Below are 108,067 nucleotides of genomic sequence, written 5' to 3' on the forward strand. Positions count from 1 at the left end.
GAAACCTGTAGGAGGAGCAGGTGTGCCCATGACCACTGACTTAGGACAAAAGAAAAGGGGCAAGGATGAGCGCCCACCTTAGAACCAGAATTCCCAGCAGCCTTGGGCTTCCCACCCAAGAGGCTCCTTCCTCTGTCCCTTCCCCAGCTCTGCTGAAAGCTGGCCCACCAGCAAAGCTGGGCCGCAATGAGTGCAACGTAGCGGAGAGTGGGGGTCAGGGAGCACGTTTCAGACAAGTGACAGGCAAGAGACAAGTGGCAAGCGGATGAGTGACTTAGAAAGAGACACAGGGGCCGAGGAGGAAGCAGTTCTTAGCCATTTTTGGCAGACATTTATTAAGTGCTTACTGTGTGCCAGGAAGTAATCCAGGTGCTAGAAACAGCAAAGGGCCAGGAAGAGTCAGGGTCAGCTCCTGAGCTGTCAGTGACACTGCACTGACCCTCGTTGACACAGGAACATGTTAACCCTTCAGGCACCACTCTGAGAGCCTGGGCTGGGTCCTTGGACGGGGCCTGCCTAGGCCCTTCCAGCCACCAAAAGGGATTCAGCGACGTGAGACCCTCTCCCTCTTCGTCCAGGTAGACAGGCACACAGACAAGCTCCCCCACACTCCTCCAAACACATTCCCACCTGACGTGCCTGGAACACACCTCAGACTTCGACACACGTGTGCACACACGCACACACACACACAGAGGCACAGCCAGTTTCACGAGGAGGTGGCATGGAGGTACTGCCTACAAGCCGTGCTCTGAGTCACCCACCTCAGCATGAAACTGTCAAGAGTGCCCGGATATCCCCCCGTTAGAGGTTAGCTCGAGAAGCTTTGGCCAAGTCTCTTAACAAAATGTGAAAAACGTAAAAGTGAACAAGGGGACAACTGCTTAAGGCTTTTGCTTAGAGAGGGGGTTCTGAGAGGGGTAGGGGTCAGCAGAAACAGACCTCACTTCCTTTACTTGGCCACAAGGCTGTCCCGTTATATGGGCGGGGGAGGGTGGGTGTGGGTGGTCCTCATCCCCTGTGCTCTCTGCATTCCTCCAGGGTCATAAAAATAACGCTATCGCTTGTTAAGTGCCTATGAAGTGCCAGGTGCAACAATGTGCGACTGCTTGACGTCCATGTCCACCTAGCCTCCCGGGGAGAGTATTATTGCCATTTTACAGATGAGGAAACTGAGGCTCAAGACTTGCTTCAGGTCACGAGATAGTATGTGTGGTGGGGCCCCTGACCTCTGCCCTTCCCTCACAGCCTCCTCAGCACAGGGAGATGGTCTCACTCTGGGAAGGGTTGAGGGGTTGGGAGCGGCCAGAGGCCCTGGTTTGGTCTTGGATCTGCCTGGGAGGCTGAGAAAGACTAACTTCGGGGCTGGACATGCTGCCTGCAGAAACCAAGGGCCCAGGCGGTGGTTGTGTGCCAGCGGCGGGAGAGGTCTGCTTTGCGGCGGGCCACCCACGTGGAGGACGATGCACCTCCTTCCGGACACCAGGTCCTCACCCCAGGACTCGGCATGAGGTAGGGCCTGGGTGGGACAGGCTTCCAGAGCCCTCCGGCTCACCCTGACCCCACCCCCACCCCAGGGGAGCACTGCAGCCTGTGGAAAACCCATCCCTTCACTTTGGGGGTCCTGGGCTCCTAATCCTAACCCCACAGATAAGGCACCTTACTGTCCCAGAGCCCACGAGAATGCACCGTATTAAACAGCCCCGGAAGCCTGACTCTGCTGAGAAGAGTTCTCTGACAGGAGCCCCTTACCATAGGGTGTCCACAGCCTCACCTGCCCCCGGTGGTGTGTATCTGTTTAAATTCATGCAGGCTGATGTGCAAATGCATCGAAAACTCCACTGGGCTTTTTGTGCCGCTGTCTGGGACAGTCCTGCACATGTACCCCCAATACTGGATGGCTCCCCATTTTCAGTGTGCTTGGGGCCCAGGGCAGCGGGATGCCCTCCTCACACTGCACAGCCCAGGGCCAGGACAAGGAGGGCTTGAGGAGAAGTTTTCACCAGGCTGACACCGGGTACAAGAGGAATAAAAAGAGAAACAGAACGGAACTCACAACCTGCAGCCCCATCTATGGCCTTTACGAGGGTGGGAACCTTACCTAGTACAGGCCCAGGTAGCGAGAGCCACAGGCAGAGGCCAGCAGGGCTCGGAGGAAGCTAACCACAAAGGATCACCTGGACTCAAGTACAGGGAGGCTAGAGAGGAGCGGGGCTCGGGGCCGCGCTCTTCACTCTGATTGAGCCCGCAGGGCTGGGCACGACTTCCAGCTCCTTCCCACCAGAAGCCTGGAGGAGGAGGACGAAGATGGAGGGCCGAGGCCATGTGGTCCCTGCTCCACCCCAGGGCACTCCTCTCAAGGGTTGGGGCGACCAGAAACTTGCTCCCCCAAGCTACCATCGGCCTCTAGGGCCAAGATGACTCTACTAAGTAGAGCTCACCCCACTCTCTCCAAGGAAGCTCTTGGCTCCAAGAAACAGACACCTCGCCTGTGTTTGCTTCCCTTAGGCTGTTTCGCCCTGATCTCAAGGCCTGGTGGCCCCCCTGGGGCTGCTGCTCTGAATGGAATGTCCTGACCTAGAGGATAAGAACCACATATGAGTCCTGGCTCTCACCTTGAGCAAGTTACTCCACCTCCCTGGGCCTCAATTTTTCCAGCTGTAAATTAGGGAGGGTAGTATGAACTCCTGGCTTGTTAGCGTGATCCAGTGATGGTAATGGGAAAATATGTAACCCATCAACCCTGTACAGTCAGAGCAAAATGACAGGCAAGGGAGTGGGGGGGCACCTGTGGTCCCCAACCCATCTGGTACCCTGCTCCCATTTTCATGCCTCTAATCCCCACGCACTATTGGCTCTAGACTATCTCCCACCCTGAACTCTGGTTTCTTAATGCCTGCTTCTTCCCCCAAAGCGCACACACCCTGCAGGTGGGTGAGAGAGAGAGGCCGCAGCTCCCACTTTGGCTGGGCTGGGCACTGCTGGGAACAGCACAGGCCATGTCTGTACAAGTTCAACATATCTCCCAGCTGGAAGGGCCCTTGCTAGTCAGCGCTTCCCCAAATTGCACTCCTTTGTCAGTGGGTCTCAAATGTTGCGGGGGCGGGCGCCAGAACCACCAGGTGGGGCTTAGCAAAGTGTAGACTTCGGTTTCCCTCTAGGTCAGAGGCAAGGCCCAGAGGCTGTTATTAACCAGCACCCGAGAGCTCCTGCTGCTCGTGGTCATTGGGCCCCATGTGGAGGACGGCTGTGATGGTTAAAGCCATCCCTTAGTCACAGACCACACACCCCCCCCCCGGAGAGGCACAGCCCATCAGTGCCGCTCATCTGACCTTATCTCAACATTTCCCGAATCTGACTATAATGCTGTTTTAAAACATGAGAATGACTTTAACATCTCACAGAACGAGCATGCTGAGGAATGCTTCGGGAAATGTTGATCTCAGGCTCTCTCTTTTTTTAAAAAAAAAGTCTGTTTAAAACAAATATTTGCTTTTGAGTATCTGAGTGGGTGAAGCCTAGGGAGATTACGTGCATTCAAAGGGCTCGGGCCTGGGCCTGCCCCTGCCCCTTCCTGTTGCCACCCGTTCCTCCGCCACATCCCGCCTCTGCTCTCTTTGAGCCTGCGGCTCTCCTGGGGTCACCCTGTGTCCTGAACTTAGGAGGAACCCTCAGCATGGTTGACTGGTGACAGGAAGTCTGAGCAGGGATGAAAGGGGGTCAGGATTAGCCTGTCGGGCTGGGATAAGCAGCAGAGGAGGGGATGGCCACACTTCTAAGGTGTCTGCACAAGCCCCATTTGTTTGGGGGTGGGGCGGGGGAGGAAGGTCTTTTCCTGGCCCACTGCCCCTCCCGAGACAGCAATCACACCCAGAGAGACGGTGAGTCGCTGGGTACGACTGGGGCAGAAAATCTTGTCTTGCCTTTTCTTCTCAAGCTCAAAACAGGCACATGTAGTCATTAACTGATATGCTAGAAGGGGCATCCCTTACCAGGAGGAAAATGGATTTATTGCTTTATAAAAAGGAGTCTGATAAAACTTAAAAGGGGGAAAAAAAAAACCAACCACCAAAACAATTCACCTAAAAATCAACCCACCCCTCTCAGAGCTCCCAGGAAGCCTCAGACACATTTCTGAGGGCAGTCAAGGTGGGTGGGTTGGCAAGCCAGGCCCGCCTGGCAGAGGAAACGGGGCCTCGCCCGCATAAACAGCTCCAGGGCCCTTGGAAAGTCTGCCAGCAGGGGCCGCTGTGGCCCTGCAGCCTGGGACAAGCTCCCAACCCTGAGCCGGGCTGGCTCCTGGGCGCTAGGCTTGCTGCGGGCCTGGCTGGCTCCGGGGTGTCTCCGGGAGGATAAGGGCAGACCCCCAGCGCCCACGTCCCACCCCCATCCCACACACATCTCTCATGCACAGGACACGCGCGCACAACCCACATGCACACACACCCCTAGGTCTCTCACAAATCCACCTTCCCACCCGGGCCTGGACCTCCACGTCTGTCAGCCACATCTTCACTTCCACCCCCACGAAAACAGCTGTGTGTATGTGTGTGTGCGTGTGTGTGTGCGCGCTTGCGTGCGCGCCCACGCGCGCATGCGTGTGTTTGTGTGTGGTGCCCCTTTAATTCCCTTCAGGTCACAGACTGGACAGAGGGTGGCAGTGGAGACATGCCCCCGGCTCAGGCCCTCAGGGAGGAGGGAAGGGACTGCTGCTCGGCCCTGACCACAGCTCCTGAGCCACATGTGACCATCCAGCCCTCCATCCCCTCCCCAGGCTTTAAGCCAGGGGGCCTTCTCCACAGGCCTCGAACAGGAGGACAGGCCACAGGGGGCTGGAATCACAAAGGAGTTAGCACCAACAACAGGAAGCGGGTCCTTCCTTCCTCAGGCAGCTCAGACTGGCCGGGGGAGGAGGTGAGGGGCCAGGCGAGGCGGGTACAGACAGTGCAAGCCTTTGTCCTCAGCAGGCGTGGCTGGTGGACATGCAGCCGAGGGGCAGGTGGTGGGCAGTAGACGGCAGACTCCTCTGCTTTGGCAAGAGGCGGAATCTCAACACGCTGGGGGGAGAGGGCCTGCCTGCCCGGGGTCCTCCTGTCTGCTCCTGCAGGCACCACGGAGCCCCGAGGCTCCAGGGCCCCTCGAGGGTGGCTGAGCGAAGTCCAGAGCGCCTCTGCTTCCAGCAGGAGAAGCGCCTGACCGGGCCCTCTCCCATCCTTCCGCCGCAGAGCTCCGAGGCAGGACCAGGGCCCTGGGAGGGAGCGAGGACTCCAACATGGTGCAGGACAGGATCCTAGGGGTGCGTGGAGGTCCTCTGGGGTGGGGAAGACACCGCTGAGTCACTGAAGCAAGGGCGGGACGCCACAGTTCCGAGGTGGTGGGCACTACACAAAAGCCTCCCGGTTGGACGAGCCGTTGAGCTTGAGGAAAAGCTTGTCGTCTTCCCTCTTCTGCTGCAGCTGCCTCTCCAGCTGGCGCCGGTAGCAGATGAGGTAGAGGGGAAGGCAGAAGCCCAGCATGCTCAGGACAAGCAGCCCCACGTTCACCTGGGGAGGCAGGGATGAGAGTCGAGTCGCCACCAAGGGCGGGGGAGGGAGGCAGCAGGCAGGGGCTGTGGTCTTTGCAGAGCCCAGTTCCAGCCCCTTCCTCGCTCTCAGGTTTGGGAATGGGGAGAAGGTCACAGGAGAGGAGAGGAAAAACAAACAAGGAGTTTCAAGAGGTTGGAGGTCCCGTCGTTCCACATTCCAGCAACAGAATTCCCCAGCTGTCCACGGGCCGGGCCACCATACTGTACTGATCTGAATCTCTGGGGGCGGGGGGGGGATTGGGACAAGCTCAAAGCACCTGGTTAAGAATCTGGGCCTTTGGCAGGAGGAGCAGGGACAGCAACTTGGTTCGATTTACCCCAAAATCAGGTCCAGAAAGGACACTCTTCTCCTCTCGTCCCTCCTGCCCATTCACAAGGGGTTCCTGAATTGATCCTAACCAAAGTTCCAAACTGCCTGTCCCGGGGTTCTAGAAGCCCCCGAGTGATGCCTCCCAGCTCCCAACCAGCAGAGTGGGGCGGATGCCCATAGCCCTCTGCCCCGCGATCCTTCTTACCCACAGGGGGTCTCCTTGGAGGGGACCCATCATAGCCAGAAACAGGGGCTGCTGCAGGAGAGCGAAGAGTGCACTGACCAGGGACTGCAGGCCTGTGAGGCTGCCAAACTGCGTGGAGGGGTACCTGCCGGGGCAGTAGAGAACCTGTCACCACAGGGGGCCATGCTCCGGCTTCCCACATGCTCGTTCGCAGCCTGGCCCCAGGTGCCGGTGCCCCCAGGCTGCACCTCCGGTGGCAGAGAAGAGGTGGGAATGGGGTGTGCATCCCTGGACCGCTTTCTGCTGAGCAGTTCTGCAAAGCGAATTTGTCTTTTGGACCAGCGTGAGGCCCCGGGGCCCAGGGGTGTCTGGCCAAGCCAAGTGGGAGGTGCGGTGCCAGCCGGAGTCTGCAGCCTGTGAGCCGGGCCCAGCGGGCAGGTCGGAGGCTGGGCCCGGCCTGGCTGCACCCTCTTCCAGAGGAGCGTTGTGTAATCACGGAAACATAGCATCACAGCCCTCGGACGAGGCCCTCAGACTCTGCCAGGGCAGCCACAACTTCCTCCAGGCCCGGGGGGTAGGTGGGGGTGGAACAGGCAGACCTGGAATGACCCCCATGGGATACTGTTGAGAGAGGGAGAGAGTTCTGGCAAAACCTTAGCCAGATTCTGCCAGAATTCTGGGGCCACGTCAGGCATCGTGGCCCCAGAGGTGAGAAGGGACTCCTAGCAAGGAACGGCTAGAGGAACGGGCTAGTCTTTGGTCGGAGGGAGACAGTGGATGGTGTTTGGGTTCCAGTGTGTGAGCCGAGGCCCGGCCCAAGGAGAAGGAACAACTATGGTTCCTTAGGCACGTGTGGCCTCTTGGAAAAGGAGGCAGGTTTCACTTTAGCCAAGGCCTAAGAAGGCTGTGGACAGAACCAGCCCTCTGAGGCCCTGGATGGGATCTGTCAGGCACATCCTGGGCTCAGTTAGTCACGTCACTGCCGCCGCTGAAGCCCACTTGAAGATCACCGTTGAGCTGTGGGCAGTTAGAACCCACCCCCCTGCCCTTCCCATGAGCAGCCAGAGGCAGCCTCAGAACCCGGCTGCGCAGCAACAACGAGCGGCACCTTGGCTGGGGGAACTGACTTCGTGTTAAATGCCAAGGCTTGTGGGCACTCAACTGTCTGCCCACTGACCTGCTCCTGCCAGGTATGGCCTTCCCCTGACACACCCAACAGAAGCCCTGGTACCTAAGGCCAGAGGATGAACCCCAAGTGAGCAAGATGGCCCCCTTCAGGCCCTCAGTCCCACCAGAAACCTCCCTCAGGTCATTCCCTTACCCTCGGCCACCAGGCCACCCACAGCTCCCAGGACTTACACAGCGGCATAGAGGCCCCCGACGGCAGAGTGGATGAATCCTCGCACAATCGTGTGCAGGATGAAGGAGAGGATCTGAGGGAGGGAGAGCAGAGTGTTGAGCAAGAGACATGGAGGGCCTCACCTTGTCCCCTTGCCCCACAGCTCCTGGGGTCCTGAGCGGTGGGAGTACTGGCGCCCTGGAGTCAGCTTGTGCCGGCTTTCCAGGGCCAACTCCTGAACTGCCAAGAATTCTGAGCCGATTTTAAGTTAAACACAGTCACTACTAACAGTTCAACTGTAATAAACGTACAACTTAACAAATCACAGTTGACCCTTAAACAACACGGGGGGCTAGGGGTGCCGACCCTCCACGCAGCCAACAGTCCACATATAACTTAGAGTTGGCCCTCTGTACCCACAGTTCTGTATCCTCAGATTCAACCACCCACGGATCACGTGGTACTTAGTGTTTACCACTGAAAACCATCTGAGTACGAGTGGACCCACGCAATTAAAACTTGTGTTGTTCAGGGGTCAACTGTACGTTGAAAACAAAGTTAATGAATACTCAAAACCCAGCACATCCTAATTATTTTATTCTGTTTTACCATTAGCCGTGCTCTTAAGGTTTTTTTGTTTTTTTCGAAAATTTTGTTATTTTTTTAGTTTTGGCTGCATCGCACAGCTTGCAGGATCAACCAGGGACTGAACTTGCGCCCTCAGCAGCGAAAGCGCGGAGTCCTGACCGCTGGACCACCAGGGAATTCCTGCTCTTAAGGTTTTTTGCTCTACTGTAAATATCGTATGATGGTGTGTTACTGTGTCTCTTTCCAACTCCACGGCTGGTGACACCGTATTGGCTGATATCAGCCACGACGAGAGCACTTGCACCGTGGAAATTGGCAAACACTAAAACCCAGGGCTCCCCCCATCCCGCCCCCATCTAGAGTCTGCTCTTAAGTGTACGTATGGACATAGCACTAAGCAGGAGGTCACTAATCACCACTCCTGCCTTCGCGGACCTGAGGACTGTGCCCAGGTCTCCCTGCCTGGCCACCCAGGCCCTACTGGTAGATGGCTGTCCCTCTCCCCTCTAGCTCTGCTTTCCTGAGGAAAGGTCACTGCTGGCAAGCTTGGCAAGCTTAGCAAGCACTTGTTAACGATTCCTTAGAGCCACGAGCTGTCTCCTTTGCTCCCAGGACCCTTTGTTTGCTCTTTGCACACAGCCCTGCCACCGGGCTCAGCGGCCAAGACCCGTTTCCGGGAATGTGGGCAGTGGAGGCGGCGAGGGCTGCTCCTGCGGTGCTGCGAGAGGGCTGTGCCTGAACGTGCACCCGTCCCTCGGCGGGCTCTGCTTTCCACTCCAAATGCCTTGCTGCCTTTTCACAACTTGCCTTTCAATAAGAACTGGATAAAACACAAAGCAGATGACTGTCCTCACTGAGCATTGCCCCGCGACTGGACAAGGGTGGTCAGGGCAAGGGTCTGCCGGTCTTGCGGAGAGGGCCACCACCAGGAGGCCGGGAGGGCACCAGGGATGCAGCAATACTCCCATCTGGAACCGGTAGGGCCTCCCATGGTTTACTCTGGCTGCACGCGGTGTCGGCACAAACACATGGTAGCACCTGTGGGTGGTGCACACCTGGGCGTTCAATGAACTTCTACGTGCGGCCACTTGTAGGAAGGGACTCTTGCTTTCCTCCTGGACCTGGTCCAAGATACCATCTGGACTTGGGTCACACCCATCTGGAAGCAATGCCATCACTTTTGTCCCTTCCAAGTTCATACATTTGGGGATTAGAACTAGAACACTTCTGTGGACCTAAGGGTGGAGCCAGGCAGGTAACAAAATCTACCTTTCTCAAACTCTCTGCCAAAAGTCAGGTTCCAAAGGCACTGGAAATCTTGTGAGAAGGAATTAAACTTTTGAACCCAGATGCCAAGGGATCGTCGGTCTTGCTCCCCTGTACTGGAGGAGCAGACGTTCCCACCAACGCCACAGACTAGCCAGAGTTCTTTGGACATCAGACTTCAGCTGTTCGAGCGCATGCAAAGCGAGCAGCCACACAGCTACACCACGTGGTTCCAGAAACGGTAAGATGATGGTACTCGTGGTAGGTAAGACGCCTAAAGACCAAGAAGAATGATGTACTTTCATAGAGAAGAGTCTTCTGTGAAAGGCAATCTGAGTTTCCTTTACACCTTGCTCCCAGCATCACGCACGTACAGAGCCTGGCAGGTAGGGGGCCCTTTGGTAAATCACAGCGGGCCGGTTGATAGGTTGGTTGGTTGAATTAAACAAATGAAAAGTCACTGTTCTCTTTGCTGAGCGAGCACTGTTCTCTCCCCCATGAGACATCATGCACCTTTCAGTCTCATCACCCCATACCCTACCTGGCTTCTCCCTCTCCCCATACCCACCTGTAGAGGCAGGTTGGGAATGAGGCAAGTCACCCCAAAGCCCACGAGCAGCAGGTTTGTGAAGGCGAAGGCCCGCATGGCGTTGGTGATCTTCTGGATCTGCCGGTCCCGCTTCTTCTTCTTCTCACCTCTGTGGAAACGCAGAGCACACACCAGAGCTGGGGGCTCCCTGGAGGATGGGCTCTCCCAGGAAGCCAGGTCCCGGGAGTCACAGCTTGTGGACAGCGCAAGACTCAGAGACCACCCGCAAGCATGTGCTAGGGACTGTGGGGGCTAGACCAGCACGAGGGACACTCCCCACTGCACCCCCTGGACTGAGCGCGGAGTGTCAACCTCAGTGGAGAGGTCGGACGCGAGAAGGCACGAGGAGACGGGCGTCAACACCCTGCGCTGCTTCGGCGAAGACTGAGGTCCGATGATGGGGAGGGAGGAGGAGAGTGCACCCAGGTCAGGATGTGGCAAAGCCTCCTTCACTACTGGCTCCAACTTCACCTGAATCCTGCAGGGAGCTGACACTAAGCCAGATAATAAGCCAAAAAAGGGAGTGAGTGGATTTCTCCTTGGGCGGCAGGAAGGGGCGAAGGAGAAACGGGTATGCGGCAGATGGAACTGGAATGGGCACCAACAGCCTTCTGGCTGTAGGACCTGACCTACATAACAGAACATTCTCTGTAATTATTTCCCTGTGAATTCACTATTACTGATTCCAGCCTCAACACCCACAAAGATACCCCACGGACAACTGTATGACATCCAAGGGCTCAGAGATGTGCAAGGAGGCCCAGACCCACCACTTTCTCCCTATGTGACCTCAGGCAAGCCACTCAGACGCCTAGCTTCAGTCCCCTCATCTGCAAAATGGGTCTAACTCATCGAGGTGCTGGGAGGCTTACCTGAGATGTTGTGCATTAAGGGCTTGGCACAGGGCCTGATACAGTAAAGAGGAGCTTATTGTACTAAGGTGGAGTCAGAGAAGACAGCATTTAACTCATCCTCTGATCTTAGAGCCCAACCCTTCTGTAAAGTAGGGCTCCGGTCCCTTGCTTAATTCTCACAGTCATGAACAGATCTATTGACATGTATTAAGGTTAGAGCCGTTTACTACTCGCACCCAGTGGAGCAGACCTTGCAGGCAAACAGGACCACTCTGAGGATGTCTGCCGGTGTACTACGTGTGCTAAGGACCGCAGAGCAGCCCTAAAAGCAGGATGTTTGATAGCTGTCTGCACAGACCTTCCTCTGGTTTCTCTCCTCCTCTCTTCGAGCTCCGTGCCTCCCCAACTTTTGCATACAAAAAACTTTCCTTACAGAAGCAACAGACCAAAATGTGTGCTGAGCTGAGCGCGGGCAAGAGCAGCTTTGAGCACAGCCCTCTTTCGCCTCTCCTGCTAACTTTAAAACCTAACCCGCCCACCCTGATGCTGCCTAACACCTGACCGGTGGGCTTCTCCCTCTGGGGGCCTGGGCCCGGGGCACGAGCTCCGCCTACGCACTGGTTGGCGTCTTTCTCCTCGGGCTCCTCAGGGCCATCTTCACACTCCTTCAGCCTCCAGTCCATGATGTAGCCGATGACGGGGGCTGTCAGCAGGCAGAGCAGCTGGAGCACACCGAAGATGGAGGTGTAGAGGCCCACTGAGGATAAAGACGGGCTGGGTCACGGGGGCTGCCGGCAGAGGCCTGGGGCGGGCGCTGGGCAGAGTCTGTGACCCCACAAGCCCTTCTGGGATCTTCTCCAGAACCGCCCCCTTGTCACTGTGGGCCATGAGGGGAGCCCGGAGACCTTAACCTCTGAAATCAAAGCCACCCTTTTCTTTTCTCCAAAGTCCTCGCCTAGTTCCAAGAAACGGCTAACGAAATCCAGTATGTCACAGTGACTTCCCCCAGAAGCTCCAGGAAGTCTCTGTGACTTTGGGAACCGCAAAATTACCAACGCCTGGGACTGAGGTTTTGTGTGTGACTGGCCGTCAGTTTTCTGCCTCTAGAAATATACCAGGAAGGCACCACTCACAAGGGCACTGATGTAAGGGTTCCAATCTTCAAAGAGCCTTAAAATTATGATGGGATTTCTCAGACAAACAGAAGCTGAATGTTGACCGCCCCACCCCCAAACACAGGTCTGGCCGAGAGGGACGTCTGGAGTTCAAGGAGAGGTGTTTCTCAGTTGAACAGAGACCGGCTAGGAGAGGATGTCATGTGTTCCCTGACAATCCCCCGTCCCCCGCCCCCACTGGCTTACCGGTAGCCATCACTGCATCAAGAAAGCAAAAGTGAAAAAGCAGAGAGGAGTGAGGTCAGCAGCAGAAATGTCACAGGTTATTACAGGGGGATGGGGCACGGAGGCAGACTAGCTCTGGGCCCAGCTCACACGCCATTTCCCACCAAGCCCCGACTCTCAAGAGTGCCCAGCGCGGGTGTCTGCGGACGTTTTCCTGCCGGCTGGGGCCTCACTCGTGTGCAGCTGGTGCCTCGTCACAAGCCGGCTGGTAAATCAGGCCTGTGATGTTTGCGGGGGACCGTGATGGGGAAGCAGTGTGGGTGCAGAAGACCTGGCAGAACCTGGGCCTCGTTGCCCTTGTTCCCTTGTTTGTGGGCAAAGAATCTACCCCACACCCAGCCCAAGTATCTCACTAGCCAGCGCTGGTCTCCCATCCACCTACTGGCCCCCTGACCCTGATAGCCAGACATGTGTGTGTGTGTGCGTGCGTGCGTGTGTGTGTGTGTGTGTGTGTGTGTGTGTGTGATGTCAGGCACAACTGCTCAGAGGAGCAGGATGGGGAAAACCAATGCCCTGTCAGCTGCAGACCGAATTTCCTGGCCCAACTTCCTCTACTTCTTGAAATTGGCTTTTTGAATGCGGGAAACAGATGGAAAAAATGCCTCTTGAGCAGCAAGAGTTCTCAGAGAGTAAAAGGCCATGACTCAGCGGCAGGGAGACCTGCCTTCCAAGGGCCAGTGAGGGCCCTTCTCTGTACCCGTCAGAGTCTCCACCTGTCTGGGCCTCAGGGTTTACAATAGAGGGCAAAGAGACACGCGAGGTCATCTCTCCCCAAAGCGTGGCACACAGATTTTAATGAATGTTACATAATAAAAGGGTTCCTGGGGTAGAAATCTAGGGGAATATCATTGGACGAAACAAAGCTAAACAGGTGCTTTTTCTTCTTGTCTTTGCGTTTGCTACAAATTTTTGCGAGGGTGCGTGATAGGATTTTTCCACATTGCTTCACGTCCGAACACCCATTTTGGAGTAGCACCTGCATTATCTGTGCCTCTTTGTCACCTTCCCCTTTTGCTAAGGCCAGGTTTCTCATCCTCTTTAAAAATGTACAGTGCCTGGCAGATCTTCCCGGGGCTGGGGAGGGGGGGGCGGGGGGGAACCAACCCAAACATTGCACACCAATGAGACAGATGTGTTTGTCCCGCTTAGGGATAACTAAAGCTGACTCAGCTCAGGCCCTGAGGAAGTAATGACTTTCTTTGTAGAATCAAAACCTCTCATCAGCTTGTGTGTTCTCTTGGAAAAGTGGCAGGTGGGTTATCAGTTCTGTTTACCAGAAGTAACAAGCCTGGACTGGATTACCCACGAGGAAGGCTCCACCTGGCTCTGCTTCCCGGTTCAGGGCACAGATCCTGTGCAGGCCCAGGAGCCCCAGTCTCCAGCCGCAGTAGCCCAGCCCCCAGCTCGGCCCCCAGCCTCTCCACGCGGCACCCCTGCGGTTTCCCGGAGAATTCTTGGCGTTGGGTTTGACAGATAGCCTTTCAACAGGCTCTCAGGTGGAGTACCGCGTTCTGTGCCGTGTTTTCATTTACGAACACACACGTCAACCGTCCCCCTCAGGCAACAAAAAACACACCCCCACACCCCAAACACACGTAGTTATTTTAGTCCTCTCCTCCCTCCTAAACCGGGAAACTCTGACGGGGACATGAAAGGACAGTTGGGCCCGGCCGTGATGAAACGGCTCTGACACGCAATCAGGCCCTTGGATTCTGCCATCTCACGGCCCTGCTGGTCCAGCCCAGCCGGGCAGTGGGCTGAACCTCAGGCGGGCAGGAGTGGCCACCGCTCACGGGCTGCGCCCCGGGGCCTGGAGGCCACCTACCTGCGTCCTGGTCGCCGCTGACCAGGAACTGGAGGATGTTGTTCATGGCGCCCATGTAGAAGATGAGGCGCAGCTGAGTGACGCACATGGTGACCAGGCTGAGCAGCAGGATGGGGCTGAACACGCTCTGCATGAACGAGGGGGCCGCTGCGGGGAGAAGAGGGTGCTCAGGGAGAAGCGGGCGGTACCGCCGTGGCCACGGCCCACCCGTCACCCAGGGGCTGGGCGCGTGGGGCTGACAGCCCTGCTTTGCCGACCAAATCATGCTGGGTGAGGTGGACGGCTGGACGCAGGAGTCAGGTCACCCAGCCGCACGAAACAAGCTGGGTGAGACCCTCACCCTCGCTGACCCTTCGTCTGTACGGCAGGCTGGATGGTGCCACCGGCTCTTTGGGGATGAAATGGGGATTAAGGGAGATGGTACCCACAAAGCCCTCAGCGGGAGCTGGTCCCCCAGAGGGGGCTGCAGCTTCCACATCTGGACCGGCCTCCCCCTCCTTGTTGCTGGGGTGCGGGTGTGGGTTCAGGAGCCCCTGCTGACGGCTCAGGCAGGCTTGGGAGGTGGGGGCCGCACGCGGTACCTGCGGCATCGGGCTGGCACTTGACCTCCAGGTCGACGGTGGACAGGCACAGCTTGTGGCCCTCCTGCAGTGCCGCCTGCTCCTTGGCGCTCCGCATGGAGCTGCCCACGCTGAGGCGGCGCCCGACCGTGGTCACCTGCTTGTAGAACTGCTTCCCAGTGATCTTGTGGTCGAAGCCCAGCCAGCTGAACTTGATCTTCACCCTAGAGGCCACAGGAGAGTGTCTGTCGCGCTGCCAGGGCCCCTCGCCGGCGTAGGGGTGGGAGTAGACCGCACGTCCACTTACGTGTAGTCCATGTCCTCTGGGCCTGGGAAGGGCTCCAGGGGCCAGTTAAAGAAGCAGTTGAGGAAGACCAGCCCGGAGCAGCCGGCCCAGACCACGAGCATGACGATGAAGGAGGCACCGAAGTCGTAGATGACCTGAGAGGCACAACGGGGTAGCGGTTGGAGTCAGGGCAGGGCGGAGGGCAGAGTTAGCAGAGGGAAGCTGGAGCGGGCAGCGGGTAGGGGCACCCAGCAGTCCTGCTCTCCCTGCGCTCAGCTGCGAGGGGAGGCATGGCCCCATCAGCCTGGGTGTTTGGTCGTCAGGCACCTGCATTCCAATAATCTTAGCTCGCCCTGGACCAAATGCCTCCAGCTTGGACCAAATGTCATCTCCTTGGAGAGGCCCTCCCAGACCACCCATCACTGTCACATCACTGGCTCACAGTGAACAGCCCTGGCTGAGGTTTTTGACTTCTTGATTCATTTCCTCATCTGTTACTAGGCCAGCTCCCTGAGGAACCTCCAGCCTCGTCCACTGATGTTTCTCTAGTACCCTGAAGCATACACACGGTAGGGGCCAGAAAAATACTCAAGGAATGAACAGTTGGAAGTCTCGCTTTGCTCCTCTGTGAAATGGGTGTGACACTGGCATGTACCCTCATGGTGTCAAGGTGGGGGTCAAGCGGGTAGAGGGCTCAGCACAGGGCCTGGCAGGTGAGAAGCCTGCAAGCCTGTTAATGTCATTATCGCCATTGATTTCCAGCACAAGAGTCCCCAGAGTAGTGCCAGACAGCAGCCCAGCTACCCAGGGAGGGGACCAGCAGTTAGACATGGAGAAGAGGAGGAGGGGGAACCTGTAGGCTCCTCTGCACTCCAGGAACTCGAGGACCCCTAAAATCCAGACGTCTGGCCCCAGCCCCTGCAAGCGCCTCGAAGTCCAGGCGGCCGGCCTACGTCTTTTTGTTTTGTTTTTTGGCTGCGCTGTGTGGCACGCAGGATCTTAGTTACCTGACCAGGGATCGAACCCGTGCCCCCTGCAGTGGAAGCGTGGAGTCTTCACCACTGGATCCCCAGGGAAGCCCCTGGCCCACGCCTTCTGTGACTCCTCCTCCTCTTGCCCTATGGCCTCTCCCTCTTGGACCTCTCAGCAAAGGGGATTTATGTGGTGCTGGTGCCACAGAAGGGAGAAGCCCCTTCTGAAGCCCTTTCAGGAGCAACAGGATTGGGAGCAGGAACTGGGACTGATGAACAGTGAGGTGTTTGCTCCATCCTGACCCTGTGTGACTTCCACGGGCTCAGAATCCTGCCTGGGAGGGAAACAGCTGAACCAACTTGGCTGCGAGCAGCGCTCTGGCAGTGGGGAGCAATATAGCCCAACAGCAACAGGCCTGGGGGTGGGGGGACTAGAGTTAGCTCAGGACTGGGGACAAACACTCACCCCCTTTCTGTCCCCAGGCCTGAAACGCAAAGGCAGCCTTCAGTCACACCTTGCAGTGATATGCTTGGATTTCCCAACCCCCCTGCCCCTCCCCCAACCCCCCCCACCCCGCCCCATGCACAGCAGTTTTTTTTTTTTGTGGTAGGCGGGCCTCTCACTGTTGTGGCCTCTCCCGTCGTGGAGCACAGGCTCCAGACGTGCAGGCTCAGCGGCCATGACTCACGGGCCCAGCCACTCCGCGGCACGTGGGATCTTCCCGGATCGGGGCATGAACCCGTGTCCCCTGCATTGGCAGGTGGACTCTCAACCGCTGCGCCACTAGGGAAGCCCCAGGTTTCTTTTCTTACCCCCATGCTGCCCAGGTGCATCCTGCCCCCAGATGGGGCTTGGCGGAAGCGGGGGCCCCAGCACCCGCAATGACTTCCCCCTTCTGGGAGCGCTGAAGGAGGCTTAAAGGAGGCCTCTGCTCAGACACTGGTACACACGCTCACCTTGACTCCTGGGAAGGTGACTGCTGAGGAGGCATAGGATCCAATCATCAAGGCAATAAACGTGGACCGAAGGTCACCAAACATGTTGGGCAGCTGAAAGATAAGAAGCAAGGGAGACTTCTGCTGAGAGAACAGACAGGGGACGGATGAAAGAGGAGGGGAAGAAAGAATCATGACATCCTCAGGTACCATTTCTTATCTACTCTCCTCCCCGTGTGATTCACGGGGGCATCGGTCCAGGGGTAATCGCAGCTAATTGGAAGTTTTTTCTTCCCAGACTGAGGTTGATAAAGGAAGGGAGGAAAGTAATACAGAACTCAGACTCTGCACATGAAGACAGAGCTGGTAGACTTCCTGGTTGGCAAGCATCCCTCCTCTCTTCTCCGGCACAGGCCAGGTCCTTCTGCCTTTGCAGGGTTACAGGAAGATGCCAGCAAGCACAGCTGGGAGCCTGAGGCAACCCTCAAAGGGAGCAAGCCTGTTAGGAATAAGAATCTATTTGAGGATGAGATCATTTTATAAATAAAAATATCCGTGTCCCAGAAGGACCAGATGTCAGCAAAGGCTGCTTTTCTTGCTGAGAAGAGTAGGTCTCTGGAAGGTGCCAATCAGAATTCTATAGCCCCCAGGGCGGACGAGGGGGCTGGCCCGGAAGTCCTGCGTCTGAATTTCTAGGTCCAAGGAGGGCTTTCCCCTTTTCCATCTGGAAAGAGCAACGGCAAGGGAGGCTCAGGCTCTCTTCCCTGTGAGGCCGCTCTTCCCATCTCACAGCAGCTTGCTCTGGGCCCGTCCAACACGACTGCGAAGCTAAAACCCCCAGTGATTCCATACAAATCCAGACATGGTATAATATGGCAACTCGGTCATGGATCCAAACAGACATGGGGCAAAGCGCATCCTCCTCAAACGGCAGTCCTGGCTGCTCTTGCTAACCTCAGGGGCGCTCGTACCGCGTACTGAAGGTTTCCCAGCCACACCCACAAGGTCCCTGGCATTGAGAATCGCTCCCTGGATCTGCCAACCTGTTTCACTGAACTCAGGTGTTTCTATGGACCTAATATATGTTCCCCTCCCCCTTTGTCTGCAATCATTTTGGGGTTTTATCAAACACAGACCACGTGATGGCTGCCCGCAAGCTAATCTGCTTTTGCTGAACGGAGGCCGTTTGAATGTGTTTATTTACCTGCCCCTCATCATTTCTGCCTGTTCTGACCACAATTAAAAATGAAGGAGGGGCATCATCAAAATTTAAAATGTGCTTCAAAGACACCATCAAGAAAACGAACAGAGGCACAGAAGAGAGAAAATTTGTACAAATCAGCTATCTGATAGGGCACCTGTATCTGCAGTGTATAAAGAACTCCTACAACTCAGTAAAAAAAAAACCACATATAACCATTTTTAAAATGGGCAAATAGGGCTTCCCTGGTGGCACAGTGGTTAAGAATCCGCCTGCCAATGCCGGGGACACGGGTTGGAGCCCTGGTCCAGGAAGATCCCACATGCCGCGGAGCAACTAAGCCCGTGCACCACAACTACTGAGCCTGCACTCTAGAGCCCGCGAGCCACAACTACTGAAACCCACGCGCCACAACTACTGAAACCTGTGTGCTACAGCTACTGAAGCCCGCATGCCTAGAGCCCGTGCTCCGCAACAAGAGAAGCCACCGCAATGAGAAGCCGGTGCACCATAACGAAGAGTAGCCCCCGCTCACCTCAACTAGAGAAAGCCTGCGCGCAGCAGTGAAGACCCAACGTAGCCAAAAAAATAATAATGATAATAATAAAATAAAATAAATTTATTTAAAAAAATGGGCAAATAGACATTTCTGAATAGACATTTCTCCAGAGAAGACATACAGATGGCCAATAACCTTATGAAAAGATACTCAATATCATTAATCATAGGGAAATGCAAATTAAAACTACAATGAGATACTGCTTCATACCCCCTAGGGTGGTTATAATAATAATTAAAAAAAAAAACACAACACATAATAACAAACGCTGGTGCTGATACAGAGGAATGAGAACCCTCCTACACTACTGGTAGGAATGTAAAATGGTACACAGCCACTTTGGAGAACACTGGCAGTTCCTCAATTAAACACAGAGCTACCATATGACCCAGAAATTTCACTCCTAGGTATATATATACCCAAGAGGGATGAAAATATATGCCCATGTGTACATGAATGTTTATAGCAGTGTTTTTGGTTTTTTTGGCTGTACCTTGTGGCATGCAGGATCTCAGTTCCCCGACCAGGGATTGAACCCACACCCCGTGCAGTGGAAGCGCAGAGTCTTAACCACTGGCCGGCCAGGGAAGTCCCCATTCTTTATAATATACAAAAAGTGGAAACAACCTCCATGCCCATCAATGACTGGATAAGCAAAATGTGGTATATTCACACAATGGAATATCATTCAGCCACAAAAACAAATGAAGTATCGATACATGCTATCAATACAACGTGGATAAACCTTGAAAACATTATGCTAAGTGAAAGAACCAGTCATGAAAGAGCACAAAATTGTACGATTCCATTCATATGAAATGTCCAGAACAGGCAAACCCATAGAGACAGAGAACAGATTAGGGGTCGCCTAGGGCTGGGGTGGAAGCAGCTGGGAGGAATAGGGAGAAATGCTGATGGGTACAGAGATGTGATTTGGGGTGATATGATGGATTCTGGTGATGACTGTGTAACTCTATAAATAAACTAAAAACCATTGAACTGTATACTTTAGGTAAATTGTATGGTATGTGAATTATGTCTCAGTATCACTGTTAAGAAAAAAAAAAAAACATGAATAAGAGACTTGAGATGTTTTGGGATCCCAGGATTTAAAAGGAACATGAATTAATCTATAGTGTATGGCCAACAAAGCCATCCTACGGCATGAAGCCAGGGTGGCTCTCCAGCCTACCCGAAGAAGCCCCAGCACACAAAGATCTCTTCTTCCAGCCCCTGTGTCAACTCAGTCTTCTCAGAGAGGGTCAGAGGGAGAGAAGGAGCATATGGAAACTCCCCCAGGCAAAGACAGAGGAAATGTGATGTGCTCATGGGGGCCCAGGCACATCCGAGTGAGCACTAAAGGTGCACAACCTCACTCTTTGCACACCTGCCTCCCAGGTATGCTGTGGTTCAGAGGACATGCCTCGGTTTCTGAGCTCACATATTTGGGCTGTGCCACGCTGGCTACTCCAGCAAGGCAGCCTCAGGCATTTCTGGGGCCACATCTGCCCCAGGGAGAATCCAAAGATTAGTTCTGCTTGTAAGGAAAGAGCAAACTGTTCTAGCCTGGGATGCCACTCCAGCCTCCACAGGGCATGTGGAGGAAGAAAGGGGTCAAAGAGGGCTTAGAACCCAACCAGAAGAGCAGATGGAGGACAGAAGCCACTCGGTGCAGTCAAGCCAGGAAACACTCTTGTTGCAGTTGTCACCTCTGGGTAAAAAGAGTGCCCCCAACTTTTTGACAGGGCGAGGGGATACTTCTGAAGAGCAGACTGCTTGCTAGGTAGCCCTTTTCCTTCTACCCTAACCCAAGCTAGAACAGAACAACAAGGGCTTGGGGCTAGTGGGCAACTCTGACCTCATCTTCTGGAGTCTTCTCCCCAGAACGGGATCCAGGACAGGCAAGAACGGGAAGGTGGGAGAGGAGACTGACTTGACATCTGGTCCTGGATGAGACACTTGCCCTCATGCCTGGAAAAGGGCAGTAACCTCCAGCTGCCCTCCTTGCTTCCCTGCCTCTCCCTGCCTGGAACATTCTTTGCAACATCCTGAAAATTCTCCTCTCTAACATGTTATTTTAGTCAGCAGGGCCATTCCTAGGGTGTACAGAGCCTCAGGGCAAACCACGCTATGCAGCCTTCTTACCAACATGTACATCTTGTATTTAAATTGCGATTATTTTTCCTGATTAGAAGAGCAATGCGTGTCCATTGTAAAACATCTGGAACAAAGTACACGTAAAGAATGAAATAAAAATTCCCCTGATATAGCCATGTTACCATTTTGATATATTTCCTTTCAATCTTTTTCCCATAAATACCTATAGCTTTGTAACCAAACTGGGATCATATGCTACATATTATTTTATAAACTTTTTCTTTTTTTACTTGATATATTATAAATATTTTGTAATTTAGTATTCATCTTCAACATAATTTGTAACAACTGTTTGGTATTTCCTTTTCTGGATGGTCTATAATTTATGCAACCATTTCTCTGATGTTCTCAGAGCCTTTTTAATTTTTATCATAAATAACATTTTAATGAACATCCTTGAAGATAAACATACATGCATATAGCTATGATTTCCTTAAGGTAAATTCCCAAAAGTAGAATCATTTGGCAAAAGGGAATACATATTTTTAAGTTTTTGTGATACTCTGTGCCAAACTGCCTTCCAGAAAACTTACACCAATTGAAATTGAAAAAACTTACATTTATTGATTGTTAATGACTTTGAACATTTTTTCTACGGTTTTTAAAATCAGTCATTTATATTCCTATTGTCCTTTCTTCCTATGAGGATGTTAATTTGTTCATATTGATTTGGCATAGGCTCTTTATATATTAAAGACCCTCACTGTTTGTCCATATACTGTAGGTATGTTTTCCTAGTTTGGCCTTTAACTTCTTAGTTCGTGGTGGGTTTTTTTTTTTTTTTTTTAACCAATATAAGTGCTTAAATAGGTAGTCAAAGTCTGTTTCAGCTTTTAGGGACTACCTAACATTTGTGTCAGATGAAATCTCTCTGAAAACAGTATCAAGGATGACCCTGACCAGCGAAACCCAAAGCATAAACATCCTGGCAGTAGTCAATGTGTGGTCACAAAATAGCAAGCACAGGAGACAAGAAGGTTTCCCTGGGGGCATTAATTATTTTTCATATGTTAATACTAATTGTGTTTTATCCTTTAAGCTACTTCCTTCCCTTCCTCCCAAAGTTGTCATGCCTGCCAGAGGAAATTTCCCCCATTTGCTGTGCCCAGGAGCAGCTCGATCAGAGGATTTTTCCTTATTATTAAGTTGTATAATAATGTAACATAGTTATGTTAATATACTAAATCATATAATAGCATTGTTATTATAATAGCAACTATTATTATCCTAAAAGCCCTCAAAACATCCTTACCGGATAGGTGTCACTTTTTAAAAAAAATAAACTTATTCATTTATTTATTTTTGGCTGTGTTGGGTCTTTGTTGCTGTGCGCAGGCTTTCTCTGGTTGCAGCGAGCAGGGGCTACTCTTCGTTGCAGTGTGTGGGCTTCTCATTGCGATGGCTTCTCTTTGTTGCAGAGCATGGGCTCTAGGTGCGTGGGCTTAAGTAGTTGTGGCACGTGGGCTCAGTACTTGTGGTACGTGGGCTTAGCTGCTCCGCAGCATGTGGGATCTTCCCAGACCAGGGCTCGAACCTGTGTCCCCGGCATTGGCAGGCAGATTCTTAACCACTGCGCCACCAGGGAAGTCCCAGGTGTCACTTATTACCCTCACTTAATGGTACAAAACTTTAGGATTAGAAAAGTCAAGGGACTCCCCCAAGCTGGTAAGGGTCAAATTTGGAATTCAAAGCAGGTCAAGCTTACGTGCATAGCCACTGGGTTACTCGGTGTCTTGGAAAACTCACATGGCCCTTGAAGGGTACACACTTGATTTGGGGGACCAAGGCAATTACCCTTACCTCTCACACCTCTCTGCGTCCCTTATTAAGCATTCTGTTTGCTCTCCCCACTAGAGATTTCTTATATCCTTTCCGATGCTCCTTTTAGACCTACCTGCCTCCTTCTCTCCCCTTGACCTTCCTTGGCCGACCTCCCCACAGTCCAGGGCCACACTGTCAGGTGGACTTGCATTTGGCTGTAGACTCTCTCTTGTTTCATCTTCTCATCTGAGTCTCCGCCCCCACTGCTCTCCACATGACCCTCCCTCCCTCCCTCCCTCCTCTCTCCTTCTGCCTCTGCCTGACCTCAGCTGCACATAATGGCCACTCAGAAGCCCTGGTGATAGAGTGAGTGGTGGCTGAGTACTGAGCAGAGTGCCCTAGTACCGGCTTGAGGGTCGGGCGGAGGGGCAAGAACCATGTCTTCTGCCAAGTAGGAAGCTGTAGCTGAACTGCAATGACAGATGCGGGGAAAACACTCAGCAGGGGCGGCTTCCTAACCCTGGGCTCACAACTGCACTTGCAGGTGGGGGGCACAGGCCCCCTCCTGGGCTCTGTGTGCTTCCCACCACCACCCCTGCTGCCTCGGGGAGGACTAGGGCTGGAGGGGGCTCAGCCAGGCAGAACCGGCCCTCCGTGCTGGCCTGGCTCACATGGGGAGGCCATCCCTGCATGAGCCGGTGGTGACTCATTCTCTCAGCCCCTGGGCTGCACTGTAAACAGGCTGTGTGACCTTCCCAGAGGGGAAAACAGCAGCTGCAGATGGCCCCTCCCCTGGAGTGCTGGCCACAGAGGCTGCTACTGGATGAGAATCACCAGAAGCCTAGGCTCCAGCACGGTGAAGGTGGGCCGTCCTCCTTGGAGGACCCTCTTTAAGATGCCTCTCTTCCCAGGGCCCCCCAACTCAGGCCTGGGGCTTGCTGGCGGGCGGGACAGAAGAGCCACTGTGTAGCCACCTGGCACCGACTTTCCAAATCAGTGATCTCCCCAGCCCGCCAGCTGGGTCCTCAGGGAGCAGCCGCGTGCCGCGCCGGGTGGGCGAGGGGCTGGCATTCTGGTCCTCAGGCCCCTTCCAGAGGTGAGCCTCGTCCACAGGTGGCGGCGGTACACACGCAGAGCTCTGTGCAACCTGAACAGGCCAGGATCCAGGTGCCAGTCTGGACAAGCGGACTCGGCAAAGCCGGGCTCTTTTCTAACCCTTCCCAGCCAACAGCTCCAAGCACACACTGCCCGGAGAAGGTCCTGTGGTCACCTTTCCGCTCCACTGCCGAAGGGGTGAGGCGGAGGGGCTCCACACCCCAGTCACCTCATCCGCTTTCCCAGCCAGGTCCATCCCTGATGTCCCCACTACACGTTCTGTCCACCCCTGAACGAGTCACGTGCTGGGGCAACTTCAGAATGTGGTGCACTCTGACGGGTGAATTTTTCCCAAGCCAACGGTGATCAGCTGACTGCTTTGGGTTCTCAAGGCTCAGAACAGAAACCCAGAGGCAGAGCTGGCTCTGGGCACTGGGAGGGTCCTGCTCACCTGGCACCTGGGGCACGTAGGATGCCTTGGGGACCCTCTCCTGGCCTGAGCAGGAATGCTAAACTCCCACACACACCCCCAGGGGACATTTGCTTCACTGCTGTACCCAGAATCCTCTCCCTCCCCTTCTCTCAGGTGTTTGAAGAGGGATATTTATTCCTCTTCACACCCAGACCCCAACTCCCGTGGGATCACTTCTTCCTCAGGTTCAAAGTAAGACTTCAATAAATCAAATAGGGGAAGCCCACAGAGAAATTTTTCATTAAGGAGCCTGGCAACATTTTGTCATCACTTTTCTGGGAGGGTTTCAGCTCAGAACTCCCCGTCTCACCCACACTGACAGGGGTCAGAGGAATGAAGTGGAAATGACATGCTCACTACACTGGCGGCATCTGTTCCCATCTCTAAGCAACCCTGGCCCCGGATCGTCGGATGGCGGCCCAGAGATGCCGCCTCCGCCACCGGCTGGTGTTTTCCTCGAGCCAATGAAGCGAGTTAAAGACCTGAGCAAATGCGAGGCCTTGAGCAAACAGACCAGAGTGTGCTGTCCAGATGTCCAGGGTGGAGGCTGAGGCTTGGCACCTCGGGGTGTGCCCTGCACCACCAATGACCCGCACCCTCCTCCTCTGAGGGTGTCGCATTGCCCGGGGCCCTCTGCGGCAGGGACCTGGGAAAGCCAGTTCTAGCCATTAAGCAGCCCACCTGGCATGGGATCCAGTCTCTGCCCTAGGGGATGGGATCACCTATGAGTACACACCTCTCCGGCTCTGTAGGGAGGTCTACAGGCCTGTGGGGAAAGGCATTCTGCCATCTTGGGGCCCCCTCTCCACCAATGGGGGTAGCAGCTCACTGTCTCTGGTCATCTTTATTTATACCACAGCCCATGCAACACAAAACCCCTTGGGACTCAGAAAGTCCCCCAATTAAGATTTCCCTGGCAACATTCCCCCCAGATTCCCAGGTTATTACGGAGTGATTACCCATGGACCCAGAGCTGCTGTAGGAGATTTGATTTAGGAAGCTCCTAAAGGCGACCCTGAAGACTCCTTTGTCCCCCCAGTTAGAACATGGGTGGGAGACCCAAACAGAAAGTACCGTTATGCTGCTAGCTCGGCGTCTCCGGGAGCCGATCCTGACAGTTCTGCTTTCTCAAAGGCCTGGGCTGTGTCAGAACAAGATTCAGCTCTGCTCAGCAGAAGCCTCGGCCAGCCCAGGAACATTGCCCAAGAGCTCCAGCCCTGCCCTCACTGACCTGCTTCTCATTCCCCTTTCGGGGTCTGTTCCGGAAAGGCTCCTTATCTGAGGCCTCACAGGACAGAGGAACGCCCAAGGAGGTCCCTCAGGCCAGGGGCAGCGTGGGGAGGAGGAAACAGATGACATAAAAAGTGCTTAGGGGGCTTCCCTGAGGGCGCAGTGATTAAGAATCTGCTTGCCAATGAAGGGGACACAGGTTCGAGCCCTGGTCCAGGAAGATCCCACATGCTTCAGAGCAACTAAGTCCGTGTGCCACAACTACTGAGCCTGCGCTCCAGAGCCCGCGAGCCACAACTACTGAAGCCCGGGTGCCTAGAGCCTGTGCTCTGCAACAAGAGAAGCCACCACAATGAGAAGCCTGCGCACCGCAAAGAAGAGTAGCTCCCACTCACCACAATTAGAGAAAGCCCGCGCAGAGCAACAAAGACCCAACGCAGCCAAAAACAAATAAATCAAAAAAAAAAACAAAAAAAAACCACTTAAAAAAAAGGCGCTGGGGCTTCCCTGGTGGCACAGTGGTTGAGAGTCTGCCTGCCGATGCAGGGGACATGGGTTCGTGCGCCGGACTGGGAAGATCCCACATGCCGCAGAGTGGCTGGGCCTGTGAGCCATGGCCGCTGAGCCTGCGCGTCCGGAGCCTGTGCTCCTCAACGGGAGAGGCCACAACAGTGAGAGGCTCGCGTACCGCAAAAAAAAAACAAACAAAAAAACAAACAAAAAATGGTGCTTAGGGAGTTGGCCCATGAAACTAGAAGGGGAGTGAGCAGGGGCTGGGGGTGGTGTCACCCCTGCTTTCCAACAGGGAATTGTGACTGAGCAGCTTCTTGGTGCCTCTAGACCAAAGGTTGTTGGACTTCTTCTGTAAAGGGACAGAGATTAACTATTTTAGCTTTTGCAGGCCATGTGGTCTCTGTAAAAGACTTCACTCTGCTGCCACAGCACAAAAGAAACAAGTGGGAGCGGCTCTGTGCCAGTAAAACTTTGTTTACAGAAACCTGCAGTGGTCTGGATGTGTCCTGGGGGCTGCAGCTTGCTGACCTCTGCTCTAGATCCAAGAATGGGGACCTCAGAGGACAAGCCACCAACCTCCCTTAAACAGATGCCTGCTAACCAAATGCTTCAGGTGATGATTAGATGGTTTTCTTGCCTGGTCACTATCTGGCCTGTGCAACCTTTACCTCCCTCTGGGAGAGCCAAGAGCTAACAGGAACACTCCTGCTGCAGTGCGTTTGGCTTCACACAGACCTACTAGAGGCTGATGAAAGCAACAGACCCTCCTCTAGAAAAATGCACCTGCACGGCATGTGTGTGCACATGCAGACACACACACACACAATGTGCTTGCTTGCTGAGAATCTCAAGGGAGTGCCCAGCCCTCCTGAAGCTTATTCATGGACCGCCTAGAGGCCTAAAAAATCCTAGGGTAGGGCTTCCCTGGTGGCGCAGTGGTTGAGAGTCCGCCTGCCGATGCAGGGGACGCGGGTTCATGCCCCGGTCCAGGAGGATCCCACATGCCGCGGAGCGGCTGGGCCCGTGAGCCATGGCCGCTGAGCCTGCGCGTCCGGAGCCTGTGTTCCGCAACGGGAGAGGCCACAACAGTGAGAGGCCCGCGTACCGCAAACAAACAAACAAAAACCTAGGGTAAGACCCCTTGCTCACTCAGAAACAGAACTAATTTTTTTGTATGTGAGAGAGTGCTCAAAAACACACACAAAAGAGAGAAACAACCCTGTAAAAAAAGACAAATGACACAAAGAAGCAATCACAGAAGAAATGCAAATGATCACAAAAAAGAGGTGAAAAGATGCTCCATCTCACTAACAAGGAAAAAAATTTTAAATCATAGTATATCAGTTTTCACCAGATTAGACCGGCAAATGTTTGCAAGATTAATGACAGGGTATTGGAAGGGGTGTGGAGGAAAACCTCTCAGACATTCTGGAAGGCTAGCATCTGTGTATAAACTTTTGGGAAGACCATCTGACAATCTATATTAAAATTTAACACATGCTGATCCTGGGGCCCAGCAATCCCACTTCTAGGAATTTATTTTACAGAAATACATGTACAGGGATGTTTACTTCGGCAGCATCATAAATCAGAAAAATTGGAAACCAACCCAAAAGTCCATTAGCAGGAAGCTGGTTACATAAAGTATGGCACATCTATATTATAGAACAACATGGAACTGTTTAATAATGAGGCCAATCTCCATAGTTTAAAATAATAAGGTAGATTTCTAAGGACTGGCAGGAAAAGACATAAAAGATACACTGTTAAGTGAAAAAGGCACGTTGTAACAGTATTTCTTTTAAAAAGAGCAACATTAGTATATCCAGATTTTCTTATTTTTTTCATAATGGAGAGTTACATTCTAAACTGATGAAGTTAGGCTTATAGGATTTTACAGTCCATATTTTATATTTCCAAAACAGTGACTTCTTACTTTTTGTTTTATAATCGTAAAAAAGAAAAGAAAAGAAAAAGAATCCTTATGAGCCTACTAGCCTCCCCTAAAGGTTTCTTGGACAATAACTATGAACTGATTTTAAAGACTATCTTCCTTTTTTTTTTTTTTTTTTTTGTGGTACACGGGCCTCTCACCGCCGTGGCCTCTCCCGTCGCGGAGCACAGGCTCTGGACGCGCAGGCTCAGAGGCCATGGCTCACGGGCCCAGCCGCTCCGCGGCATGTGGGATCTTCCCGGACCAGGGCACGAATCGGTGTCCCCTGCATCGGCAGGCAGACTCTCAACCACTGCGCCACCAGGGAAGCCCTTCTTTTTTTTTCTTTAACATCTTTATTGGAGTATAATTGCTTTACAATGGTGTGTTAGTTTCTGCTTTGTAACAAAGTGAATCAGTTACACATATACATATATCCCTGTATCTCCTCCCTCTGCGTCTCCCTCCTTCCCACCCTCCCTATCCCACCCCTCTAGGTGGTCACAAAGCACCGAGCTGATCTCCCTGTGCTATGCGGCTGCTTCCCACTAGCTATCTATTTTACGTTTGGCAGTGTATATGTCCATGCCACTCTCTCACTTTGTCCCAGCTTACCCTTCCCCCTCCCCGTATCCTCAAGTCCATCCTCTAGTAGGTCTGCATCTTTATTCCCGTTAAAGACTTTCTTAAAGGGGATTCATGGTGTGGTGGTTCTTATCTATTTGTCTTAGGCTTTATTACAATAAAGCAGCTTTCTGTATTTCAGAGCGTAACCTCCTCAAGGACCATCTCTTTCTTCTACCCCGAAATTCAGAGCTGCCATCACATGGGCATAGTGTGGCTCAAATAACGGGGGTGATGCCAGATTTCTATTTTTCATTTTGATGAAAGAGGTGGTCGTGTTCACACTATCAAAAAACAAACAGAACCACGGCTCCTGCTTCACAATTTATACAACTTAGTGGAATCTGTGTACGTTTGACAGTTCTAACATATGTCTTATAGTTTCAACATTTGTTTTCCCCTGGGAATTTGAGAAGGAAGGAGATATATCCATTTTTTATAAATCTACCTGGTTAAAAAAATAAAAATAGGGACTTCCCTGGTGGCGCAGTAGTTAAGAATCCGGCTGCCAACACAGGGGACGTGGGTTTGACCCCTGGTCCAGGAAGATCCCACATGCCGCAGAGCAACTAAGCCCGTGCACCACAACTACTGAGCCCACGTGCTGCAACTACTGCAGCCTGTGCGCCTAGAGCCCGTGCTCCACAACAAGAGAAGCCACCTTGATGAGAAGCCCACACACCGCAACAAAGAGTAGCCCCCGCTCGCCTCAACTAGAGAAAGCCCGCGCGCAGCAATGAAGACCCAACGCAGCCAATAAATAAATAAATGTTCCCTCAAAAAAATTAAAAAGAAAAGAAATAGTAGCTTTAAAAAAATAAATAAATAAAAATGTACAAAAGAGTACAAAGTCAATCTCCTTCACACCACCAGGGGCAAGGCAACCAGAGTTCCCAGATACGTGTGTGTCCCCCACTCCCCGAGCACAGCACATATGTGGTCCTGGGCCGAGCCTCTCTCACCTAACACAGACCCCACCGAGTGTTCCATTTCCATGGACCCAGACCCAGGCACTTCATCCTTCCCACCGGGTCAAAGTTAACACAGCAAAACGCAGGAAGGGTGAACAGAAGAGGCACTGGGCCAGGCCTGGCCTCTGGCTCACAGCCTGTAGGAAGGGGTCAAAGAGATGTCGGTAACTCTTCAAGCTCCTTACAAGAAGACCAGCAAGTCCCCAGAGCTCCCTCAAAGCTAAACGAGGGCCCTTCAAAAGCATGACTCCTGACTCATTAGTGGAAAGAGAAAGCAGAAGTGAATGCACTGCAAATAAATAGTGATGGGAGGTATTGTTTCATAAATACTTTCTCAACGGGAAACTGAGATGGTCCACACCTTCCTGTTGGACAGAGAAATCTCTCTGAAAGCCTAGCATTCTCACTTCTTTCCCAATGGCCAGCTCTGAAAGGCACACCTGCCTGACCAGGTGAGCCTGCACACAGCTCCCTTCTTCCTCCTCCTTTGACTTTCTTTTAACCCAGACCTTCCTGCAGCCTCTCCCATTTCCAAAAGAAGCACATTCTGTGGTGTTCTGGTGCTACCATAGAAACCCTCCCCAGAAGGGCTCCCTGTGCCCAGAAGGGCTCTCTGTGCCCCAGCATTTAGAAAACCCAGCAGAGAGGCAGCCTATGTGTTCCCCAGAGTTTTTCATTCAGTTCTGAACAAAGCAACAGTTAGGGGCAGGGTGATTCCAAGAGCGGTGTGTTTTAAGGTTGCACTGTTAGCAAGAAATCTCTTGCCACAGAAAATATGAGAAAAGAAAGCAGGTGGCAGGTTTTTTCTCCCGGGTCCCGCCTTCTCTAGGCACATGGCTCCCTCAGCACCTCAGTCATGGTCCGGAGGCAGGGGACCGGCCACTCCGCGAGTCCCGCTCTGCTGCCTTCCTTTCTGCCTGCAGGACCTCCCCAGCTTGGGAGGCCGAAGCTGGCTTTGCTGCCACAGCCTCACCACCGATGACCCTCTACTGCTTGGGATACCCAGGCAGAGGCAGGCAAACGGCAAACAAGGAAATCAAAGCCAATAAAAGCTGCCTCAGATTGACAAGAAGATGACCGAACTAGAGATCTTCCTAAAAAAATTGGTACTTACTGTTAATGAGGTGAATGTCATGCACATCCCACCAAAGCCATTCAGAGCCAGGGCGATGAAGATGAGCACGGAGAGAGCTGGAATGAAGCAGAAAAGCTCCTAAGCGGGGAACCACGGCTGAGCTTCAGGGACCAGTGCTGGGTAAGGAGCCGGCCCCGAACAAACGCAGCTGAGCGCCTGACAAGCCATCAGGCGTTAGTGCCGGACACCTGGGAAGCTGGCCCAGCCTCTGCCTCATCCTCCTCTCGCCTATTTTACGGAGCTTGAGCTCTTGCAAAAGCTGCACCCCCGTCCTCCTTTCTCCACTAAACTTAGCAGCAAGGGAGAGGCCTAGAGAAGCTGCTTCACTGAAACCCAAAGTACAGGCACCCAAGAATCAGGAGAGGAGCCTGGATAAGATTTGGGTGAAACTCAAATCCTATTTTGGTGTTTGTTCTAAAAGTCCCTGCAGCATCAGTTCCACCTGAACAGGGTTAGGGACCAGGCAGCTTCTAAGTTATTTTTAAAGTGCTGGCCTGGGCTGCCCCAAGGGGCTCAGCTCATGACCTCCACACACACCCCTGCAGCTGGCCTAGTTCTCCAGTTGGCATCAATGAGGCCATGGGGGACTGGCCTGGCTTGGCAATGAGACGGGTGTTTCTCACCCCCTGGGAGCTTCTCTCAGACCTCTGTCTGGGGCCATTATTTGGTTACCCAGCCACCCATCAGAGATAAGTCACTGGGTAAAGGCCTAACAGGTGTCCCTCTAATGTGAGCAGTGAGCAGCAGGCCTGGCCCAGCTTTCTAGAGCAGGTGGGCCTACAGGCACCTCTGGGCACTCTCTCCCCAGTCCCTGACAAAAGGGTAGAGGAAAAGCTTACTCACAGTTTGGGTTACTTGCTCCATATGCAATCAACAAGCAGGAGACAGCAAAGCAGGCACTAAAAAGAAACAGAAACAGTACACTGTTATTACTGTTATTGTTAATATTGCTTATTTGGAGGTATTGGTTATGTGCCAGATGCTTTCAGAAAATTTACGTACATTCTTTCATTTAATTTAACAATTCTACAGAGTATAACTGGCTCCATTTTACTGATGAGAAAAATAAAACTCGAAAAACAAAAACAAGACAACGAGGTCCTACTATACAGCACAGGGAACTATATTCAATATCCTGTGATAAACCATAATGGAAAAGAATATGAAAAAGAATGTATATATATGTATAACTGAATCGGTTTGCTGTACAGTACAGTAGAAATTAGCACAACATTGTAAATGAACTATACTTCAATAAAATAAATTTTTTAAAAAACAGGTATTCAAATACTTGGAAAAAAACAAACACAAAAACTAAATTCTCCAAAGTCTCCTAGCTAGCAGGTGGCTAAGCTGGAATTCAAGCCCCAAAGCCAGGTCTGGTAAACACCCCGCTGCACTGCCCCCTCCATTCCCCAGACTGGAGAGGGCCAAGGCTGTGAAGCGAGAGAGGACACAATCCACTCCCCAGGCTCCCATGCCCGCTCAGCAAAAGGGGATGGACAGAACCCCACCGGGCAAGGGGCGATGAATGGCAGCTTCCAAATCCCCTCTGCCTGGCTCTAACCTGGGACCAAGTCTGCTTAAGCTCCAAAGAATGAATGAAACTGGTCCCCCACGCATTTCCTTCAGGGCTACAGGCCTCACTCATTGCACACCACTGTCCTGCACGACGCTCATTTCCAATGGGACTGGCTTGGGGAGTACCTTGGCCAGAGAGGGCCAGCTGCTTGGTGGACTGACCCTGAGACTGGCAATCTGGAGCTTTACAGCCCAGGAACACATCCCAGGAGGTACATAAGATGACCCACTAAGGTACCAGAGGTAGGGAAATACTATTTTACAATTTTATAATTTTAGAAATTTTATAATTTTAAATCTCAGCCACTTTAATTTGTATTTTTTGTATATGTATCATAAGGCACATAAAACACCATATGAGATGATGGATGTTCCCTGAACTTACTGCGGTCATCATTTCATGAGGTATGTGAGTCTGATCATTATGCTGCACCTCAGTCTTATACAAGGCTGTACATCAATTACTACCTCAACTGAATTGGAAGAAAAAAATAAAGCACATAGAACATTAAGAATGATATACATGGGGGCTTCCCTGGTGGCGCAGTGGTTGAGAGTCCGCCTGCCCATGCGGGGGACGTGGGTTTGTGCCCCGGTCCGGGAAGATCCCACATGCCGCGGAGCGGCTGGGCCCGCGAGCCATGGCCGCTGAGCCTGCGCTCCGCAACGGGAGAGACTACAGCAGTGAGAGGCCCGCATACCGCAAAAAAAAAAGAAAAAAAGAACACTGGTTTCCAGTCTTTCTGACCTTACACCTCCATGAGATGAAAGAGTTTGAATACATACCTCTAATATAAGCACATAGAGTTGTCAATGATATACACATATATCATTCTTTTTTTGTTTGTCTGTTTTGCGGTACGCGGGCCTCTCACTGCTGTGGCCTCTCCCGTTGCGGAGCACAGGCTCTGGACCGCGCAGGCTCAGCGGCCATGGCTCACGGGCCCAGCCGCTCCGCGGCATGTGGGATCTTCCCGGACCGGGGCACGAACCCGCGTCCCCTGCATCGGCAGGCGGACTCTCAACCACCGCGCCACTAGGGAAGCCCCAAAAACCAGTGTTCTTAATGACAAGCGATTCCAGGCCCGCCCAGGCAGGCCTGAGCCCTGTGACATTCATGCAGATCGGCACAATGCAAGGGTCACAGTAGCTATTGATTTGGTTGCACGTGGGGTAGGAAGCCCGTCCTGGGCAGGCATTTAGGGAGCTCCACAGTGCACCTGAGAGCAGGTACCAGGATTACCCACAGTGGGGAATCTCAGCCCAGGGATCCCACCTGCCCACCCCCACCCCCAGAACTGACCTGCCCAGCAGCCTGAGCTTCCTTGGGCCGTACTTGTCCATGACGATGCCCAGAGGCAGGGTGATGGCACTGAGCAGGAAGGAGCCCACGGTGAAGGCCAAGTTTAGCATCTCATCCTGGGCCTTGCAGCTGAGCCAGCCATTCATTCGGCTCACCTCCTCGTGCTCCGGCTCTGCTGTGCCCCCCACTGTGCCATTGGTGACATTCTCTGTGTGTAGAGGGAGGGAAACCTGACCACAGGGTCGTGGCATCGATCTCCAAAGATCAGAGGGGCGGGTGCCCACCCCGAGTCAGCCCACTGGGAATGCCAGGGCTGAATCTGGCTACCCCCCAGCAGGCTGGCATGTCTATCTGGCCCAAGCTCCCTGGAGCGATAATGCAGAGATTCTTCACTTCTGTGTGGGGGTCACAGATGCTTTCGAGAATCCAATAAAGGAAGCTCCACTCCTGCTCTTTAGAAAATGCGCAAAGTCTTGCCCACAGTTTCAGGGCCTTCAGGCATCCCCGGCAGCACCCACAAGCCCCAGGTTGGGATTCCCATTCTAGAGTAACCGACACCTAGAAGAGTAGGCCTCGGGACCCAGCCCGGGCTGTGAGTGGGACCCCAGGCTGGCTAGAACCTTCTCTGCAGCTCCGTCCATGGAAACAGTCTGCAGCCAGTATACAGGAGGCCGACCCTAGACCACCTGGGAAGGACAAGCTGCTGGTCTCACTGCGCTGCCCTTGGTCAACCGAGGGGAGGGGTGAGTAGGCCTCCTTTACTGCCCAGTACGGCAGGTTTCTCAAACACACAGCCCCTGTGCTCAATCCTCCCCGATGTTCTCACAGCATCAACCACCACATACACTGTGTCATGGAAGCCCTTGGGAAGGGTTTTTGTTTTGTTTCGTTAAAAAAAAGAAAAGTCCCGAGTAATTTGCTTTCACTTGTGGAAGTGCACCTTTCTTCTTCTCGCTGGGGTCATGATGTCACTGTCCCCTGTGGCCACGCCTGTGCTGTAATCCCAGTCCTTAACGATACCCTGCAAAGTCCACCTGGCACCAAGACAACGAAAAGACGGAGGAAAAAGTGCTGCAGCAGCGGAGGGTGGGAGGGTAGAGGATAGGCCGCCGTGTGGCGGAGGAACCCTCTCATCTTGGGAACTGCTAGTTAAGAGATGCTGACTAATCCCGCAGAGGGAGGAGCAGCCTCTGATGAGAGGTGAGGTCGCGCTGGGAGGCTCAAGGAAATACCTCTCTTCAGATAACTGCGTGCCTCCTGAATGCGGCCCCCTGGCACCAGGGTTATAAATCTGACGTGTGCAAGGCCTGCCCGGGTCTCTCTCGGGTGTGACCCAAGGTTACGGGAAAAGATGCACCTTGGGTGAATCATGCTATATGCCAGCCTCTGACCAACAGGCCCTGCAGGGGGCACGTTGAGGGTGGGGTGCAGGGACCTGGCCTTTGGGTTCCAATTTTGGTTCCTCCACTTCCTATTTGTATAACCTTGGAGAAGTGATTTCATCTCTACCTCAGTTTCTTTATCTGTAAAATGGGCATAATATAAAAAATCATCTACCTTTCTAGAGTTTTGAGGAAGATAAAAGAGAAATCCAGATAACACTCTAGAGCTCACACAGGCATAGAAAATGCTCAATAAACAATAGCTAAAAGTTGTTATTACTATTACTACTCGTCTCGTTGGCTCGGAATGGGGGTAATGGCTGGCAGCACAGCTGGACACACTAACTGGGAGCAGAGTTCTGTAACTGACCATTCATCCACAGCATGAATTCATATCTAGTCTCCCCCTGGGCTGGGGGGCCTGAAGGACAGGGACTGTGTTCCAGTCACCTGTGTCTCCAGCACCTCCCCTTGGTCCTGGTACACAGCAGTTGTTTACTGAATGAATGAAAACAGTGGCATCAGATCACATTGGCCAAAAGGATCAAGAGAGAAGAAATGAAACAGGACACATGGAACCAACTTGAAGACAGAGGGGATCGAAGGAGATTATAGCCCCAATGTTAACCTCCCGAAGCCAAAGACACAAAACCTAACAAGCCAGACCCTCAGCGCCCCCCACCACTTTCTCTCAGCTTTCCAAAAGATGCCCCACCGTGCTGGCAGCCAAAACACATGACCAACAGGGTCATCTGAGTCCATTAGGATCCAGCTCAGAACCGTCACACACACTGCCTTAGCCAGCAGGCCTGAGCTGCTTGTCCACAGCGAGGCCGCTTCTGGAAAAGCAGAGCTGCTGTTGGCACTGGTTTCGGGTGTCAGCTCTGCCAGCAGCAACAGGAACTGGAATGTAAAGCGGGAGGACAGGGTGTCCGCAAAGCAACGGCCACCTCCAGGTCGGTGTGCAGGTGCAGGCAAACCAAAGAGGTGCGACAGAGTGGATGGGGGGGAAGGGGGCACCCCCAGGCCTGGGATCGCTGGCTTGTGAGAGCGCTAGAGGACGCGAAATCACTCCGGGCTGGGAGTGCTGTGGGATCTGCTGCTACAAGCAGGGAGCCATGATCGGATGGGGAGCAGAGGAAGCGAGGCAGCACGGGGTCTGAGGAAAGGGTGTTCTGCTCCCAGCTTCCCCAGAGAGGAACCACAGCTGGACCTAAATCCATGACTATACTCCCCGAGAGAGAGAGAAGATGAAATCCCAAGGCAACATACATATGCAAGGCAGACTCCCTGATTTGCTCTAAGTGAAGATGGGGACGAAAACATCTTGAATTGTTTAGAGATCTGGTCACCCTGTAACTAGACAGGGGGGCTCAGGGGGAGAGAAGTTAGAGTGGAGGGAAGGGAATCTGTCTCTCCTATCTTTCATCCTAGAGCCGCTATAACAGAAGCAGGGACCTTACACTTTTGGCCACCAACCTTCTCTTAAATCCCTGCCAACGGGGCCACCTGGCCCTCTGCCCTCCTAGCTCCCGGCAGTGATGTCCAGCAACAAATGAGCTGGGGGTGGAGGCGCCCGGGGGGCCTCTCATCGGCCCAGGGAGCAGCGCGAGAATGCCCCTCGCCCCAGAGGGCACTAAACCTTCTGTGAGCCCGAAGCTTTGTTGGCAGTAAACAGCCCACACGAATTATCGCAGATCCAGTAATGCCCAAACACAGTCACAGCCAGGCTGCTTCCGTCGCTCTGCTCCCACCTGGGCCACTGTGGGCCAGACAGACCCAAACAGATAAGCACACAGGAAGCGCCAAGCCCCTGGGGTGCCCCTCTGCTCCCAGCCTAGACCTCAGCCCTCACCCCGGTCCAGGCTGCTCTGTGCCTCACCTGCGCCGGCTTATTACAGATGCGGCCAGAGTGGCCCGTTCCGGCCCAGCCCAGCCCAGCCAGGGAAGGTGAACCAAGAAGACAGGCAAGGAACTGGCGTGTCCGGAGTGTGCAGAGAACAGGCGTAAGGCTGCTTAGGAGGAGACCCGGGGCAGGGAAGAGAGAACAATGCCTGCCCTGTTCGGCCCCACTCACAGAACTCACACACGAAATCCTTACAGAGAAAGCAAGGGAGAAAAGAGGGTGCAGTGGTCCCCCTGAGGCTTCCCTAACCTCCCTGGATCAAGGAGGGGGCTCCCCTGACCCCAGGGAAACAAACCAGAAGAGCTGACCGTACGATGCTCAAGGGAGCAAGGGGCACCGGGTTGCAGGCCTCTGCAAACCCAAGCTGCGCCCCCAACCCCCAGAGTGCAGGCCTCTGGACGCCCTGCTGTGGTCTCTGCCCCAGGATCTCCTGTCTCTCTCAAATCCTTAGTCTATCCGGCAACAGGAAGCAGCATCTCAGTCTGGCAGGGGGTATGTAGGTAAGAGGTCAGCCTCAGACACAGCAAACCGAGGCAGGACACAGTCAGAGGACCATGCCGGGTAGGCCAGGGCCCAGCCCCCGCGTTGTGATGGCAGAGTGCCGGCGTGCGCTGGCCACTGTGCTCTGCGCTAGTGGTTCCTGTCTCACCGAGCGCCATCCCACCCTCACCCCATGTTCCACATCCAGATACCAGGAGTGTCAGAGCAGGTAAGTCGCTTCCCCGAGGTCTCATAGACAGTATATGGGGAAGTTGGACTTGAATCCAGGTGGTCGGACCTCAGAGCTCCTGCTTTTAACCTTCAGGCTGTGCTGACGCTGTACCACCTGGGTTAGAGGCATTTCAGAGAGAAGATGCTGAGGGAAGAAAGACGCACAAGGCTATCAGTGTCGGGGCAACGCCAGATGGCCCCTAATGTCACCTGGTGAGAATGGGACTGCCCCCAAGATGCTCCCACGAGGTCCCTGAAAGCCAACCAAGCTGGACAGGACCTTAATGGGACACCAAGAAGCCAGGGAGGGCCAGCAGATGTGGAGGAGGGAAATCAGGTCATGGAAAGGAGGCAGGCAGGGTGGGTGGGGAGGGCCAAGGGCACCAGCTCCTTTGTGACACGTCCCGAGGCTGGAGGGCCCAACCTGGATGCCCAAGTACCGAGTTAAAAAAAAAAAAATCCAAAATAAACTGGGGGGAGAGAGTGAAAACAGTCCTATTCGCAGCAAAAAAGTGAAAGGACTTCCCTGGTGGTTCAGTGGTTAATACTCCCCAAGCTTCCACTGCAGGCGGCATGGGTTCGATCCCCGGTCAGGGAACTAAGATCCCGCATATGCCACGCGGCGTGGCCACACACACACACACAATGTGAAACGATGGGTTTTCAAAAGCTACGACCAGTGGCCTTTGAGGGTGGGAGGAGACCATAAAAAGGGAGGGCCGTCAAGTGGCACGGACCATCTCCTGTCCACATCTGCAGCCTCGGTCCGGCCTGGTGGGGACCAGGCCTGGCCCTGCTCTCTCAGGGTCCTGGGGGCCAGCTTCCTGCTTTGTTTCAGTGAGGGGTGCCACCCCCCGGCCACCACAAGCAGAGTAACTGCGGTGGTCAAGAGCACAGAACTGGGGTCTGCCTTGGGGTCCATGGCTGGGCTGGACCGTGGCTTCCTCGGGCAGAGGCCACGTCTCCCACCTTCAGGACCCCCACCCCACCCAGCACCTGGCGTGTGGCAAGCCCTCAACAATTCATGAGAGGCTAACAGGTGAATCTGACCATCTCTTCTGCCTCAGGGGCTTCTTCCTGCCTGGAGAATAAAATCCAGTCTCCCCAGGGGCCTGCAGGCCCTGGCCCCTTCCCAGATCTCCAGTAATCTCCTGCCCGCCTGTCATTTCTCTCCTCTCTTTCAAAACACAGCTTACCCCAGAGGCTCACTGCCCGCTCCTCTCCTGAGTCACCCCTGTGGCCCTCCACGCTTCTGCCTAAATATCACAGAGCCCCCACCCACCCAAGTTGAACCAGATCCCCACGGTGGCTCTCACCCCGGCACCCTGCTCTCTGCTGGGGTCGGACCACCACTTGGAAGCATGTAGGCCTATGTGTGATGACTCTTAGATGCTGGCAGACTACAGACTCCCTGAGGGCCCGGATTGCTCTGCGCCCAGCAGAGCACCTCAGAAAATGTTTACTGAATGTATAGGTCAGATACACCAGATAGCACCAGGCCCCTGGGCTGACCCTGTCGAAGTGGGCCACCGGTTGACAGAGGAAATGAAGAAAGAGTTTGGGTGTGGGTGGTGACAGCGGCCATCCGGCGGCCAAAAGAACACAGTTCTGGAAAAGCCGGGGCTGGGAACCCAGTCAGTCTCCTGTCCATTCCAGCGGGGAGTGGGGAGGCAAAGCCAAGTGCCAGGCCCAGGTCCCCAGCCCCAGTCATCCATCCTGACTGTCCGGGAGACAGGGATAAAGAGCTGAGGGGAAATGGAAAACCCAGCTCTTTCTTTCTGTCTCCCACCTCGACATGCTGGAACCGGACACCGTGTCTGTGGCCGGATTCTGGCTGGAGTCCCGAGAAAGCGTTCTGAGAACCTTTCAACAGGTTCAGGCAAATTTTCTTTCGAGAACAAACCAAAGCATCAGTCCTAAAAGCCACAAAAAAGCTGACAAATTTGCCTTTCAGTCAGCTGTAGGCTGGTCAGCTTTTCACAAGCTGAAGTCAATGAAGGTAATAAACGGCCTAACGGCTTCTCTGCACTTCAGCCGTCCCCCAAGCATGAAAATATTAGGCCTAAGCAGAAATCTTGATCCTAAATCCTCCGGGCACACCCAGCCAGGCAAGACACAGGGACTCCTGGCCCCAAAAGCCAACAGGTTACTCCAACTCCAAGAAACAAGGAGCAAGGAGGCCAGGGAGATAAGCTGTGTGGAATCAGCAGGCCTGCCCGCCACGGATGCTGGGTCAGCGGGTTTGCCAGATAGTCAGAAAAACCAAAATCAGAGGCAGGAACAAAGGCACGGGATAAGAAGTTGATGTTCAACCCACAATCCTGACCCTTCACCTTCACTTTGGTTTACAGGAGGGACCAGGCAAGCCTCTCAAGGGCTTAAACACCAACTCAGCACTACGTCGGCACAATCTGCGGGACTCCTCCCACTTCAAAGAAGGAAGAAGCCAAGGCTGAGGCAGGAATGAAGTGACCAGCCCCGGCGCTGCCACGACCATAAAATAAATTAAATCAGTGGACGATGTGGGGGGGAAAACGCTAGCATCGGACCTTCTGATACCACAGTAGGTCAAAAAAAAAAAAAAAATTGACTACAATAGTCCTCCAGTCTGGATGAGACGCTACAAGCTTCATCTGGGGATGATGCTTCCTTGTGTTTTTTCACCCCTCTGTGCAGCCTGAAAGAATCCATCAGAGGCAAGCAGGAAGGGTCATGCACTACAAGGAGAGGAGAAAGGGAGGGAGAGGAGGCGCCTAACACTCCAATCTGTTCCCTTCCAGCGTCATTAATCTCCTAACATCTCTCGGGCAAAGCAGAAAGCTTGTTTAAGGAACAAGGTCTGAGTGACTCTCCCATCTCCCGAGATTTCTTGCTGATGTGGGAAAAGGTCTGCCAAGAACCCTAAGGTTATTAGGAAATATTTCTGAGTGGCTAAAGGCTAAAGGTTATAAGTGATATACTCTCTGCCCTCAGGCAGGCTCAGCATCCCCTCCCTTTCTCCTGTCCTTAACCTCTCCCAGCTGAAGCTTCCCTAGTGACTTGGAATGCTCAGGAATCTCCTAGGAAGATCAGAGGAGGAGACCAGGGAGGGTTCTACACGGGCTGACAGGCAGCATGAGCTGGTCCAAAGCTTTCTCTTCCCTCAAAGTTAGAACTCTAGAGAAAAAAAAGGCATGCTGGGCTTCCCTGGCAGCGCACTGGTTAAGAATCCACCTGCCAATGCAGGGGACACGGGTTCGGGCCCTGGTCCGGGAAGATCCCACATGCCGCGGAGCAACTAAGCCCTTGTGCCACAACTACTGAGCCTGCGCTCTAGAGCCCACGAGCCACAACTACTGAGCCCGCATGCCACAACTACTGAAGCCCACGTGCCTAGAGCCCGTGCTCCACAACAAGAGAAGCCACCGCAATGAGAAGCCCGCACCACAAGGAAGAGTAGCCCCCGCGCGCCACAACTAGAGAAAGCCGCACGCAGCAACGAAGACCCAATGCAGCCAAAAATAAATAAATTAATTTTTAAAAAAATTTAAAAAGAGGCATGCCAGTGGTGTGATTCAGGGAGTCAGACTTGGGCTATCTCCATCCAAAGGAACTTGGGCAGGGGCTGCTGACAAAAGTACTGGGGAGAGACATTACTGAGTTCAACCCTTAGGTAGTCACTGCTGGGGACAGAGAGCAGAGGAAAACATTTCCTATCAAGGTTGCCTAGGAAGGTGGGTAGCAGGGTAGTGGGTGAGAGGCACTTGGGTCCCACTGATTGGCTGAACCCCACTGACCTTCAGCAATCAGAATCCTTTCACAAGGTCATCAGGTGTGAACACAGGGGTGGGGGTTAGATTTCTTGTAGACAAGCATCCTCGGCCTTCATTCAGCAACACCAGTGTGTAGCAAAGGGAGAGGACAGACCTAGTGTCCTTTCCATAAATATCTTCCTTACCTCTCTCCTCCCCCCACCCCCATGGGGGTAGAAGGCCACTGAGATGTTCTCACAGCCTGTGGGAGGAAATGCCCTTTGGAAAATCATAAAGCAGCAAAAATAGACAAGAAATTGTATCGGAAAAGCCCTTCAGAGACTCCATGATAGCCTGACAGAAAAACATCTAGATTCTAGATGAACCTTCCACCGGCTGGAGGCCAAGCCACTTCCTCTCTCCTGCTGCACCCCAGCTACTGAGTCAGGAGTTCCTCTTTCTTACAGTCAGAGAGCAACATGTTTACTGCAAAGCCAGTGATGTGCCAGGCACTAGGAGGAAAGGAGTCCAGTCATGTTCCCAGGTGGTGGAAAGAACACCCTGGACTTAGGGATTCTGGAGCTATTACAGTCTACAGCTGTGCGGCCTCAGACAAGTCAGAAGATCTGAGACTCAGTTTCTTCAGTCACAAAACAGGGACAGTGATGTGTACCCAGCACACACTGTGGGTGTGTGTGAGCTGGGTGAGCATCAAATGGGCCTTTTGCTAACTAGGAGGTGCTGCGCAGTGAGGCGGTCTTGCTGGCTGGGTCTACACCGCCATCCCCCCCTCTCCCAAAGCCCCCACTCCAGGAACCACCCCGAGTCCGAATACCCGGCTCACCTGGCTCAGTACACAGGTAGGAGTAAAAACCCTCCGACTTGAGCATGATGAGCAGCGAGCCCCAGCCCAGGAGGACTGCCGAGAAGAGGAGGTTTTCCAGCACGGCCGTGCAGGCCATCCACCAGCGGCGCCGATGGGCAGTGGCCAGGGTGGGCGCCATGGCGAGGCGAGGCGAGGCGCGGCGGCCCGGCTCCGGCTCGGGCTCCGGCTCTGCAGCCGCCTGCGCACAGACCTCGGCGTCAGCGCCCGGCACTATGCAGCCGGGTCGGCCAACCCGGGCCGCTGCCGCAGCGCGTGGAGCTTGTCACCCCTCTGCGGCCCGGGAGGCAAGTGCGCGCAGCAAGGAAGCCCCAGCCCTGCCCGTGCCCTGGGCCACCCTCTCCGCCGCTGGCTCGTCCGCCTGCCCGCAGCTCCAGGAGAGCCGCCCCGGCCAGACAGGGAGACTTCTCCCTCGGCTCACTCGTAGGGAAACTGAGGCACGGAAACAAGAAGGGACTAACGCCTGCTCAGGGACGTGGACTTAGTCCTGGCTCCCAGAAGGATTGACACAGCCTGGGGGTTGGCAAGGGAGGCAGCCTGAGGTCCGGATACCTGGGCAGGTGCATACCTGAGGGCTGCCACTCCCTAGGGCCCTCACTGGCGCCCGCCCGCCGGCACTGGAGACCCTTCTCCCAGACCGGGCTCCCTGAACCACAAGATCAGCGCACGGAGTTCCAGAACGGCCCGCCCACGGCCCGCTCATTGGCCTGACGGCACAGGAACTGCCGCGCCATTGGCCGCTGTCTAGGTCGCTAGGCGCTGCGGCCACGCGAGCCCCGCATGGGAGAGGAGAAGCCGGTTCAAACCGGCGGCGCGAGTCTCTCGCGCGACCCCCATCGGGGGCCGTTTCCTCGGCAATTAGCTCGTTTCCATGGAAGTGGACCCCCGTCCCTCCATCCCCCAGCTCCCTCCTCGATTCGTCAACTCTTTCTTGGAGGCTCCTCATCCATTCAGTCTCTCTCCTTTCTCCTTTCCTCTCTTCTTTACATCTTCAACCTACGCCCTTATTCGTGCGCCTTCTGCCCCCCAGCACCCAAGCCCGGGGCCCAGGTCCCCCGGATCCAGCTCACCCGGTTCTTACTGCTGTGTGTCGGGCCCGGCCGGCGCCTTTTCTGCCCCCCTTTTATTCCAGCCCTTTTATTCCGACCCCAAGATGAAAACACTGCCACACGCTGATTGGCTGAGTGGGGGCTGGAAACAGGCTTTATCCAATCAGCAGCCACCCGCCCGCCCCGCTGCGAGCAGAAGCCGGTTCCGGCCGGACTAGGAGACAAACAAGGGAGCTGGGGGTGCACCGGGACCTGCGTTGGGCGGTGTTTTTGGTCTGGTGCTTAAAACTGGAGTCACAGCCGTGCCGGGAACCCCCAGAGGCATTGCCCCATCGCCTCTCCAGAGCCTCGCCCCGAAGCCCTGTCTCTGGATTGGGTCCCCTGCTCGGCGTTCCGGCTCCCTCGGACTTCCCCTAGTTGCACGCCGGTCCGCCTCGCTCACCTAGCCTAGCTCCCGCACTCCGCTCTCCTCCGGCCCGCTTCGTCTTCCCCAACTTCTCCTGTGCCTTGGGCACCGCGCCCGATGCTCTGGCGCCGCATGAGTCGTCGCGCTCCCGCCACTTCCATTGCCTCCCCTCGCAACGCTGCCATCCTGTCTGTCTTGGGCTTTGTGCCCTGAATCCTCGCTCTCCTGCCCCTAATAACCCTCATCCAGGCGCTGTCTGCGCATTCTGGCTCCCCTGACCTCTCTCTATCCAGGCATGGTGTGCCTCTTCCCTGCTCTCCTGATTCATCGACCCCATTTCTGGGTGCCATCTGCCCGGTCCCTGGAAGGTGTCCCTCGGGGTCCCCAAGTGGGAGTTTGGGGCTTGTCTGCCTCCTAGAACGTTGTTTCCTCAGGTGCCGCATCCAGACTCTGACCCCCCGACCCCACCCCGTTCCCTCTCTCCTTGGTCCCCTCGGGGACCTTCACCCAGACCGGTCATCTTGGTACTCCCTGCTGGAGTTGACCACCCCATTCCCACTTCCCGGCACCACCTCCACCCCCTTACTCCCCATTCCCTGACATCTCCTTCAGGTTAGGGCTCTCCCTGCAGGTTGACGCGGTGGGCAGCGCCAAACTGCAAAGCACAAGTCAGGTCTCCCGGAAAGTGCGGGTGGTCGGGAGGGCTCCAGGCTCCTGCTCTGATCAGCGACCTGGACGTGCCCCGAGGAACTGCCAGGGCAGGGGGATGGAACCTAGGCCCTGGAGGTTCAGCTGCATTTGGAGGATCTCCCCCATCGAAGGCACTAGGCCAACAACTTCGGAGGGCCTTCGGTCTCCCGCAGATTCCGCTTGGTCTCTCTGGCACGCTCTGGGAGCTGGCCTTGTCATCCCAGGGCTGTGGGAGACCCAGCAGCCTCCTGCTCCACGTCCCTGAGTCCGAGTGCGCCCCCTGCCGCCGTAAACCCACCGTTGGCAACCTTGCTCAGACCACGCCTGACATTGTGGGTTTGGGGGATCCTGGCTGGTTACCTATCCCGTTAATCTCACCCGCTCACAGGGTTGTAACTGTCTCTTGACTAACTTCAGTCTTTCCCTCCCTCCCTCCTAGAGCCGCCTGCCTGAGGGCTGTCTCCAGGCAGTTGTTCCATACACATTTCTAAACTGTTTCAAACACATCTCTGAAATAGTTCACTTTCTCCACCCCCACCCCCCCAAAACTGTTCCTCCCATCCTTTTTCAGATAATAGCATCACTACCTACTGAAGTCAGATACCGTGAACCACCTTTTCAACAAATATTTGTTGGGTACCTGCTGTTATTCTCCCTCTCCCTCCCACCCCCACCCCACCCAGACAGTCCGTATCTCCTAAGTGCTTATCTAATTTGCCCATGTATGTCTATGACCGCAACTGCTGTTCATCCAGGTTCCAATCTCAGCCACTCAAATCCATCTCTCCACCGCACTCCATCCCAGTGAGCTATGTAAATCTGACCTCTGCTAAAATGTTTCAGGAACTCTTTACCATTTGTCCTGCAGGATAAAGTTCAAGTTTTCCAACCTGACCTACACAGGCTCCTCCCCCACCCTGGCTGACTTAAGATGTTCCAGTCACATGGAATTGCTTGTAGTTCTGCAGGTGCTGTTCTTTCACCTCTGACCCTCAAACGTAGTCCCTTCTGGAACAGCACCTCCTCCAGGAAGCCTTCCCTAACTACTACTCACGATATTCTCCATTATCTTTGTCCACTGATTGCTTTGTTTTACAATCTGTTCATCTGTTTGTCTCTCCCTTTTCCCATTGACTATGAACTCTTTGGAGGCACGAACTGTGTCTTATTCAGCTTTGTATTGTATTATATTGTATTCTGTATTAACCAGCCCTTAATACAGAAGAAAGCACAAAGCAGATGCACAATATGAGTTTGTTGAATGAAAACATGAATAAATGAAGAGGAGAAAGGTGTCAGCTTCTAGGGACAAAGGATTCAAAGCTGGGAGAATGATGTAATGCCAATAATAATGAACCTTTATTGAGAGTCAAAAATTTACTAGGTGCCTTACATACTTTGTCATTTAATCCCTACTATAACCTGGGATATAGCCATATCCGCATTTTTCAGATGAAAAAACAAGCTTTAAGTAACATTTCCAAAGTCACAAAACAAGTATGTCAGAACTGAGATTTGAATCCAAGTCTAATTTGAATGAAATTCTGGGTTTTTGTTTGTTTGTTTGTTCTGGCCGAGCCCTGTGGCTTGTGGGATCTTAGTTCCCCAACCAAGGATTGAACCTGGGCCAGGACAGTGTAAGTGCAAAGTCCTAACTACTGGACCACCAGGGAATTCTCTGGGTTTGGGGTTTTTTTCAGTCTTTTTGTCAGCAGTGTTAAAGGCAACACACCAGCACTGCTGGCAAATCATAAAGAAATAAATTATTATGTATAAAATAAGCTACAAGGATATGTTGCTCAACACAGGGAATGTAGCCAATATTTTATAATAACTATAAATGGAGCATAACCTTTAAAAAAAAAAAAGAATTGTGAATCACTATATTGTACATCAACTATACTTCAATTAAAAATTCATAAAGAAATAAAACCACTAAAGTACTAAAAGAAAATGTAGAAGATTATTTCACTGATTTTAAGGTAGAGAAAGCCTTTCCATCTTTCCATTATGCGTGACATTAAACCCAGAAGTCAAAAAGAAAAAGACCTGTCTAAATTTAAACTTTTAATTTCTATGGAGAAAAAGAAGAAAGAAACTATAAACAGCATTAAAGACCAATTACAAACTGGGCGAAGAATTAATATCCTTGAGCAGAAATAGAAACGCAGATGTAGAGAACAAACGTATAGACACCAAGTGGGGAAGTGGGGGTGGGATGAATTGGGAGACTGGGACTGACATATATACACTAATATATATAAAATAGATAACTAATGAGAACCTGCCTGCTGTATAGCACACAGGGAACTCCACTTCACTGTACAGTAGAAACTAACACAACATTGTAAAACAACTGTATCCCAATAAAAAAAATTAAATAAAAATAAAAAAGAATATCCTTGATATAAAGGCACTTATAAATCAATGAGAAAAAAATGAACATCTCAATTGAAAATTGGGGAAAGGGCTTCCCTGGTGGTGCAGTGGTTAAGAATCTACCTGCAATGCAGGGGACACAGGTTTGAGCCCTGGTCCAGGAAGATCCCACATGCCGTGGAGCAACTAAGCCCGTGCACCACAACTACTGAGCCTGCACTCTAGAACCCGCGAGCCACAACTACTGAGCCTGCATGCCACAACTACTGAAGCCTGCACGCCTAGAGCCCGTGCTCTGCAACGAGAAGCCACTGCAATGAGAAGCCCGTGCACTGCAACGAAGAGTAGCCCCCGCTTGCCGCAACTAGAGAAAGCCTGTGCACAGCAACGAAGACCCAATGCAGCCAAAAATAAATTAATTAATTAATTTAGAAAAAAAAAGAAAAAGAAAATTGGGGAAAGAATATAACCAAATCATCTATAGGAAAAATACAAATAACTTTAAAGATATGAAAAGAAGCTCAGTCTTAGAATAATCATAGAATTCACATTTTAATGATCTTATTTTTTTCACTTTTTTTAGTGATTCAATTATATATATTTATATATATATTCTTTTTTTTGGCTGTGCAGCACGGCATGTGGGATCTTAGTTCCCTGACTAGGGATCGAACCCCTTGTCCCCGGCAGTAGAAGCGTGGAGCCCTAACCAGTGGACCGCCAGAAAATTCCCAATATATATATGTATTCTTTTTCAGATTCTTTTTCACTACAGTGTATTACAAGATATTGAATATAGTTCCCTGTGTTATTCAGTAGGACCTTGTTGTTTATCTATTTTATATATAGTAGTGTATATATATTAATCCCATACTCCTAATTTATCCTTCCCTCCCTCCCCTTTGGTAACCTTAATCTTATCTTTATGTCTGTGAGTCTATTTCTCTTTTGTAGATAAGTTCATTTGTATTAGTTTTTTAGATTCCACATATAAGTGATCTCATTTGATATTTTTCTTTGTCTGACTTACTTCAAATACTATGATAATCTCTAGGTCCATCCATTTTGCGGCAAATGGCAATATTTCATTCTTTCTTATGGCTGAGTAATATTCCATTGTATATAGACCACGTCTTCTTTTTTTAAAATTTATTTATTTATTTATTTATGGCCGTGTTGGGTCTTCCTTGCTGTGTGCAGGCTTTCTCTAGGTGCTGTGAGAGGGAGCAACTCTTCGTTGCAGTGCGTGGGCTTCTCACTGCGGTGGCTTCTCTTGTTGTAGAGCACAGGCTCTAGGCGCACGGGCCTCAGTAGTTGTGGCACGTGGGCTCAGTAATTGTGGCTCACGGGCTCTAGAGTGCTGGCTCAGTAATTGTGGCTCATGGGCTTAGGTGCTCCATGGCATTTGGGATCTTCCCAGACCAGGGCTCGAACCTGAAGTCCTAGGCCACACCTTCTTTATCCATTCATCTATTGATGGATACTGATGTTGCTTCCATGTCCTGGCTATTGTAAATAGTGCTGCTGTGAACATTGGGTGCACAAATGGTACCATTTTTGATAGTTAAAAAACGCAAACAGGCATTCCCTGGTGGCGCAGTGGTTGAGAATCTGCCTGCCAATGCAGGGGACGCACATTCGATCCCCGGGCTGGGAAGATCCCACATGTCGCGGAGCAACTAAGCCCATGTGCCACAACTACTGAGCCCACGTGTCGCAACTACTGAGCCCGCATGCTGCAACTACTGAAGCCCACGTGCCTAGAGCCCGTGCTCCGCAACAAGAGAAGCCACCGCAGTGAGAAACCTGCACACCACAAGGAAGAGTAGCTCCAGTTCGCCGCAACTAGAGAAAGCCCACACACAGCGATGAAGACCCAACGCAGCCAAAAATAACAAAAAAAAGAAAAAAGAAAAAAATTAACATTATATATAAAAAAAAAAGAAGATACTTAACAACAACAGAAACCCCACAAACAAAAAACTTTTATCTGGGGAATTCCCTGGCTGTCCAGTGGTTAAGACTCTGCGCTCTCACTGCTGAGGGCCCAGGTTCAACCCCTGGTCGGGGAACTAAGATCCCATAAGCTGCTTGGCACGGCCAAAAAACAAAACCCAAAACTTTTATCTGTACAAAGAGTTTAACTTTTTAATAATTAAAAATGTTATTACTTTAGTTATTTTTTGTGCATGCTAAAATAATGAGATATCACTTTTAACCTATCAGATTGGGTGTGGGGAAATAGATGTCAACATAATTTATGAGAACACAAAGCCATTCAACTTTTTTCGGAGGGCCAATTGGAGTAAATACTCAAATGTTTAATTTTCTTACCCCATAACCCAGCAATTCCACCTCCAGGAAGCTCTTCTACAGAAAACCTAGCACTGATGCAAAAGGAAATGTAGACCGAGTTGTCCACTGCATCATTTATTGTATCAAAACAATTAGAAACAACCCACATCCCCATAGGCAGGGGATGGTTTAAATAACCTGTGTTATTTCCACATGATGGAATCCCATGCAGCCATTTTTTATAAAAAGAGGTAGCTTTATATTTACTGACATCAAAAGATAGCCAGGTTATATTGTTAAGTAAAAAAGCAAATTGCAGAACAGTATGTTGTTTTATTTTCACGCGCACAGAAAAACATTTGAAAGGAAGCATCTAACCTGTTCATGAGATTCTCTGCACACTGGGACGGAGGGACTTGCTCTTTATTTCCTGACTGGCTAATACAAGTATGTGAGGAAAGTATTCAGAACTAGACCAACAGGCACTCCGTGAAAATTAAGTCTGGCCCCTCCCTCATCCCCAGAATCCTCTGGGGAGAAGAGAAATCTCATTTTTACTCTAGACATGTCTATAATGTTAGTACTTTTTATTTTTAACAAAGAATATTGCCTATTATAATTTTAAATATTCAACCCAGTGAGAAAAGTAAAAAGAACGTTCACTGTAGAAAATTTGCAAATTACGCAAAAATTTAAGACGAAAATAAATATCTGCCACAATCGCGTCTCCCAGAGAAAAATGCCATTTGATGCCTTTCCCTCAAATCTTTTTTTTTTCTTTTTTTTTTTTTTTACGGTACGCGGGCCTCTCACTGCTGTGGCCTCTCCCGTTGCGGAGCACAGGCTCCGGACGCGCAGGCTCAGCGGCCATGGCTCACGGGCCCAGCCGCTCCGCGGCATGTGGGATCTTCCCGGACCGGGGCACGAACCCGCGTCCCCTGCATCGGCAGGCGGACTCTCAACCACTGCGCCACCAGGGAAGCCCCTTCAAATCTTTTTTTATGCACATCCGTCTTTTTTAAAAAAAGTCTGTAAAAGGGTCACAAAATAAACACGAAATGGAAGAATTCTAAACGTATTCTGAGACCAAAAGGAATGAAATTTGTAAAAAGAAAATTTACTTTTTACACGTAGCAGGATAGTGTGAACATGCTCCCATATTAAATATTCTTACACGACCTGATTTATTATGGTTGTTTAGGAACCTTTCATAAGGAATAGCTCTTTAATTAATCTTTCAGCATCAAACATTTAGGTTGTTTCCCATTTCAGAAAAATGTTTTGCAAATGAAGGAAAGAATAGCCTTTGGGGGCAAACAGAGTACAGGACAACAGAGAAAAAGTCCCTGCAGCCATCTCTTTCCCCTTCCTGACCCCATCCTGTGGGGTCTCTGCCCAGGCCTTCCAGACCCACTCCCAGAGCATGGCCAGGGCCAGAGCCAACTGGCCTCCAGCTCTGACATGTCCCGGTGGAAGTGCAGGGGCTCCAGCGTGTCTTTCCTGGCCCTGGGATCTTTTCCCAGCACAAAACACCATCTAATTCGGGGCAGTTCGGATGCCTAAGCACCATCCAGTCTTCCCACTCACGAAATTCAAGGTCCTCAGGGCTCTGGTGGCCCAGAGATGAGTACGACATTCTCATACTGGGGCTCCTCCTGCCCTTCCTCGTCAGCCAGCTTCTGGGGATCCTGTTCTAGGGGACCACCCTCAGGGACCAGCTCCTGGCCCCTCCCTGAGCTCTTGATGCCATCCCCCAGCCCCCTGGCCACTTCCTCTGGCCCAGTCCCTGCAGACTCCAAGGCCCCAGTCAGCTCCTCACTTGGGGCTGAGCTGGAGCTCTGATCGGCAGAGCCAGAGGCCAGCCCGGGGCTGCCCTTGTTCCGACTCAGGGCCCGGCGTGGAGGCTTAGGGATGGCACTCTTGACCTTAGGCTCTGCCTGGCCTTTCTGGAAGCTACCAAAACGGCGGAGGACAGACCTGACGGGGCCCTCAGATCCCCGGGGTGTCCCTGCCAGCATGTAGATTGTGGTCACAGAGCCTGCACTCTCCTGGACACTGCCCTCAATGGCTTCCACACGTTCAGCCACTGTCCGGCCACTAAGCGGGAGCCGGCGGCGGCCAGTGGCTGAATCCCTGGGGCTGGCGGCACCAGGAGGGGCCCCGTTCATTTCTGCTTGCTCTGGGCCTGTGGACTCCTCGGCCTCCTGGCTTTCAGGACCTGGCTGGCCCCCCCGGGAGAGCCTCTTGGGCTTACGGAGAGGGCTGGAGAGCTCCCCGGAGCCTCGGCAGCTCTGTGGTGCAAACTTGGTGCCTTCGGCAAAGGAGACTGACGGCCGCTTGGCCCGAGCTAGGCTGGAAGTGCGCGGGATGGCAAACGGCGTGGAGGCATCCTCAGCGGGAGGGAAGGGACCTCCGGTCAGGCTGGCCTCCGGTGACTCTGCTTGGGCCACAGGGACCATCCCTGGCAAAGGAGACAGAAGAGCTTGGCCAAACCTGGGCTGACTACCCCAATCCATCCTGCTTACCCAGCTCAGCATCTTCTGGGAGGCCCCTCAGACGGGGCAAGGGAGAGCGTGAGGATGCAGAGAGGCAGGGGAAGGGCCTATTCAGGCAGATGCTACTGCTTTTACCCTCTTTTCTCACCACCCACCCTACTTCGCACTAATGTCACACTCTAACCATGCTAAAACTCCTTCAGTGCCACATGGCCACGTCCCTCTTACCTCTGGGCCTTTGGGTATACTGTTCGCTCTTCCTGAAACATCATTCCCAACTCTCCCTAACTTTCCCAGGGCTAATTCCCACTGATTCTGCCAGGCTCAACTGAATACCACTAACACCGAGACATCTTCCCTGACTCCAGTCATCCCTGACGTGGCTGGATTCCGAGCCCCGACCTGCATGTCCCCCATGAAAGCATGTATCACTCTGTCCCACATGTGTCTGATTACTTCCCACCAGACTACAGGCTTGGGGGAGGACAGGAATCTATCTTGTTCTTTGCTGCATCCCACTGCCAGGAACTGTGAAGGGCATGGAACGGAACGGGAGCTTGATACACGTTTGCTGAAGGAATAAAGGAGAGGCTGTGATGAGCAGGGCTGCTCAGGGGCTGAGTGGGCTGTTTGGGGGCTACCTTCTTGGGGTGGCACGCAGTAGGCAGGACCTTCGTCCTCTTCTCCAGACTCGGGATCAGTAGAGAAGGAGTCGTCCGAGGCCCAGCCAGCCGAGGGCGGTTCGATGAAGCTATGGTTGAAGGGGATCTCCGGATCATGGTGCGAGACTGAGGTGGCAGGGGGGGGCTCTAGGTCAGGCGCAGAGCCCCAGGGGAAGCCCTGTCCCCTTGCAGCCCCTGACCCTCAGCACCCGCTTACCTGTCACCCAGGGAAGCTTGTGGCTGCTGAGGGAACCGCAGGGCAGCGCAGAGCCCAGGCTGGAGGTCAGTGCCCCCCAGACCTGCAGCTTCATCCTGGACATAGCGGTCCCATCTCTCGCTGGCCTGAGGGCACGGGAGAGTCGTCAGTGAGGGAGACCCCGGTTGGGGCGGGACGGGGGCAGCAGTAAAGGGCCAGGACCATTCTGGCCCCGGGATTCGTGTGACAGAGTGACTGTGTCTACTTCAGTGACTCTCTATGACTACAGAGTAAAGTCCAAACTACTGACCCTGAGATCTGGGCCTGTCGCAGAGGGCATCGTGGCACCAGAGTCACGAGGCAGCAACTGTGGCTCAGACTTTGCCTCTCTGGGCCACAGCTTCCTCATCCGTAAAATGGGGACAACTGCTATCTCAGAACTTCTTTCAGGACCCAGCACAGCACCAGCTACCTGGTGGGGCTGCCCCAAAATACAGCAGTGTGTTATTATCATCCCAGCTGAGCCCAGCTCACCTATCTTTCTGGAAGTGACACCACCTCCAGGAAGCCCACTCTTGTCCCCGCCCCGAAGCTGGAAGTGACAGCTTCAATCATTACCATTCCTCAGACAGTCTGTGCACATGTCCCGGTCTTCCTGTGAGGGGCTTCTCCCCACCTCCAGGCTGTATATGCCCCGGGGTTGCGGGAAGGCTACTGGGTCTGCTGGTCTGAGGATGCCCCACAGCCCAGAGGGGGACATGATCAAGGGGTAGTGCGTGAACTAATACGAGCACACAGGACAAAACAAAGAGTCCAGAGAACCGGCCACGGGCTCTGTGCGTGCCAGTGACTAGCTGGGTCACCTTGTCCTCCTGGGAATTGAGAATGCTAATCTTCCTGCCCCACGTGCCCCGCTCCAAACCTCCATGCTGCTGTGAGCCTCCAAGGTGCTGAGAAGTACGAAGAGATTTTGTGAAGGAACAAAGCTCTGTGCAAGGAATATTCCCCGCTTCCCCGCAGCAGCCTGCGAGCTCAAATCCCTCCTCGCCTCCTTTTCTCGAAAAGCCACATTCTCTGCTAAACCACTGCTCGGGCTTTTATGGCAACTCTCCCTTCTGAGGCCTGGTCTCTTCCCCTCCCTGCCCAGAGCTGTCCTGGTGCTTCTGCCTTCTGCCATCCTGGTACCCGGGGCCCCCTGCTCACGCGTGACTCAGAACCTCCCCCACTGAAGGCTTCTGAGGAGGGCAGATGGCTGACCTGGTGTCTCCAGGCCACAGCCACTGCCAGCTACCTCGTTACCGCTGACCTACGTGTGTGACAAGGCCAGCCCCTCCCCACCCCTGAGAGGAAACCAGATGCCACCTTGCTTCCACCCATGGCCTGAACTGTGGAATCGGGAAGGAAGGGGCCAGGGTTCACCTGTCCTTGGGATCCAGCCGGGCAGCCCAGCAGCAGCAAGCACAGCAGGCGATGGCCAGGAGGAGAAGCAGCAGAGGCACAAGAATGCCCGCAAGGAGGGCGGCATCCTGACCATGAGATCCTAGGGAGAGCCAGGGACGGGCGACTCTTCAGGGCCATGTTGTCTCCCATACGTCACGTCTCATCTCTAGCTCTGAACTGCCTACTCTGGGGAGATCCTGGGAACCTTCCACCTGTGGGCCCCTCCCGCTCTTCTAAGAGATGTAGACTCTGCTCAGCCTGGAGGCCCCCTCCTCCAGGCAGCCTCCCCACTGGTCCTCTCCCGATGGTCCTCGGCCTCTTCCGCAAACTCTTGCCCTCACTTCTCGGGCCTGATGAGACATCCCGGTGTCCGGCCCTGTCCGCTCATTTCCTGGGTGCTAGCCTGGCTTCCCAGGGGACAGAGGCTCTGTCACATCTTCAGGGGGCCCCAAAGCACCCATACAGATTTCAAGTAAAGAGAACGTCTCTGAAGAGGGCCCAGCCTCTCTGGCAAGTAATGAGGCCCCAGAGCCCATGTAAAGGGCCACCCTTTCCCCGGTTACTTCTCCCTGTGCCCTTCTTTCCACCTTACCCAGCTGGCAGGCCCCAGAGACAGGGTGGCAGTTTCCCTCTGGACACTCGCAGGGAACAGAGCAGTTGTTTCCGTGGAAGCCAGATGGGCACGAAGTGTTGCAGCTTTGGGGTGACAGGAGAGACAGGCTGAAGGCTGGGTGAGAAGGCATGGAGGTGGGCAGGGGAGGGTACATTTCTGGGCACTGCTTCCCACCCCCTGCCATACAGACTTCCCTGGATGAGGCCCACGCAGATTCCTCTGACCTCTCAGCCACATTCTAAGCGCCCCTAGTAGTGTTTGGAAGAATCCCTTAGCCCCCAAGCCCATCTTCCAGAGAGACCACCCACAAACTGCCCCCTGGCTCCCAGGCCCCGCAGGGTGGAAGCCTCAGTCAGGGCCCACCTCTCATGAGCCTGATCCCTTGCCCACCTGGCGCTAATGTGAGATAAGCAAGATGCCAATGGAATCCAGACACTTCCTCAGGGTTTGGAGGTCTGAGCCATCCCCAGCCCTGCCCCTAACTCTCTGGGCCTCGGTCCTCTCCTCTATAAAATGAGGTCTCTTCCAGTTGATACTACATTCTATCCTATAGGTGGGAAAAACCTGACATTGGAGATAGTGACACTGATTATGTTTTTGCCACCTGAAGACCTTAGGGAAACAGCAGTGGGGTTTGGCGCCCTCCTCCTAAGTAACTTCTAGTTCAGGAGCCAGGCCTTTTAGATTAAGCATCACTCTGACCCTCCTCTGGAAGATGCAGACCCCACAACAAGAGGAATAACTTCTTAGTTATGAGGATGCTGGGTGGGAATCTGGGAGATGGAGAAGCCCAGGAAGGGAAGTTTGGGAAGCGGATTGCACAGAGGCCCGACCTAGGCCCCTGCCTCCTTCCAAGGCCCCAGTCCTCACCTGGGCCCCCAATAGCCGGCGTTGCAGACACACTCCCCAGTCACAGCATCGCAGGCCCCCCGGACACAGGTGGGGCAGGTAGAGCCACAACCCTCCCCAAAGGTGCCAATCGGGCAGGGGTCTTCACACCTGAGGTGAGGCAAGACTCAGAATGGGGAGCAGGGCAGGCCTGGACCCCACAGAGGGGCCTCACCCATCTGCCCACACTTGTCGATTCAGAGACCCAGTTGTCTACTTTTCAGCAGTGAAGCTCAGGCGCAAACAGGGCCTTGAATTTGAGGCCAGACCCAGTAGGTGACAGACTACAGATCCCTGGACGAGAAGAGGGCGGGAAGCCTGAGTGGTGAGGGAGCTGGAGGAAAACTGTGCCCAGGGCCCCATTAGCACCCATCCCTCGCACCTCATGCGGGTCCCCAGGGCTGTGTGAATGTATGCGTTGCGGGAGGAGGCCGCTCTCCCTGAGGGAGCCGCTGCGGTGAGGATCTAGAAGGAAGGTATACCCTCACCCTGAGCAGGCTGGCCCCCTCACCTGGGCCCCAGCCAGCCAGGGTCACAATGTCGACAGTGCCCGGTGTCTGGCTGGCAGGCCTCCCCAAGCCGGCAGTGGGGGCACTGCTGCCTGCAGCTCTCGCCAAAGGTGCCAGGAGGGCAGGGCTCGTGGCACTGAGTCCCATTCCAGCCCGGCTCGCAGGACTCGCAGCTACCTGTGTCTGCAGAACATGGCTCATTCTGCTTGCAGTGGCCACAGCTGGGAAGAGAAAGAGTACATGCAACACTAGGAGAGCCTCCCGGTGCCAGCTGGGCCACTCAGGCAGGTTCGAGCCTCAGCTGCCCCGTGTTGTACAACAAAGAGGCTGGGCAGACTATCTCTGTGGGCTCTAGTAGGATTCCAGCCTTTTCCTAACCCCTGGTTCTGAGCCCCATCCTTCCCTGGGTCCCAGGGTCACCAGGAGCTCCCAGCCCAGCCAGGGAAGCCAAGTTACAACCTCAACCTCTGCTTCCCTTCTGCCCAGGGTTCCCCTCCTCTCCTCTTCCCCTTCCCCCATTCCACCCATGCCATCTCGGAGGTCTGGCGTGAGCAGTCCTCAGTAGTGTATCCTCTATGCCATTTTATGCATTATGAAAATGCATAAAATGTCTGTTTTCACCACTAGAATTTTATCTTACATTTTTTCCAGTTTTATTGAGTTATAATTGACATACAGCACTGTATAAGTTTCAAGTGTGCAGCATAATGACCTCCTCACATATATACTGTGACATGATTACCACTAAAAGTTTAGTTAACATCCATCATCTCATATGGATACCAAAAAATGAAAAAAAAAGTTTTTTTCCTTGTGATGAGAACACTTAGGATCTACTCTTTTAGCAACTTTTCCAATAAGGTTTATCTTATCTTAATATCTCATTGATCCTTAAGAAGTTTTTTCCCTCCAGAGACTTAATTATCTGGGATCACGAGCTTGGATCAGACTCATTAGTAGGGTGAGGAAGGGAGTTCATAAAAGCAATTTAGCAGATCCTGACCAGTATTAAAAGAGAGAGAGAGAGAGAGAGAATAGAAAACATTTCGGTGTACCTATGTGTGTTGTCTGGTTAAGTTTTTACTTCAGTTAATATATATATCGCATCATATATTATATATGAATGGGAGGTAAAACATTTCTTACTGTGGGTGGAACTGGTCAAAGTTTGAAAACCATTGAGTTTCAGAGGGACCTTGCAATCCTTTTGCCGCAATGTTGATTCTTTATCTGTTTCTACGGCTTGCTAGTAGTAGTATTTTGTTTAACAGTAAGCGGATGAAAGTGGTGGGCGAGGCTGGCCTTTAGGGCGTCGAGGGACTCTTTTTCCCCTTTCACCCCATCCTTGTCTGTTTCTGCGCAACATTTTCCCTGCGCCCCCGGCTCATCCCCTTTCCCTTCCGTTCTCTCCCCTTCCTTCTCACGCCCTCCTCCCTCCTTTCTCTCCCGCATCCCCCGTTGCCCCGGCTCACCTGTCGCGGCACTGAAGCCCGAAGCGGCCTGCGGGGCAGGGCAGCTCGCAGCGCGCGCCGCGGAAGCCGGGCGGGCATGTGCACAGGCCGGAGGCGGCGCTGCAGCGGCCGCGCACGCACTCGCAAGGCTGCCGGCACTCGGAGCCCCACCAGCCGGGCCGGCAGGCGCAGCGGCCCGACTCCTGCGCGCACGGCGAGCCGTGGCAGGCGCAGCGGAAGCTGCAGCGGCGGCCCCACCAGCCCGGCTCGCACAGGCAGGAGCCGGTGGCCTGATCGCAGCGCGCCGCCGCCGGGTTGCACTGGCACGGGCGGCGGCACGTGGGCGACCACCAGCCGGGCTCGCAGCGGCACGCGCCGGTCTCGGGGTTGCAACGCCCGTGGGGGCCGCAGGCGCACGGGAACTCGCAGCGGTCGCCCCAGCGGTCGGATTGGCAGTGGCACACGCCCGTGGCCGGCTCGCACTGGCCGTGCGGGTGGCAGGCGCAGCTCTCCCGGCAGTCGGGGCCCCAGTACTGGCCCGGGCAGCCTGCGGGGTCGGGGTAAGGGAAGGGGGTCAACGGGCTCAGGGTCAGGCACCACGGATCCTCGCCCTGCGACCCCTTCCACAAGGAAGAGGTGGGGGGGCCGGGCCCGCCCTCCAAGAGCCGGGGACAGCCTGTCCTCCTGGGGCACAGCTTACTTCCTGCCCCAGACTCTGAACTACACAAATCTTTACCACTGGCCCAGCCTCCCACTTCCACATTCCAGAACACACTTAAAGATCACGAGTGGATGGGCTTCCCTGGTGGCGCAGTGGTTGAAAGTCCGCCTGCCGATGCAGGGGACATGGGTTCGTGCCCCGGTCCGGGAAGACCCCACATGCCGCGGAGCGGCTGGGCCCGTGAGCCATGGCCGCTGAGCCTGCGCGTCCGGAGCCTGTGCTCCGCAACGGGAGAGGCCACAGCAGTGAGGGGCCCACGTACCGCAAAAAAATTAAAAAAAAAAAAAAAAAGATCACTAGTGGCAAAGGGCCTTGCCCAGAGTCACACAGAAGTGGGTGTGCCTTCATTTATGCCCCTCCTTCCTCTCATTGGGTTCCCCCATTGTGTCTTCCCCCACCTGAATGCTGCCCATCCGGGTCGAAGAAGAAGCCACACTCCCCCCAGTGCCTCCTCTCAACCCTGACTCCTAGCCAGGCTGCCCTCTGGCTAAACTGCCCACCAACCCCTCTCCCATGCCCCACTTTCTGCCAGAGAGGGAGGACATTCCAGTCACCCTCCACACGCGCATACGGGGAGACCAAGAATGCATGCATTCTGCAGTTAACGGGGATCCACAGCATCTTTCCGGAAGTTGAAAGGGAAGATGAATGGCCCAGAACTGAACCTGTGGGAGGGCTCTGTGGATGGGATAAAAACCAGATGACTCAGGACATCCCCTTAGAGTGCGTCACTTCCTGTCTCGACCTCAGTCTCCTCAGCGAAGCTTGGAGGGATTCTGGCCCTGCTGTTCTAAGATTACATTCCTACAAGCTTTGCCTCCCCTCTCCCCCAGTCCTGCCCGGCAACCTCATCCTTCAGGAGAGACTCAGGACTCACGCGAGTTGCACCGGGCCCCGAAGAATCCAGGTTTGCATCGACAGAGGCCTGGTTTCACACATACCTCGTCTTCCCGGCAGACGTCCAGCCCCTCGCAGATGGCTGAAAAACACCCCACCCAGGTTGGAAGGACTGGGGTGCGGCCAGGGGACACTCTGCCCTTTTCACTGACTCCCAGTGGCCTGTCCCCCTCAAGAGCTGTTTCCTCAGGGCTGGGGGGTTGGGCCACGGCATGGACCCTAGCTCTAGGGCTCAGGAGGGCAAACAGACCCCAGGAGGGTAGGAAGGAAGGGTCACTGGGCTCTGTCCTCCCTTCTCCTCCGGTGGGGGGGTGCATCCTGGCTACTCACGGGTGGTGCATTCTCGATCATTCTGCCTCCAGCCTGGGCAGCAGTGGAGCTCAGCAGAGGGGCTGTGGGGCAGAGAGGGGTCAGCCGGGGGGCAGCCTGGCTCCGCAGGTGGATCACTGTCTCCCTGAGACATGGGATGCTGCCTCAGCCCCATCGGGCAGGCCTGGCCAAGGGTCACGGCCCCCGTGTCCCCGACCCCTTCCCGCTCTGTCCCTGGCCATCCCACCATCTGCCCCCACTACCCACCACCCTCTAGGCTGTCCCCGAGCCCCTCTCGCTTTAACCCCTCTTTCCTCGTGTCCTCCTCCCCCCCATCAAACCCCCAGAAGACCCACCTGCTGGCCATGCAGACGTGCCGCCCATTGGGGTCCAGCTCAGACCCCTGGGTCCCCCGAGTCCAGAGCAGCAGCAGAAGGAACAGGAGCCCCAGCCCCATGGCGGCCAGTGCAGTGGGAGGGCTTGGGTTAGTCTGGCCCCCACAGCTCCCAACCCCCTCCCTGCTTCCTCCCAAGGCTTTTCCTGAGGAAACCAGGCCGGAGGGGCGGGCTGCCATGAGGCACCTCCCTGAGAGGGTGGGCAGGCGCAGAGAGGACCAGACACCAGCGTACAGAAAGGAAAAGGAAGGCCAATGGCGAGGGCTGAGCAGGGGCTTCAGGGTCTGGTCTCAGTCTGGGCGGGGGGCAGGAAGATGAGGCTGTAAGTTACGGGTACTGGGATAGGCGAGAGGTTGAGCCATGGATATCCACTAGGTCACACTCCCCACGCTGGGAGAAGCCTCCCCAGCCAGTGACAACCAAGGGGAACTTCCTGGCAGAGCTGGGCAGGGGCAGACCACTGACAGACAGACATGGAGCAGTTCCTGGGTATCATGGGCAGTTGCTTTATTACATTAGCTTAGGCCATCCGTACAAACACCTGGGAGGGAGGTAGTCAACTCTCCATTTCATGGATGGGGAAACTGAAACTCACAGAAGCAGCACTTTTGTCTGGCCCTGGAGGCTTGGCACAGAGATACAGGAAGGAAGGTAGGTTGAGCTCCCCGTCACACCCTGGCTCAGGCCAGGGTTAGAAAAGGGCCTGGGGAGGGCGGGGAAGGAGGGAGCCCTGTCCTCATTTGAGGTCACACGTCCACCCCCAGATAGACTCCGGAGTCAGGCAGGCCTCTGGGGCAGCTGAGACCCCAGATGAAGATATTCATCGAGAGCAGAGCAGGGCCGGTCAGGAGTTGGGGGCTGTCAGGCTGCCCACAGGCTCCACGGGGGTGGCTGTGGAGCCTCCTCTCCTCCCCGTATTCTCGCTGGTAGCCGCAATGCTGGCCTCAGCCTCAGGGGCCTCTGTTCCACCCTGACACCACAGGCCCAAGCTGGGGGGAGAGCCAAGAGGTGCTGTGAGCCTGGATGCCAGGGAGGTCAAGGATAGGGGCCGAAGGCAGGGGGTGCTGTAAAAAGGGGACTCAAGAGGACGACAGGGCAGCATGGGGCAGGGGGAGGTAAAGGGGCCACCAGAGGAGTGGGAGGGGATGGCCACCAGAGCTCAGGGCGGCTGGGTGAGCCGCAGTGGAGCGGGAAAGGTGGGGTCCCTCCACTCCCACCACATTTGTCCTTCCTCTTCCCCCGACATACAAACTCTGTATTCTGGACTCAGGGGGTGGGGGCTGGAGGTGGTCTCCCTTATCCCTGGAGAGCAGGAGCCATGAGCCATCCTCATCGTCACTGAGGCAGAGGAGAGAGGAGTTGTGAGGGTCATTTGTCAAGGCCCTGAGGGACAGTGGGACTCCAGCTATGTTCAGCCTTCTGTGCAGCCCCCAGCAGCAGGCAGGGGAGGACAAAGAGACTTCAGGGGCCCCAAAGCTGGAGACAAGGAAGAGCAGGGGAGACGGAGGACAACTAGAGGATTTTTTTTCTTTTTGGCCGTGCCCCACGGCGTGCGGGATCTTAGTTCCCCGACCAGGGATCGAACCCGTGCCCCCTGCAGTGGAAGCACGGAGTCTTAACCACTGGCCCGCCAGGGAAGCCCCCTCCTGAGGCTTTTATTTTCTAGCCTGACACACAGCAGGCCCCTGACAAGACTGCAGATACAGCCTTACCCATCTGAGGACAAACAGATATGCGGCCAAGACAAGAAGCCGAAAACTGACTGTGGAGAAGCAGAATCAGCAGGTTTCTTCAGCAGGATGTACGGGGAGCATGGCAGGTGGGAGCAGTGCGATCCAGAGAGAAGGGTGGTGGGCTCAGGACGGCAGGCTCAGGGGATGACCAGGCCAGGTTAGGTTCTAGAAGTGACTAAGCTAGGTGACAGGCTCAAGGTGTGACTAGATTGGGGTGACAGGTACAGTCTGAGGCAACAGGCTCAGAAGGTGACCAGGCTCAGGGGGAATGGAGGCAGGGACTTACCTGCTCTCTGCTTCCTCTGGGGTCCCTAACATCTTGGCCTTGATCTTCCTTCGTTGCTTCCTGATAGCCACCTTCATGGCTTCAAGCAGAAGCCCAGGGACCCGGTGGTCTGTGAGCAGCTCCCTACAGAGGAGGGGGAGGGGCAGAGAAAAAGCAGTGGGGATGCCAAGAGGAGGTCTCGTCCCGACCTTAGTTTAGATGTCACCCCTCCTAGGAATACTTCCTTGATGGCGGCTGTGACCCTTTGCAACGGCCCACCCCATGTGGAAGAAGTTCCAGGAGGGCAGGGGCTTTGCGATTCTCGTCCTCCAGTGCCCAGCACAGTGCCCGGCACACGACAGGGTGGATATATCGATGACCCAAAGAATGAGGAGGGTGAACCGAGGCCTGGGGACAGGTGCAAGTGGTGCCCCCGAGCCTCCCCACCCCTGTCCTGCGCCCTCACCGCTGGAAGTAGGCCAACTCCTCCTTCAGCAGGAACACATTGGCTTTGAGCTCATTCCTCTCCTGAAGGATCTGTTCAACCTCCTCTCGACTGAAGCCGCACTGCCCTACCTTGGGGGGGCGTCCTGGCGGCGGCAGGGCATCCGCCTGCGGAAGGACAGGCTTGGTCAGGGGGGCGCCTCGGTTGGAGAGGGACGCTAGAGGGTGACTGGCAGGGAGACTTGGGAGGCCAGGGCGCTACAACAGATGCCAGACCGGTGCTCTGGCCGAGACTGGGGGCGGAGGCCGGCTGGGGGCGCACACTCGTGCTACCTTCCAACTTCCCGGTGGCCCTAACTACGCAGCACAGCAAACCTTTCCCGAGTGCCGGACCGGTCCCTGACCTCATCCGGCACTCACCCGGTCCTCAGGGGTCCCCGGGGCTCCTGTGCCCGTGGCTGCCGTCTCGGGCTCCTGCCTCTGCTCGCACCCGGGCGCCGCGGCCTGGCCGTGCGCCTGCTCTGGCGCGGGCTCCAAGGTCGCTTCGCGCCGCCGCTCTGATTCGCTCTCGCGGTCCCGCGCGGCGCGCAGCTGAGTTTGTACTGCGGCCAGCTTGTGCCGCAACTCCGCATTCACCAGCAGGAGGCGCTGCAGCTGCTCCTGCAACTGTGGGCGGAGCAAAGGGGGCTGGTGGGCGGGGCGCCGGAGGGCCGGGAAAGCCCCGCCCCCGCACGTCGCCCCGCCCTGCCCTCACCGCCTCAGTCTCCTGGCTGCGCTGCCGCAGGTCGCGGTTGTGCGCCCGGAGTTCATCCCGCTGGCGGTCGGTCACCTCCTTGAGCTGCCGCAGCAGAGCGCGCTCCTCTGAGGAAGGGGCGTTCTCAGCGGCGGCCCGCGGGGAGAGGCCCTGAGCCTCCCCGCCCCCGGTCCCCGGCAGGCCCGCACTCACCCTGTGGCCCAGAGCGCAACTCTCTGCAGAGGCGCTCGTTCTCCTGCCGCAGCTGCCGCAGCTCGAGTTCGGCCTGCTGCGCGGATACCTGCAGCTGGAGAGGCCGCGCCGTCAGGGCCGGGCCCCGCCAGCCCGCGGGCGGCTACGGGAGGGCGCCGTGACTCACCGAGTCCGGGGCGGGCCCCACGGCCGCCTTCTCCAGGAGCTCCAGCGCCTGCACCACCAGCGGCACGAGCCCGGCCGCCGCCTCCGGCCCGAAGCGGCGCGCCAGCTCCTTCAGCTCAGTGCCCAAGGCCCCCGCTAGGTGGTACACGAGCTCCGCAGCCGTCCCCGACCCCGCGGCCACCCGAGGCCCCACCCTCCTGGGCTCCATGTCCCCCGAAGGCGACTAGGGCTGCTACACCCTCCTCCCCACAACTGGGGAAGGAAAAGGCCAACCAGTCCTGGCCCAGGAAGCAGTCTAGGACGGTAGAGGGCGGGGTAGCGATTAAGGGAAAAAGGCTGGGGAAGGAGAGTCTCAGTGCCCTGCTCCCTGTCCCGTTCAAGCCCCCAAGGTCACAGGAAGCAGGACAGCCAACTTCCAGCCAGGTGTCCAGGAGCTGAGGCTCAGGGCTGTAAGTGGTCACTTTCGACAAGCCCTCCCCACAGTGCCCACACCAGGCTCCACCCCTGTGTCTGGAGTCATGGGGCCTGACTTGGCTGCCAACTCTCCGGGCAAGAGGTGAGAGGTAGGAGAGCTGTCACTGGCCCCAACCAGAGGCAGCCGACTGTCCAGCCATGTGCCTGTTTCCAAGACAGATTGAGAGTGACACAAAGCTTAGAGGGCTAGGCTGGGCACCACAGCTGCAGACTGCTCCAAGAGATGCTGGAAAGCAGTGAGTGTTCCCAAGCATTTTGGAGGGAAATTGGCAAATGTCGTCATGGCAGCAGGAGTGTGAAGGCCCAAGTCCCCTTCAGTTCTCTGAGTTTAGAGAATATTTACCCCCATAGCTCCTGAATATCAGGGGGCCTCAAGGATCAGTCCAGCAGCTTGCTGTGAACAAGTCTGGCCTCTGCCACCCTTACACCCAGAATTCGAGCTGAGGGAAAAAAAAACACCTCAACAACTCCTATTTATACAAAATTTATTATACTTTGTTCAGAATTACAAGTCACCACGAGGTCAACAACATAAGCACAAAATGGAGGAAAATGGGGCCAAGCTGTTGAATGTCACCAGCTTGTCTGTGAGGGTAAAAGGCTCTAGCCTCTGGGGAGTCTGAAGCAGGAAGTGAGGAGACAACTAGGCATAGAGGTCCTCTCGGTCCGCGGAGTAGACCTCACCCTCCTGCAGGAGAGCGAAGTTGAGGAAGTGGGAGGGTCTGTGCACCTCGTGGTAGAACTCTTTGGGGTTTGCCAGCTGCAGCTCATACTTCATGTTGGGATCATGCCGAACACCTTGGAGTAGAAGGAAAGGGCCAGTGTTGACAAGGTCCACCTGCCTCACCCTCTTGGGTCCTGGGCCATCTCCAAACCAGAGTCCGGCCCCAAGTGCTAAGGGTGATGGCCTAACCCCAAGCCCACCATCCTGTGTGCCCCGCCACCACCCCCACACCCTGCCTCACATACCCATAAAGTTGTAGTTCCACGAGGACTGGGCAGGGACCATAAAGAAGCCAAGGAAGCGGTCTGACAGTAGCATCTGGACCCTCTCGTAGTGCGAGGGTAGGTAGCCCTTGGGGTTGTTGCCCTTGTCTGTGTTCTGGCGGCCCCATTCATAGCCACTGGGGGTCAGCTTGTAGGCTGTCAGGGTGCAGGAGCCTGGTGTGAAGCTGGAAGAGGAATGAGGACAGAGTCAGCGCTCAGGCCACCATTCCTGGGCCCTGGCCTGCAACGCCTGCCCCATCGTACTTCCTCCCAAGGCGGCCCAACCCCACCTGCAGGTGATGATAATGGTCTTCTCGCCATCCCAAGATGGGTTGTCAGCCATGATCTTGGCATGGGTGGTGACATCCTGGGGTGACAGCTGGGGGGACTCATTGGGCTGAGTGTGGATCCAACCTAAGGGTTCCATCTCCTATGGGTAGAGCAGTGAAAAGCTATTTAGAGCCCCGTCTACAGACAGGAATCCCACCCGTGAGAGTAACACCCCTGCCTTCCCTCCACCACCTTGAGAGCAGAAAGCCCCGGTTCTCCTACACCCCCGCTAACCTTGAGGTACTCATGCTGGGGCAGCTGGCCAGGCAGGTGCACAGTCTGGTGAGTGCCCCACTGTGGTACCATCACGATGCAGCGGATCTCCTTCACCTGGGGGTTATCTGGTGGGCTCACCCCATAGAGGTACCCTGCAATCTGGAGACAAGGGGGTCAAGAGCCAAAGAGATTCTTAGTACCAGCCCAGATTTGGGGCCGTCAGCCCTGTGTTTAATTCCCTTCTCCAAGAACAAGGACAGAGTTTCTCAAATGTGGCCAGAATCTCCTGCATCAAAAATGCCTGGGGGTGCTTATTCAGAACGTTAAACACAGACCTCACCTCAGACTTACCAGGGGTGCTTATTCAAAACGTTAAACACAGACCTCACCTCAGACTCAGCACATCAGAATCTCAAGTGGGGTCCAGGAATCGGCACTGCTCACACGTTCCCCAGTTGCTTATTTAAGTATAGTGTCCATAAACAAATGAGCACACAAGCACAGAGCTCATGCATTTCCACAAACTGAACACATCTATAAAATCAGCACTCAGCAGTACTTTAAATTTTACATTGTCATGAACAAAGTAAGAAAACTTGTGTTCCTATAAACTCACCCAACACAGGATACTAACAATCTTCAAATTCACCAGACTGAGGCCACAAGTTGGTGTTTTATAAAATATGATTCTCCCTGATTACTAGTAAAGTTGACCATCTTTTCATATATTTTCCACCTTCAGTTCCTTTTCTGAACTACCTTCATACTCCTTTGCCGCACCATTCTTCTACAGTTATCTTTTACAAAAATCAACTTCTGAGAATTCCCTATTCTAGATCCCACTATATCTTAAGAGTTATGCAAATATTTTCTTCCTGTTTTTAGTTTGTCTTTTGTGATACCCTTTGTCACGCACAAATTATTAATTTTGATGATGGCTTTGTGTCTTGTTTAAGAAGGTTATCCTAACTTTAAGACGATAAATGTTTTCTTCTAATGTTCTACTACAGTTTAGTATTTTACGTTCAGATTTGTACTGCACCTGAATTTGACTTCTGTTAAGTGCTATGAGGCAGGGATCAAGCCTCCTTTTGCTGACTGTTTCAGGATCATAAGGCACGCTTAATCCCACAGATGAAGTGGGATCCTCAGGTGATACAACACATTTATTATATACACATGAATCTGTTTCTATATATCCTCTTCCAATAACTTCTAGGAAATACATCATTTCTCAACTGCCATAGCTTTATAATGTCTCGGTATCTGGTGGGGGCCGAAACCCTCCTCCCTCCCTGTTTTGGCTCTCCTTGTATATTTACTCATCTATCAATTTCAAAACCAGCACCTCCAGTTCCAGGAAATCTCAGGTGAGTTTTAGGCACATAAAATGTTTGGCACACACTGTGGCCTAGTTGAACAAACATACTCACTTGGGCCCGAAGGTCAGATATGCAGATAAACTTCTTCAGCACATTCTTTGGGAGAATATAGGTATAACCAGTCTCCTTGATGTCATCAGATGACACATAGATGTGATTGGTCCTTAAGTGCAGGTTGGCGGCAGAGATGGCCCTAAAAACAGGTAGAGAATGTTGGCATTTATCAACTCAAGCACCTCAGGTAGCACCAGAGGCCTTTCCATCCCTACCCCTCTTGCCCCTTATACTACCTGACCCTCCATTCAGTCTTAGATGAGAAAGTCTGGGTCTCATAGTTGCTGGTGGTAGAGGTGATGATTTCGTCACCATGCTTGTTGACAGTACGAGTCTGGGTTGCAGTCAGCTGTGACTGTTCCTTGGTCTGCTTCTCAATCTCAGCTATCTGCTGCCGCTGCTGTGATGGTGCAGAGATCTCCATACCCAGGATGATGTCTCGAATTTCTGATTGTGTCAGTGATGCCACATTCACACTGTGGGGACAGTGTGGGTCACACCACAAGGATCCCTTCCCCTTGGTCACTTACGTCCCAATGGCAAGGTGTAACTTGGTGGGACAGGGGAGCCCATACTCTGACCCCAGATAACCTTCAATTGACACTTGAAGTGTGAAGTGGAAATACACTAATACGGATAAGATTTGTCACATCCCAGGCTGGCCCTGTGCCTGTACACCTTTCAGCCATGCTCAAACCTGCTCAGCATCCATACCTCCCACTTTTCCTCAACAAAAAGTGCCCTGGAACCGGAAAACTCTCAAAAACGGAAATCCTAGAATAAGTTCTCGATCACAGTTGGTGTGTCCACACCCTTACTGGGTGAACATTTTTGGTTGCCACAATGACAAGGAAGGAGAGAGAAGGAAGGGGTGTGTGTGTGTTATTAGCTGTGGTATCTGGGGGTCTGGGACGTTAGAACTTGCTGCCATGTATGGACAGTAAGGAAACGTCCTGCTCAAAATGGCAACAGTGCCTCTGCTAAGGAATAGCGCCCAAGTGTCAGCCTGAGCCCTGAGACATGGACACTTCCTATACCATCTGAAGACACTGACTACCTACCTCTCCTCTATAGGCATCTCTAGGACAATTTCTTGAGAAACTTCTGAGCTTAAAATGTTGCAAAAAACCAAGAAGGCATATACTGAGCCACCCATTTTACCCTTTTTGGATCTCTCATCTGTATCCCCACCACTGCTCACTTGTTTTTCTTGCCATAGTCAGCCAAGATAAGGTCCTTGAGCTGCACCTCCACCTTGATCCACTCCTCGTCAGTCAGAGTGGGCCAGATGTGGTGTGGTTCTGTGATCGTAGTCTTGTCTGGCTTCAGGATGACCTTCGCCCGGTCGTTGTTCACATGCAGGGCACGCAGAATCAGGATGAGGCGGGAGAAAGCCTGGGGAGAGATGTGGCAGCATGGGAGGAGGTCGGCTACTTGATGTTCTTCCCCTCGCCTCCATCCTATCCTTTCAGGAGACCCAAGAACCCATTTCAAACCCTACGGTGCTCCCCTCACCATGAGTCAACTTGATATGCAGAGTCACTGGCCCATGCACAGGCTGAAGATGTGAAAATGGCCCCATAAGAGGCCCGTGGGAAAACCTAAGGCACAGAACCTTCCTATGACCCCAAACCCACTCCTCTTAGAGTGGCCCTCCCTCCTCGTGAGGTGGCTTCATACCGTGTACGATGAGATAGTCTTGAGCCAGTCATCATAGAGGTTAAAGAGAACCATCTGCGGCTCAGTGGCTTTAAGGATGAGATCCCCAAACTTTTCCACCTTGAGACAAGCCTGGAAGGGGAGCTGGAGCTCTGATCCTTTGATCACAATATTGGGGAAGTCCAGCAAGTGCACCTGAGACAAGATCAAGTCCAAGTTTAGAAACAGAACCAACAGGTCTCAGCCCTCTTTCCTTCTACCTCATTCACCACCTCTCACCTCCAATGGATCGAGCATGCCTTTCCTGGTGACAATGATCTGCTTGGGCTGCTCCTCCACTGGTAGAGATCGGATCAGGGCAGCCACCTCCTCAGCTGTCTTCCACTTAGCCAACTAAAAAGCAAGAGAGAAGAACATGGAAACTGAGTCTCCACCCTCCCAGGTTAACTAGAACTAAAAATTCTAGTCTTAAAACAATTAGACTATGTCTCTATCACACACTGCTATTGAATGTTAGGTACTTCAGAGGTATAGAAAAAACGTCCAATGGTCTTGCCCCGAAGGGTGTTTCAACCTCGCTGGCCAGACAAAGCTCACACAATGCCACGAGCTAGTATTTGATTATATACACGCTATGTCAGGGACAAGAGAAATTAAGGCTAAGGTCATAAAAAGCTGCACAAATAAAGAAGTCTTAAGGGATGAGTAAGACAGTGATTAACAGAAGAGAAGAGTTCATTCTAGAAGCAAAGACCTATACGCAAAGCCACAGAGGTGGAGATGCTCATCAGGGTTTGGGATACCAGCATCCTGGACTGACTGCCGGAGGAAACACGCTACAGAGGAAGAGGAACTGTGGCCAGACAGGTTACAGGCCAACCAGATGTTAAGCATCTAGGAAACCAAAAAGTTAATTCAGCAAAAAGAAAGGGGCTACCAAAGGCTTTGAGGAGGAGAAGAGATTTGGTGAAAATGACATTTTAAGAGTGCTTGTTCCCTTTAGAAAGATGATTTTTCATAGCTCTCTTCAGGATAGGTTAGAGATGGGAGATTCAAGAAGCAGAGATGCCAGCTTGTAGGTAATGAAGGACCTCAAATATTCTTGGACCTCTTATAGAAGAACACTTCCCAAGTTAAGTAATTCAGGAAAAAAGTTTAAATGAGATGTCCTGAATCTTACAAAGAGAGAAACGGGAGATTCTCTCTCTCACATACACCCCCCCCACATACCAAAGAGTAAGAGGCAGCGAAGTTCTACAGCCTCTCTACCCTTTAACATGCTCACCTGCCCCAAACGCTTCTGTCCAGCCCACACAGATGTGTGAATTATCTTGAGAAACAGCTGCCCTGTGCGTGGGTTGAAGATGAAGATGGCCCCATTGATGGGCTTGGTGGTCAGGTTCCCTTCAAAGGTCTAAGGAATGATTACATCAGTTAGCACAGTCTAGACGCAACCAGCCTGCCTTCCTCGCAATATGCACACACTTGCCTGGCCACCCTCCCACAGGCATATACAGAGCCCCACACCCACACGCTGCATCTAACTCTCACCTTATGGATAGTCACTCTGTAGACATTCGTGTCATCCACAAACCAGATAATCTGGTTGGAAAAGAGTTCACCGTAGTTCTGAGAGGACAGATAGGGCTCGGTGGGCTCAGATGAATAAAGCTGCAGCCCTTTACGGATCCGTTCACGTAACACATACAAGGCAGGGTTTGCCTTCATGATCTTGGCCATGGCCTGCTGTATGAGGGGCTTGCTGCCAGGGAACCAGTTTCCATAGGCACTGTGAGGGTGGAAGAGGCAAGAAAGGTCAAGACCAGGCTGGCAGTCCCAGGAACAAGGCAAACTGCGACTCTACAGAGGAAGAAAAGGCTGTTGGTCAGGCTGAGAATGAGTGCCTGCTCATGTACATAGAGGCAGGGAAGAAAGAGTCAGTGACACCAGTGGAGGAAACGGCCAACCTCACCTCACCTGGGCAAACTAAAAAAAACACGTGTATATTAAACTACGGGGCGGGGGGGAGGGATAAATTAGGAGGTTGAGATTGACATATACATACTACTATATATAAAATAGATAATCAACAAGGACCTACTGTATATAGCACAGGGAACTCTACTCAATACTCTGTAATAATCTATATGGGAAAAATATCCTAAAAACAATAGATATATGCATACATATAACTAAATCACTTTGCTGTACACCTGAAACTAACACAACATTGTAAATCAACTATACTGCAATGTAAAATAAAAATTAAGGGACTTCCTTCCTGGTGGTTCAGTGGTAAAGAATCCGCCTTACAATGCAGGGGACGCAGGTTCGATCCCTGGTCCGGGAACTAAGATCCCACATGCCACGGCGTGTCTAAGCCCGTGCGCCACAACTACTGAGCTCTCACTCATTCCTTAGACCTTTGAAGGGAACCTGACCACCAAGCCTCTCAATGGGGCCATCTTCATCATCGAACCTCAACTAGAGAGCCTGCGCGCCGCAAACTACAGAGCCCACACGCCACAACTACTGAGCCCATGCACTCTGGAACCTGCGTGCTACAACTAGAGAAAACCCGCACACCACAACTAGAGAGAAGCCCGCGTGCCACAACGAAGAGCCCGTGTGCCACAACAAAAGATTCTGCATGCCTCAACAAAGATCCCGCGTGCCGTGACTAAGACCCGACGCACCCAAAAATAAATAATAAATAAATCTTTAAAAAATAAACAAATAAATACAACAAAGTGTGGGGCTGATGAAAAATATCAATACATGCTTCTGAGCCTCAACTTACCTATGCAGGTTATAGGCCAGGTCAATGGCAATGAGCACACCTGTAGGCGAAGGGTAGATACTCATGTTGTCTGTGGTGTAGTCCAAGAACTTGGCCCGGGCGTAGCGCTCGATGTCATGGGAATCATAGTCCCCCCAGCGCAACTGGATGTCAATCCAATACTTCTGAGTGGTGGTGCTGTCCATCACATCCCTGAGAGTGGAAGGGGGTCAGGAGTCTAGGCTTCCAGGAAGACACTGGCACAACCAATATCCCCAGAGCCACAAGAACTCTCAATTACTACGTCTGAATCTCAAAACCAACCCCTCTGCCTGTTCCAGATCAGAAGACCCACCAGAGAATTAGCAGACCTGGCTGAGGGTGTTAACAGAATCAGGGGTAGAACTTGTTTCAAATTAGAAAGAAAGGCAACCAGGGACAATTTCTAAAGTAGTGCTGCTAGAATAGTAAAACTAAGCTTCTTAGATGCCTAGGGCTGGGTCGTAAGGCACTTACTTAGAGTCTGCCAGCAATGAGGGCCGGGAGACATTCCACTTATAGGAGGCAAAGAGCAGGATATCTGCACAGGAAGAGTTCATCTTATAGGACTTTCGGGGGTGGATTGTCTCCTTTTGTACTGTCTCAATTTCCAGTGCATCCAGTTCCTGATCAAACACCTGGAGGCAAAGGTGGAAAGGTTATGACTGGTTATGGAAGCCCACTTAGAATGAGGGCTCATAGAACTTAAGATAATGTGGCACCTGGGACCACAACAGAAGTCTCATCCTTGGAGCTCTGAGGGTGGATTTCCCATACCCAAAAGAGAGAGCCGACCTGACTTTTTGTGGCATCGTCTGCCCTCAATTCTAGCCCACCTGACACAAGTCCATAACGATGCTCTCGTGGATCTTCTGCCACAGGTGAGCTCGGAAGATCTGGATGAGAGAGATCTTCAGTGTGGGGATCTTGCCGTGCATGAAGATACCTGTCAGGTCCAGCTGCACCTGAAAGCCTACGTATACCTGACGGAAAAAAAGAGCGACACTAGAGACCGAGAGGTTCTCAGGACATAATTAAGGAAGTAGAAACTCTTGTTTTTAGCTTCCCATCTCCCATGTCTATCAATCACACTCACGTTGGCTCGGTTGATGGTTGGGGACCACCAGAGGGTGAATCTACGATTGGGAATCTGGTTCAATCCTGATCGCTGAGCATTGGTTAGTTTCTTCCACTTCATAGACTCCTCAAAACCACTGGCCTTCTCCCTGGGAAGCAGAAGAGACGAGGTAAAGTGACATCCTGCCATCCCCCAGAGCACTGCTGACCTCCTGGGGTGGCTGTGTGGGAAACACCGCAGTAGAACACAAAAGCATATGAGGGATGAGCTCACAGGGCTGTGACATGTGAGAGGTCACTGTAAGGGGAGAACAGAATCCTCACCAGAAAAGCCCCTCCCAGGTAGGGAAGTAAGTGCCCTTGAAGAGAGTGTGTTCCAGAATGCCTTCCACACCACCCAGGGCCTGGATCATGTCTGTACGGTAGTTGTTCAGGTTCCAGAGCTTTCCATCATGCCGCTGGTGTGTCCACCAAAAAGGGTTCTGCTTCAAAACCTAGATGGCAAGGTAGGCACGGTGAAGCTTCTGGGTGCCCACTGCTCCAGGTTCCCAGCATGGCCACAGACTCTCCTGATTCAGGGAAAATCTCTCCACTATCCCCTCCACGTACCTGGTACTGCTTAAAGTCAGTTCGGACACGCCAACCCTTATCATAAGCCAGTGTGTGCCGGTCCTTCTGGAAGAGGGTGTTGATTCGAGGAATGCCACGATCCCATGAGTCCTCTAGATCTTCTAGGGTCAGTCGTCTGCCAAGGAAAAAAGATCAAGGTTAAAACAAATACTCATATGAAGAGTTCAGCATTCCTCCCTGGCCAAGGATAAACAGGGTCAGACATACAACCTACTTCCTCGACTCCATAAAAATACGGCATGCTCTACTCCTGACCTCCAGGCAGGACTCAAAGGTCACACCACTCAAAAGGACTGCTATGCCCTCCTGGATGCCCACCTGTTCTGCGCAATGGCCTCTTGTCTCTTGAGTGCATACTCAGCCCAGACCCGCTGAGAATCAATGAACTCACTCTCCCAGGGCTGTATGTAGCGATACAAGTTGGGAATCAGCTGGTCTTCTTCATGGCTCATTCCTGAACGAAAGTGTGTGATACCTACATCTGTCTGCTTGGACCACCTGTTTGGGGACACAACCAAGATTAGATAAAAAATAAAAACTGAAAATAAAGAAACATCTCCTTCCCTCAGGGTCTAGCAAGATTTTCAGCCAAGTCCTACCTGAGGTCAGATTGGGGGATGAGCACATGGCCCATTGAGAGCATGCCAAGTCCACCCAACTCCTTAGGGGTGTAGAACACGACAGGGGGGAAGCGACTCGGCATCTTGGAGTTGAGGCCAATCTTGATTCGTGTCTGGATCTTGTTCTCACACTTCACCAGCAAGTCCAGGAGCTCCTGGGTGTTCACCACAGCCTCCCGAAAGTACGTCATAAGGCCAATAAGAGCTGTGTTCCACTTATTCACAATCTGAAGATAGTGAAAAAGAAGTAAATTATAGATAAGTCATTGCAGGGACAGGGTGTGTGGCTAGGAACCACCAGATACAATTAGTCATATTCTCCCTAGTTCTCAAGAAAGACTTGAGCTCCACGTCATTAGGGAAGTGTGTATAAATCAAAATCACCATGAGCTACTGCTTAACACCCACTGCAACGGCTATGAGACAGTTACAAGGATGTGGAGAAAATGGAACTCTCATACACGGCTGGCAGGAATATGAAACAGTGCAGCCACATTGAAACAGCCTGGCAGCTCCTCAAAAGGTTAAAGAGAGTTACCACATGACCCAACAATTCTACTCCTAGGTGTATACCCAAGAGAAATAAAAACATATGTCCACACAAAAATACGTACACAAATGTTCACAAAAGCATTATTCATAATAGCCAAAAAATAGAAAAAAACCAAACATCCATCAACTGACAAATAAACAAAATGGTGTACAGCCATATTGTGGAATATTATTTAGCCATGAAAAGGACTGAAATACTGATGTATGCTACAACATGGATAAACCTTGTAAACATTTTACTAAGTGAAAGAAACCAAATGAAAAAGGTCACATACATGATCCATTTATATGAAATGTCCAGAAGAAACAAATCCATACAGACAGGAGGTAGATTAGGGGTGGCCAGAGGACTGGGGCAGGGAGGGACATGGGGAGTGAGTGACTGCTAATGGGTATAGGGTTTCTTTGTGGGGTGATGAAAATGTTCTGGAATTAGTGGTTATGGCTGCACAATTTTATGCATATAATGAAAACCACTGAATTGTATACTTTAAAAGTGTGAATTTCATTTCAATAAAAACATAAAGTTGGGCTTCCCTGGTGGCGCAGGGAAGATCCCACATGCCATGCGGAACAGCCAAAAAATTAAAAAAAAAAAAAAGCTGAAAGAATTTCCTTTAAGATCAGAAATGAGACAAGGATGCCCACTCTCACCACTTTTATTCAACACATTATTGAAAGTCCTAGCCACAGCAACCAGACAAGAAAAAGATATTAAAGAAATCCAGGGACTTCCCTGGTGGCGCAGTGGTTAAGAATCTGCCTGCCAATGCAGGGGACACAGGTTTGAGCCGTGGTCTGGGAAGATCCCACATGCTGCGGAGCAACTAAGCCCATGTGCCACAACTATTGAGCGTGCGCTCTCCAGAGCCCACGTGCCACAACTACTGAAGCCCGCAGGCCTAGAGCCTGTGCTCCACAAGAGAAGCCACCGCAATGAGAAGCCCTCACACAACAACAAATAGTAGCCCCCGCTCGCTGCAACCAGAGAAAGCCCACACGCAGCAACGAAGACCCAATGCAGCCAAAAATAAATAAATAAATATAATTTAAAAAAAATTCCAAATTGGAAAAAAGTGAAACTGTCACTGTTTGCAGATGACATGATATTAGACATAGAAAATCCTAAAGACACCACCAAAAAACTATCAGAACTCATCAATGAATTCAGTAACATGGCAGGATACAAAATTAACGTAGAGAAATCTATTGCATTTCTGAATACTATCAGAAAGAGAAATTATGAAAACAATCCCGTTTATGATTGCATCAAAAAACCAAACCAAACCAGGGACTTCCCTGGTGGTCCAGTGGTTAAGACTCCATGCTTCCAATGCAAGGGGCACAGGTTCAATCCCGGTTGGGGAACTAAGATCCCACATGCTGCACAGTACGACCAAGGGAAAAAAAAAAAAAAATCTAAAAAACAAAAAACCAAAAAAACCCAAACGAAACCAAACAACAACTAGGAATAACTCAATCCAAGGAGATAAAAGACCTGTACTTGGAAAACTGTAAGAACTTGGTGAGGCACTTCCCTGGCGGTCCAGTGGGTCGACTCCACACTTCCACTGCAGGGGACATGGCTTCGAGTCCTGGTCTGGGAAGATCCCACATGCCACGGAGCAACTAAGCCCGTGAGCCACAACTACTGAGACCACATGCCACAACTACAGAAGCCCATGTGCCTAGAGCCCATGCTCTGCAACAAGAGAAGCCACCACAATGAGAAGCCCATGCACTGCAATGAAGAGCAGCCCCCACTCGCCGCAACTAGAGAAAGCCCGTGCGCAGCAACAAAGACCCAACACAGCGAAAAATAAATACATTAAAAAAAAAAAGAATATTGTTAAAATGACCACACCCTCAAGTCCATCTACAAATTCAATGGAATCCCTATCAAAATACCAAAGACATTTTTCACAGAACTAGAACCAATAATTTTAATATTTGTATGGAAACACAAAAGACCCTGAAAAGCCAAAACAATCCTGACAAAGAACAAAGTAGAAAGTATCACAGCTCCTGATTTCAAACTATATTACAAAGCTACGGTACTCAAACAGTATAGTACTGGCACAAAAACAAACCCATAGGTCAATGGATCAGAATAGAGAGTCCAGAAATAAACCCATGCTGTTATGGTCAATTAATCTACAACAAAGAAAGCAAGAATATACACTGGGGAAAAGACAGCGACAGCTAATGCAAAAGAATCAAACTGGATTTTCTCACAACATACACAAAAAATAAAGGCAAAATGGATAAAAGATTTAAATGTAAGACCTGAAACTACAAAACTCCTAGAAGAGGGACCTCCCTGGTGGCGCAGTGGTTAAGAATCTGCCTGCCAATGCAGAGAACACAGGTTCGAGCCCCAGTCCAGGAAGATCCCACATGCCGCGGAGCAACTGAGCCCGTGCATCACAACTACTCAGCCTGCACTCTAGAGCCCACGAGCCACAACTACTGAAGCCCGCATGCCTAGAGCCCGTGCTCTGCAACAAGAAGCCCGTGCACTGCAACGAAGAGTAGCCCCCGCTCACAGCTAGAGAAAGCACGCAGCAATGAAGACCCAATACAGCAAAAAATAAAATAAATAAATTTATTTAAAAAACCCAAAAACTCCTAGAAGAAAACACAGGCAGTACTCTCTTTGACCTTAGTCTTAGGAATACTTTTTTGGATATGTCTCCTCAGGCAAGGGAAACAAAAAATTAAAAAATGGGGAAAAGAATAAATAAATAAAATGAAGAAAGAAAAGAAAAGAAAAACAAAACAAAACAAAAAACAAACGGGGCTTCCCTGGTGGCACAGTGGTTCAGAGTCCGCCTGCCGATGCAGTGGACACGGGTTTGTGCCCCAGTCCGGGAAGATCCCACATGCCGCGGAGCGGCTGTGCCTGTGAGCCATGGCCGCTGAGCCTGAGCGTCTGGAGCCTGTGCTCCGCAACGGGAGAGGCCACAACCGTGAGAGGCCCGCGTACCGCAAAAAAAAAAAAAAAAAAAAGAAAGAAATGCGACTATATCAAACTAAAAAGGTTTTGCACAGGGGCTTCCCTGGTGGCGCAGTGGTGAAGAATCCACCTGTCAATGCAGGGGACGCAGGTTTGATCCCTGGTCCAGGATAATCCCACATGCTGTGGAGCAACTAAGCCCATGTGCCACAACTACTGGGCCTGTGCTCTACAGCCCACAAGCCACAACTACTGAAGCCCGCACACCTAGAGCCCATGCTCCTCAACAAGAGAAGCCACTGCAGTGAGAAGCCCCGCTGGACGCAACTAGAGAAAGCCCTCACGCAGCAACAAAAACGCAACACAGCCAAAAATAAATAAATAAAAGCTTTTGCACAGCAAAAGAAATTATCAACAAAATGGAAAGAAAGCCCACTGAACAGGAGGTGATATTTACAAATGATATATCTGATAAGGGGTTAATACGCAAAATATTGGGTTGGCCAAAAAGTTCGTTCAGGTTTTTCCATAACATCTTATGAACGAACTTTTTTGGCCAACCCAATACAAAGAACTCATACAACTCAACATAAAAAAAAACAAAACAAAAACCTGATTTAACATGTCTTTTCAGCAGAGGAGCTGAAGAGACATTTTTCCAGAGAAGATATAAAGATGTCCAATAGACACATGAAAAGATGCTCAACATCACTAATCATAAAGGAAATGCAAATCAAAACCACAACGAGATGTCTCCTCACACTTGCCAGAATGGCTATTATCAAAAAGACAAGTAACAAGCGTTGACAAGGATGTGGAGAACAGGGAACCCTCGTGTACTACCGTACTACTAATGGGAATGTAAAGTGGTGCAGACACTATAAAAAACAGTATGGAAGTTCCTCAAAAAATTAAAAATAGAACCACCATACAATCTAGCAATTCTACTCCTGGGTATTTATCCGAAGAAAACAAAAACACTAATTTGAAAAGATGTGTGCATCCCCATGTTCACTGCAGCATTATTTGAAATAGCCAATATATGGAAGCGACTTAAATGTCTATTGATAGATAAATGGATAAAGGAGATGTGGTATGTATACACACACACACAGAAATATTACTCAGGCATAAAAAAGCATGAAATCTTGCCATCTGCAACAACACGGATACTTGGAAGGGTGGGGGAATGAGTGAAATAGTTGAGGGAGACTAAGAGGTACAAACTTCCAGTTATAAAATAAGTAAGTCACGGGGATGTAATGTACAGTATAGGGAATATTATAATTTTGTGTGGTGACAGATAGTAACTAGACTTATCCTGGCGATCATTTTGTAATGTGTAAAAAGACCAAATCACTATATTGTTTACCTGAAACTAACATAATATTGTAAGTCAGTCATACTTCAAAAAAAAGAGAAAGAGATCTGCAAGTTCCCTGGTGGCCTAGTGGTTAGGATTCTGGGCTTTCACTGCTGTGGCGCCAGTTAATCTCTGGTCAGGGAACTGAGATACTGCAAAAGCTGCACAGCGCAACCAAAAAAAAAAAAAAAGAGAGAGATCTCTGAAGACCCATGAAGGGATCCATTTGCAGGCTATAAAACTCCAAGGTCATGCCTGCTTCGGCAGCACATATACTAAAACTGGAACGATACAGAGAAGATTAGCATGGCCCCCGTGCAAGGATGGCACGCAAATTCATGAAGCATTTCATATTTTTTTGTTATACAGCAGCAACTGACACAACAATGTAAAGCAATTATACTCCAATAAAGATGTTGAAAACAAAACAAAACAAAAAAACCCTCCGAGGTCAAAGAAAAAACCACCACCAGATCAGTAAGCTGAACAAGTCCCACAGCTCACATAAGGTTGACAACAGTTTGTGTCCCCGCCAGCCATACAGAGACTTCATAATAAATGGGAATTAGGTATAGTCCATAGAAAGTTATCAACGTAGTAGTGGAGATAAATTAGCCCCAGAAGAAAGGGTGCTCTGGATTCACTATAACTAAGAAGCTTAAAATTAAAAGCAAGCCTCAAAAGGATCAAACTAAACCACAAGTTACTGAACTGTACACCAGAACACAACCCAACACTCTTTAAAGGAATATAACAAAATCCATAAATCAATATAAATTACACAATTTCTAGCATCCAATCAAATATTGGATGCATAGAAAGAAGTAGGAATAAATTACCCATAAACAGAAGAAAAATCAATCAGTACAAACAGACCTGGAAACAACAGACGATGGAATTAGTAGACAAAGATCTTAAAACAGCTATTGAACGTTTTATAATTATGCTTGAGTATATAAAGAAAAACATGAACATAATGAGGAAAGAAACAGAAGATGTTAAAGACCCAAATGAAACTTTTAGAGATAAAAATTACAATATCTGAAATTTTAAAAGGTACAGATGGGATTAACAACATTGTAAAGCTGCAGAAAAAATAATGAAGGCAAAATAAACACTTTTTCTGACAAACAAAAGCAGAGTGTATTCACTGCCAGTACACCTTTACTACAAGAAATGTTAATGGAAATTCTTTAAGCAGAAGGAAAACAATACCAGATGGAAACCTGGACCTACATAAAGTAATGGAGAACACCAGAAATAGTAAGTATGTGGGTAAAATGTAAAAGACATTTTTTTTTCATTTTGTAATTTCTGTAAAAGATAAAAAGGCTGTTTAAAGCCAAAACAGTAACAAAGTATCACTGTGTTTATAATACAGGTACAGTTAAAACATATAACAAAAACACTACAGGGACTTCCCTGGCCATCCAGTGGTTAAGACTTCTCACTTCCATTGCAGGGGGCACGGGTTTGATCCCTGGTCAGGGAACTAAGATCCTGCATGCTGTGGGGCGTGGCCAAAAAAAACAAAAACAAAAAAACACAAACACTACAAAAAATGAGGAGGAAAATGAAAGTACATTATTGAAAGGTTCTCGTACAATATGTAACGTGATACTAGACTAGTGGTCACAGTAAGTCAGAGATGTATACTGTAAACCCTAGAGAAACCAATAAAAAACAAAGAAGTGTAGTTAATAAGCGAAGTGTGGAGATAAATTAAAATCATACCAAAACCCCACTCAATCCAAAAGAAGGCAGGAAAATGAGTTACTCAGTTTTCCTGGGTCTCTCCCACATATATATGTTATGAAACTTTCATTTGATTTTCTCCTGTTTAAAAAATAAATTAAAAAGAAGGCAGGAAAAGAGGAAAAAGCAGAATAAAGAACAAAGGATGAGATGGCAGATTTAAACTCAACGACATTAACAGTCATAGTAAACTTAACTGGAGTGTTTAGACTATTTGTAAGGCAAAGATTGTTAAACTGAATTTAAAAAGCAAGAACCAATTAAATGCAATCTATAAGAAGTTAACTTTAATTATAACGACACAGATTAAAAGTATAAGGATGGAAAAAGACATCCATGCACACACAAAACAAAGCTAGAGGGGCACTACTGATATCAGACAAAGTAGACTTCAGAACAGAGAATATTACAAGGAATAAAGAGGAATATTTCATGATGATAAAGGAGTCAATTCGTTAAGAAGATATAGTAATTCACAATATACTACATACTTAGGGACTTCCCTGGTGGCACAGTGGATAAGAATCTGTCTGCCAATGCAGGGGACACGGGTTTGATCCCTGGTCCGGGAAGATCCCACGTGCCATGGAGCAACTAAGCCCGTGCGCCACAACTACGGAGCCCGCATGCCACAACTAAAGCCCGCAGGCCTAGAGCCCATGCTCCACAACAAGAGAAGCCACTGTGAGGAGAAGCCCGTGTACGGCAACGAAGAACAACCCCACTCGCTGCAACCAGAGAAAGCCCACGCACAGCAACAAAACCCAACGCAGCAAAAAATAAATAAAATTAAATCTTTAAAAAAATAATAAATATATTACACACCTAATAACAGAGCTTCAAAATATATGAAGCAAAATATCATGGACCTGTTTAAGCATAAGATTCAAAAAAAACTTAAATAATTATGCCCAACAGTATGAACAATACATATTTCTTGCTGGGGTGTCAACAGAGTTGCTTCTATCTATTGAAATGTCTATGTGTGCATCAGTTGTAAAGTTCATTTCTAATTCTAGCTGTATCTTCAGGTACATGATACAGCATTCCACCTGGCACAACTCCTTGGTCATCACCCATATGCAGGTTCTTGGACAAAAAGTTTGTCAGTTTGCATTTTGGTCTCAATGAGATGGCTCCCTATCCCCTAAGCCTGCTAATCTCCTGACGACTCTTTCTTGGTTTTCCACCTGTAAGCCAAGCCAATCATGCTTTGCCCAACTTTGACTAAATATTTAAAAGCTACCAGAGCAGTCTGAACTTCAGACGTTCTTCTGTGCTCAAAAAAGATATAAATTTCTGAAAAAATGTCATGTGTCTTTATGTTATAAGCTTGGATGTCTTTAACAAAGTGATGGTGTCTCTAAAGCCAAAATAAAAAGAGGAACCTGAAAAGGGAAATAAATCCACGACTTATGACAATCTTCTCTCAGTAATTGACAGAAATAGACATAAGAAAAAGAAAGACATAGAAGGACTTGAACAACACAATCACTTGACTAAACCTAAATGACATTTGTAAAACCCAACAAAGCAGAATACAGATTCTTTCTCAAGTACACGAGAAGGCAGTCACTATATATGCTCAACCATAAAACAAGTCTAAATACACTTGAGAAAACTAAGATCATAAAGAGTGTTTTCTGACCATAATGGAATTAAACTAGATACTAATAAAAGAAAAACACCTGGAAAACCCCTCAAATAATATTTGAAAATTAAACAACATACTTCTAAGTAACCTATGGGTAAAATAAGAACTCATAAGAGAGGGACTTCCCTGGTGGTCCAGTCGCTAGGACTCCACGCTCCCAGTGCAGGGGGCCCAGGTTTGATCCCTTGTCAGGGAACTAGACCTCACATTCATGCCGCAACTAAGAGTTCGCATGCTGCAACTGAAAGATCCTGCATGCCATGACTGAAGACCCTGCGTGCCGCAACTAAGACCTGATGCAGCCAAATAAATAAATAAAATAAATTTTAAAAATACATATATAATTTGAGTAAAAAAAAAAAAAACGACAAAAAAAGAACTCACAAGGGAAATTAGAAAACATTTTTGACTGAATGAAAATGAAAACTTATCAAAATTTGAGGGATACAGGGCTTCCCTGGTGGCACAGTGGTTAAGAATCCACCTGCCAATGCAGGGGACATGGGTTTGAGCCCTGGTCCAGGAATATCCCACATGCCACAGAGCAACTAAGCCCCTGTGCCGCAACTACTGAGGCTGCGCTCCAGAACCCACGAGCCACAACTACTGAACCCCCGTACCACAACTACTGAAGCTCGCGTGCCTAGATCCTGTGCTCTGCAACAAGAGAAGCCACCGCAATGAGAAACCTGGGCACCTCAATGAAGAGTAGCCCCCACTCGCCGCAACTAGAGAAAGCCGGCACGCAGCAACGAAGACCCAACACAGGCAAAAATAAATAAATAAAAAATAAATTAATTAAAAAAAAAAAACTTGAGGGATGCAGCTAAAGCAGTGCTTTTATTAAAAGGAGATTTTTCAGCACTGAATATTTCTATTAAAATGAAAGGTCCAGGGCTTCCCTGGTGGCGCAGTGGTTGAGAGTCTGCCTGCTGATGCAGGGGACACAGGTTCGTGCCCCAGTCTGGGAAGATCCCACATGCCGCAGAGCGGCTGGGCCCGTGAGCCATGGCCACTGAGCCTGCGCGTCCGGAGCCTGTGCTCCGCAACGGGAGAGGCCACAACAGTGAGACGCCCGCATACCGCAAAAAAAAAAAAAAAAAAAAAAATGAAAGGTCCAAAATTGTCATCATCTAACCTTTTACCTTAACAAACTAGAAAACTAACAGCAAATTAAACCCAAAGTAAGCAAAAGAGCAGACTCAATGAAATAGAAAAGAGAAAAATAAAAATCAATGAAACTGGGCTTCCCTGGTGGCGGTTGAGAATCCGTCTGCCAATGCAGGGGACACGGGTTCGAGCCCTGGTCCGGGAAGATCCCACATGTCGCAGAGCAACTAAGCCCATGCGTCACAACTACTGAGGCCCACGTACCTAGAGCCCGTGGTCCGCAACAAGAGAAGCCACTGCAATGAGAAGCCCGCACACCGCAATGAAGAGTAGCCCCCGCTCACTGCAACTAGAGAAAGCCCACGCGTAGCAACAAAGACCCAACACAGCCAAAAATAAATTAATTAAATTTTAAAAAAAGTCAGTGAAACCAAAAGATCAATCTTTGAAAAAGAGAGCAACCACAAAATACCAAACGATATAATCAACACTTTAAGGTAAGGAATACGTTTGCTAGGCAATTCTTGAAGTGAAAGATCACATTGGCTGGAGTTATCACAGGAATTAGCCTTGAGCAAATAGTATTCAGACAGGCAGGATGAAGTGACTCCTGGATGAGGTAACAGCCTGAATCAAATCACAAAAGCAAAACTGAGCATCTAGCTTGTGCTCAGGATGAGACAACCAAGGCAACAGACCTATAGCAACGAGAGCGGAGAGCTGGGGACCAGAATGGGCTAGATCTGGGAATAAAGCAAATAGACTTCAGTAAGACAACTCCGAGTCTTAGTAAGTTCTCTGACTGTATTTGGTCCTTTGAATCACAAGCTGCATGGTTTGTATCACAGAACACTCCAGTTCTGCTGCAGTTACCGGTGCTTTATTCCCATTAGGGAGTAAGTATGAATTCCCAAGGAGTTATCACATTCCTTTAAGAATAGCAGAAGTTCCTGGGGATGAGGGGAGGCAAGAAAGAGAATAACACTGAGTGATTCCATGTACTAGGTACCATGGTAAGAACTTCACACAGATTAAGTCTTCATAAAAAAAACAAATTCAATTCACATAACCTGCCCATCATGGCCCATGACCAACTTGGATGGGAATGTGGAAAATAAAACTGATGTTAGGATGATGGGATTCTGGGTGTTTTCTGGGTTCTGTTAGTATTTAATTTCTTTTTACTGTAAGTGAAAACGTAACTGGTAAAAAATTAATGGGAACTTTTACTGTGTCCTTTTGAACCATGGTACATTAGACAACAAATTTTTTCCATCTAAAACTAAACACATAGCTGGGGCAGGGGAGATGAACAGGCAGAGAACAGAGGACTTTTAGGGCAGCAAAAATACTCTCTATGATATTTTAATGATGGATATGTGTTCTTATACATTTGCCCAAACCCACAGAATATATACCACCAAGAGTGAACCCTAAGGTAAACTAAGGACTTTGGGTGGTTATGATGTGTCGATGTAGGCTCATCCTTGGTAAAAAAAAATGTACCACTCTGGTGAGTAATGTTGATAATGGAGGAGGCTCTGCACATGTGGGGGCAGGGGTTAATGGGAAATCTGTGCCTTCCTCTCAATTTTATTATAAATCTAAAAGTGCTCTAAAAAATCAAAGTTTTCAAAAAATAAATAATGTAAAATGAAAGTCAAAACAAAACAAGAACAGAGAAATACATCTACTGCCAGGCAAAGATGTTCTTTTCCTCTTGGCTTTAGACTTTAAGTCATCTACACATGCTTAAAGGGATTCCCTGGTGAAGGACAGAGAGAATGCTGTTTGTGGGAAGACAGGGAACTCAGCAGGAAGGTGGCCTTACGGTCCTTCATAAGCTAAAGCTAAGTAGGCTGCACCTTGTAAGTCATATGATCTAATGTGGTGCATTTCTATTTTCCTTCTGTTATTCCTGGCCCATATCAAAGTCTTGTTTAAATGTTCCAGTCTTATTTCATAGCTACTACTAGGACTGAAGGAGTCCTGGCTCGAAGCCTGGGCTACTGCACTGCATGTACATAAAGCAAGAATGGGGGTAGCACCTAAAGTGCCCCCATCAGTAATAACTACAAGTGAGTCTGGGGGGAAGGACAAGAATAGCGCCATAAGGTCCAGCCACCTCTAGCCCTACTGGAGATTTCCCTTCTATTATCAACCTTGGAGGACCAAGAAATTTTATTACAAGAACTGCTTTACCTTAACACACCTCAGGAAACAAATTCCAATACTGTACTATCTGATCATAATCTCTGAGATGCCTCTACTCAACGACAACATTTATTACAAAATCTGTTGAGTAATATAGCTTATTATAAGCATCATTTCTCGCAAAAGCTCTCTGAGCTAGCTAGCATATCAGTACCCCCATTTTATGGATGAGGGAACTAAGGCCCAGAGTGGGTGGGTGACTTAACCCAGATCCCAAGAGTAATGTGGTAGAGCTATGACTAAACCTAGTCTGACTCCAGAACCCATTATTCTAAGGACTATATTAAACTGCCTACCTGACTTCTGACAGTCCTCCTTTACTCAGGCTCTTACCTCTCACACATATATTCCTTTGATCCCTGTATTTTTTCCCAAGGCCACTGGCCTCTTCTGGTCTCTTCCTTCTCTCCCTCCCAATATCCAGGATTCCAATAGGGGCTAGCACCCTTGATTCCCCTGCATCCAGCCCCTTACCACTCCACAACAGCCCTCTGGCAAAACCCTAGTCCTAAATCAGCACTACAATCTATCCACCTTCTCCAGCCCGTTGCTGAGAGCTTGAGAAGCTGAGAAGTTCTGGGAAGAGCCCACACTCACTCTCAGTTGTCTTCACTCTCTTAAAACCCTCAGTGCAGTTTCTTCGACAATCGAATCCCACCCTCACCACTGTGCTCAAGTCCAGCACCCCCTGCCCCTCACTCCAGCCCAGGTGAAGCTGAAAAATGCAAGGTTTGTTATAACTTCCCACTAAACTTATCTATATTCACAACTATGCAGACCTCTTTCTACTAGGTTCAGAGGATGCTTCCCTCTGTTTTCCCTTTACTCTATCCCTGCGGAGCAGACACCGTTCCATCACCTACCAGGATTCTCTGCTGCACTCTGAACCGCTACTGGCTCCTTACTGTACATATACTCCCATCACTCCCATTTTAAAATACCTGCCTTGACTTCTATCTCCCTCTAGGTGGCGTCTAATGTCCCTCCTCCTCCTCCTCCTGCTCTGGCAAACTGACAGTCCTTGCCGTCTCCACTCCCTCACTTCCCATAAAGCCTCACCCACTGCAATCTGGCATTTATCCCCATATTCCTGAAACAGCTCTTGCTAAGGTCATCCATGACATCCTGACTGCCAAATCCAATGGATACTTCGGGCCTTATCTGACTGAAACACACTTAGGCAACTGACACTGTTAAGTGCCCATCCCAATTCCTGACAGGCTTGGCATCCATGGCCCGGCGCTCTCCCAGTCTGGCCATGCTGCTCAGTGTTCCCTACAGTTCCAAACTCACCCCTCTGCTCTTCTCGCTCCTTACAATTTCCCCAGATAATCTTGCTCACTCTTGAGTTTTCAACCATCTCCTTCATATTGACCCCTAAATCTATATTTGCAAACCAGACATCTTCCCTAAGCTTCAGATTCCAAAGTTATCTCCACTTGGACATCCTATAGGAACCTCTAAGTTGCCCCTAGTCGCTCTTACTTTCTCATCTCATTTCTCTCCCTGGAGCTTCAAACTCATAATGCTTTTCATCAAATCTAAGAGGTACCACTAAATACACACACCCATATATGTATTTTGGAACTGAAGAAATACGATACAAATAAGTGCCCGCTGGAACCTCTATCTGGATGTTCTCAGGAATGTCAAAACTTTTCATATCCTAAACTGAGTTCATTTATCTTCTCTCCTAAACCTGCTCTTCTTTCTGCAGTCTTCCAGCTGATGGCACCAACATTCACCTAGCCACCCATGCCACAAACTGAATGTTATTTTGACTTCCTTTCCCTCTGGCATTTCACCAAAATGAAGCTCTGCTGACTGTATCTACTATTTATCCAATCTGTTCCCCTCTGCGTACGTTCACGGTTCTCATCATCTCTATCTGGACTTCAGCAGTAGTCCCCAAACCTCATCTTTCCTCCTCCTCTTCTGAATCCATCTTCCCCACAGCTGCACGAGTGAACCACCTAACACGGAACGGAAATCTGAAAAAGTCACTCCCATGCTCAAGACCCTTATGGAATTTTATTTTTGGCCACGCCATGCGGCACGTGGGATCTTAGTTCCCCAACCAGGGATCGAACCTGTGTCCCCTGAATTGGGAGCCCAGAGTCTTAACCACTGGACTGCCAGGGAAGTCCCCTGGGACTCTTATGGGATTCTTAACAAGGCAGGCGATGCCCTCCATGATCTAGCTCTGCTTACCTACCCAGCCTCCATCTCCTCCACAGTTTTATTGCTGTAAACCCAAACTTTTTATGGCCTCACATGTACCACGCTGGCTATCTCTTCATACCTCTGGCTGAAAGAATGCTCTCCCTCACCTGCCTCTCACATGTTATTTCTTTCAGGAAGTCTTTCTCTCTTCCTCTCCCAGACTGGGCTACAGTCATGAACCTGAGGATTCTCACAGATTCCCAAGTAACACAAGAGCTATAAACACATTGTACTGTAGTTCTCTTGACTATGCATTGTCTCTCCAACTAGGTAGTGAGCTCTTGGAAGGCAGAGACTGTATGTCACATGTAGTGTGTGTGTAACGCCTTGAACACAGTGGCTATCAACAAACACAAATGCAATGAATGAGTTACACAATTCCTGTTATCTGACTCTTGGACAATATAAACCAACCTAAAAAGACAAAACACTTTTTCCCTGCACTATACTCAAAAAAAAAAGTATCATGAGGGACTTGAGGTAAGGAATATTAAGATAAAAAAAATGTGTCCTTGGGCTTCCCTGGTGGCGCAGTGGTTGAGAGTCCGCCTGCCGATGCAGGGGACACGGGTTCGTGCCCCGGTCCAGGAATATTCCACATGCCGCGGACTGGCTGGGCCCGTGAGCCATGGCCGCTGAGCCTGCGCGTCCAGAGCCTGTGCTCTGCAACGGGAGAGGCCACAATAGTGAGAGGCCCGTGTACCGCAAAATATAGTATCCTTAACAGAACTATTACTAAAAAATTGGAAACCTTCTTTATATGCTGCATATTTAAAGGGATATGAAGGCCAGAAGGAGAGAAAATGTTACAACTAAGAGTTATTCTAAGAGAAACCAGGATGACGCGATTTTTTTTTAATCCACTGAGGCATTTTATTTCTATGTATATATAACGTTCCTAGAAAAAGAATACTCCCTGTGTGTTTTTATGTCTAGCTTCTTTGTGGTCCACAATGCCAGCTGAGTTGTCAGTACATGAAACCAAACTGATAGGGCAAGAGCAGAATATTCTGCTATTTTTCTAGATCTTTGAGTTGCACAGCAAATCCGGGGCTGATCACATCACTTGTTTAACTTGCCTGTGAAATTCACAGTTTTGCCCGCTCTGTGATCATCAATGATTTCAAATTCACCAGTGTAACCCTGCCTCATTATTACAGTTAGAAACTGGACAGTGACTTTGGAACACAACCTAATAACAACCTAGCACTTCCCTCTGTTTTTGGCATTACTGATGCCCTTGAGAGTATCAGCTAGGACATTCATGTGCACCATTAGTGGAACGGGAAGGCAGCAGAAAAGAGCAAGGCGACTTTTTAAACCTTGCAGAAACTTAAGCACACACAGTTAACAAATCCTCAGATTACTTTTTCAATTCCAGCTGCCTTCGGCTGGGCCTTTGGAAACAACTGAAGGGGAAATAAACACTGAGATATAGCTCATTATACTTGCTTTTTAACATGCACATTATGTTACGGGTCAAAAGATGAACTGTATGACCTGGATAACAAGCCTGGGGACAATGCAAAAATGGTGATTTTTGTTCAAATTTAAAAATCCAACTTCTACCCTGACCTTAACTTAGAATCATCACAACTACACAGAAGTAGGCTATAGATTTCCTACAGGGAATTCTCAGGAAACAACTGTGGGGTGATTTGACACTCTAAGCTGCTGTACCATAAAGCATGGAGACTAGTACACTGGACACAGTTGGGAAAAAAGGAGAGCAAAGGAGGGAAGAGCTGAAAGGGATGTGAGACAGACAAAAGACACTACTGCTGTACGTACCTTGGTGAAGGTGGTGGAGCCAGAGGCCATCAGAATTTGACGCACACGGTTGTGGAAGCGCTGCATTGACTCATCATCCACACGCAGGAAACACTGAGCTGTTCGCTCCTTAGTAACCTAAACCATAAGGTCAAGGTTAACTATCTCTGGAACTGCCACAGGAACAAGAACCACCACTGAGCCCTACCCTCCCAACAGAGCTCAACTGACTGACAATGGAAAGGTGCGCAGTATACCTCACCCCCACCTGCGCAGGATGTACAGGCATGGTAATGCTACTCCTACTACCCCCTGGTCCCGCTCCAGGCTGTACCTCATTCTGTAGGTTCCAGACCCCATCCTTGTGGGTGAACTCCTCATAGCTGGTGCGGCATTTAGGCAGGATGCGGCACTCAAAACCACACATGTTGAACAGCAGGTTGGGGTTGTCCTTACTGTACACGGACACGAAGCTGTTCTCCCACTGAACTGTAGTCACTGAGCGTGGCAGACGGTTCTTGATGTCCCAGAATACTGCCCGACCCCTGCCCACAGAGAACATAGGGTCACATCAGTCTCCTAGAAGGAACTTCCCTTCAAAGGCCAGACTGATGATATCCCAACAGAGTACACCCTCCCACCCAGGACACCACCTTATAAATTCCCTCTAATTGTCCTCTGGGTCCCTCAGGTTGATTCCAGCTCCCACGGCCCCAACTTAGACTCACAAGTTGACATCATGCTTCATGAGGCGCATGCGGGCGTCTCGGGGCCAGCATTTCTTGTTATTATAGCCAACGATGTTTTCATTGTTGGGGTCAGGGTGCTCTGTCAGGTAACGCTGGATCAGGTCCCGAGCCTCATCTGCTGTGAACCTACACCAGACAAGGTGCGACGCTGAGGGCCAAGCACACTGCGACCTCATGAGGCCTACAGCTCCACAGACGGGGGCCACCCCCAACCTGCACCCTACTCACAGGACTTCATCCCATTTTAGAGCCCCAACCCAGCAGCAAGTCAAGTAAGGTACAAGAGCTGCTTCCAGAAGCTGGGCATGTACCTCAACACCCTGCAAGGATAACAATCCAGGCAAGCCCTCACCTGAAAAAAATATGGATGCGATCGATGTATCTGCAGAAAAGACGGATGGGGTGGGCAGCCTCAGTGGCTATGTCTTGGAAACTGAGAAAATCGTTTGGCATCTGAGGGGGACCAGCCATCTCACTGGCCCGGTGCAATCCCAACACAAGCAAATCCATAACCAAGCCATAGTACTGTACGATGAATGAGGCAAACTGCAGGCCTCTGATGATCCCATATGAATTCGTATGGTTCATGTCCTAGAAAGAAAGACAACTCTTGACCATGGCCAAGTCCCAGGCTTCTCGGGGCCCATCCTCTTTTGCCCTCCCCACAGCAAATCCCAACTCAGTGGGCCAGACGACCACCCCTCCCCCAATTCCTTGCCACCCTGCCCCCAAGACACACCTTGTAGTTGATGACGACATTGTTCTTGGCTGTCATGTAGTCGGCTATGTTGTGGTCCACGATGAGGCGCAGCAGCCGATTAAGCAGGGTCAAATCTATCTTCTCATACATCTTCTCAAATCGGGACTCCAGCATGACGTTGCACTCGCCCTCACTTGTCTCCCACACGTCCTGCAGGTTATTGATGCCTGAGGAGTAGGAAACACAGGTCTCCAGCAGGTTAGAAATTCCGTTTCAGAACTAGTGCCTACAGGAGCTATCACATTCATAACCCGATCACACAACCACTCTATTCATTCATCTGTATTGCTAGGAGAGTCAGCTGTGCTCAACATAACCTCAACACCGTTTCCTGGGTACCACGCACCAAAACAGTAAACTAACTATGCTGACTGGATGAGAAATTTCACACAGAACTTAATTCATCTCCCTTCCTCGAGGGCAAGCCCAGAAAAGTTTTACCTTGGCACCACTTGTAAACAAGCAGAGGAGGTGGTTCTGTGTCAGCAGGCTTGATCCAGGGTGGGAACAGGCGGCGCTTGTCAGCTTCATACCACAGGTACTGGTCCAGGTAGGCATCAGTTATCTTCTCCAGTGGCTCCACATCATACACGGGCACCAGGTGGCTATAGAGATCCATGAACTCAATGCCCACCTGTGGGACAAGGAAGCTGGCTCACACCAACCCACCAATCACCTGAGGCAACCTGCCGCCCGGGTGCCGTGAATGAACCACAAAGCCAAAGGAAATGTGGAGGGTATCTGACTCACTTCTTTAAAGGCTCTCTGTGTGAGGAGGTGACGCTTGATGCGGGACAATGCCTCGTGGGGGTTGTCATAGGCTTGCTCGATCAGACCTAGCTCCTCCCTCTGCGACTGGTTTAACCGAGACTTCACACTAACAAGGCAAGAGTAAAGGTGAAAGGGAAAACCAAGAGGAAGCCATCCCCAGAAGGCCTTCTTTCTTTGGACTCTGACGATGATGCCATTCTTCCCCCATGACCTCCCCACAGGAGCCTGTCTACTCTACTCCTCACCTGTAAGCTTCCTTGAGCCGCTCCAAGGCCAAGATGAGCAACTTGGTGTCGTGCTTGTAGGAGAGTGGGGGGAATGGGATGGGTGAGAACCTACGGCTTTCCAGCCAATGCACAGTGGTGGTATACACTGCCACCGCTTCTTCTGCTGTGATGTAAGGCCCGTCCTGCAAAGTGGACATGAGAATTAGCTTCCCACCATAGCCCAATCCCACCAGGACAAGGTATGGTCCCAACTTCACAGTCCACCCTCCTGCCTACCCCCACACACCAAGCCCAGCCTACTCTGCCCAACCTTTAGGTAGTTGTGCTGCCGCTCTTGTTCTGCCTTCAGGTAGAGCCGAGTGAGGCGTCCCAGGTTCTTTTTGCAAACAGTCTTGTCTACAGTGGCCCCACGGCGGATCCGTTCTCGGTTGTAGTGCGCAGTGTTGGTCCACCAGTCAGCCTTGGCCTTCACGTATCGAAGGATCATATTCTCTATAGGTGTTGGCAAACCAGGGACCTAAAAGTGCAAAAGGCACAATGAGAAAGTGATGCGAGCCACATGCCCCCCTAAGACATTCCAGAAGTGGTAATCCTGAGCGCAGGAAGATGATGTCTATGCCTCCTCGGAGTTGGGGAGATGCCCACCTTCCAGGGAATATTGGCCTTCCAGCAGCGCCAGGCTTCACTGAGGTGTTGCAGGATTGTCCGGGCCTTGTTCTGTTTGATCCCCTCAGGCATCATGTCCAGAATGTCATGCATCACAGCTGCCCGAAGCTCAAGGTCAAAATGTGACTCCACTCGCTGCTTTGTTACGGTCTTTGCCACCCCCTTTGAGTGTCGGCCTAGAAGTGAAAGTGAGTAAAAGCAAGATTTGTTGCTCCTAATAAGCGTCTCTACCTGCATGCCGTTGCTTACCACGGTTATGATGAAATCAGTAAGTATAAACAAAGCCCAGCACATGCAAGACAAGATACGTCAGATATTCAGAACTACGCTTCTGAGGAATTTCCATCCTGTAAATGCTCGATAGCCTCAAGGCCCCAAAGCGAAGCCCAAGACCCAGAATACGAGGTCAGACTCATTGGAGACTGGGTCTTAGAGGCAATCCAACAGGAAGGGATTCTCAGTCTCAAACAAGGACAAGGGACAGTACAGGAACACACGTGATCTACCCTTGAAGTGATAATGGGAGAAGCTGGACACGGAGAAAACCACTTACCTTCAAACTGCCGGGCCAGGAGGTTACCCAGCCATCGCTCCAGCAAAGGGGTGATGCCACGCATGAAGAACAGCCAGACTCGCCAGCCAGCAGCCCAGAAACCACAGCCAGGGCCCTTCCCTACAGGGCCCTAGGATTCCAAACAGAAATCAAGAATACAAGTTAACAATGCATTCAAACAACAACAGAAAATTGGGCAGAGGTGAGGCAAAGAGCACACGTATGGCAGTTAAGGGAAAAAATGGGAAAACTCTGAGACCTCCATATCTAAAATGGAGTAAATGAAGAAACCAGTCACTGAGATACTCTATTTAGACCCAAAAGTGGGCTTTGAGGGGAAGTGTTGAGATTCACAAGATGAGAGCAGTAAAGAAACACTCAGAGCCTCTCTCCAAACAGGTGCCTGGAAAGAGTCCTGACTCGATGTAAAAATTAAGATGGATCTGAGAACATGAATATCTGAGGGCAGGGTCCTACCGTGTTGAAGCGGTAATAGATGAGATGCTTCAGGTCCTTGCACATGCGAATCTGCCGCATCAGCTTATATTTGTACCGGTACATGCCCGTCAGCTGCCCCACGTGGGCAAAGATATACTGCAACCCATCTGCCAGCTGCAACACAATTGCCCCATCAGGCTTTAAGCTAGAGCCAGATCCACGATCAGCCCAGGCTTCACCCAGCTTCCCCACCTGGAGCCAGGACTGGGCATTCCTAGCCTCACCTGGAAGGCATCCACATTGCCCAACCGATACTGCACATGACTGTCCACCACCAGCTTAGTTAAACGCAGAACCTCTCGACACAGATGGAAAGCATTCCCAAAACGAGATTTCTTTCGTTCCTGGAAAAGAGGCCAAGGACAGAAACAACATTTGTCAGCAATAGTCTGGACTGGATGTATGCCCTCCTTAGAGGCCAGAGCAAACCCAGTCTATCCCTCAGCCCAGGAGACCCCTAAGGTCCAACGCAGGTACCTTGGTGGTGAGCGTCTTGACAGGCTTGAGGTTGAAGTTGTAGTCCAGGTGCAGATAGTTGAGATTTTTACGGTGAATGAGAAGGTTGAGCATGTTGTAGCCCTGGCGGCAAACCTGTAGCCCCACCTCCACCCAGTCCAGCTTTGTAGACTGAAAGAATTTGGTGGCTTTGAAGGAACGGAACAGATACCTGGGGTGGGAATAAGGAGTGAGAGCTAGACTCCTGATCATCTCTGGAATGGAAAAAGTCTGAGCAGGGGCCCTAGGGCACCTCACCTCTTCTTTTGCGCTTTAGGGGGCCGGTGCTTCAGGGCATTCAGCACATAGTACTTAAGCAGCTTCTGGTAGGAGACCCTCACTTTCACAGGCTGCCCAGCAGGACAATGCTCCCGATACCTGAAAAAACAAGCCCACCAGAGCCTGGCCCATCTCTCCTTCCAGCCGCTCTGCTAAAGGATGTACGCCCACCCAGCTGGAGTCTTTCCTCCTGTACATCCACTACTATCCCCCCAGGTAGAAGCCTTACCAGTTCTTGACAAGGGGAATGTCTAGGGCCCGGCGGGTGCGACCAGAGCGTAGGTTGAAGGGCCGTGGGGCCCAAAGCAGGGCAATGCCATTGGCTGTATTGTCTGTATAGAGGGGTGTGTCTTTCAAGAAGGGCTCCACAAACTCTGGAAGCTCAAACTCCTCGTCGTCATCTGGCAATGGTTCCTGACTCTGAAAGAAGAACCCCCGAGGGTTTATTTAGCTCCCGCTGATCTGGGCAGACACTTGGGATCAGAGGGAAACTCTCTGGGGCCAAGTACAGTGGCTACATCTGCCATGGAAACTGAGCTGCCTGACAAGAGAATCCCTGAAGGGCCAGGGCAAAGGGGGCCAAGGGAGCAGAGAACAAGGCAGAGCCAACCAGGAAAGCAAGCAGCACTCCTCACATCCCAACTGGCTCACCAACAGAAGGTCTCCTAGGGGACCCCCCATTACCAGGAAGAGGTGAACACTGCAATCACCTTCTGTCCAAGCTCCAAAAACTGGGCTTGGGGAAGGAGATCTGTTCATGTTAAGAACATAATGGAACGTGGATCAACATCAAACACATTATGCTAAGTGTTAAGACTCAGCCACAAAAGACCACATACTGTATGATTCCATTTATATGAAGTGTCCAAAACAGGCAAATCTACAGTGACAAAAAGCAGATTAGCAGTTACCTAGGCAAGGAAGATTCAAGGGAAATAGAGTGACTACAAATGGGTGCAGGGTTTCTCTCTGAGGCAATGAAAATGTTCTAAAATTAACCGTGGTGATGGTTGCACAAGTCTGTGAATAAACGAAAAACCACCGAATTATCCACTTTAAACAGGTGAATTATGTGGTAGTGAATTACAGCTCAATAAAGGATTAAAAAAAAAAAAAAAAAAAGAACACATTGGAAACAGACCAGAATAAGACCACACAGAGTCCCAGAGGAGAAATGATAAAACCCAAATGGATAATCATAGAAACAAGATTATACCAATAACTTGGTCTGAGCCAAGTGCCAAACTCTCACGTTAGCTTACAGCTAGAGGGGAACACTTAAGGATGGAAAACACGTCTCCCTCTAGCTGAATTTTTATCTAGTAACGCTTCTGCCCGGACAGGAAGTCTCTCTTGAAGAGCTGATGTCAAACGTCCCTTCCTCTCACCTTGACAGAGTGCCTATGGGAAATTGGGTTGATCAAAGGATCAAAGTAGAAAGCTGGCAAATCAGGATCCTCAGTTTTGATGAACACAACATTAGGAGTGTGGTACCTAAAATGAAAGAAGAGTCAGCCAAGGTTCTCCTGCCCTGGCCAACCTAAACGCCCACCTCCCCTTTCCCCCAGCTGGGTTCTAGCTCTCTCACCAAGTGAGGTGGACATGGTGTGGAAGGTTGTTGTACAAGTAAGGAAAAGCAATCTTGTATTCAGTGCGGATGGGCTGCCGGATAATGATCTTGTTAATATCATTGAATTCATTCCAGTCTTCATCCCTAGGGTGCAAAATCAAAGATAAGCAGACTAGTTGGGCAGTTTGGAAACTACAATTGGATCTCAAGGATCAAGATGAGATTTTATGGGGCTTCCCTGGTGCTGCAGTGGTTAAGAATCCGCCTGCCAATGCAGGGGGCACGGGTTCGAGCCCTGGTCCAGGAAAATCCCACGTGCCGTGGAGCAACTAAGCCCGTGCGCCACAACGACTGGGCCTGTGCTCTAGTGCCCACAAGCCACAAGTACTGAGCCTGCGGGCTGCAACTACTGAAGCCCGTGAGCCTAGAGCCCGTGCTCCGCAACAAGAGAAGCCACCGCAGTGAGAAGCCTGGGCACTGCAACAAAAAGTAGCCCCCGCTCATCTCAACTAGAGAAAGCCTGGTGCAGCAACAAAGACCCAACACAGCCAATCAATGAATGAATGAATGAATAAATAATTTTTTTAAAAAAAAGATTAGATTTTATTTAACCCAAGGTGCCTAAAATCTCTACTCTCTCCAACTTACTGTAGGTTGATGTCTCGGACAAGAGGCTCAAATTTGGGGCCTCCAGGAATGGCCATATTGAGTGCCTTGGAGGTAAAAAAGGCCTTCAGATCAAACAGATAGAAGTAATTGTCATCTACCAAGTCTGTCAGGAGCTGATTGGCCAGGCGGTAGAGAGTGGACATCATAGGCAGTGTGAACTGCCAGCGCTGGTAAGTGGAACCATTCACATACCTAGGGAAAAAAAGAGGCCCATGTCAGGTAGGTATGCTAGCTAGCCAAGCCATACTACCCACTGCTCTCCCAGGACCCCTTCTGAAGTTCCAAAATACTCAGAGTTCCAAAACCCTCACAGGAGTGGTAACTCCAACCATCACTCACTTCCGGCTGTCCCTCAATGGCTGGTGGTCATAGAACCAGTCCAACACCGGGGCATCTTCCTCAGGGTCCAGCTCTAGCTGAATTGCCTCCAGTGGTTCAACATCTAGGATGTTGTCAGCATAGTCCAAAGGCGGCTCCTCATCATCAAAAGGGGGGAAACGCATCCTCTTGAAATGCCTCCTGTCTCTTTTTTCTCGACGCATCATAATCCACATTGACCTGGAAGTCGACAATGTCACATAACGGTTTATACCCACTGCCTCCACAACCACCACCACCACACACCATGTTCCAGCCCTTCTCACCCCCACTGGGAGATGTAGACAGGTTCAATAACCCAGGGTATCTCATTGACAAAGGAAATGGCTCCAGTGATGTGGTACAGCACAGGCACATCCCGAATCTGCTCCCAAGGCATAGGCATGTTCTCCAGGAGTTTGAGGACTGCATGGGGCATGTACTTTAGGGCACTGCAACAACAGGAAGACAGAGGATTCGAAGTGACAAGGTGTTCTGCTACCTGTACCATGCAGAGAAGCCACAAGGTAGCACAGTATCACATTCCACAGAAAACCGGTCTTACAGTCCAAACCCCCAAAGTTAGTACACAGGCCCTCCGTGACCAGGAACTCTGCCTCCCCACCTCTAGCTGTGCCACTTTGCTTCTTAAACATCACTGTCCCACAATACTGGGTGTCAGTCCCTCTAAATCAACAGCTGTTCCCTTAACAGACAGCTTTTAGGCTACCTCACAGTCTATTCTCTCTGTAGCTTTCCATAAAAAATAATAAAATATTTACCACACTTTACTTTAACCATTGTCTATTATGTCACTAGGCTATAAGCTCCACAAAGACCATTACTTCCTGTTCACTGCTATATCCCTGGCACACAGCACAGATCTCAAAAATATTTTTGAAATAAAACTTCCACAACTCTCTTAGACCAGTTCATTAAGTGGCTAACATTTTTTTAAAAATAAATTTATTTATTTATTTATTTTATTCTTGGCTGTGATGGGTCTTCACTGCCGCGCGGGGGCTTTCTCTAGTTGCAGCAAGCGGGGGCTACTCTTTGTTGAGGTGCGCGGGCTTCTCATTGCGGTGGCTTCTCTTGTTGCAGAGCACAGGTTCTAGGCACGCAGGCTTCAGCAGTTGCGGCTCGCGGGCTCTAGAGCACAGGCTCAGTAGTTGTGGTGCACGGGTTTAGCTGCTCTGTGGCATGTGGGATCTTCCCAGACCAGGGCTCGAACCTGTGTCCCCTGAACTGGCAGGCGGATTCTTAACCACTGCGCCACCAGGGAAGCCCAAGTGGCTAACATTTTTGTGTAAAAATAGAAAAGGGATCTGCTAAGGCATTTGTAGCTGTACTCATCCACCTTGGGGACACAGAAAAACAAGAGTACAAAGACCTCAGGAGTTAACTACCCCCGAACCTGAAGATTCTGGTCACTTAGGAATTACAGGAAACAGGAATGTACAGGTGTCCTGCTCTGGGCTTTAACTCACTCAAAGATAGAGACATCTTATCAAAGCATCAACAGGACAAATTAAAAGCTCCAGGGCTTCCCTGGTGGTGCAGTGGTTGAGAGTCTGCCCGCCAATGCAGCGGACACAGGTTCGAGCCCCGGTCCGGGAAGATCCCACATGTCGCGCAGCAACTGGGCCCGTGAGCCACAACTACTGAGCCTGCGTGTCTGGAGCCTGTGCTCCGCAGCAAGAGAGGCCGCGACAGTGAGAGGCCCACGCACGGCGATGAAGAGTGGCCCCCACTTGCCACAACTAGAGAAAGCCCTCGCACAGAAACTAAGACCCAACACAGCCAAAAATAAATAAATAAAAAAATAAAATAAAATAAAGCTCCAGTCCCAGATCAGGAAAAAAAAATCAGGGCAATAAAGAACACAACTGAGAACTCTCCTACACTGTTGGTGGTAACGTAAATTGGTACAGCCAATTTGGAAAACAGTATGGAGGTTCCTTAAAAAACTAAAAATAGAGCTACCATATAATCCAGCAATCCCACTCCTGGGCGTATATCCAGAGAAAAACATAATTCTAAAAGATACATGCACCCTGATCCTCACCGTCGCACTATTTACAATAGCCAGGACATGGAAACAACCTAAATGTCCATCGGCAGATGAATGGATAAAGAAAATGTGATACACCTATACAATGGAATATTACTCAGCCATAAAAAAGAATGAAATAACGCCACTTGCAGCAACATGGATGGACCTAGAGATTGTCATACTAAGTGAAGTAAGTCAGACAAATATCATATGGTATCGCTTATATGTAGAATCTTAAAAAATAGTGGTACAAATGAACTTATTTACAAAACAGAAACAGAGTCACAGATGTAGAAAACAAACTTATGCTTACCAAAGAGGAAGTGGGGGAGGGATAAACTGGGAGACTGGGATTGACATACACACACTACTATATATAAAACAGATTACTAATAAGAACCTACTGTTGGGACTCCCCTGTTGGTCCAGTGTGTAAGACACCGTGCTCCCAACACAGGGGCTCAGGTTTGATCCCTGGTCAGGGAAATAGATCCCACAGGCATGCCGCAACTAAGAAGAAGTCCACATGCTGCAACTAAAGATCCCGCGTGCCGCAACTAAGATCTGGCGCAACCAAAATAAATTAAAAAATATTTTAAAAAAAAAGAACCTACCATACAGCACAGGGAACTCTACTTAATACTCTGTAATGACCTATCAGAGAAAAGAATCTAAAAATGAGTGGAAATATATATATATATATATATATATATATATATGTATAACTGACTTACTTTGCTGTACAGGAGAAACTAACACAACGTTGTAAATCAACTACACTCCAATAAAGATTAATTTACCAAAAAAAAAAGCAAAACTGGAAGATCTGGAAATTATGACGAAATTCCAGTTATTTTCTCCCTTCTTTGATAACCACTCAGATGAGCTGTCACAGAACATTAAAGTCCCAAAATGATAGAGCAGCTATCCAGGACTGAAATGTAAGAGACAGGGAGAAGGGAAAGGCGCCAAACCCCAAATGAAATACTTCCAGCATGTTCCTTACCCCAAGTACACCCTTTTGTCATGGCGAAACTTCCTGTTGGTCATGTCTCCATGGTCTCGAATGATCTTCCTGACATGTTCTGGAGGCATGTCTTCCTTTTGAGCATCCACAAATCCAAACTTGCGCTTTTCCGCATAGCGCTTGGCCTGCAATTGCTGCCATTTTCGGGCTACAAGGATACCTCAGTTTAAAGAACGGCACACCCTTACCCTAACCACCCCCGCCTCTTGCCCTAGGGTAATCTCCTGTCAGGATGTATGACAGAGGGCAGGCACCGGGCAGAAGCACTCCCTGACAATTCTCTTGTCTACTCGCTCTGCTTTATTTTTTTTTCTTCATCACATTTATCATTGCCTACCATTTCTGTCATAACAAAGTTTTTTTTTTTTACTGTCCATCTCCCTCATTGCAACTTAAACCCTGCAAGGGAAGGGGCTTTGTCTGTATCGCTATTGTATCCTTATTGTCTGGATCAGTGCCTGCAAATAATAGACGCTTTTACTTTTTTTAAGTAGATGGTTTTAGAGACTTGATTAGATGTAAAAAACAAATGGGGGCCAATAAGTGCACTAACACCTAATGTTTTGACACTTGCCAAAACGGGGAAAGGGGCCAAACCCGCTGCGCGCACGCGCGCACGCGCACACCCGCCCCCAGGCGCCGCTCCCGCACGCTTTCTTCACCTTTCTCCTGAAGCTTCTCCTCCGACATGTAGTCTGGCAGCGGGGCTAGAGGGCCGGGCACCGGGTTACCCGGCCCTCGGTAAGGAAATACTCCGGCCATACCCGGAGAATCTGGGGAGCAGCGGAAGAAAAAAATTAACGACGGGGCCCGGGCCCGCAAGAGGGGCAGCAGGAACACGTCGAAACCCACGGCCTGCAGTCCCGCCTCGCTCAGAGTGCGTCCAGCCCGGCCCGATACCTCCGGCCGTTCAGCCCGACCCCAACCGCGCCTCCCGCAGCCCGGCCCTTAAAGCCCGCCACGTACCCCTACAGCCCCTCACACAGACAGCCGCTTCCCTGCAGGGCAATGGCGGCAAGCCGACGTCCCCTCCGCGTTGCCAAAGCCAGGAAGTGCGCAACCCGGTTTCAGCAGTTGACCCAATAGGCGCCGGTGTGTTCAGACGGATTAGAGAGCTCACCAGTTAGAATTGCAATTCGTGCCGGAGGGGGCGGATCCACGGGCGGAACTATTTGGACGCGAGGGGGTGTGGTCGGAATAGGCGGAAGCCCCGCCTTTCGCGTGTCTGGAGCTGTTTCTGGGGCCTCAGCAGCGACTCGCGTTCGTCTGACAGAAGCCCAGGCTTCCAGAGTTTTACTAAATTTGTCGAAGTTTGCACCTTATTCTGTGTCTAGTCTCATATATGTAGACTTGAGGTGCAGTACTAACTCCGAGTCAATCAGTCTTTTGTTCATGCATTCATTCATTCATTCAACAATCAGTTACTGAATGCCTACTATTGTATCGAGCGTTGGGTGGGGCGGTGAAGAGGGGAAGGGGGTGGGGGCGCCGGGGGTGGGGGGGGGGGGGGGGGAAGCCAACCTCAAGGAGCTCCCCAGGAAACTGAGTGGTAGACGAGAACCCAGGCTCTCACAATGTTCCGTGATGGGAATTCGGGGCCAGGGTATATAACCCTGCCTATCATGTCAAGGAGGAGTTAGTCAATGAACCTACCAAAGTAAAAGAGGCCTTGGGGAACAACTTTGCCGGGTGTTTTTCCCCCTCCATCTCCATTCCTATTTTCTCTCTCTGGCAACGACTACCCTATGAAGTGTATAATGAATACCCTATAAATGCTTCTTGACTCCCTCAGGCTCTGTCTATGTCTTGCTGCTTGAATTGCCCTCCATCTCCTGCCTTCCTTGTTTTAATTTTCATGCCTCTTGCTCTATTTTCTGATAACAACTTTGACTTAACAGATAAGTTTGTTTGAACTCACACCAAGTTTATTATGGAGGATGCAGAGGACTTGTAACCCATACAGGTTCTTCATCTAGTTGGGAATTTGGGACTCAAAAGAGAAAATGAGAAGTATGCAAAGGAGAGTCCAGGCAAATACCGACTGGTGTGGAGGTTCACATAGTTCAAAGAAGAGAGACGAGCATTATTAAAGATGTGATGGAGGTGGGGGATATGAAGGATTTGAGGAGGTAGAGAAAGAGGAAGGAAAAAGGAATCCCAGGTAGTGGGAACTACTAGGGTTAGAGTTTAGAAAGAGAAACAAGCATGGCATGTTAGGAAAACAGGCAGCCAATCAACCTGGCTGCAATAGAAAGTGCAGCATCATCTTTATGATGTTCATCATCGTCACTGTAGTGAAGTCCTTACCACTTGTATAAGGTCCGCTACGTGCCAGGCATTATTCTAGAACCTGGTAAAATTCTAATGTCTGTTTTCATTAATAGTATTGTACTAATGTCAATTTCCTAGTTTTGATTGTCCTACTATCGTTATGTAAGAAGTTCTCAAGTGTGTGAAGAGTACACAGGAACTCTCTGTACTATTTTCTAAACAGCATTATTGAGAAATAATTTGCATTCCATAAAGTTCACCTGTTTAAAGTATACAATCCAATGTTTTTTAGTATATTTACAGAATTGTGCAATTATCTCTACCTAGTTCCAGAACATTCTCATCATTCCCAAAAGAAACTTTGTACTCCTTAGCACTCACTCCCCACTTCCTCCCACCTCCTACTCCTCAGCCCTAGGCAACTACTAATCTACTTTGTGTCTCTACAGATTTGCTTGATCTGGGTATTTCATATAAAGGGTATCATAGAATAGTGACTCTTGTCACTTTGTGACTGGCTTCTTTTACTTAGCATGTTTTTGAGGTTCATCCCTGTTGTAACACATATATATTTTCTTTGTAGAAATGTCTTTTCAGATCCTTTGCCTATTTAAATATTGAGTTGTATTTACATATTTTAGATACAAGTTCCATGTCATATATATGATATGCAAAATTTTTCTCCTGTTTTTTGAATTATCTTTTCACTTTCTGGATGGTATTCTTCGAAGCAAAAAAGTTTTTAATTTGTATAAAGTCTAACTCATCAAATCTTCTCTTCTATTGCTTGTGATTTCAGTGTCAAATCTTAGAAATCATTGCCTAACCCAAGTCACAAAGATGTAATCCTATGTTTTCTTCTAAGAGTTTTATAGTTTTAGTTCTTACCTGTAGGTCTATGATTCCTTTTGAGTTCATTTTTGTGTGTGGTGTGAGATAGGGGTCCAAATTCATTCTTTTGCATGTGGATATTCAGTTGTCCCAGCACCATTTGTTAAAAAGGCACTCTTTCCTCTCTGTCAAAAATCAGCTGACCATTTGTTTGTTTCTGGACTCTCAGTTATATCCCATCGATCTATATGTTTATCTTTATGCACTCTGTGCTATTTTTGCAACTTCCATGTGAGCCTAAAAGGTATTTCAAAATAAAAAGTTAATAAATAAATCAGCTAATTTAACCCTCAAAACAACCTTACAAAATAGGTATTATTATCCTCATTTTACTTATGAGAAACCCAGACTCAGAAAGTTTGAGTAGGGACTTCCCTGGTGGTCGGGTGGTTAAGAAACCTCCTTCTAATGCAGGGGAAGCAGGTTTGATCCTTGGTTGGGGAACTAAGATCCCGCAAGCGGCGTGGCAAGACCAAAAAAAAAAAAAAAAAATGGTGGAAGTCCAACTCTCCCCTTGGCCTCTCATACACATGTACACCCTTCCACTACCCCACCCTCTCAATATGATTACATTACTCTTTTGGTGAGACTAATACTCAATATTTACATAATTGTGTATGCTAGCCCTTATATAGCTAGCCCTTATATAGCATTTACTCTGTATTAGGCACTATTTTTTAAATGCTTTTTATGTTTATTTTTATTTTTTTACTGAATTATAGTTGATTTACAGTGTTTTTTTAATTAATTAATTAATTAATATATTTATTTTTGGCTGCCTTGGGTCTTCGTTGCTTCACGTGGGCTTTCTCTAGTTGCCGCAAGCAGGGGCTACACTTCCTTGTGGTACGTGGGCTTCTCATTGTGGTAGCTTCTCTTGTTGTGGAACTCAGGCTCTAGGCATGTGGGCTTCGGTAGTTGTGGCACGCCGGCTCAGTAGTTGTGGTGCATGGGCTTAGTTGCTCCGCAGCATGCGGGATCTTCCCGGACCAGGGATTGAACATGTGTCCCCTGCACTGGCAGGCGGATTCTTTTTTTTTTTTTTTGGGGGGGAGGGCTGTGTTGTGTCTTCATTGCTGCGCGTGGGCTTTCTCTAGTTGTGGTGAGTGGGGGATACTCTTCATTGTGGTACACATACTTCTCACTGTGGTGGCTTCTGTTGTTGCAGAGCACGGACTCTAGGTGTGCAGGCTTCAGTAGATAAGCTGATGCTTGTCTACAAGAAATCTAACCCCCACCCCTATGTTCACACCCGATGACCTTGTGAAAGGATTCTGACTGCTGAAGGTCAGTGGGGTTCAGCCAATCAGTGGGACCTAAGTGCCTCTCACCCACTACCCTGCTACCCACCTTCCTAGGCAACCTTGATAGGAAATGTTTTCCTCTGCTCTCTGTCCCCAGCAGTGACTACCTAAGGGTTGAGCTCAGTAATGTCTCTCCCCAGTACTTTTGTCAGCAGCCCCTGCCCAAGTTCCTTTGGATGGAAATAGCCCAAATCTGACTCCCTGAATCACACCACTGGCATGCCTTTTTTTTTTTTTTTTTTTTTTTGCGGTACGTGGGCCTCTCAATGTTGTGGCCTCTCCCGTTGCGGAGCACAGGCTCCAGACGCGCAGGCTCAGCGGCCATGGCTCACGGGCCCAGCCGCTCTGCAGCATGCGGGATCCTCCCGGACCGGGGCACGAACCCATGTCCCCTGCATCGGCAGGCGGACTCTCAACCACTGCGCCACCAGGGAAACCCTGGCATGCCTTTAAAAAAAATTTTTTTAATTCATTAATTTATTTTTGGCTGCATTGGGTCTTTGTTGCTGCGTACGGCTTTCTCTAGTTGCGGCGCGCGGGGGCTACTCTTCCTTGTGGTGCGGGCTTCTCATTACGATGGCTTCTTTTGTTGTGGAGCACGGGCTCTAGGCACGTGGGCTTCAGTAGTTGTGGCACGCGGGCTCAGTAGTTGTGGCTCACGGGCTCTAGAACGCAGGCTCAGTAGTTGTGGTGCACGGGCTTAGTTGCTCCACGGCATGTGGGATCTTCCCAGACCAGGGCTCGAACCCGTGTCCCCTGCATTGGCATGCAGATTCTTCACCACTGCGCCACCAGGGAAGTCCTCTTTTTTCTTTTTTTTCCCTCAGTTTTCTCTTTCTGGGACTGCCATTATTTTGATGTTGGGTTTCTTGGACTGGTACCATGATTGTCTCATTTTTGTCCCTAATATCTTCTTTCTGGGAGATTTTCTCAACTTTATCTTCCAACTCTTCCATGAATTTTTCATTTCCAATATCACACTTTTAAATTTCATATACTCTGTTTAGTTCTGTCTGAATTCTTTTTTAAATTTTGGTAGTATATTATTTCATGTTTATGATATATTCCCTTATCTCTCTGAGGGAAATGAGTTTCACTGAAGTTTTATTCTCCATGAATAATCTTTGCTTTCTCTGTGTTTTCCCATTTTTCATATTCTACATATTTCATGTTAGGGGTTCTCCTCAAGTGCTCATAATTGGTCCTTCAATTAAACTCGTAATAAATACTTCCAATGAAAAGACAGAAAGATTTGACCTAATTGTAGGGGGAGGGTCATGGAAATGTCTTTAGGAAAAGAAATGTTGGAAATGAGCACTGAGAATGTATAAGATAAAGGGGGTGGAATAGGAGGAGGGGAGCCAGGAAGATGGAAACAGGGGAGAATGGGCAGCCTACCAGGCATTGGGCGTTGTCTGTGCAAGGTCCTGAGAAAGGAAGGAGCATGGCATACTTTATTTTATTTATTTATTTATTTAGGCTGCATTGGGTCTTCGTTGCTGTGCGCGGGCTTTCTCTAGTTGCGGTGAGCAGGGGCTACTCTTCGTTGCGGTGCGCGGGCTTCTCATTGCAGTGGCTTCTCTTGTTGCGTGCAGATCTCAGGCTCTAGGCGGGCGGGCTTCAGTTGTGGTGGTACACGGGCTCAGTAGTTGTGGCTCACGGGCTCTAGAGCGCAGTCTCAGTATTTGTGGCACATGGTTTTAGTTACTCCGCGGCATGTGGGATCTTCCCAGACCAGGGCTCGAACCTGTGTCCCCTGCATTGGCAGGCGGATACTTAACCACTGCACCACCAGGGAAGCCCCCATGGCATATTTTATAAACTGAATAAAGTCACACAAAGAGTGAAACAGGGAATTCCCTGGCAGTCCTGTGGTTAGGACTCAGCGTTTTCACTGCCGTGGCAGGGGTTCAAACCCTGGTCGGGGAACTAAGATCCTGCAAGCCACATGGTGTAGCACAAAAAAAAAGAAAAAAAAAAAAGCGAAACGGAAATTACCATGAAATGAATCTGGAGGGTAGACAAGGGGAGACCATGAAGAAGCCTACAGGTCATATGATGAATTATGCCCCTACCTAATAAAGGAGGAGCCACTGGATGGTATTAAGCAGGGGAATGACATGATCCAATTTGTATTTTAACAATCACAGGGGCTTCCCTGGTGGCGCAGTGGTTAAGAATCCACCTGCCAGTGCAGGGGACACGGGTTCGAGCCCTGGTCCGGAAAGATCCCACATGTCGTGGAGCAACTAAGCCCGTGTGCCACAACAACTGAGCCTGTGCTCTAGAGCCTGCAAGCTACAACTACTGAGCCTGCGTGCCACAGCTACTGGAGCCCGCGCGTCTAGAGCCAGTGCTCTGCAACAAGAGAAGCCACCACAATGAGAAGCCCGCGCACCACAACGAAGAGTGGCCCCCGCTCGCCGCAACTAGAGAAAGCCCGCGCGCAGCAACGAAGACCCAAGGCAGCCAAAAATAAATAAATAAATTTATTTAAAAAAAAAATCACAGACTGACCACTAAGTGGAAAATAGTCATGAGGCTATCATCATGTCACCCAGGGTAGAGATGATGGTGACTCCAACCAGGGTGGGTTAAAAAAATGGAAAGAAATGAATGAATGTGAAAGCCATTCTGAACTCGGTGATTAATTGGACTTGTTGGGGGGTGGGGGAGGTAGAGTGCCATGGCTTGAGGATGATTCTTTTTTTTTGGTGGTACGCGGGCCTCTCCTGTTGCGGAGCGCAGGCTCCGGACGTACAGGCTCAGCGGCCATGGCTCACGGGCCCAGCCGCTCCGCGGCATGTGGGATCCTCCCGGACCGGGGCACGAACCCGTGTCCCCTGCATCGGCAGGCGGACTCTCAACCACTGCACCCCCAGGGAAGCCCAAGGATGATTCTTAAGTTCCTGTTTTATACAGTGAGTTAAGGGCAGTGCTGTGCACAGACCAGGAGCATACAGGAAAAGGTGCAGGTCTGGGAGGAAATATGCTGGACATCCCTTGGATGTCAGGATGCAACAATCCCCTCCTCTCCAGGTTGTCAGATCATTCTTAGTCTGTGGGTCATTGGCTGACCCATTTCTACATCCCTTACCTCTGGTTTCCCTCCTTTGGATAACTCCAATTTTTCCAGCTTTCCACTTGAACGAAATCCTCATTGCAGGCTCCCTGTAGCCTGGTCTCTGACTTGTTTACTCACTATTATATTTCCTCTGTTCGAGCACATAGTAGGATGTTCATAAATACTTGTTGAGAAGAGAAATAAAGTGGAGTGTGCCAGTAAGAGTTAGAGCCACAAAATACAATGGCGCATCTTCCTGGATCGTAAAACTGACAGTTTCACTTGACATTTTGTAAAATTAAAAAAAAAAAATTCAAATATTATACTTTTAAGTTATTTCAAATGTTATTTTATATTAAAAGAGATAGATAGGAAAAGATTTTGAAGCAGAATGCAAAGTTCACATGAATTTTTAAAATTCAATATATGTCAAGGAAATGCTGCTGCAGCTGCCCTAGGCTAGGCTCCCCCCGTATTTCCTCCATCCCCCCAGTCCCCTACCCTTGCTTGCTGCCAGGGTGGAAATATTTGGATTCTAGGAAGAGCCGGGGTTAGGGAAGGAAGGGCAGGAGCAAGCTGCCGAGGAGAGGGAGATTAGGGCTGACTGGCAGTGCTGCCCTGGGCCAGTGCAGCAGCAGTAATTTGTGGCATCCCTGTTCCTGGGCTTCTCTGTCCTCTAGCAGTGCCCTGACCTGGGATCCGGGACAGAGAGAGCCTCTGCGCCAGTCTCTCAGCCTTTGGGATTAGCAGTGCCAACCGGTGAAGTTCAAGGAGGTGAAGGAATCCTTCCGAAGGCACAGGCAGGCAGGCCAGAGTGAGCGGGCGTAGTTTAGCCCAAAGGAATCATCTACCATCCCTGGAATGTCAGTTACTACCCCAGAGCCTGTTTTTGGGGGGTTTGGGTGGTGGCAGGTGGGGAAGAACCCCTGCAGGGCCCATCATTTCCACTACATTCTTATCTCAGTTGAAAGAGCTCACTCAGTCTGAGAATCACTTCCTTGTCTACTTCCTGTGGAAGGTGTAGCCAGGGAAGTTTTGTCCCCCTCCTGGTTAGAGGCAGGGAACAAATGAGCTCTCAACACTGAGTTAACACTGTTCACGTCTGCAGGGGAATGCCGAAACGGACCTCTGCCCTGCACAGTTACTGCGTTCCTGAAAAGTGCAGAAATCAATAGGATACTTGGTGAATAGAAGTCTGGCTTTCCAACCGAAGAAGCATCCTGACTTA

At 50.8% G+C, this 108,067-nt stretch overlaps 4 protein-coding genes and 1 non-coding gene across 12 annotated transcripts; 1 reads left to right on the forward strand and 4 right to left on the reverse strand.

The window, feature by feature from the left end:
* Positions 1-303: 303 nt before the first annotated feature.
* Positions 304-42,379, reverse strand: SLC43A2 (solute carrier family 43 member 2). 7 transcript variants are annotated; one of them, XM_027130590.1, is made up of 13 exons: positions 41,802-42,379; positions 33,228-33,435; positions 31,187-31,242; positions 30,323-30,399; positions 16,714-16,806; positions 14,807-14,940; positions 14,521-14,723; positions 13,940-14,086; positions 11,333-11,471; positions 9,840-9,969; positions 7,438-7,511; positions 6,100-6,223; positions 304-5,543 (listed from the first exon to the last, which is right to left on the reverse strand). In XM_027130590.1, exons 1-13 carry the CDS (start codon positions 41,959-41,961, stop codon positions 5,382-5,384), a joined length of 1,707 nt encoding a protein of 568 aa, XP_026986391.1. In that variant the 5' UTR covers positions 41,962-42,379; the 3' UTR covers positions 304-5,381. The 7 variants fall into 7 exon arrangements, with proteins under 7 accessions (XP_026986391.1, XP_026986390.1, XP_026986393.1 ...); XM_027130589.1 differs by having other exon boundaries at positions 304-5,531; positions 6,157-6,223; positions 41,802-42,021; XM_027130592.1 differs by lacking the exon at positions 41,802-42,379 and adding an exon at positions 41,164-41,298.
* Positions 42,380-49,870: 7,491 nt separating this feature from the next.
* SCARF1 (scavenger receptor class F member 1) lies at positions 49,871-60,083 on the reverse strand. The gene is made up of 11 exons (XM_027130598.1): positions 59,197-60,083; positions 58,862-58,923; positions 58,512-58,613; positions 56,935-57,460; positions 55,465-55,683; positions 54,936-55,064; positions 54,045-54,148; positions 53,432-53,552; positions 52,034-52,158; positions 51,796-51,942; positions 49,871-51,120 (listed from the first exon to the last, which is right to left on the reverse strand). Exons 1-11 carry the CDS (start codon positions 59,412-59,414, stop codon positions 50,261-50,263), a joined length of 2,613 nt encoding a protein of 870 aa, XP_026986399.1. The 5' UTR covers positions 59,415-60,083; the 3' UTR covers positions 49,871-50,260.
* Positions 60,084-60,117: 34 nt separating this feature from the next.
* Positions 60,118-63,679, reverse strand: RILP (Rab interacting lysosomal protein). Of its 2 annotated transcripts, none has more exons than XM_027130599.1 (7): positions 62,790-63,677; positions 62,624-62,717; positions 62,432-62,538; positions 62,098-62,343; positions 61,700-61,845; positions 61,255-61,377; positions 60,118-60,573 (listed from the first exon to the last, which is right to left on the reverse strand). In XM_027130599.1, exons 1-7 carry the CDS (start codon positions 62,994-62,996, stop codon positions 60,315-60,317), a joined length of 1,182 nt encoding a protein of 393 aa, XP_026986400.1. In that variant the 5' UTR covers positions 62,997-63,677; the 3' UTR covers positions 60,118-60,314. The 2 variants fall into 2 exon arrangements, 1 of the variants encoding a protein (XP_026986400.1); XR_003437982.1 differs by having other exon boundaries at positions 60,191-60,224; positions 60,484-61,377; positions 62,790-63,679.
* Positions 63,680-63,730: 51 nt separating this feature from the next.
* On the reverse strand, positions 63,731-100,378 carry PRPF8 (pre-mRNA processing factor 8). The gene is made up of 43 exons (XM_027130597.1): positions 100,276-100,378; positions 99,972-100,082; positions 99,289-99,457; positions 96,514-96,678; positions 96,209-96,427; positions 95,849-96,061; positions 95,219-95,344; positions 95,019-95,124; positions 93,860-94,050; positions 93,610-93,729; positions 93,334-93,523; positions 93,081-93,200; positions 92,836-92,970; positions 92,359-92,488; positions 91,785-91,981; positions 91,450-91,656; positions 91,158-91,321; positions 90,892-91,018; positions 90,583-90,775; positions 90,121-90,308; positions 89,734-89,972; positions 89,361-89,507; positions 88,967-89,177; positions 88,654-88,770; positions 73,015-73,262; positions 72,734-72,913; positions 72,395-72,530; positions 72,110-72,279; positions 71,805-71,934; positions 71,545-71,691; positions 71,186-71,346; positions 70,691-70,882; positions 69,442-69,679; positions 69,176-69,304; positions 68,170-68,283; positions 67,912-68,085; positions 67,433-67,626; positions 66,468-66,707; positions 66,229-66,370; positions 64,814-64,954; positions 64,540-64,679; positions 64,232-64,434; positions 63,731-64,060 (listed from the first exon to the last, which is right to left on the reverse strand). The coding sequence occupies exons 2-43, from the start codon at positions 100,069-100,071 to the stop codon at positions 63,906-63,908; spliced, it is 7,008 nt and encodes a 2,335-aa protein (XP_026986398.1). The 5' UTR covers positions 100,072-100,082; positions 100,276-100,378; the 3' UTR covers positions 63,731-63,905.
* On the forward strand, positions 78,160-78,264 carry LOC113633210 (U6 spliceosomal RNA). Its single transcript, XR_003438122.1, has one exon. It is a non-coding gene; the product is annotated as a U6 spliceosomal RNA (small nuclear RNA).
* Positions 100,379-108,067: the final 7,689 nt, after the last annotated feature.

This window comes from Aethalodelphis obliquidens, unplaced genomic scaffold, assembly GCF_003676395.1.
Source record: "Aethalodelphis obliquidens isolate GAN/ISIS:26980383/991018 unplaced genomic scaffold, ASM367639v1 scaffold38, whole genome shotgun sequence".
NCBI classification, from domain to species: Eukaryota; Metazoa; Chordata; class Mammalia; order Artiodactyla; family Delphinidae; genus Aethalodelphis; species Aethalodelphis obliquidens.

Coding starts and splice junctions, on each gene's coding strand:
- SLC43A2 (XM_027130590.1), bottom strand. CDS start 41,961: ATGGCGCCCACCCTGGCCACTGCCCATCGGCGCCGCTGGTGGATGGCC. Junction 16,807..30,322: donor TGACATTCACCTCATTAACA/GTAAGTACCAAT, acceptor CTTATCTTTCAG/CTGCCCAACATGTTTGGTGA. Junction 5,544..6,099: donor TCCAAGGAGACCCCCTGTGG/GTAAGAAGGATC, acceptor CTGCCTCCCCAG/GTGAACGTGGGGCTGCTTGT.
- SCARF1 (XM_027130598.1), bottom strand. CDS start 59,414: ATGGCAGCCCGCCCCTCCGGCCTGGTTTCCTCAGGAAAAGCCTTGGGA. Junction 58,924..59,196: donor CACGTCTGCATGGCCAGCAG/GTGGGTCTTCTG, acceptor TCTGCCCCACAG/CCCCTCTGCTGAGCTCCACT. Junction 55,065..55,464: donor CCTGGCTGGCTGGGGCCCAG/GTGAGGGGGCCA, acceptor GCCTCACCTCAG/GTGTGAAGACCCCTGCCCGA.
- RILP (XM_027130599.1), bottom strand. CDS start 62,996: ATGGAGCCCAGGAGGGTGGGGCCTCGGGTGGCCGCGGGGTCGGGGACG. Junction 62,718..62,789: donor TGGGGCCCGCCCCGGACTCG/GTGAGTCACGGC, acceptor CGGCCTCTCCAG/CTGCAGGTATCCGCGCAGCA. Junction 62,344..62,431: donor GCAGCCAGGAGACTGAGGCG/GTGAGGGCAGGG, acceptor CTCCGCCCACAG/TTGCAGGAGCAGCTGCAGCG.
- PRPF8 (XM_027130597.1), bottom strand. CDS start 100,071: ATGGCCGGAGTATTTCCTTACCGAGGGCCGGGTAACCCGGTGCCCGGC. Junction 93,524..93,609: donor CCTAAAGCGCAAAAGAAGAG/GTGAGGTGCCCT, acceptor TTCCCACCCCAG/GTATCTGTTCCGTTCCTTCA. Junction 68,086..68,169: donor GCATGCTCGATCCATTGGAG/GTGAGAGGTGGT, acceptor ATCTTGTCTCAG/GTGCACTTGCTGGACTTCCC.